The sequence below is a fragment of the Polyodon spathula genome, chromosome 21 (assembly GCF_017654505.1).
Source record: "Polyodon spathula isolate WHYD16114869_AA chromosome 21, ASM1765450v1, whole genome shotgun sequence".
NCBI lineage: Eukaryota > Metazoa > Chordata > Actinopteri > Acipenseriformes > Polyodontidae > Polyodon > Polyodon spathula.
The window spans coordinates 4,727,643-4,849,538 of record NC_054554.1 but is presented as its reverse complement, the minus strand read 5'-3'; the positions used below and the strand labels follow the sequence as shown (position 1 = coordinate 4,849,538).

Sequence of the window (121,896 nt, the reverse complement as noted above, 5' to 3'; positions counted from 1 at the left end):
TCACTCTCAAAATGCTGCACGAACAGGTTGATTTTCTGGTCTCTGTTATTCGTCGTTTGTTTTTCTGTATGATCTTTAGACTTCAGCTTTTTCGATATTTCTTGGAAGGCTTATTTGTATAGGTGTTTTTTGCAAATGAAACTCACTTGTGTACTTTTATTTCCCTTACACCTGGTATAGTGGGTTTATTTAAAGCCTACACATTTTAGTCACAATTGGCGCAGTTGATTCTAATTTTCAATTGAAAGGGACACCTCTATCACAGTGAGGGTCAGCGTGTAGGCCTGTGGGGTGGTATAAACATAATATTAATAAAGCTTCAGTTGAATTGAACTGAAATGTATGTCCAATACACAAGTGCAATGTGGTGTACAACCTAAAAGAGCTCAACTCGAAAGATTGTTGGCACAAAGGAATTGCTAGTATGTTCAACAGTTTGAGCCCCATTCTCTTTTGCAGGAGCTACGAATCCACTTGAACCTTGCATGTTTTTTTTTTTTAAAGATCTCGCTGGCTTGTATTGTGCGTCTTAATTTAGTTTTATTCCTTGTCCTTTGTAGGAAAGATTGCTTTCATTCTGAAGCCAATTTATAGAGCCAATTATTATTTTTTTAGCCTAGGCAAAATAGGACCATGAAACTTCACAGAGCAACAGGAGACATCAAGGAGCAGCAAGGTATGGAGCAGTGGTTCCAATCGTGCTTTGTCCCGACTCCCAGTTTAGTATTTTGATGTACAAAACGTAGTACTGGCTCAGATATTTGAATATTCAAAACAAGCACTGCTTAAAATGCACTAGCACTGAAAAAAAAAAAATAGCGATATAGTAATGGAAATTTACTGGTCCTGATTTTCGAAGCTTGATCAAGGACATTTTTGTAATACTGATGTTATTCAATTGATGACATGTGGTTGTATGTTCTTTAGTAACTTAAATAAAGACAGCACACAAAAAGAAAAAGCTGTATTACACAAAACTTAAAAAGCAAGCAAGTCTTTTTTTTTTTACACATTGGTTCCTCATATGTTTTTAGTTTGATCTTATTTTTTCTTAATAGTTTTATTCAAAACCTCTTTCCAGCTGTAAGAACTAGTAAACATCTGCTAGGTAGAATTTTGCAATCTGTCATTGTTATTTTACTTATTTAGTGTAAACACAGACATGTTTTACAGGTTAGTTCATCCTAGTTTAAAGGCTATCTCCCTTTAATTCCATAACATGCAAGACGTGCAGTTTAGTGTTACATGTAAACTTATAGTTATAGCCCACAGTACATAATAAATGAGTTTTAATCAGCTGACAGTGTACACGGCTCCAAACAAAGTATATGTGTACATTACGTTCTTTAAAACCTCTCATAAGTAGGTCAGTTAGTGCCTGTATACACATGCTTAATATCTCAGCATACCCTTTGGTTATTTGGAGCCGTGTAGAATATCAAATTCAATAAAAGAAAGTCTACTTTGAAAACTGCGTGAAACCTACAAGATGGTTTTAATGCCTTTTAGGTTTATAACATCCCCAGCTGAGTTAAAAGTTCTCAATTGAAATATATATAATACATATAAAAATATATCTAAACAGAATGCCTTGAGTAATAACTCTAGTTTAGGATTTATGAACAGGGATCAGAGTTACCATGTAAACCAATAAAAATTGTTTGAGACTAGGGGTTTTAATTGATTAATCACACTTGTAACCTGTGAATGATTAAAAAATAACTGATCAATAAAATCAATCGCAGAGCGGATGATTATTCCATCAACAGATAACGTCAACATTAAAACCCCTATTTGAGACCAAATATAATGATGAGCTTGCCTATTTAAAGACAAGCTATTTTCCCCATGGCATTTCAACTTTTCCTAACTCCAAGCACCTTTTTATGAAATAATTGATATGTTTCAGTAAAGCGGTGTTGTAAATAGTCACTAGCAGCACTTTCTAAACTCTAGTGCCATGCAGGTTACTTTTTTGGAAAATCTCATTAAGCAACTTTCTTTGGACCAGATTTTAAATCCATCCACTTTCATCTACATTTGTCACAGTTGTAGTGTTTAATACAATGATTAGCAGATATGAGACCTTTTATAATGAACACTGTAATGATGTCCTATTTCTCCACTACAATTGTATGCAATTAACTGTTCTTAGCCATGTCTGATCTGACTGGCATTATACTTACAACAGCTTCATATTTGGTTGTTTATAGGATGAAAAGAAGACATTAAAATGTGTGAGCTTCCACGACACTGCCATGTTTCTTGATGCTGTTGCCCAACTGAATTAATTAATTTTGCAGTACGAAATACATTAACCATGCAGATGTCGTTTGCACTTGACTGCAATCCAGACCATAAATGCATTAGCAAACTTATGCACACTGATGATCTGCTAGGCACTGTATAAAACATACATTACAAAAATACAAAAGTATGAAACACCTCAAAAATAGAAAAAACTGAAAAGGCAGATAGCCCAGCTGTGATTGAAGCTTTAAGAGGGCACTTGGGTATTGGGTTTTTGCAAGAACAGCTATGGATAGGCAAACTCATTTTAAAGGACCTCTTAAAAACATATACAAATATGAATTATTAGCAACAGTTCCATAAGTCCTGCTATATTAATGAAAAATATCCTTACATAATACTATGAAACAGTTAATAGTGAAACAATCGTTTGGATTTTTTAAATTTCTAAGTAGATATTACACATTTCTATGAGCTAGGACTTCAGCAAATTTCTCAGAAGTAAGGGCAAACAATGTTACTGACTAATTTTCCCATCCCCCCATCCCCATTTTCAAGCCAAATATTCTACAGTAAACCAAGCATCTTCGCTTCTTAACATTTATCTTGACACGGCATCCAGTGCAGCATATCTTTGTAGAAACTTAATGTGGAAGTCTTTAACTTTCTCTAGGAGCAATTTCAGCTTCTCAGAAGGTGGAAGAATGGTCATTCTAGAGAAACAAAAAACATTTACTTCAGTACATTAAAAAAAAAAATCAAAACTACAACCGTTTCAATTATATTTATCTTGACTCAGAATCCATCAACAACCATTACTAGAAACATACTTCACTTAAGCCAGTTCTTCAAAAATCTTATTCATTCACTTTAACGATGTCGCTGCATTCAAATCAGTTGTTTTACCTACTGTTAGCTTTATTTAATATCCTTAGTTACCACTCCTTCAGATGAGTAAAGAATATATGAAACAAAATGTTCCATTACCTGAAGTGGTAGGTTCCTTCCTTTTGCCCAAATCCACTGCCTGGCACAACACATATCCCAGTCTCCTCAAGCAGTCTTAGACAGTACAGCATGTCTGGGGTCATACCCAGTACCTAAAAGACAAAGCAAGGGTTTTACTGTGCATCGCCAGAAAGTATCTGGTATTCTGTAATAAACATCCATGGACTTTTCCAAATGATTTGTCACTCCTAGCAGTTCTGAATCTCTGTTGATGTTCTCCACAAACTGTAATCAACACCAAATACATGGAAGGGACAGGGGGTTGTCTACCAAATAGATTAAAATTGGACCCTCCTTGGCATTTACGGCATACATATACAGTGCTCCCTCGCTATAAGGCTCTCGATTATAACGCGTCTCGGATGTAACGTTCCTACAGCATGTCCCCCAATTCCCTATACTAGTGATTCATGCAATATTTCTACAGTAAATACAGTACCGATGTTGTTCAAACTGTAAAAAACTTCTCGGTCTAACTTCTGTTCTATCTCTCCCTTTTGATACAGTATCTGAACTGAAGAAAAGCTGCGCTGGCACTTTATAACAAACATCTTATTCAGCATTCGTTTTATGACTCAATAAATATTAGACCTATTACGTGGTTATCTTTCCCAATGTATTTACTTTTTTGCTACAAGAGGAGCTGCAGATTTCTCCAGGAGACAAGGCGCTTCAGCCCCGCTCTGGCAGCCGAACCAGAGGCGAGCCCAATCCCTCTTCCCCTTTCCTGACCCGCTCTCCTACTCGCACTTGGTTTGCTTGTCTGTCTCTTCGAACTGAACTCCCAACCACTGTTTAGCCAGGCTGGTTACAGTTTAAAAACTGATAAATAAAACGATCCACGAGTGGGAATGTTACTTTGCCTAAATAGGCTTTAATACAAAAACCATTTTTTAACAGTTAATTCTAATGTACCCACGAACATTTTTGCTTAAGTGTCTTTGAATTGTAAAACGAGGGGATGTACACTTAATATCTCTCCCCCATAAAATAAAACATAAAATCGGTCCTTCACACGACATGACACAGAGGACGTTGCAAGAGGTGGGGAGGGTAAAATATTGCGAGTCCTCGTGACACGGTGTGTGTGTGTATATATATATATATATATATATATATATATATATATATATATATATATATGATATATATATATATATATATGAATATGTACCCTTAAATGCTTCATAACCTAATTTATTATTTATTTAACAAGTGGTGTTTAGATCAATTTATTACATGACCAACGTGCTGATTGTAAGATTTATCCCACTGTAAAGGGCTGTCCACAAACCTGGGCTTCTTCGATTGCTTTGGGAGGAATGAAGATCCTGGGGAAGGCGTACATTGCTCCCTGCACAGGGTTACAACGGATCCCAGGGACTGTGTTCAGGATCTCCTCTGTGAGCTTAGCCCTCTCAGCCAGGTTACTCAATACTGATTTTTTTTCCTGCAGATCACGCAAAATAAAGAAGCAGGACAATAAACACATAGGACAGCATTGTATTTACTGGCATGCAAATTACAATGGCCACCTGCTGTAAAATGTGTCTTAGATGTTCATACCAGTTGGAAAACCCAAGAAAGGATTGTGTTTGGTTCTTTTAAAACTGATTTCACCAGACTTATGAATGTTTATTTGCTCCTTAGCATCGGTTCAGAAAACCAACACCAGACAGCACAAGCCTGTCTGAAATATCACAGAAACCTCCAACACTGGCTAAGACAAGCTTGTTTTCATTCAATCAATGAATCACATGCTACAGGGTCATTACTAAGATCCTTCTGTAATTATTTTGATCAATGAAAGGCATTCCATGTTTTACATTCTGACCTTGGTGAATTGCTCATACGACTGCTCTCCAGACCGCGGGGGGTTAACCACGACATCCATGGCCACCTGTCCCGACACTGGAGGGCAGAGACGGACCGACAACAGCTTCATCATCTGAGCTCTCACCTCTGGCTCCAGGTTGATCACCTCCATGTAACCACCTCTGTAGCCACACCTAGGGGGCAGGCATCAACACAGATTGGAACACAGGACTTCATTAGCAAGAGGGATCTGTTTCCACAGCCCAACGTGGCCGTACTCAGTTTCATGCTCGGATGCATTCTTGTTGAGCACCGTGCTTTTAATTTTCACGATCACTTTCGGCCAGCAGTATCCCAAAACGAGTTACGTGCAACACTGATGAGCCAGAAACTCGATACCCATGCTAAAACGGTTATTACATGTCTTAAAGTACAGCATATACTCACTCTCCCATGTATCCTTTGGAAGTTGAGTGGAAGGAGGCCAACTCCACATTGTTGAAGTACTCCGGCCCCATCTCACACAGGACCTTCTTGAAGGAATGAAACTTACAGTCTGGAGAATAGACGTTGTCTTGATAAACCTGACAGATACCAGAGGAATCAATTAGAAGTTATACTGAGCGTATGTCCAAGGATAGTAATTCCACACGATTTACTAGACACCACTTTCAGTTAATTTGATTTAAATTTAGTCGTCGCCAATGGTTTTTACCTTGGTTTTCTCCGCAATTTGGAATGCCCAATTATTATTTTTATCCTGGTTCACCGCTGCAATTCCCCGGCGACTCAGGAAACAGAGGCTGAAACACGCGTCCTCCGAAACGTGTTCCTGCCAAGCCCTAATTTTTCGCAGTGCAGATCAACAGCGAAGCCACCAGACCTATAGTGCCGGAGGGCAACACAGATCTGAATGTCTCCACTACAGACCCGCAGGCACCCTATCAGCCACAGGGGTCGCTGGTACGCGGTGAACCGTGTATTCCCCTGCCGGCCTAAGCCCTCCCTACCCAGGCGGCGCTTGTTCAATTGTGCGCCGCCCCCTAGGAACCCCCGGTCACGGTCAGTAGTGACATGGATTTGAATCTGTGATCTCCAGGCTATAGGGCGCATCCTGCACAAATGAGATTTTATTTTTATTTACCTCGTCAGACAGAAGAAAAAGGTTCTCCTTGTAAGCAAAGTGAATGACCTCTTCAATGCACTTCCTGCTTTGAACCTGACCTGAACAATTCAAATATGCTTATTAGGTTCACCTTATGAAATACTAAAAACAAGTGTTTTGGTTTCACAATAAACTGACTAAAGTTGTGTTTACTCAGACCTGTTCCACATGAAACCTAGTCTCATTTACTCCACTTTATTTACATTCCCTTCCCGCCTCCCCCCCATGTCAGGATTTTACATCGAAGTGGACAACTTGCCTGGAGTGGGACATATAGACCCCCCCACTCCCATCTCCAAGGCAGTTTATCCCCTGACATTCCCCAACAGCAAACAAATATTTATATTTTTAACCTCATTTATTTTTCTGCAACTTTAAAAAAAAGATTCTCACAGCCTCATTGCTGACTATTAAATAGCCCTCTTATTTAGGGAAACCCCCCCCTTGTCCATTGTGCTTGTTCAGAGACACACCAGTTGGATTGCCTGGGTTTATGATGCACAGCACTCTGGGATTGCAGTATTTCCTGGCTGTGCTCAAGGCTCTGTGCAGCTCATTGACATCCATAGCCCAGCAGTTGTCCTCATCCAGGTAATAGTTAACCTGGACCATGTCCAGTTCGGATATGGCTGCAGAGTAGAGGGGGTATTGGGGGATAGGAATCAGCACGCCTGTGCGAGTCAACCCTTCTCCTGACACCAGCAGCTTCAGAATAGTCTGCAGCAACACAACAACAAAAACAGAATACAATACTTGCTATAAGCCCAGGTATCACACAAACCTCATTAGAAATATTGATCTATGAAGTTAAATAAATACAGTCAGATCCAATATCTAATATCCACATAAAGCAATACAGAGCACCATGGTAAAGCAAGTCACACCAATGTAATGAAACAACAGCACAAAGACTGCACCTACAGAAATGCCATCACTAGCTCCCGAGGTGAGGTAGACGTTATTTGGATCAGCCGGGACGCCCCCGTCTCTCTGCTCCATGTAAATGGCAACATCCTCTCGGATACAGTCCAGGCCCTGACTAGCACTGTATGAGCCTGCAACAAAACATCAAAGATGATCAAGCTGTTCTGGGGAAAACCCGCCTTTTATTTATTATAACACAGAACTGGTTTTGTCTGGATTAACAAACTCCGATTAGCACTAATCATGGAAAACCTGTTCAAAAAGTCATGTAGAAGATGGGATGAATCCAGAGGAGTTTGTCATAACTAAAGAAGCAGTGAATGAGTGTCACTGTTCAAGACTTTACTAGCAGAGGTCGCGTTGTCCATGCGTTCGTGAAACGCACATGCCAAAAATTTTGCGTCACATCCATCAAATATTCTTTTTAATACAAAGGCTAAGAGACTCCAGGGATGTGCATTTTGGTATATTTTTATGAACATTTAACTCTATGGCATGTAGTAGTTTTAATAAATATCTGTCTGTGTATAGCTATACATATAAACACAGACACACTTTTTTCTTTGTTAAATATACTAACAGTAGACCATTCACATGACAATGAGACAGGATTCTAAGCACTGTTTGTTGCCTTCATCTACTAGTGTTTTAATATTTTTCTGCATAAAAATAACAGCAACAGCAACTCTTTAAGCGAAGATTCTTGAAAAACTGTACATCCGTGCACATGTTTTTTTTTTCTTGTTTTGTTTTGTTTTTTGCTCAGCAGCTCTTTCAAGAAGTAAATGGCTGAGATGCAGATGAGCAATCTTCATGAGAATCCTCTGAAGATGCTGACTGCTTAGCTAAAAACCAAACAAAAAAATATTTTTTATGCTTAGAAAAAATCTGTAAGGGCTTCCCTGTTAAACTAGTGCGGAAAACAACAAAAGCACAACGTTAAATTAGGCGGCTGCAAAAATGAAATGCAAGTTAAAAGTAGGATCGGGGATGAACAAGTCACGTAATTTGTCAGCTGTTTGAAATAAAATTAAAGGGACCAGAATTAGGCTCAGGCAAGTATGAAGATAAAAGCAAAGATTGTTTTGCAATTAACAGCTTTTTCTGCGTTTAATTATGAAACAGAATCAGCTAAATTTGTCACCTGATTAAAATAAAACTCAACAAGCCCTACTCGTGTGTGTGTGTGTGTTCGCATTTACTTTTTCCAAAATACTTGTTTTATTTCTTAGCAATATGGATCTCTGTTAATATGGGGCATAGCACATTACTTTAAAATAAAACACAGTGCATGGTGGAATACTACTGTATTAATTTCCAATGTTCACGGCGCTGATGGGAACTGTAACCAAACTACTCTAATAGCATTAATGTGTGTACGCATTACGCCCAACCAAACATGAAACGATACTACAGTGTGGATGCTACAGTTCAAGCTGGATTAATTAAAACGTTTTTGAGTACGGTTCTCAAGATCGGTTATGTAGTGTGGACAGGGCCTAAAAATAAATATCCTTAATATTGCTGGCAAAGCCAAATATGAGGCTTATTGCTGCCACCAACAGGACTGGAGTGTACCTTAATCAATGCTGTTATATAGCAGAACAGTTTTTAAACAAGTAAGTATTTTACGGTCATTGCTGCAGTGTAACAGATTAGCATGAATATGCATGTCTGTGTCCCATTCCAATTCTGTGCATCCAATGAACGGAAGACAAAATATTTTTCTGTCTGGATTTGTTTTGCATCTAGGACGCCAAATTCTGCCTTAACGCGACCTCTGTTACTAGCCTTGAATGCCTGCACCACAATACGGGTGCAAACATAAAAAGGGCGGTCTCCATGACCTACAACAACAGCATGTAGTAGAATACCATCTAGCAAATGCACAGGAAAAGTCTTGAACACATACCCAAGCTATTCCCTCCACAGCCCTGCAGAATCCGACGGGCTCTTGCTTTAGAGTCTTCTGGGAAAACAGGACTGTCCAGCAGCTCTGGGCATGTGCAAAGAGCCACTACCTGAACACAAAGAGCAATATGATGAGTTCTTCATTCAGAGTGATTTCTCAACAACTGAACGTTGGGGGCACAGGTAAATTGAAAAAGAAAAATGTTATTATCTGAGATTTTTATTTGCAATATAAAGAGGCTCTACATACAGTAGTTTCCCTATTTTCTAACTACTGGTGACTTCAGTCATGCTTTCATGAAACTAAATACCACTGATATGCTTATACCATGTGCTATGCAGCTGATGCTAACTACCAGTGACGTCGGCACAACCACAGAAACCAGACAGCTTTCCAAACAGATAGCTTTCATAGCAGTCCAGAAAGTACAGGTATAGGCAGCTTTGTAGAACAAACAGAAGAGTTCAAGTCAATTCACACTACAAGCTACAGTTGACTTCACTCACGCAAACAGCTTCTGCAGAAAATGGAGGGTTGTTCATGTTAAAAGATTCTGTTTCATTCTTCACTCTGGACCATTTAAAGTGGCGATATCAAAAACACAAGCCAAGTTTCAAGAAACCATTGGGGTAACCTTGCCCAGCACAAAGCAAAATAAGCGCAACTGTAAAAGCGATGGGGGTCAAGGTGGGGCCAAAACTAACCTGATCCAGCCTAGGCATAGTGTGGAAAGCAATGCTTAAAATAACCTGCTACTGCTCTCTTGCCAGGGAATTCCACACAGTAACAAAATAATTCCTACAGTAATTCAGTGGACAATTGAAAAGGAAAAGCACAGTTATGCTTTTGTTGTTGTAAAAGCTTTACCTATCCTGAACCAAAAACATGAGATTATACACACACTGCACATTACATTTATTAAACATACAGTAACACAAAACTGGATCAAAATTATACATTTGCTGTATTTAACTGAACATTTGAAATAAATATAAGCAAAACATTTAGTAAAACATCTGCTAAGAGTGGCAGTTTTAAAAAAAAAAAAATATTGCCTATTCTTACAAATATATAAAAAATGTATATTAGTAGAACACGATGTATGATTTGGTTTCCAAAGGAGCTGGATATTATCTTTATAGATGCTGGTTTTGGAGCAGAACACACTGAACCAGATTTATTTAAGATTACATCTCTCTAATCATGGCTATTACCTGGCGGAGAAAGGTGATTGGCTGTTGCCCCATAGCATGAGCATCTCCAATGTTGGCCTTGATGACCTCTGAAAAAGGCTTCTTCATTCCCTGCAATGACAAGCAACAGTGGGAATAGCACAATATGAGGATTCTATTAAAGCTGTTTAATTGATTGAGAACCATATCCCCATTTTCAATGAAAAACAGTAGACCTGATTTAGTATTTGAGATCTTTGACATAGATTCTTACATGCAATATTCAACCAGTAGTAAAAACAATGAAGTGTTTTATTTCCGCTTGCTGTTTCAACCCTTACATTTTACTCTTCAGTTTCATGATCTAAACATTCAAATGATATATGCTTATCTGTGGATTCCCAATTCTTCCTATGCACACTGGTGTGAAACTTACTCAGAAACTAACAAGGGGGTGAAAGGGTTGATGATTGACTTGGTAATATCTGTGTTTAGGCACTGCAGCTTTAATGGAAATGAAAAAAGACAATAAAATAATTGCAAAAGAAAGTGTGTTTTCCCACGTTGAAATATTCTACTGCCAATTTAAAAACATAAAAGGTTCTTCAGAAGAAACAATTTGTAACACGCAGGTTTCTGTTCTGTGAGGGAATTGTTTTCCAGATGTTCATATGATAATCAACGACTGAAATGGTAGACAGTACTGATGTGAAATTAAAGTTCTTTCTTTGCATGGGGAAAAAAAAACAAAACAAAACAAAAAAAAACTGGCAAGCCTGGCAAGATCAAATAGATCTGGCCAGAATGCTTGGTTTACAATGAACAAGAAGTTTCCTGCATACTACATGGTGCGGGAAGTGGAAGACAAAAGATTGGCTGTCTGTGCTTACTAGAAACAATGCCCTGTCTATTTATATATCACCTGCAAAAAAAATTGGTTGTGCAAAGATCGATTTCTCCTAGCACGTTTGTTCTGTACAGGCTTACTGAATCAGAAAATCTTTTTGTAGTTAATGCATTTAACATTTGATTAGTTTCAATAAAAGTTGCACGAGATGACAGTGCACTCAAAGCCGTTATATGGCAACTAACATTCTGAATCAACGGATACAGCTTCTACGTTAAAGGTCACATGAGTTACCAGATGATGAACGACATTGTGAAATGTGCCATTTTAAGCGCTGTTTCTACACCCTGTGAATTTGCGCATCGTGACCTATCATTGCCACCCACAATGACAAAGTCTGCACAGGTGTTGTTGCCAGCACATGAAGACAACGCCTTTAAATCCACCAATCATCACGGGAGGTGTGCCTTCGTGGGGGTGTGGGTGTTGCAGATCATCTTCGTCTGACGCAAGCAAGCACTAGTAAACAGACTGGTTTATGAATTTATTTATTTATTTAACTAATTTCAGCGACATCCAGACACGTCCTTCCTACCTTAAGCGTTCACGCCACTGTAATCTAAAACATAGTGCAACTATACCTGGAACACGGGTTAAGAATGTGCCCTGCAAGCTTTAAAAACTAAACAGTATTCTGTATACAAGAAACACTGGTAGAAGCATGTCAAAACGAAAAGTCCTTTAGTACCTGCAGCAATTCTCTTTCGATTTCTCCCGCTTTGATGACAATGGGTCCCCTCACTGCATACTCCACCGCCTTGACATGGGGGTTCAGGGTCTCCATGGTCAGCACTTTGTCTCGGGTTTTGCCATTTTCTTTGGAAAGTGTTGCTGTTGCTTCGGCTGTGCTCAGACGCTTTACTCCGGTCACTTGAAACGATTTTCCAAATCGTTTCAGTAGCATCACTGACGAAGACAGGCAGCGAGTCGTTTTGAGAGCGTTCATATTTAAATGACAGTGGTCGAAAACACCAGCATTTAAAGATATTTTAGCGATCGCTTGACAACGATGCATTTTTACCTATTATTTCGTAGTAAACGTTATTAGTTAATAATCGTAGATAAAGATACTTTAGAAAACATGTCGTACTGTTACCCGTTTCACCGATGAAAGTCTCCTGCCTATTTTTACTCGTTTCTGTTCAGCGCGAGGATGCGTTTGTAACAGTACCTATTGTTAGCGGTTTTTGGGTATTGGAGTCATTTCACCAGCTGAATACGTAATAGCAAACGAGGGCATCGGTTAAGAGAACTACAACTCCCAGCGTGCATCACGAATTGCTGACGGTTACAGAAACGCGCCTCTAACCTGGCAAGGGAGCAATGTGTGCTGACAGACAGATAGATTAACCACAGCTGTTAGAATGTGTAGTGCGAATATGGTGCACGACATAACCATGATAAGCAAAACAAAACAATGTAAGCATGCTAGTAAACTGCAAAAAAACAGAACACCACAAAACAACAAAAAAAAAACCAGTTACAATGGCCACCTCTTCAGAAGCACGTCTTGGATCTTATGTTCTGACCCCAAATACTTAAAAAATAAATAAATAAATAAAATGAACACATGTTTCCAGTCTGTGTGAGCCAGACACCTATTGTATAGCGCTGTTTCAGACTGTAAACTACACATCAGTAGCACACACTATGAAGCTAGCCCTGCAACAGTTGGACACATTTAAATACCAAAGTATCATTTTTCTAAGTGAAATCAGAAAGCATTTATGTAGATAAACACAATGCCAGTAATCCATAGTGAATACCAGGTAAGAACTTCCTATTTGCAATACATTTATATATAAATCATGTTTGCACCAACAACTGGTTGGCAAGATCTCCAAACTAAATGAGTAAGGGTTTATAAATGCCTCAAAAAGTTGTACATTCGTAATGTACTTTGCATGATGTGTGAACCAGGTTTGCATTTGAATTCGGCTTCTCTGCTGTGTTTCAGTTGGCCCTTTGTTTTTCACTTACTCTGCAGCGTTGGAGAATACTTAGAGGAGTGGTTGTGTTTGCAAGAAGGGGCAGAGCCCAGCTCTCCCTAAGGCTTTACATAATTACATAGTTGAGATTCAAGGATTTCTTTTTTTTTTTTTTTTAAGAATTACAACAGTTGACTTGTAGAAGATATGAAGAGGATTAGTTTGTCAGAGGACTGCAAACATTCTCAGTTCTTGTTTCCTTCAAGCATCAAATTCCAGTTTTATCTGGATTAAATAAATAAATAAAAACATCCTGTCAACATCTGTGGAGAAAGCTTTGTTTTAAACTACTTGCAAATTAAATTATTACTGTTGTTATTTGTAGATTATTAAATGCCAAACCACACAACATAATATATTGAACTCTCATGTCCTGTGTTTATTTTTGTATTTCTTTGGTTTTTAAGGAAAAGCAGTAATTGTATTGCATGACTTATGCAACATGGTTTATTTGTACTTTTCAATACATTCTTTGTGTTTCTATCAACATGGGCCCCTCTTGTGGCTGACTTGGGATCAAAACGGTTACTGATGAGATTCTTCAATCGCTGTCGCAGCAATTGTACCTATTTTTTTTTTTGTTTTTTTGTTTTTGCATTATATATTATTTAAACACTTCTTAATATGTTAATTATTTCAAAAGTAGATTTTGTGTGTGTGTATGTGTGTGAATATATCATATGATATAATTAATATCTATCTATCATATATATATATATATATATACACACACACACACACACACACACAGACACATACACTATAATACTATTTAATTAAACAACATGTCACAGGTCTCTTAACGGACCACTTGATTCAAATTGTGTTTTATGTGGCTGTTTATTTTGCACTGACTCTCTTAACTAGATTTAACTTGATTTTCTTTCTGTAGCATTTTTTTTTTCTACACACCCGACAATGTACATATTCATTAATCTAGTTTAAATGCATGGAAAAGTCTCCTCTGAATTATTGTAACACAGCAAAAATAGAAGGTAATTACTTACAGCTCCCCCAGTTCCCAACGACATCATAAGCAATTCGTTCCTGGATGTCAGGCATGCAAAACAACTCCTTTGTTCCTTCATTGTAATTACAAAAGTGTGTATGCATGCAAAAATCTAAAGTTGAGCAATTTACCTGAATTTTAAATGATGCTCCCATACATGTATTTAATCTACCAATGACAACATTACATTGTCTGCTTCTTCGGATTCTCTAGTGACAGATACGCTATGCTAATATAGCCTTAACAAATTACTGGAACTATGTTCTGTGCTTATTCAAGCTTCACAAAGCTATGTATGATAAATATTCTAGATCTACATATCGTGGTATATTTGTACTAGCAATGGAATGTACTGTAGGAATATGTTTGCACCCCATGTCTTATAAAAGATCATATCACGACAGGCTGTAGTTAAACACAGCTTAAAATCGTGTTTAAAGAAGCAGGAAATTACTCTGCAATGTGAGTCAGTTAAAGATGCAAGAAGTGGTCTGAGATATGAGATATAATCAACATTAACAAGCAGGCATTGTAGGCTGCTGCAAGCTCAACTGGCAATCAGGGAACTACGACAGAAGCCTAACAGAAAAACAACCCAATACTGGAAGTAATGGGGACCATCTATCTGAGTGGAGACCCGCTGTCTTATCCTAGGGTGGCTTGAAGAATAAACCTAATAAAAAATTACATTAAACAACATTCTAATATTCTGAAGGAAGAATGTTTATTTTTTTAAAAGACAAGAAATATATTTTGATGAAATGCATTTTGTATTTTGAAAAAACTTAAATTTTATATATATACATATATAGTAATTCATTAATTTATAGTTATAGGCATACACTGTATATTTGTACTAATGTATTGTGATACATTTTATAAACATTACACAAACATTTATTACTTTACATTAAACATTTTATAGTTGACCTACATTTTTTTTTAAATGCAATTCTGTAATCAGATACACTCTGAATAAAATGCATTCAGTTTACAATGTACCATTGAATTAGGCATGTGCAATTAGCCTGAAGACATGGCTGTCACTTATGAGTTGGAAATGGGCGTGCAAGGCTGATCTGACTGTTGCACTGAAAGAGGCAGTGGGGCAGCAGGAGGGGGGGATGGGGAGGATGGGGTTAGGTATGAGATTGTTTCTGCCAAGGCAGTTGGTTTGAGGTCTCAGAACAGGGGGGGTGGAGGGTTCATTAGCAGGTCCATAGAATGTTTGTATAATGGGAGGCCCCCTGTGGCCCTGGCCCATGCTGGAGCTTGTTGTAAATGTATAATGCTGTGCATTAAAGAAAAAAGGAAGTTGCTGTAAAATCTGTAAAAAGAAAAAAAATAAATGTTACAGTTAAACAAATGTGCATTTCCATTGAGCGATATGTTTTAGGGTTAATATTCTAGTTTCCTTTCACAGAGCTATTAAGCTTTTGTTCCATTTTGTTTTTCAAATTACAGTTAAAAACAGGAAGTGTTATAAATCTGCATGTAAACCGCTCATAAGGTTTCTATGTGTTTAAATAAACTGGTCTGTTGTTTTCGCATGCAATGCAAGCCATGTGATGTATTCATGTGCTTGGAAAGAGGTAGCAACCAGCTTTCTCTCAGTCCCTAAAGTCTACAGAAGAGCTACATTCAAGCGGATTGTGGATCTCTCCCACTGTGAAATATTCTTCATGAATGCTTATAAAACTGTATTCCAAATGTGTTATGCAGTGGTATATATTTTTTTGTTGCTTATGAATAGGAAATGTGATAACACACATACTGGAAGGGTAGTAAAATTCAGTGTATAGATATACATACTCTATAATGATTGGTCAAAATAGGTCACATGGGGGTGTTGATATTAAAGCATATCACCATGTGTCGGCACTTTTTTTCAAAAACGGACAAATCACTGGCAGATATCCATACACCTAGAATTTAAAAATAAAAACGTCAGACATATTGGAATTTATCGTAATAAACATGACCGACGAGATTTATGTAAATGTTTAATTTTTGAGAAAACGAAGTGTACATGAGCTATTGAATGAATCTGAACCTGACACCACTGATCAATTGAAGTAGTGAAAAAAAAAGCAAACTTATGTATTCAAATAAATTCAAAACTCGCCATTCTGGTCGATCTGTGCCTTCTCCCTGAACTACGGCGTTTCCTTATCCCACGCCCCTGCACAGCTGTATGATGTGAGGCTGAACATTTATAAATTCATCTCGACAGTTCCTGCCGTACCTTTTAAATGGGTCCAGGTACGAGGGTATCATGTCTTCTGTTGTGCCCTGCATTGTTTTAAATTGTTTCTTATCACTGGCCCAGTAGTTCTCCATGTTACCAAGCTAGAAAAGTCAGTTTGACAAGTAACCGTGTATTCCATGCAAATAATAACGTCTTTCTGGCCACTGTGAAGCTGTACTAGCACACATCTGGTATGGATACCTACTATTACTACCCCGGATAACAAAGGATGAATTAAAAAAACAATGCACTCTCACCTGAAACTATTGCAGGTCTTGTGAGGAAGGGTCTGCGTGATTTAAAGGCAGTCTTATTTGTGCTGCGTGATTTAAAGGCAGACTCACCCGTGCTGCATCATGATGAAAATGGGCAGTAATATTTTACATTAAAATGTAACGAATAAACCAAGAATTACAAGAAGTGTAGCAAATCAAAACTGCACTTTCAATGGCAATGTTCAATGCAGCATCTGAAATTATTATTGAATTAATACTTATTATTATTTAATTAATACTTAATTTAATTCATTTTTAATGTTTTAAGGGGCTATTTTTCTAAGGTCAGGCAGAGGTAGAAGGATATTTAATTAAAAAAAAAAATGTAACTTTTTTTTTTTTTTTTTTTTACCTTTTTCGTGCTTTATAACGCACCCGGGGCGTGTGCATATTAGAGTAGGTCCCACACCCTGTCGTGCCTTATTGCTTACATATATACACACAAACACAGTTGCAGACAAAAGTATTCGGGCAGTTAAAAAAAGCAGTTTATTGCTTTTTTTTTTTTTTTTTTTTTTAAAGTTAGCATATAATATACATAAAAGCCACATGGATTTACAGTCTATGAATGAACAAAAATGAAAGCACCAGTACTTTGCAGCAAATAAAATGTGAACGCATGCTTTCTCTAAGGCAGACGAAATCCAGCTATCTTGCAAACCCATAAACGTATAAGGACTGAATTTGCGCACGCTCAGTCCAGCTGTGCGTTAAAAGCAATAAAACCAGCAGGCAGAAAAGCGCATGCTCAATTCAGCAGTGGGTTTGCTGCCGGTTTGGTGAGAGTGCTGGAGAGTGGTCGGGGACGAGTCAGCTGCACTTTTTTTTTTTTTTTTGGCTAGGAAGGCAGAGTTGACTTATAGTTACTGAATAAAATATCGCTCGATCAAACAGTTTATTTATAAAATTTGCAGCACAGAGTAGTAAGCATGTCTGGAAATAAAGCCAAAAAAGTAAAAATGGCCACCAAATCGTGTCCAGAGTGTGATCAACAGGTAAGGATTTATATGCATTTGTGTTTATTTTTTAAATAATATTAACATGGTTAACGTTAATAAATTAATTGCGGGATAGCTGTATATGAGGTAGTGGTTTCATAAAGATTTGCATTCAGTACGGATGTGCGTATGTGTGTTTTTTATTAATAATTATTTAGGGCTGGTGTTAATTTCGACTGAGTGTGTAACAAAGTTTCATTTTACGTTATTTAATTTAGAATAGAACCGGACGTGTTTGAACTCTAGAGGGAAACTTTAAATCTAACTCTTGAGGTTTTCCTTTTGTTAAAAAACAGTATCCTGCGAGAAATGTGTTTTATCTGGGGAGATTTTTTTAAAAGTCTACGTCAACAATGTGATATTTTAAAATAGTCGAATATCACATTTCATGGAAAGAATGTAACATGTTAAGAGGAGGGGGGGGGGGGGGATTCAACGCGATATGGAGATTTAAAAAAAAAAAAAAAATTAAAAGCGCATGTTTTAGTTAGACTAACACTGGAGATTTCATTGCAAAATACCTTTTAGTATATCAGAAAACAAGCAGTGTTTTTTTTATTATTATTTTATTTTAACAGTATTTAAAATGGCCAGAACATACAATTATATATGTAAGTTCCATACGTCTCGTATGTCTTTGATTTTAATAAAAACTGATGAAGTTAACTTTGTCAGATACAGTAAAATACGATTTAAAGCTCAGTTCTGTAATTAGCTTCGTGTATTTATTGAACTTGTGAGTCTTCCTAAAATGAGCCATTTGGCTTTTCTATTTATTTTACATAATTTGACAATTTTTTTGCATTTATATTTACTGCCCTAATGTTGTAAACGAACTTTATGAAACTGGTATCAAGAAAGTCTTTCAAATGACGTGTGCATTGTGTAAATGTTTATTTATGTTTTTTTTTAAATTAGATTCCTGTAGCGTGCAAAGGGTGTCCCTGTGGCTATGTGTTTATTAGCCGGAAACTTCTAAATGCCAAACAAGCAGAGAAATCATCATCAGTAGGTAATTCATTAGTCATTTTGTGCTATTGAATCCAAACATGTTAAAATTGAAACCAAGCATTACTGCCAGATTAGGTCCATATATTTGTTTTTTTCAAAGACCAGGCTTCCCAATATTAAGTAACCTTTTGTACTTGAAATACAGACGTTTTAATGTAAAATCCTGACACTAGTATAATACTACATTTTCAGTGAAGTCTCAGTTAAGTTTATCGGATTCACCCCACCAGGCCTGACTACCACATTAATATGTATTACTTTATTTGTGAAGCAGTATTATGGCTCGTGAATGTGTTAATGCTCTTAAATGTATTAATGCTATGGGATAGGCACAGGTTGATTTTGAAAACAGTAACTGTTTTTAAATGTTTGCTAAGTTCCGATAGGTATTTACCTAACATTGGTAATTTCTAAAGGATTGTGAAACCTGAAATGTCTCTAATTCTCTACAGTGCTGCATTGTTATTTTGCTTGCTGCATTCTTTTTTTTTAATGTTCTTTAGTTCTTTGTTGTGATGGTTACAGACAACACCAGTTTTCAAATTTACAAGTATTTTGCACTTGATAAAAAGGGCTGACAACCATATTTGAGTGAATGCTAAGAGGGGATGGGGGAGGGGACAGTTGCTTCTAGGTTCAGCCCCTGCTGTCAACTCCTGCCCATTAACCCTTCTCTTTCCATGCTATATTCACAGTTTGGTAACAATAACACTGTAAAAGTAATCAGTGATGCATTGCTTCCAACTCGCTGCCTGTTTAATGGTTCAGTTCAGTAACTGAAGCTGTACTTACCAAAATGATATTGGCCAGCTAACAGTGCTTAGAATTCAGATATTGTCATGTCAGTATTTCGTTTTTAAATGAATTGTGTTGGCCATTCTTTGACCAGTGTGCCTTTTAAACTGTAACAGTTTTGTACGCTAAAATAGATTTCTTGGTATCTGTTAACTACATAAAAACAGAGTGTTTGAATTTTGGGATTCAACATTTGTTTTATTATAATCACCGGTAATAGGTAGCTTAATGTTACTGCTGGAATGTTTTCTTTCGAAGGGAGTGGGGCAGCTCAGATTACAATCCCAATGATTCTATGAGGATACAATATGATAAACTATATTTGTGTCTGATGCTGGCCTAGAAGCTAAATGCAGAGCCGTGAATTGTAGGTGGTGTACAAAGTGGATACATTGATTTTAATTTTCTGGAAAGTAAAGACCACTTTGTGCATGTATGTTCGGTGTACTGTGGCTGATGCAATACAGGCAGATGTGTTAGTGAACACTGTTCTGCATTTACAGGATAACAAACCACTAAATATGCATAGCTAACCAAGAAGCTGTGACAATTCACAGGACTGAATTATTTCTGGTTCATTTAGAATATTAGCCAGTAATCTAAAATATTGAAGCTATTGTTCGAATGAAAATGCTTTTTTTTTTTTTTTTTTCCCCCAAAGCTGATACTGTAATGTTACATGTGTTATAAAATATTAATGCTGTGCTACTCAGAATTGCAGTTTCCATGGTGAAAGTGCAGAATTTATTACCAGTGTCTTCTGCTCTACATTTTATTTATAATTGAAGTCTGTGAATTTCTAACACTGGAAATGGTTACTCAATTCATGTTGACTTGACGCCTTTCCCAGTGGGGGAAAAAATAAATTAAAATGCATGTAAGAGAAAAAAAAAACTTCCCCAGTGCAGTTGGGTAATTTCCCTCCTTCCTGAGTTGTATCTGGCATTAATGACTTCTGAATACTTTACACCCGCCTCAACTGGCAGCACATGCCTACATTTCTATTGGAGGATTCTAACATGTTTGTGAGGTTTAAAATGAGATGTTCTTGCTCGCAAGATTTAAAGCTATATTGCAGTAGGCTGGGAAGTATTTACACGTGCATGGAATTTTAAAACAGAATTGGAAATTGTGGCGAAATGTAAAAAAAATGCCTAAACACACAAAAAACCCAGAAGAATGTGCCCGGGACCAGAGGGTACAATTGAAAGGTGTCAAGGTTACTATACATATTGTGACAGGAAAAAAAAAAAAAAAAACTAAAGAAACTGAAAACAGTAATATCATACAGTGTATAAAAAGCGAAGGCTCCCCAAAAAACGTTTTACATATAACTCAAAAAAGCTAAAAATATTCACTGAAATGAATAAACACTGAAAAACAGAAGCTCCATTTGTAATTGAAGGTCATCCATATGAGTGAATTTGATTGGTTGTTCTTGGGCAGTGGTTCTCAAACTTTTTTTTGTTCATGGACCATCTGAATTTTTTTTTCTCGGCGGACCACACAATAACAGTATGGTGACTCAAACAAGCAGATAAAAAAAAAATCACTAACACTAAGAATAACCATAGACTTACCTTTCTTTGTTTCAGTGCGATGAGTGGGCCTGTTTCTGTGAACGAAGTTATTTTAAAATTGGAGTTTTAAAGAATTATTCTAGTTTACTTTTCATTAACATGAATTTACAAGAGGGGGGAAAAAAAACAGGCTGTTTTGTTTTTAAATTGATGATTACAGCCGAAACAGATTTATGTGAATTTATAATCTGTGAAGTTACAATACATCCATGAGGTACCAGCACAGTATGAGCTATGAATGTTTGGATTCTGCATGCTGATTGGCTGTTGAGGATTTTTACTGTGCAAAATAGTACAATGCACAGCAGAATTAACTTTTGCCGAAGCACAGTTAAATTAATAAATTATCAATACACAACATAAATTCACAATAAATATACACTTTTATAAGTGAGTGACATTCCTTTCGTCACATTTGATCTTTTTCGGAGGCATGACCGTATACAAATGCATAGATTGCAAGAAGCAAAACCTCCTTTTGGGGGGGGAAAAAAAAGGCACACATTTAACAAGTCAACAACTTGATGAAATCAAAGAAAAGAAATGATTTGCAGCTGGTGTTTTTATTGATTTGATGAAACAAAGAAATCGACTTAACAGTTTGCCTTGAAAATCTAAATGGTCTGCTACGATAATTATATGTTTCAGTGTGTAATTCTGCTGCTCAAGACAATTTTGTTATATTCGCCTCTGTGCTGGTCTCAATCGCTCCAAAAACGATGCTGACATAAACCGCAATATGGCATGTTAGTGACCAAGCATTTAAAAATGCCACTTGTATTTAATTTGCTTCTCCAGCTCAGTGGTAGCAATGCGTGGGTAGTGAACTTTGTGTTTGCCTCCTTTTCTGTATCTTTTCCTTGTCAACAAAAGTACACGATTGGCATTTTTAAATGCTTGGCCACAAACAAGGCAAACATTGGGGGTTGTTTCAGCTCTGTTTACAGAGCGAATGAAACTGGCACGGAGGCTTCATTCATTAATTCACTACGATGGAAACATTTAAAACCTCCAGTTTAATGTTTATAGCAAATAATAGAACCTTGTTTGAGGAGCTTTTTTTTTTTTTTTCTCCAAAGCGGAAAGATATATAACTTTTTTTTTTTTTTAAACAAATACATTTGACACTCAAACTATATATGATGGAGAGTTTAGACTTTTTTTTTTTTTTTTTTTACTTGGAGATATTCTCCATGTGTGCATTGTCTTCCTTCATCTGTAGCTGTTTTTAAGGTCTCAAATTCTAGGTTTGCAATGGGATCTATAATCTATTCTGCTGTGTCCTGTCCATGATTATGTAACCCTTCCTGAAAGGAGCCAATGGACCACAGATTGAGAACCATTATTCTGGAGTATTCTGACCCAGCCGATCAGCTATTGGTTGAACAAAAGACCACACCCTCTCTTTGTTCATGAGTTCTTCAGCTGTTGTGCTGAATTTCATGTTCGGTAAAAGGATCAGTTGTCAAAAATGCACAACCATATGCCATGTGTTTTAACTTACAGTATATATCGTATGTGTAAATATTAAAATCAGATGTGTATTTAAAAGCACTGTTTTATTTACCCTCACTTTAATATATTGTATAATAGCAAATCAACAAGGACTTTTCAACGAGTCATCGGAAATAAAGGGACGTAGACTATAAAATATTTTACTGAAGAGATTTTGCAAGGAATTGGCAAAACCTACCCTTTGTTCTGTACAGTAATTCTGAAACCAACAAAATTGGTTAATACCTAATCCAGATGTAAGTGGTCTCATTAAGTGACCAGAGAACTGATATGCTGGCACAGAAATATAATTTTTTGTATGTTATCAAAGTTTAACTGTGTGCCATGGAATAATGTGTGTGTATGCATAGGGCTAACCAGGTTGTAGCTTTCATAATTTACCACCTTTTTAATTTTACAGATAACAAATCTGATGCAAAGAGGAGAAGAACAGAAAGAATACGCAGGGAAAAGATTAACTCAACTGCAACCAAAGATTTAGAAAACAGAAACCGCTCCAGGACAAACAGCCATTCCGAGCACATTCGCAGAGGGAGAGGGAGGCCTAAAAGTGGGTCAAGCAAAAAGCACGAGGAAGAAAAAGGTAATGAATGAATTAGACATTAAAAGCATAACCTTGCAGGAGACACAGTGCCTCTATATGAAAATAAATAAGAACTGCCAAGGAGAAAGAAGCCATATTAAAGGCAATATCAAATGCAATTGAGAGAATATTCTCAGAACACATGAAGTTTGAAAGTCGAGCCTTTCATTTACAACACTTTTTTATATCATGCTGTATTAAAAAAAAATCTATAATATAGGAGTGCTTTAAAACAGTGAATGAATTCCAGTACAGACCACATGTAATTGAAACAACACCAGAAAGTCTTTAAACAAATCGTGAATCAAAATGCTTAACTGAGCTTGTAGGTTAAACATCTAGTTGTTTAAATGGCAATGATATTTATGTAAATCTATTTTGGTGTGGGATTTGACACCAGCTTGCACTTTGTCATATCCATGGATCTTTAAGAATGTACTGTGTTCTGTTTATGCAATGTGTTCTGTTTAAAAGCATTAGTCATAGTTGCAAGATACACACATTGGAGTTCTCTGTAGTGATTATTCTTTCCAGTGGTGCTCTTTTTTTTTTTTTTTGTTCCGCTTGGGCTAAACACAGCTTTAAAGGCAGTTGTTTTGCCAACTCTTTCTGTTTAGCAATATGGAGAGTTGATCCCACTGGTAAATGCAAACGATGCAACTCTCAGTGGTTTTTCTTGGTAGTTAGCAGAAGGGTGTGGTGTGTAGCTTACACGTGCCCTGCTGTTCTACTTCAGGTTGAAGTACTGGAGCTACATTCTGTATGCCGTAAAAGGCTCCTTGTTAATTGTATTTAAAAAAATAAATAAATACAAATTGGGAATAGGGGATTTTACACAGTGATAAATTTGTTATATTATTTCATATAACAGATTCAGTGTCGCATTTATTCTTGCACAGTAAATGTCTGTCTTAATGCTTTATTAAGATTTGTTTACACAAATGTTAAAATCCCCAGTTGCCTGGTAACCCACAGGTATTAAATTAATCCAGCTACCTACTAAGTGTTGTGTGAGTGTTTTCTTTTAAATACAAATCTGTCTCGAGCTCTAGAATAATTTGTAGGTCACATTCTTTCTAACGTATGTGCTTTTTTTTTTTTTTTCTTCAGAGAAACAAGACAAAGAAATCGACATATATGCCAGTCTTTCAGATGAGAAGGCTTTTGTTTTCTCTGTGGCTCTGGCAGAAATCAACAGAAAAATCCTCAATCAAAGACTGATTTTACAACCACCAGACTGTTAAGAGTCAAGTGAAATGACCCAACTCAGGACTTGCCCTGCAGAAACCTTTATGTAGAATTGCGACTGGAAGTGCTGGAACTGTACTGTGTGAAGGAGTTGCACTGCCAGTTAAAGCCTGGCGGCTTTCCAGGGACACTGGTGATGATGAGGACTTTGTATGCACCTTGATGCATAGGACTTATATTTAATATTTTCGACCTGTTTGACCACCTGTTGATGGTATAAAAGTCAAATATTTACTTTTTTAATCCTATTTTAAAATATGTTGTACATACATTATGCTAAAATAGAGACCGTTATTTTTGTTTTTCTTTCTCGAAGTACAGAAAATGTTCACTTTTTAAAGACGTGGTGTTGTGCACTTGGAAAAACAGATTAGTAATTCAATTCTATGTCTTGTATGTGAAAAGGTTTAACCGTTAATCAAAAGAAACGTATGTCACTGAAACCTTGTTGCACCTTAGATAAATATTGCAACATACGCCGATTTATTTAATTACATATCTCAGATCTCCTTTTGTATTGTTTTAAAATGTACTTCACTCTACCCATCTAATTACCTGCTCTGTATTGCAATAAATAATTGTATGTAATAACGGGGCCAACTGTATTCCTCCAAAGACAATCCTATGATTTTTCGGATTGGGCATTTTTGGGCATCCCTTTACTGCCAGGAAATGTTTTGCTATACACTTGACAATATGCAAGGGTGTTAAACCTGGTGTTGTCTAAATGCTAATACAGAACAAGGCTGTCCAAGATGCATTCTGTTGCTCACCACTATAAATTGAGTAAAAACACTTGGAATTTAGACAATGGCCTCCAATGCTATATCCCCACTCATTGTGATTTGACTTCTTGCAGAATGTTTTTCTCATGCAGTTTAAATAGAATTAGAGGATCACTTGATCAGTAACTTAAGAACATAAAGTTTACAAACGAAAGGAGGCCATTCGGCCCATCTTGCTCGTTTGGTTGTTAGTAGCTTCTTGATCCCAGAATCACATCAAGCAGCTTTTGAAGGATCCCAGGGTGTCAGCTTCAACAACATTACTGGGGAGACTCTAACAATTCTCTGTGTAAAAAAAAAAAAAAAAAAAAAAAAAAAAAAAAAAAAATATATATATATATATATATATATATATATCCTATTTTCTGTTCTGAATACCCCTTTATCTAATCTCCATTTGTGACCCCTGGTCCTTGTTTCTTTTTTCATATCAAAAAGTCCCTTTTGGTCAACATTGTTAGTACCTTTTAGAATTTTTGAATGCTTGAATCAGATTGCCGTGTAGTCTTCTCTGTTCAAGACTGAATAGATTCAGTTCTTTAAGCCTGTCTGCATATGACATGCCTTTTAAACCCGGAATAATTCTGGTCTCTCTTCTTTGCACTCTTTCTAGAGCAGCAATATTGTTTTTATAGTGAGGTAACCAGAACTGAACACAGTATTCTAGATGAGGTCTTGTAATGTTTTAACATTACTTCCCTTTATTTGAATTCAACACTTTTCACTATATATCTGAGCATCTTGTTAACATTTTTTCATAGCTTCCCCACATTGTCTAGATGAAGACATTTCTAAGTCAACAAACTCCTAGGTCTTTTTCATAGATTCCTTCTTCAATTTCCGTATCTCCCATATGATATTTATAATGCACATTTGTATTGCCTGTGTGCAATACCTTACACTTTTCTTTATTAAATGTCGTTTGCCATATGTCTGCCCAGTTCTGAATGTTGTCTATCATTTTGAATGACCTTTGTTTGCCACTCCTCTTAATTTTGTGTCTGCTTACTATACCAGAACATACATCGTTAGTGTAGATTAGGAATAGTAGAGGACCTAATTCTGAAACGTGGTACCCCACTGGTTACCTCGCTCCATTTTGAGGTTTCTCTTTCTGGCAGAGCAAAGCTCTTTTTAAATTGGCAGGGATGGGGTTAATTTCCCCTACCTGCCTGGGTTTATTATGTTCAGGTGGCTGGGGTTGATTAGTTGATTAAATGATTAACTTAATTAACGATCAATCAGTGCCCAGCCACCTGACATAAAAGGAGGTCTCTGCTTCTCATGTGGGAGGAGAGAGCTGAGGAAGCAGGTTGGTGTTTGTGGTTTTTGTGATTTGTGAATCGTGAAGGCATTGCCCAGCCTGGAAATTGTTATTTTGTAAGTTTAGTTTTTTTGTATTGCGTTGTTTGTGTTTAAATCCCTTTATTTTGCCCTTGTGCACTTTATTTTTGTGTTTGTTTATAATAAAATTGTTATTTTTTTTGAACTGCAGTCTGTCTCTGGGCCTCTATCCACTTGCCAGCCTGCTACATTTGGTGTGAGAGTGGGATAGCGCCACCTAGAGGCACAGAGCAGTATATATATATTTTTTTTAATTTTTGGGATAATTTTTTTTTTTTTTTTAAAACATGGGAAAGAAGAGCAGACCGTGGCAAAGGCAGGACTGAATAAATGTAAGCTGCTGCAGCCACCGCTGGAGAACCCGGACAGCCTCTTCCCCTGGTGTTCCTGGTGCGGGAAGGAGGACCATCGTTGGCGGTCCTGCCCAGATGTGCCACCGGCAAACTGGTGTGGCCGGTGTAAGGAGGATGGCCACAACTGGGCAGGATACCCCTACAACCAGGCCCAGGAAGAGGTGCAGTGTTCACCCCAGGCATCAGGGGCCATCCCACCACCTCCAGCACCACCACCTTCACCACCGTCCCAGGAGATCTGGGACTGGTTGATGCACCCTGAGGCAGACCTCGTCCACGATCTCCCCATAGTTATCAACACGCTGTGGTGTCGAGATGGGGAGAGGTGGGAACAGTGGGAGGAACAACACCACCCAGCGTCCTTCCCAGAGGTTGCCCTCATGGTGGTTAATTACCTGGCGGTAGACGTGGGAGATGCCCCGGTCACCCCAATAAAGAGGGGTGAGCCTCCTTCGCGAGAGCCAGAGAGGGGTGAGAAGCTGCCGTCGCTCCCGGAGCCAGAGAGGGGTGAGGAGCTGCCGTCGCTCCCGGAGCCAGAGAGGGGAGGAGCTATGGCCCAAGGATGCCTGCCTTGCACCGCCCAGGGATGCCTGCCCGCTCCGCTCAGGGATGATTCATTTGGCATCGCTTGGGGTTGCCTGCTGCTCCGCTTCGCTTGGGACTGCTGGTGTCTCCTTTTTGTTTTCTAGGGTTGCCGAGGGTTCACCGCCATTGCTGCCTCCGCCACTAGAGGGAGCCGGGCCGCCGTTGCCGTACTACCTTGGAGATCTGGGGCCCCTTCGACCAAAGGAGGCTTGGGGGCTTCGACATCAACCCCGCTCACCACCACCCACCTTAACAGCCCACCCAAGGGACATAATTGGACTGTTGGGGGGGGGGGAAGGGGGGAGTTGGCCATGGGGGGAGGTGTGTGGCAGAGCAAAGCTCTGCCCTTTTTAAATTGGCAGGGATGGGGTTAATTTCCCCTACCTGCCTGGGTTTATTATGTTCAGGTGGCTGGGGTTGATTAAATGATTAACTTAATTAACGATCAATCAGCGCCCAGCCACCGGACACATAAGGAGGCCTCTGCTTCTCATTTGGGAGGAGAGAGCTGATGGAAGCAGGTTGGTGTTTGTGGTTTTTGTGATTGGTGAATCCAGTGATGGCATTGCCCAGCCTGGAAATTGTTATTTTGTAAGTTTAGTTTTTTTGTATTGCTTTATTTGTGTTTAAATCCCTTTATTTTGCCCTTGTGTACTTTGTTTATAATAGAATTGTTTTTTTTTTTTTTTAACTGCAGTCTGTCTCTGGGCCTCTATCCACTCGCCAGCCTGCCACACTCTTCTAATCAGTATTTCTGTTTTTTACATGTTAACCACTCCCTAATCCATGTGCATGCATTTCCTTGAATTCTTGCTGCATTCAGTTTGTGTATTAATCTTTTATGTGGGACTTTGTCAGAAGCTTTCTAGAAATCTAAATAAACCATGTCATATGCTTTGCAGTTATCTATTGTTGATTTTGCATCCTTAAACAGGTTAGTTAGACACGATCTCCCTTTCCTAAAACCGTGCTGACTGTCTCCGAAGATACTGTTACCATCTAGGTAATTTTCCATTTTGGATCTTGTTAAAGTTTCCATATAATAGAAGTCAGGCTTATTGGTCTGTAGTTACCTGGTTCAGTTTTGTCTCCCTTTTTGTGGATCGGTATTGCGTTTGCAATTCGCCAGTCTGTCAGTACAACCCTTGTGTCAAGAGACTGTTGCTTGAGCTTGGTTAGCGGTTTATAAATAACTACTTTCATTTCTTTGATTTTTACTGTTGGGAGGATCTGATCCGGCCTAGGGGATTTGTTTATTTTAAGAGCTCCTAGTCCCTTTAACACTTCTGCCTCTATTATGCTAAAGTTATTTAAAACTGGATAGGAACAGGTCACATGTGGAGCATACTGCCTGTATCCTCCTTTGTAAAAACTTGTGAAAAATAATCATTTAATACATTTGCTATTTTTGTCTTCCTCTATGATTTTGCCTTTTGTATCGCTTAGACATTTTACCTCCTCTTTGAATGTTCTCTTGCTGTTATAGACTTCATAAATTGCCAAGGGTTTTCAAAGTGTTATTTATTTAGACCAGGCAATGTAGCTGATTTAAAGGATTCAATTCCTTCAAAGGACAATGCGCTTGGATTCACAAATTAACAACAAATTCAATTAAAACTCTAGCATGTTGTATGGTGTAATGTTGTTGTTTATTGGTTGCTAAACTGCTTGGTTTCATTTGCATGATGCCTCAGCAGTGTTTTTGAAACGCACAATGGCCTCTAGCTGCACTCCACCTATGAGTTCTGTTTAAAAGCTGTAGCATTACAGTTCTTTACCTTCAGTTGCTATAGCTGTAACTGAGTTACAAACAAAACCATCTGTTTGTAACAGTTCTTTTCACCTGCCCATGATAATGGCCCCAGCACTCCATCTGCTCATTAGTGAGATCGCTGGAGAATGGGAATGGAAATACAGTAGGAAAATTAAGTGCACCTGCTTTCTATCTTGTTTTGCTGGTAAAATAAAATGCCATTACTGATTATCACATATACAGTAATAATTGCAAGTTTAAATGTTAATGTTTTATACTAAATACAGTGTTTTCAAACAAATGCTGTATTATCTAAGTAGTAAGCGATAATTATGCAGGTTTAAGGATTTCTGTAGTTTTCTCTTTTATATTTACTCAGAATGTAGACTCCCCGTAGACAGTTTTGTCAGTCATCCTGTCTCTCTTGGTTTTAGTTTAGTCACACATGTTTTCATAGGTTAGTTTCAAGAGTTGGTGAAATTAGAATGTTACCACAACTACTCGAGCTGTGTCTTCTCAGCCAATTGCAGCGCTTGTTCAGCAATGGTGTTTATAAAAGCATCTCAAAAAGCAGGCAGTTTTCTTGATTTAGGAAGAATGCATGATTTCTACAAATCGAACCACAACTGATCTGTACAAAGATGCAAAAGGAATGCTGCTAACCTGATGGTCCACCCTGCTCACTAAAAAGGTGTTATGTTACATTTGTTTTTGTATTATCATATTTGCTACTTTTATTAAATACATGATTTGTTAAGGGAAAAGATGAGTATTTTATAACACCAGGTCTGTGGCATTAAAAGATACTATTTATACAAAGTGTTTTTGGGCAGTTCACTCCAAACTGCATTGGTCTACCCAGCTGATGTTAAAATGCTCACTATCCCTGTAGATCTCCATCCTGATTTTTTTTTTTTTTTAAACAATGTATCTTCATTATTTTGAGTTTACACCAGTATCCCTAGAATATTTACATTAACTTTAGAGCAGAGTTTGTAACTCGCACTAGCCCTGTACCCAATCCTGGCTTTCAGAATATTGTTGAAATGACAAGATGCAAGGAGCTTGATCAATCAGGCCCTGCTAAATATGCTTTTGAACTAATCACACTTTTCACAGCATGAATAAGTCGCATTTGTCTGTAGGTTTACTGTGGTAATAAGATATTGTCTTGCAGTTATAATTAACTATAATCCTGGTTCATGTTCTTTCTGAAACCCAGTTTCGAGCCTTGCTTTAAATGTTATTTCTGTGATGCTTCAGTTGGAATTAATCAGCATCAACACAAACGTTTTAATTTAAATGTGTTATTCTTCAGTGTATCTGACGTGCAAGCTGTTGCGTCTTAAGTACAAGCTGTTCTCTCTATCCTGTAAAATCTAAAAGGTAATTTTAGAAGTATTGTGCATTTCAAAAAGGCATGTAATTTAAGCACACATTATATATTTAAGCTTTGCTTTGAATTTCAAAAGAAATCGCAGCTCTTCATATGAATGTAATCAGTCCAGGACAGATGGTTATTATTAGTTATTCTGGTTCTTGCAGCAAGGTCAGTTGCAATTTCCCTTTACAACAAGTAAGTAGCCAAGAGCATAAGGAATAATTCGTCTTTAAAAGTAAAGTTAAAGAACATTACATATGCTTAAAGGAGATGGGTTTTAGAGACAGTTAACACAGTCCAATGTATTTTAAGCCTGTCTAAGCAGGAAGCACTTTTAAATTCTAAAGGCTGATCACTGCTGGCTACAGTTTTATCTCAAAGCTCAATGATGTAAAAATGGCTTATTGGAGAATTGTAAAATACGATATTAATGGTACCTACTGCTGTTTAATTCCAATAATATTTACTGTTTAGATATGATGTCTATTATCAACCATTTGACACGTTGTAATCTATCAATACAAAGCATTTGAGCTTTTTGTGTCAGAGTCCCATTTGCAATTTGTCTATTGTCAGTAGTTTTGTTTATAATTGATTCTTTTTAACAAAGCTCAGAACATGTCACATGAAGACATTGCAAAAATAGCTGCAATGTAAAATATAAAAACATGAATAAATCAAAACCACAACCAGAGCATGAAAACAAATGCGTTATTTTGTTATAATATTGGCTATTTAAAGTATTATAAAACCAATACTGATAATAAAAAAGTATAGCACTGGAATTGAAGTGCTGTATAATTAAGTTTCACAAACAATCAAGAAAAATGCAGCTGCAGAGAGCTTTCAACAAGGACACAGTCTTGTGTGCTTCTATGATATAACCAAGGAAGGTATCTAACGAGGATCAGTGCTTTAATAAATTGGAAAGTTGTGTTAACAGATTCAGATCTATTACTTTTTAACAGGATTTGCTCTGCCAGGGGTGGCTGTTTGCTGCTTACGTAGGTTCAATGTTTTCCATTCCTCTTTGGCAGTCACAGCTACACAGATTGCCATTTTGAGAATGGAAATTAAGAGCTCATTCTATGAGTGGATTGGGAAAGAAAGAGCAATTGTGTTGTCTCTCTGGAAACCATTTTCTTTAGGATTTTTTTTTTTTTTTTTTTTTTGTTAATCTGCTTTTTAAAACTGTTCTCCCTCTGACACAATTAACTCTGTTTGTATTTAGATATGCTTTCCTAACCAGGTTTACTAATCTGCTGGAGAATGGTGTACTGGTGGATACAATACAGAGGATCAGGAAAAAGCTTGGTTAGCAGCCAAAACGTCCTTCAAATAAATTCACAGGATGTTGTGCGAACTAGGATGTTACTGAGTAGCAATGATATGTCCTAAAGAAGATCAAAGACAAATCCCAGGTCGATAATTCCCTGTTACGAAATTGTGTTGAGTTCCACTCCCCTGACAGTACGTCACAACCATAATGAGAACCAATTAGTCCTACATGATCAAATAAAAGATCTGATCATTTTCCCTGAAATGATATGCTTGAAGATTATCCTGTACAACCTCCTACCCAAACTATGTCGTCTCTTAACAGTACAAAGAATGATATCTGCAAGAGCTGTTTCTGCATCAAACTGCAAACCTGGATTGCCTTGCTGACTTGCATTTTTTTGTCTTGGCCGATCATTTACTGACAGACAAAAAAGGTTTGCTAAGCAGAACTGTGCAGAGAAAAATAAAAATAGCTATAGTACAATAGTCAAGTGTATTTTATTCTGCCCCAAAACAATTTTTAACTAACAATGTTTACCATATCTTTTTAATGTCAAATTAATTCATATTTATTTTCTAATATAATTTGGAGTAAAAAGTACATGATTGGTCTGTACCTAGGGAGAAGGCTGCTATCAATCTAGAGCAAAAGCCATGTGGCCTGACTGCAGCTGGACTGCGGCAGGTGAAGTGGTTGCAGGAAGGATTATAAAATTAAATGCAATGCTGAAGTGTGGGACTGTTTAAACAAGGACACACTTTAGTCTTCAGAACTGTGAGCATTCTCCCCTTTTCAATTATCTAACCTTGTTGCATTGATTGTATTTCATTTAAACCCAAGCCTTGTCTGATATCTTTGAAAACATAAAAAATTCCTTCTAGTCAAAACTATTGAGACAGAGGTAAATGTTTGAAATGATGGTAACTGATTGATGTTAATAAAGGCATTGTTACTTGTTCATGTAAGATTTTTTTTAAAGAAAGTTATAGGTGCTTTAGATAACATGGGGTATGTGTGGCTTTCATGTGCAAAAAGGTGTCCTTTAATCACAAAGATAGCAATGCTACATTTTTTGAAATTGATTAGTGTGCGTGGTAAATTCTAAATATTCACTTTAGTTGTCAATAGAACTGGGGAACCAATACTAGACTTGTTCTCCTGAGACTATCTGATTGCTTTAGGTCAAATCGGTCAAGTTTTCCCAATTTTAGTGGTTAACAATTTTTTTTTTTTTTTTTTTGTTCCTGGATAGTAAATGTTATTTAACTGTAAATACAGTATAATTGTAAAACTCAAAAAAACTACTCGCTTCTAAATCTTTTGTAGTCATTTTTGTATTACTTTAGTATAAATACATGTTAATTTGGACTCATATGTTGTTTTTTTCTGACTTTATGTGAACGAAAAGACACACATTTGCCCGTTTTCCCATTGGAAATAGTGATATTTTGAAATATCACTGTCCTGGTCACAAAAGCAAAGTTTGTGGGGAATAATAGCCATTTTCTATACTTCTGAGGCATAAGCAATTAGGAAATAACATTTACTACCCAGGAACAAAAATTGTGTTACACGGTGTTATCAACACATTTTTCCTTTTCTAAATGGAAGTGCTGAGAAAGTTTATTCTGTTTAAACAATATACTTTCTCAGCACAATCTGTTAAACGGCTTACTGACAATTTGATACTAACCCATGTTTGCGGAGGTTGGATGAAAACAAGCTTATGTTTGTTGGCTAGACATATATGCAAATTTGCTACCAGTATAATTTAGCTTGATGTATTTAACGCTTTTGTCCTAGCAGGATCAGAGCCTGCGTCATCTGTTCAGCTAAAGTATTGTAATACAGAATAAAAAAATTGTCATTGAATCAAAGTTTCTATTGGGGTTTCTGTATTCAGCACTATATACAATTTATAATATGCTTGCTACAGAGGTATGAACCCTGATCCACTAATTCCCACAGTCCAGTTTTTTGTTTCAACCAGGGCACTGTGTAACAATTTTTTTTTTTTTTTTTTTTTTGGTTCCTGGGTAGTAAGTGTTATTTCCTAATTGCTTATGCCTCAAAAGTATATAAAATGGCTATTCCCCACAAACTTTGCTTTTGTGACCAGGACAGTGATATTTTGAAATTTACCTATTTTCCAGAACATTCCAGATAGATTCAGTGCTGAGTAAACTTGGAGTAACTTATAGAACTTTCTAGAACTTTCCAGTAATATAAATAGTAGTATAAATACAGGGGCCTTAAGCCCACCAGTTCAGTTTAGTTCCAGCTGCCTAAGTGGATACATATCTGCATTTTTCTGAGATGGCATCAAGAGTTTGCAATGGTGGCATTCCTGATGGGTCTCCAAGGCGGTTTTACCAAGTTTCCCTGCTATCTTTGCCTTTGGGACAGCAGGGACACCAAGGCGCATTACCACAGGCGGGACTGGCCACAGCGGACCGAGTTCTCTGTGGGGAGGAACAAAGTCAAGTGGGAGCCACTGGTGGACCCCCGGAAGGTGCTGATACCACCACTGCACATCAAATTGGGCCTTATGAAACAATTTGCCAGAGCTCTAGATAAGGAGTCGGCAGCCTTCAGGTACCTTCAAGACTTCTTCTCTAAGCTGTCTGAGGCAAAGGTCAAAGCTGGTGTCTTCGTCGGACCACAGATAAAGAAGATCCTGGAGTGCAATGAATTCCCCAAGAAGCTCACTAGTAAGGAGAAAGCGACTTGGAACAGCTTTGTCGCAGTGGTTTGGGGCTTCCTGGGCAATCACAAGGCCGAAAACTATGTGGAGCTGGTTGAGACTCTGGTGAAGAACTATGGCACAATGGGCTGTAGGATGTCCCTCAAAGTCCATATCCTTGATGCTCATCTTGATAAATTCAAGGAGAACATGGGAGCGTACTCGGAGGAGTAAGGCGAGCGCTTCCACCAGGATATACTGGACTTTGAACGTCGCTACCAAGGACAGTATAACGCGAACATGATGGGAGACTACATTTGGGGGCTGATTCGTGAAAGTGATTTACAGTATAATCGTAAATCTCGAAAAACTACTCACTTCTAAATCTTTTGTAGTCATTTTTGTATTACTTTAGTATAAATACATGTTAATTTGGATTCAGAAGTTGTTTTTTTCTGACTTTATGTAAACGAAAAGACACATTCACCTGTTCTCTCATTGGAAATAGGTAAATTTCAAAATATCACTGTCCTGGTCACAAAATTAAAGTTTGTGGGGAATAATAGCCATTTTCTATACTTTTGAGGCATAAGCAATTAGGAAATAACACTTATTACCCAGGAACAAAAATTGTGTTACATAGTGTTATTTGTTTTAGGCATGCATTACCTCAGAGCCTTTACAGTGTGTAGCTATAGTGATTGCTCTTGAGTCTCTCACCACACAGCAATATACTTTAAATCATTTAAACCATACTGTAAATATGGAAAAACTGCAAATGTGCTGGTCAAATTGACCATGGTAAACTCAACAAGGGCTTTAAAAAATGAAACTTCATAGATAATGTTTGATTGAAAGTAGTTTACATTGTACATAGCGATTGCAGTGGGTCTGATACTGAAGCATGAAGCTGCCACATCCTGGGATCTCATTAGGGTGTGTTTTAAATGATCCTTCTTGAATTCTCTCAGAACTCCCAGAGCTGGTGAAAAAGGTAGCATTTCCATGTTTTTCTGAGTTACCCAAGTTATCACTTGAGTTGGGCAGGAAATACTAAGGATTTTACCCAGAAATGCTTGCGAGTTAAAAGGGCAAGAGTAATATAAACAGAAATTTACAGGCAGGGGAGGAACATCACATAAGTGAGGAAAATAAGAAGAAAGAAGAACTACTAGACAATTTTACAGCTTCCAAGCTCAGTACCAGTTGGAAATTTTGGCAAGCTGAAACATTAAACACCACGACCCTATCTACACACTGTAAGGAGGTCTAAGATAATTTTACATTTGACATTAAGGATAGGTCAAAGGTCACAGGCAAGGTGATTGTTGGATCGAGCATATATTAATTTCCTAACTGTGTTCCATAGTAACCATTAACCTATATACCCCTTGTAAGGAATTATAAGCTAGTTTTACATTTTAACTTAAGGAAAAGTCACAGGCAAGGTGATTTCTGGATAGAATATTTCTACACTCACTGCTAGATGGTTCCTTGTCTTTTTGGACACATTTTTGTGTTAACCTGAGGAGAGCGCTGTTGCTTTAGAAATACCAGGGTACTGTAGTGGCCACTTGTGGATGCTAATGAATAGTACATTACAGCCTCAAATGCATTAAACCTCAAATGCATTTGCCTCCTGAATCTACCTTCCTTGCCAAGCTTTGTACAGATCAATGACAGCATGCTTCCGTTAGAGTAGAGGTAAAGAATCCGGAGCATTTCATTTGCTGATTGTAAATCCTTTATTACACAATCCTTCATTAAGTAATACTTTTATGAGACTAATAAAAAACAGGCATTCCGTGCAATCTTATAATTAGTAAAAATGTTAAGGTTGTATTTCCTTTCTTTCTTGTCACTAGTATGCAGCATATAAACCTATATTCCTCAGAATACAATAAGACACAGATTGGCTGCTTGTTCATTTTTTCAGTTGCTTAGCAACAAACCAGGGTTTAGACTGAGTTCATTGAACAGGTTTCAGGAGATAAAAAGATACAGGTTTGTTATTCTCTGATTAATGAGCTCGTTATTAAATGCAACTTTAAAATATTGTGTCATGAGACTTTAAAAAATCACGCTATAGAAAGATGATTTTCTGATTGACAGATGTAGCCTGTCATTTAGGTTTTATATGAAGAAAGAGGTATTTTCTCAACTTTGTGTGTAATTTAGTTCAATTTAGGCACCAACTTTTTTCTTTAATTACAGTACTGTGAACATGATTTAAGTATTCTCATTCAGGAGGCTATGTGGTCCAGTGGTTAAAGAATGGGCTTGTAACAAGGAGGTACCTGGTTCAAATCCCAGCTCAGCCCCTCAACTCATTGTGTGACGCTGAGCAAGTCACTTAACCTCCTTATGCTCCATCTTTTGGGTGAGATGTTCTTGCAAGTGACTCTGCAGCTGATGCATAGTTCACACACCCTAGTCTTGTATCTTGTAAAGCACTTTGTGATGGTGGTCCACTATGAAAGGTGCTATATAAAAATAAAAGATCAAGATATGCCACAAGAGGGCAATCTGGTGTTACAAATTTGCAAGGCATGACAAAATAAATGCTTTGTTGCAGCATAATGATCACTAATACAGATTTTGTTTTGATGATATCTTTTTTTGGTTGTTTCAGGCCTCACTGTAGACTGGTTTCAAAGGCAGGACCTGGTGTAGAACCAGCTGCCAAAAGCAAGACTCACTCACCTGTTGGTTAAATTCATTGCTTTGTTTCTCCCAAACTTTTACATTAAAATTGATTTTAAGACGAGAGACAAACTTTTACACCAAATCTTCACAACAATATTTGGAACATCTGCAAAGCTAGATATAATCTGTTTGTCCTCACTTTTATAGCATGTTCTGACCATCCTACTATGAATATAGAAAAATCATGCTAAGCACTGCAGACAGCAGCACCTCAAGAGGGTGAAGGCTGACAAGCATAAGTTAGAGCACCAGCATTAGCCTGGTGTTAGCAGTAGGCTGTATAAAAATATGAAATCACTGGCTTTGCTGGAGGCATTCACATGCAAGCCAAGGTCTGGGAAGGGTATTTTGGAAACAACAGTTCCCATGTGCATGTGATTTGGACGTCTATTTGTAGGTACCAAGACAAAGATCTGCCTGTACAACTCACCTGCTGCGCCTAGATAAACTGGATTTTCCTAATGGCAGAAAACCAGTTAGTGTGTGGAATCTAAACCATTCAAGGCTGTAGAGCTCTTTGACTACTTGTTTGTCATTCAACGGAATACAGCCCTTGGTAAAACGTGTGATATTTTCAGTTAAACTGATTCGTTCTGTTGCAAGATGAGGTGTTCTTTTGTAATGTTTTTCCCCGTTTTGTGCTTTGTCTGTGTGTTTTCTTTGATTCAATCTAGGCAAGCTTGTGGAAAGTTACTGATAAGTGTTTATGACTTCAAATTTATTTATGGAAAAGCATTTTCATAAAGTAGGTAATGAAAATTCTCTGCAGGGGTGAATTTTGACTTGGCAGGGAACGGAGACTGCAAAGTACAGGGCTCAATGGGCAGGTAGATGGTACAGTAAACAGTGCAGAGGAGGGTTCTTTGTGTATTCAAGAGAGGAAGGAGGCTCTACCCATTGCTTACTTGTAACAACTGGAAGCATTTTGTGAGAAAAATTCACCCATAAGTGGCACTACTGCAGCATTCTGAGACAGAGCCTTATAATGACAGCAATACAAAGGCATGCATAGCCTAAGACAAGCTATGCATATGATGGATGGTAAGTAGTGATGATAAATCCTCAGAAACACCCATAAGTACATGATGGAGCCCCCATTTAAAACACAAACACTTACATCACATCTATATTTAAATCTGGATCTCTTCAATTTAAGTATGATTTGGCACTAGAAACAGTGGAATACAGTATTTAGTTTATTTCACAATTTCATCTTTAAGCCGTTTTAGTAACACCTTCTAGTAATGGGATTTATTGGTGCTGTATTTGAAATATAATGGTTATATAATTGGCCTATATTGAGGGCAGGAGCATGTATTCGGGCATATTGTGGAAGCAGGTGTGTGTTGAAGGTTTCTGCCATTTGTGTCACTGTAGCACATATATTGCTTGTTACAATACATAGCACATATCTTTGGGCTTGATCCATCATTACCTGCTTGCTACCTGAGTTGTGCTTTCTGGTGGTAGGTTATCTGCAAACATTGCCATTGCAGGAACACCTGGCATATTCGATGAACTAGTTGTTAATGCAGCCACTATTCACAGACATACACTATCATCCCACTTGTGGTGTAACAGAGATTTTTCTGCTTTGTTATTGTTGTTACAGAATAGTTGCACACAACCTAGACTAGTTGACATATCTTATAAAGGTCTAGTGGGTCACACAGCATGATCCTATGACCACTTCAGCAAGATATTATTTTGTTTCCAACATTCATCCAAAACAAAAGACTTGAAGCTTGTTATCAGTTTTGACATTTGGCCACATTTGAGCTCTTAAAACAAAACCATATCACAGGCTTACCCAGAAACTTGGATGCCACTGATGATATCACATTTACATGAATTTGAACCCCTGTGTTTCCAATACACTATAGCATACTGGGAAGACTAAAGAACTATAGCCTGTCTTCCAAAGCCGTTTTGTAGAATTGCCATGCATGGGCTTCAGTAGCTATTTTCCTATCAGTGAAGATTAAAGCGATTATACCTTCAACAATACAGGAAGTCCCTCACCTTGGAATTATCCAGACAAAAGCCAATGTGGGCCTATTTTTAGACTGACTCCTCATATTCCCGAAATACTCAGTGTAATCTATAGCAGCTGTTATCTTTTTGGATGATGTGGCGAGGTCATGGGTGCTGCCCTGGTGAAGTATCAGTGATAGCACAATGGGGTATTACAAATACCCGACAACGTGTTGTATACGATGCAATGCCTGCCTGGTATAACGCAGTTAAAGTTCCAGCATAATTAATTCTTCCTTGGGCCTAGTTTCATTACCACTTGGAACACAGACAGTGACTAACAGACCTGAAAGAATGCATGGGTAAAAGTGATGAGGACCTCTGTCTACAGATCCCTTCTGCTCAGCACTGGTGGGTTTAACGTTTCTGCATACATAGAAAAGTTTACGGTAAGTCCTTTTTTTTGTATTTTTTTCTTTCTTTTTAAGGTTTACACAGAAAAAAGCTAGGATGTTCTAGCTATTGTAAGCCAGATATTGAGTTCTCAAAGGAATACAAACAAAATCACTTAATGTCATTGGAATTGTAATGAAATGAAAGAAAAGTAAGTGATACAGGAAAAGAATTGAGATACGCAGTAAGGAACCTCGATGATCACGGACATAACTAAGGTTTTAATATGGTGTGTCCTGTGTATCGAATGGGTGTTGACTGGATACATTACATGAATTTAAAAGAAACTTGAGAGTTGTATTAATTCATTATACATGCTTAACATTGGAATTACTGACACCACCTCTTTAAACCTCATGAGTACACAATGGACTCAATGTACAATATATACTGCAGTTTGTATTACTGGCACCAAGTGAAATAATAGCAGTAGGTGATTAACTGGTGATAATGGATATACTTGGGTTTGGGGGGAAAGTTACAGTCTTATTTTTACACTTTCCATACTGGCATTGACCAGCGTGATTTATAAACTAGGGTTAAGCAATCATTGTGGCAAAAATTCCTTTGTGAATTCACATTATCTGTAGATGAGAATGTTGCATTGAAATCTGCTGCTATGCCAGTGAGCAGCAGAATTTGTGAATCGGGAAAATCCATCCAGCTAAATTCTAAAAGCAAAAGCAGGAAACAGGTTTACAGCAGCAGCGGGATTCATTAAACGCACATTTCACTATAGATACGAGTCATTCGACTATTGAACTTCACACTAAACAAAAGGAATATGTGACTGTTTAAAAATCAGGAGATATTTGTTTGCTATTCTGTTGAGGTGGGTCTGTCTGCCAGCTACTGTACTTTGGCAGACAATGATTAAAGCTTAGAAAAGTGTACTTCAATAACACGATAACATGGGACATTTCAGCTTGAAAGCAATACAACATGATAACCTTTTAATTATTCCACTCAAGAGCTACTTCTACTGACACAGAGCTCCTCAGACGGGATCATTGATGTTTTCATCTTGAGTTGTTGAAGGTAAAGAGCAGATCAATTTTAATTATAGCACTCATCTAATTATATAATGATATATCTAAGGACTCTGTGTGCTACACTTATAGATCAAAGACATAAACATCAGTTCTCTCCTATTGACAGTGTTATGGCAGTTTTTTTTTGCTTAACTGCTATATATCTACTAGGTCAGGGGTTTTCAACCGGGGGTAGGCATACCCTTGGGGCACTTCTAAGGATCATAGGGGGTATGCATGATGACTCAGAAACAAAATAATGATCTTAAATTGATTTTTTAAAACTGTATTATATATTGTCTCTAAACCACTATGCATAAATATTTCATTTTTGTTTTGCAGCTCAAAGGTTAGTATAGCATAGCTTCAAAATAAACATACACCTGTATGCAAGCGTGATTTCAATTGAGTGGATTTCCACACTGATATTAGGATAGGTGAAGTAGACATCTGGCGATTCTGCCTATGGAGAGTGCACAGTAGTGTTCATGAACTTTGCAGTTTTCAACTCGTGTTTTGTTTGATTTAGTCACGGCTGCATTTTAGTAAAAGCAATAGCGGCTGGTTGAATTTATTTACAGTGTTTGATAAGAGTACATCTGGATTACCTGTATATCTTTTCTCAAGTCAAAAATTCATCCATTTCTTACTTGTGAAAGACAAACAAAGGAAGGAAACACAGAAAGTTATACAGAGTTCTTTTGGATCATATTTATGTTGGCTTTAATAAGTGTATCACTGTTAGTTGTTATAGTTTTTATCTTAAGGTTAATGATGTTGTAAACATTGAACGGCACACATAATTATGCTGAGATGGGAAGTAAATGGTAACGTGATAAACAATCACAGTGCACACTATTTGGGATTATTTATAATAACTTTGCTGACTAGAAAGCGAACATGTGTGTTTCTGAAGAGATTCCCATATACTGCCTTTTGATTCTGTCTACCCAAAGGCTTGTTTTAAGAATTATTGTTTGGTATTGTGTTCTAAACCATCAGTTTGTCAGTCCCACACTGTTGTGACATAAATTATATATTCAGATTATTTTTCCTTTTATTGTGTTACCTATCAGAAAAGTGATTATTGGAAAGGGATACTTGAGCTGAAACTTCCAGACAGAAGGGGTACAGTTTATAAAAAAGGTTTGAAACCACTGCACTAGGCCAATGGGCTAATCAAATGTAAGGTTGGGTGATAGTGTATGCTATATATAGCTTGGCCTATATTCTTCTGTTTGCTGCAATCTGAGACCTATCAAAACTATTGGCAGATGGACAGCTTACCTCAACCAGTCAGGATTTGTACTGTCTGTCCTGGGTAGGGATCAACGCCAGGGTCACAGAATACTGGCTGTACTGAAAAAACCATCATGGCTTTCATTTCAAGTCTTGTTCTTGGTAAAGGAAACCATATTCTAAATTGAGATTACATGAACAAACTGTGCCACCAAACTAGGATACTTTGGGCAGTTTGCAGTTGATTGGCTGTTGAGCCAGTTTTTTGTTTACATCAGTTATCAGATAAATTCCTTATACTGGGTAGAGATGACAAGCAAACACAGTATGTTATCTAAGTGTGGATGTGTTCTGTCATTTAGCTATTTACCATTCTCATTTACAATGCTTTCACTAGGCTTTTAATATGTTGTGGCTCCAATGTAATTATTATCAATAGAAATTCATATAAACTGCCCTTCAGGAACAAAACAAATGACTATTTTAGGTAACTGGAAAAATTCATTAGCATCTAAAACAGGTGGAAATCAATGCTGGATATTTGCAATTTAAAAAAAAAATGTAATTTTTTCATAGAGGATTTGTAAGAGAGAAATATATTCTTGGAAATTCTGCAAACCTGAAAATGATTTTAAAGAAACAGCTAACAAAACTAGGTTCCAAAAGAACCATGGTAATGTCCTCTGATGTCCCGTGTCAGCTATGACATCACATAACCCATTGAAATAAGTAATAGGGTCCTTGCCATTGCGTAATATAATTGATCATTGTATTGCTTGTTTAAAATAAGGTTTAAACAATTATTTAATTATCTTTTTAAATTACATGTAAGGAAAATTATATTCTTTTATGTTTTGTTGTAAGAAACAAAAAATGGGGCACTTTATGAAGTGTCTACATTTTGTTACATTTCATAAGTAGCTGTTACATATGATCAAGTGATATATGCCATTTATGCACACCTGACAAAATTGTAATACTTAATTTAACTTTTACTTTGATATATTCTGCTAAAATGTCAAGGGTTGGACACAGAGCATACATCTCTAAGCAACTGTGCATAAACAAACCAGTACCCAGATCTGTTTGTCACGCTATATTGGGATTCTCTAACAAGCCAAGTTAAATGAACTATTCTAATCTGTTAAACGGTACACCAGTTCAATGCAAACCTGGCATTGAAGAGTAAGTAGCGGGGTTCTGAAAAATATAACGTTCTACATCCCCACGTGTTGCTACAACTTTTTAAATAACATACCTGTCATTTTTCTTTTCATTGTTAACAGCCTGACAACTTTTTACTTTTATAACTTTAAAGTCTGTTTTTTCTTGCTGTGTTACCTGTTTGACAATGTAGGCAACAATCCTTACACTGTCAGTGGACTAGAGCGGGCATTTTGAAAGGATCTTTGAAAAGACTTGAAAGTTATAAGTGTAAAAAGTTTTCAGGATGTTAACAATTAAAAGAAAGATTACAGGCGTGTTATTTAACAGTTCTAGCAGCACGTGTAACACTATATGTTTCGGAACCCTGTTACTTACTCTTTGGCTGCTTCCACCCTTCCTCATAACATGTTAATAGAGTCCTGAACATTGCCTGGTGCCTCCATCTTCTGGGATTTCTTCTTAGCGGTAAAATATTTTTGTTGCTGGTCTCTTAATTAGTAGGGCAAGCTTTTGTATTAAATATTTTCATGACAGGTTGGTGAAATCGATATGTACCATTATAAGCAAATATCAGGAGCTACCAAAATGTCCTCAACCAAATCATCTTGCTGTCCTGCTATGGTCATGTAACATGTTAGTGTCTTATATCCACTTGGGCTAACTCCTCATATTCAAAGCTAATGAAAAGGTGACACTGTTTCAGTTTCTACACATTGTAGTAATAAAACTGATTGCTACATTGGCAGTAGTAAATCTCATTGAGTATTTTCTTAAGTGACTGATCACATGACCATAGCATGCAACAGCTTCAAGGCTCCGAGAAGACGCAAGAGAGATTTAAAAAAAAAAAAAAATTGTGAAAAAGTGGTGAAGACAAGATGAGACAGATGTGAAAAACAATACCCTCCATCAAATGGTGAGATATATGGAATTAAAGAACTATGAAGTAATTTTCCATGGAACTTCCCCTTAAATAAACAACCTTATCAGGATTTAAATTAACTTGAGCAATCTAGATACTGGTGTGCCAGACCAGCCTTTCATTCCATTGTCAGAGAGGTTTATTTTTAATTTGGGGTGGCAGCCAATGCACTTTGCGTTAGTTGCATTAACACCATTTGAGAACATGTGTTCTCCATGACTGCTACAGTAAAACAGCTGTAGCTATCTCTGAGTCAATAATACCAACTCATTCCTGCTCAATGCAAACACTGGAGAAATATGCTTGAGGTAGGAAAAAAGCAAGAAAACAAACCTTTGCCTCCAGTTGAACATCTTGCTCTGCTCTACTGCATGCCTGCACTGCGAAAAGGTAATTCCTCAAATGCCCGGCAATCAACAGCCTCTTCAGAAACAATTTTAAATGTTTTGGTGACGTCAAGGGAGAGAAAGTATTTGGCCTGTGCATACCATAGTAGTTCATTTAAAAGCCTTGTAGAAAACTAAAACGGATAGCATATCAAAGCAGAGGTGTTTATTTAAGAGTAGTGTCATTCCACTGGCACAAAGAGAGAATCAGTCCCAGAAGAGCTTCTGCTGTGGAAAGAACATTAACCCTTAAAAGCCTGGCTAATTGTGGGAGAAGAAAAAAAAAAAGCAAGTGCATGGTTGAATGTGAAACAGACGTCCTATTGGAAAAATGAATAAACAGATGTCTCTTACGGCATGTATCGCCAAAATGTATGAAGGTGGCACTTTGGACCGTGCTGGTGGAACCAGGACAAATTCACCCATGAAAAAGCCCGGCACTAGTCTCAGTGCCATAGACAATAAGCTGAATCTTCTGGATGAAAAAGTGGAGAAAATTTCGAAAAGTCAGGCGGAAGTCATGAAGAAGCTTGAAGCAGTCTACCAGAGCATCAGGAACCTGGAAAATGGCATAGCAAGACTGAAGCCAGCAAAGGAACCTCCAAGCTCTGGAGAAGATCATTTGAAGCAGGGAGAGCTGAGTTTATACAATGAGATCAAGGCTCTGTGCACTGAAAGCGTGAACCTGCTGAAGTCCCTGCAACAGGAAACAAACAAGCAAAGAGAGAAAATTGATGTGATTGAACTCTCTGTCTCCACCACAGACAGAGTCATTACATTTGTTGGCGAGATCTTCAAAAGTTCTAAAATATTGGCCTATATCCTCAAGGGCACAGTTCCCTGGAGGAAAGGCAGTCTTTCAGAAAACACAGAAGAGGTCAGTTTGTATGGAAGATTTGATTGTTTTTACCCTAATATATGATTAGAATGAAGCTATAACACCAACCGCCACAGAATGTTTGTTATATATATATATATATATATATATATATATATATATATATATATATATATATATATATATATATATATATTCATATATTTATGCAATGCAATAAATTTGTAATTATGCAATATTTGTGATTTATTTTGTAATTTATGGATTTTAGAAATCTAGTCAAATAGTCATTCTTTTTTTCAGATTTTTATTTGAATGTCAAAAGAATATTTTGTGCATTGTATGAATATTTGAATTTCTTATAAGTTGAATACAAAATAAATAAATTGTCTTATTGGTTAATTACAACTTCTTTCTGCACTGCAGCAGCATGAAAAGGTGAATTATAACAGCTAAATAACCACAGCTAAAAAGGAGAGACACTAGAAATACAGTAATAATCCCAACTTCACAAAACTTTGAAGGCAACATTTGTTGGTGAAATGTAATTCTGAAAAACATGTAATTTTATTATTATTATTATTATTATTATTATTATTATTATTATTATTTATTATTATATAGTGATAACCTAAGCAATTAATGCACAGTCCAAATAACATATTCTTGTCTGTTACAATTCCAGTATTCCACTTATAACTGTAAATGCCTAATCATACTTTACAAAGCAAAACTATAAGAAAATGAAATAACCCTAGTAGAGAATAGACCCTCAGCTGCTTATAGGCACCCAAAGACAGCCGTGTTCTGTCGAGAGCTGCTTCACTGAGAAGTCCGTAATTCAGAAATTTGTGCTAAGTATGTATCCAGTGTGCACTACCAAATAATAAATTAAACTTGCACCATCCATTCTGGGGTGGAATACAAAAAAAAAAAAAAAATAATAATAATACTATGGGCCAAGTATTTGAATACATTGCTTACATTTACCAAAATTGAAAAACCCCTAACAGGCCAAAAATGTGTATATCTTCTGAGCTTCTGTAGGCATATACTGGTCATTTATTTTATTTATTTATTTTTAATCAATGTCTCTAAAAGTAGACTCAGATTATGCTTTTGTGTTTTTAAACAGCAGAAAAGTAAAGATAGACCTTAACCATACTCTAATGGCTAGTAACATTAGAAATACAAATAAATAAATAAATAAAACAAAATAAAAAAACAACATTATAATTCTAAAACACCTTTTTTTCCTTCGGGGATTGTACATGTATAACTATGTGTTAGAAATTCACTGTTGTTTGTTTTATAATGGAAATAATAATTCACTGTTATGTGTTCTTTTGTTTTTTTGACAGAAAAAGGAAACGGATGCAAAGCCCAAAGTTGAATTCTGCAATCGAGCAATTCAGGCGGAGTTCAGGAGATCTCCTGAGGGCACTTTAGGGTTACAAGCCTCCGCTCAGCCAAGTTTCCATCTGCACCATGAAACCAGTCAGTAAAACTCATCTCATCCCGGTCTTCTATAATCTACGATCTGTAATCCAATCTGAACCTGGACAAAACACAAAAGTCAAACAGTCAGCTGTTTTTACTGTATGATGTTTTTGTACAGTTGCTATTTATAAATTAATTCACCAACTTCCAAATATATTTCACAGCCTTCATGATCAGCCTACATATTTTTTATTATTTTTTTGCATATTGGATATTTAAAACCTGCCTTTCGATTTCTGCCAGCCCACATTCTTAACTGGGGTTCACAGAGTCCAATTGTAATTGACGATGGAAATAAATTAGTCTAATTTCAAATTGCTTTCAAGTCGTCTCAGAGGCAGATGGAAATGTAACGTTACTGAACACCTTCTATACTTGGGAGAAAAGGAGCATCATTCAATGTTTATAAGCAATACATTTTGAAAAAAATATGTATGAAATGTAAATAATGAAAACAGAACATGTGTTATAATCATAAAGGCAGTGAGTAGTTCAATTCATGTAATCTGCATGTTTCCACATCTTTGATGTAGCTTTTGTCAGATACAGTGGTTACTTTTGTCACATACAGTGATTACTTTTGTCATATACAGTGGTTACTTTTGGATTCAAACATGTGTCCTGCTTTTTTTATTTTATAGATGATACAGGTGTGAAGAAACAGCCAACTAAAACAGATGAACGGGTCAACTCGGCTCTTCAATCTCAATCCGACAATCAAGTGGATGAAAGTCCCATAGCTCCTATCACATCCACAGAAGAGCTCGCTGAGACCAAGAGCTCAGAGCTCAGTATCACAAGCACCAAACATACAGCAGAGAATAAACCGTCTCGGAAACCCAAGGAGGTCACCATCAAAAGCAAAGAACCCACTCGAACACAGACCTTTATTAAAGAAACGCATGATGTTAGAGCGAACACAGATGACCCTGATGGACCCGACTATCAGAAAAAGGAGATCACTATTGCTTTTATAACAGGGGAGACCCAGACTCCAGCCTCCGCTGCCAAACCAGAGCTGAATGAGGCTACTGCAACATCTCTTGAGTGGTAATTAAAATGTTTTCATCAGCTTTTAATCTAATGCATGCAGTTATGATATTTGTGCAAACAAAAGATTCCCATCAAACAGAAGCTACCTCTTTTGAAAAGCACACTTCATAATCTTTAAACAGAGTTGCCAAATCCTTTGAACCCTCTAAATTGCAAATGCGTTCTAATGTGTTGTCACCATGGGCAAGTTCCAACCAGTCTCATAAAAAAATTTATTAGAAAAACTCTGAGAAAGGTACTGTACACAATCAAATACAGTAGATGCTCTCTTCAAAGGCTGCACTTTTATTCAAATCCTTGCTAACTCATTTACCAAATTGCTCGTATGTACAGACAAACTGAAACCTTCATCTTCGAACCAAGACTTAATCAAAACACAAAATAATCACGATGCGCCTGCAAATAAAGGCTTTTCTGCTATTTTTACTGCCTTTTTTATCCTGACTGTTAAGTGACAAGCACCAGCATGTATGTACATATTTCTTTAGGGGTCAATCAAAAAATGTGAATTTTGGCAGGTCTAAATGCAGCTCTTCTTTTAATCATGAAACAGGACCCTGTCTGCCGTTCGATTGTGTATGTGTAACTTGTGCATAAAATAACTGTGGACTGCTAACAGTTTTGCTTTAACAAGGTAAAAAAAAAAAATATATATTTGTTTTATTATTTGTTTCAATGTGCATGTTATGAGCTCTAATGTATTTGTTGTTAAACTTTGCAATGTGTTTTTAATTTAGGCATCCTGTTATTAAGCATAACATTCCCAGTGAACTAAAAAGGAAGCCTTGTTTGGCTGAACAAGGAGCTCATTCAACTACACAGCAGCAAGAAGCAGCTCAGAAAAGCTCTAAAAATGACGTTGAAGGAGCCAAAAAACCACAGGTAGAGAAAAAAGAGGTCTGCAAAACCTCCAAAAGCGCTGTACTATTGATAAAAAACAAAGATACAGGCTCTGAAAAAGACCTTGAAGTTCCCATACCCCCCCTAAAGGATACAGCCCCAGCCAAAACCCAGAATGAGAAGAAAACCCAGGCCAGTGAAGCACAAAATATAGACAATGACAGTGTCAAGAAAAATAAGGCTGAAAAACTCTCCAAAATTGAGTCACCAAAGTCGACCAATTCTGTACAACAAACTGAGCCTGAGAAGAAGACTTCAGCAACAGAAACCAAAGTAGAATTGGAGACTAAATCTGAGGAGACCTCACACACTAAAGCTGTGACAGATGCTGAACCTCAAAAAGCATTGAGAGTTATCATTGGTAAGTACCAGGATTCTGTTTGGATATGCAGCTATTTACACTACAGTGTTTGTAGTTAAAACGTATATAAGGATGAACTGTAAGTGTGATTTTTAGCCCATTAACTGGCAACCATTTTGATGGTCAGGCTTAAAGTAAGCAATGGGTAAATTCAGCTTGTTTTTCCGTAGGTGTTTATTGACTTGTAAGTCAAGTGTAACTATTTATTGCTCAGAAGAAAACATTTGGAGTGCATTAATGTGAATTATTTCTATTTTTTAGATGACACCCCGTCTCAACCAGCGCCTTTTGAACATCGTATTGTAAGTGCCAAGCACATGGCAGTTACCTCGTACTACTCACTCATTGAGAGTGAGCTCTTAGGAGGGTAAGTTGTATCAATTACTTATTTTATTACAGTGGTGTCTAAAGAGAGAGAGGCTGTTAAAATGTACCAGTTTAGACTAATAATATAGATCCAGTTATGTCTTTTTCTTAGGTGAACAGTGAGGTAGGGAGTGAGGTAACATTCAAAAATGATTAAAACTAAAGGGTACAGCAACAATCTCAAAACGGCAGTGATACAACTAAAAGAAAAATGAGAAAATACCAGAAAATAGCACAAAGACTCAGTTTACCAAAAAACACTGTGTGGCTATTATTGACAAACACAGGAGAAAGGAACTACTGTAACTAGCTCCAGGTGTGGAAGACTAAGAAAGATTTCTGCAAAATCTGATAGAAGAATCATTCCAGCAGCCCTGCAAAATCATTGGATTACTGCAAAAGATATGACACAAGAATTGATAGAAGATGGTCAAGAAATTCATGAGTGAACAATCCAGTGATACCTTAATAAGATGAATACCCTTGGGCGAAAACCATGATGCAAACCTTTGTTAAAAACAATGCACAAAAGAAAGTGATTGGAGTTTTTTTATTGAATACTTGAAGAAACCTGATGATTTCTTCAACCAAATTTTATGGTCAGACAAATCCAAAATATAAATTTTCTTTACCAAGAAAGCAAACATATGTTTGGAGGAAGAGAGGAGAATAATTTAAAGAAACGTTCATCATGCCCACTGTTAAACATGGAGGTTGTGTGATGGTATGGGCTTGTTTTTCTTCCTCAGGCGCTGGGGGTCTTTGTATTGTGGAAGGATCAATGAATTCTGCAAAATACCAAGACTTTTTGCACTCTCATTTGTTACTCAGTGCTAGAAAGTTTATTGGACAGAAGTTTGTATACCAGGAGGATAATGACCCTAAGCATTTTGCGAAGTCTACAAAGGAATTTCTGAAAAAAGGAAGATTGCAGTTATGGATTGGCCATCTCAGTCCCCAGACTTGAATCCCATCAAGATGTTGTGGATTGACTTGAAGGCTGCTGTTGTAAAAAGGAAACCAAAGTCACTTACAGAACTCAAAGCTCTACATGTTGAAGAATGGGCAAAATTATCTCCAGAAAGATGCCAGGAACTGGTTTCAAAATACAAAAAAAAGACTGCAGACTGTAAAGGAAGCCATAAAATATAAAATAAGAGCTTGAAATTAGCCAGACAGAGGCTATGCTAAGGTATTTTTTTATTATTTCCAGTGGAGTGTTACTTTGCACTACGTTGCTAAAGTAACAGTAAGAGGTAAAGGTCTTTACTTTAATTCCCTTGACCCTGGACAAATCTTAAGAATAGAAATAGGTCCAAGGTGAACTTGAAGCAGTTTGTTATAGAAGGCCTGCTCGCTTGCAGACATCTCCCAGCTGCTGCCCCTGGTTATATTTCTATAGCTGGCGCAACTAAAATCTAAAAACAGATTAGAATTCTGAAAAGGGCCTGTGCTCTTTATAGAAGGCCAAATACTTTCACGAAAACATGTCAACACTCAACATGAATTGGATTTTAAGGTTAAATAATTAGAAGAGGGGCAAGAATTAAGGGTATAACTAATGTCAGGCCCACATATGAAATGACTAAAATCGACAGGAGACTTTGATAAGAAAATTAATAAATTGATAGTTGTGGCTTCTCTTCTCTTTCCTGTTTTTTTTTCTCAGGTATTAAAAAAAAATTAGAAGTAAATTGTTGGTTTCTATTTCACTACTTCAGTCCTGTCTCTTTATTATTTATATATAATTGCATTGTCATTCATTTTGCAGTCGATCTTTGTTACTGAAAAATATAATAAGCAAGCTCAGGTGTCTCACAAGAGCAGTTGTACCCTGAAATCTCTTTTCTAACAATGATCAACGACCAGGAGTGAAAGCCTTACCAGAACTTTGTTTACTTAAGTGAAATCTCCAAATGAGGTGAAACTGGCAACAAATGTCCCACTTCCAAAAATTATAAACCAGCACAGATTCAAATATTTTTAGCACTGCAGACTCGGGCAGTGTATATTTTCACGATGATTTCCCATTTATTTAACGATCTAGAATGTGAATCTGTATATGCAGTATTCTTATTTCCATCTCCTCTATCTCACACTCTAGGGAAAATCACTTTATGGCTTGTCTGTGTGTGTTTGTGTTGACAGGGGACGATTCGGCCAGGTTCACAAGTGTGCAGAGCTGTCATCTGGCCTCATGCTGGCTGCCAAGATAATACAAGTTAAAGGCTTGAAGGACAGGGTAAGCAGTGAATCAAGGATACATGGGCAGACACACAGGGCTTGTAGTTCCTGTGAAGCTGATTTATGGATGTCCATCTGCACATTCTATTCATAGCTATCTCACACTGACACAGTCTGAGTCTCCATTGATGGGTTTGTTCTGGAACCTTCCAATCCTGTTTAACTGCACTTAACCTTTCCATTCACAAGACACAACTTTACCTTACTGGTGTTTTAAATAACAAACAAGGGCCATAGTAAGAATGGTTTCACAACAACCGAGCATTGTTTATACAGTACCTTCAAAGTTTGTACATATCGGACACTGATAGTGACTTTGATGTAACATATCTGGGTACAATGTTCCATGACAATACCATCTTTTTAGTAATGTGATCATAAATGCAAAAAACAAGTTATCGGGGCAAGACATTTAAACAACAAGATATTTGCATTCCAAGTTTGTGAAACATTTTTTTTTTTTTTTATTTAAAAACTGGACAAGCTTGATTTAAATAGCATAACCAGTACCTTAAATGTAGCTACACTGAACACTGGCCTTTAAACTTAATCAAGTTATTTGAGGGGTTTATGGGAAGTGGTGGGGGGACTTGATTCAATAATATATCAGAACAGTGGGCTGTCCTAAAGATTTACACTTACCTACTAGCACCACCTGCTGAAATATGAAGGAACTGCAACAATAATCAAACTACTTTGTATTGTATGCCAATTGGAGCCAAATCAACACTGAGTGCTATGCAATTGGGAATACATTTAACCATTAACCCTTTGCATCCAGGATCCCTCCCACCACAGTTGTAAGAGGTGTTAGGAAATACAGTGGATTATTTTATGATGTTTGTCTTTTTATTTTCTTTCTCTGATTAAGGATGACGTCAAGAATGAAATTGGTGTCATGAACCAGTTAAATCACGTCAATTTGATCCAGCTGTATGATGCCTTTGAGTCCAAGAACAATCTGACTTTGATTATGGAATAGTATGTTTGGAAGTTTTTCAATTCTAACATTTTTCATCATAAATAATTGCGCACCCACACAGAGTACTTGTAACAGATGCTAAGCTGATGCACAGATAACTGTAGAACTCTTAATTGCACCTCTAGCCACCTGTTAGAGCTATGCAGTTCCATATCTATATCTTTATCTATGTTTATATGGGTTAAATGGGTTATTAAAGCAACATAATAAAGGCGAATGTAGTATCAAGTTATTTTTTTTTCTTTTGTTTTCAGTTCATTTAATGCAGGCATTTTGTGACCGTTAACTTAAGAAGATTCTATTAAACCCCAATGCCCTGAGAGGTCTTAATATAATTTTTTGGTTTTCTAAAGTAAACTAAAGAACCCATAAGTTACAGTTTATCTATTTTTTTTTCTCCAAGGCAAAACTGGTTCCAATAAAACTAAATGGAAGACTGTATAAGCCCTTATAATTGATGATAGGAGCAGTTTTCTACTTTTATTTCTTCTACAGAACGGGGACATTTTTGTATCATAGCAAAAGCTTTTTAAATTGGTGCTTTCCTCGCGTTCTTGTGGTTTTTCTCTGTGAAGAGGAAAAATCCAAGCTGATTTACAGACTTCACATTTGCAGCATCGCAAACAGCGATAGTGTACAAATCAGTGATCTTGTACACATTCACACTGAGATCTGTTCTGATGCCTGTAACTACACAGCAAGTGTAATAAAAACATGAAGAAAAACAATTGTTCTAGTTTAAATTGCCAGGCCAGTAGATGGAAAGTCTACTCACCGCTTGTTTTGTTGCCGTTCTGCAGTATTGGTGGAGGAGAATTATTTGACAGAATCATCGATAATTATCAGCTCACTGAACTGGATGCCATCGTATTTACCAAACAGATCTGTGAGGGAGTTCAGTACCTACATCAGCAGTACATTCTCCATTTAGACCTGAAGGTAAGGCTCAAACATCACGCCTGACTTTCTGGACAATGTGGTGGAGCTCAGTTTTAAATCACCTTGTGTGTATTGCAAGAAAATAAATGTGTATAACACCATGTTCTGTCTCCCTGCCTGGTACCAATGGTTAAACTATTGAAAATATATGAACAAGGTAATAAACTGGTTTTGTAAAAAGCAAGGTAGGGTACATCATTAATGATTACATTAGCTGTATGCTTTTTTTTCTTTAGCATAATCACATTATTTGCATTCGAATTTTGAGTATTTAAATAATACTGTGTTATTTTAGTATTTTTTATGGGTATAAGATATATATAATAATATATAATTATACTAATAAATATATGTATATATAATTATATATATATATATATATTAAAAATACAAATATTTTTCTACTTTCTTTTTTTTTAATTCTTTTTAGCCAGAAAACATTTTATGTGTAAACCACACAGGAAATCAAATAAAAATCATTGACTTTGGACTGGCAAGAAGGTAAGAAGTGACCCTTCATTAATTCCAGGGGTTGATTAGCTCAACCTATACCCTTTACAGAGTAGCAGAGTGTTGAATGCACTGAAGCTGTTTTTGGTAGATAATTAGCTGCCTTTATAGGTTCCTACATTGCAGCTTTGACAGTGGTAAAATAAATAGCCATTATATGTCAATGAGCTATACAAGACTTATTAAACTTTATACCAGATAAATCCTCAAAGAAGTGATAAGCAAAGCCTTATGCATGTACACGCACATTGTACTAGGGGTAGAAAGCATGCAGTTATTCCTGTGGTTAAGCCCAATTCCCATAACCTGGTTGAATGTCTTAAAAAGTGGAACTTCTTCAGCTGTAACAGTGCAACTATATATTAATGAGAGAACTTGGCATGCATTATGAATGGAATGCAATTTTTTGTGATCAATTGATTACATTTTTGCTTCTGGGACAGGTACAGACCCCGTGAGAAGCTGAAAGTTAACTTCGGCACCCCTGAGTTCCTGGCCCCAGAAGTGGTGAACTACGACTTTGTTTCATTCCCTACTGATATGTGGAGTGTAGGAGTTATCACGTATATGCTGTATGTGTCACTGGGAAATGCTGACTGTTTCTTAAACATTGATTTAAAGGATATTTGCATCCTTGGGTCCCTAAGTCAGTATAATCTTTTAATGCTATTTATAAACATGAGAAAAAATGGTAGACTGTACATTGGGTGTGATGTAAAAATCATACAAATCGCTTTGGTATCTGGCTTTATAGGAGGCATTTTGCTCATCACCTGTAAATTAGTATGCTTGTAATACATACATGCCTGCAGTTGGATTGTCTGTTCTTTTGCAAATCTGTCAGTCATTGGAAACTAAAAATACCCTGAAGTATGTCCTACTTCTGCTTAGTAACAGCGTGATTTGGAGCATTGGACTGGTCTGTAACGACAATGTGCTTTTTCCAGCCTGAGTGGGATGTCTCCTTTCCTTGGAGATAACGACACGGACACCATGAATAATATCCTCCATGGCAGCTGCGAGTTTGACTCCGACTCATTTGGAAATGTCTCTGCGGAGGCCAAAGACTTCATCTCTAGGTTGCTAGTGTCCGAAAAATGGTATGCCCCATACTTAACATTTAGAGTACTGACAGGAGCATGAACCAGTACATCCCTTTAAGTTTAGCTTTCAAAACATTTAATAAAGAATTTGTGACCGAAGGGGATATAGCAGATAGACCCATTTTTTAGAACGATCTCCACCAGGCCAGATCGGCTTCTTTTTACTCCCCACATAGGATAACCATTAAGTGAAATCTTGTTGTTCCCTGTATAATTTGAACATCAATATGCTCTTTCGCTAATGCTGCCACTGCTTCTTTTTACAGATTCTTGCTGGAATGATCAATCTTTTCATTTCAAGAGACCCTCGTATTGATTTGTTTTTAATGAACTCACAGAGGTTTTTTTTCCAAGGCACCCCATTGTTGTGTCTTAGTACAATATGTTGCTTCACAGCTTTGGTTGGCAAGCAGTGGCTGCAAAATGGCTGCAATGATCTCTAGTAATGAACGGGGCTTTCACAGGACACACTGCAACTCATTTGTAGTGATAATTCTAAAGCATGCTCATGTTCCAGTTTGTGCTGAAGTAGGACTGCAGCTGGATAACATGACCCTTTACTGAGAACATTTCATACATTTTTGAAGAGAGCAGAGTACATTTTCAATCAATTGCGTGGATTATATCCAAAATACTCATCTAACTGGCATACAGTATTTGCTGCCTATAAAAAGTAAGGAGCTTAACAGACTACTTTCCCAACCCCTTCCCTTTCCATGATGTTTGCAATTGTTCTTATTGCAATTACACCCATACTATTTTTATTCTCTGTGCTCTGACTTTTAGTTCAGGAGCTGCTCTTCAATTTTAGTTGCCTGTGATAGAAATATCTAGTGCATAGCAGTGCATTTCCAGAAAAACAGAAGGAAGGAAACTGGATCCAAAGGGGCAACTAGATTGCGATTTGGCTGGTTTAGCCTATTATATATATATATATATATATATATATATATATATATATATATATATATATATATATATATATATATATATATATATATATCTTTGTCAGACAACTAGAAGTTTAAACCAGCTCCTGAACCCAGGTGAAAGCCCCTTAAAGAGTAGGTTGTGGGGTTCCCGGAAATATAGCGTTACACGTCTGCTCTAGTGCACTGTAGTATATGGATTATTACCCACATTGTCAAACAGGTATCACAACCATAACAATCCATGGTACGAACAGAAAAGTCAGGATGTTAACAATGAAAAGGAAAATTACTTAAACAGTTTAATTATTTAAACAGTTGTAACAACATGTGGGGGCATGTAACGCTCTATTTTTCGGAATGAGACAATGACAATGAGACAAACTAGTTAACTACGTACAGACTATGGAATAACTAATGCCTCAAGCCATTCAAATTTCTGTTCAACACAATGGATATTGACCGATTGTATGAAATATTTCCAGTACAACACAATAAGAGGATAATACAAAAAGACAAATATATACCACTGAGCAATTCTTGTTTGTTTTTTTTTCTAATCTCCTCAAGTACACAGGTAGGGTTAAAGTGCAGGCTTCTCTTTCTTTAACAGCAGCCGAATGAGTGCCACTGGATGCTTGAAGCATGACTGGTTGAACAACTTAGCAGAGAAAGCGAAAAGGTGCCAAGTTCTTCTCAAGTCTCAGCTTCGTTTAAAGAGTTACTTGGCTCATCGACAGTGGAAGGTAATTGGTTCTGCGTCAGATCAACTGGTATTTGCAAATGTAATATTTGTGGTTTTTGATTTTGCTGTTATGCAAAAGGAATGGATGTCTGACTTCACAGAATTGTATATTTTAGCAGATCAAATAACTAATAGTTAGATTTACACCACTCACACAAAAAAAAAGTCGTTTGGCTAATTTTGCAAAAAATTATAGTTTACGATTTTAAGAAAAAATAATTTTGGGCTCAAACAAATATGTCTTGTTTTACAGTGGTCTGAACAGCACATTAATTCCCTAAACTTCAGATAGGGACCGAGTCATAATGCATCATTTAAATGACTAGCTTTCAGGTTTTAAAATCTGTTTTCTTACCTCTGCTTAGCACGAGCAACATAATCACTGTTTTTTTCTGTTGAACCTCTTTTTTTCTGTTGAAGTAGAACCAAAGATTCTAAGCTATAAAAGGCTGGGCAGCAATTACATTAAGATTGGACCAATTGTTCACAGTAGCTTAAAAACAATGTATTTTTTTTTTTTTTTGGCAGAAACATTTCTATGTAGTCGCTGCTGCCAATAGACTGAAGAGAATCCACCAGCGCGGGTCTGTGAATCCTGCATAGATGGGTCAGGAGGGCTGAACAGGGCTTGGCATGGACTTTACTACTCCACACTCATTTCCTGTGGTTGCATTGCATTTCTGCTTCTTATAGACACGATGAATTGTAGAAAAATTACTTTTTTACATTAGCTGTAGTATCTAAGCATTTGATTTGATTTTTTTTTTTTTTGTAATTAATGAAGTGGCGAAATGTATTGTTGATAAATTTTGCATAAATAATATTGCTGATAGTTACATACAGTTACAATGAACACTACTACTCAACCTTTCCTAGTTCTGTTGCTACTTATCGGCCCACATTTTAGAAGCCACAAAGAAAATATTTTAAAATAATATGCAAAGCTGCTATCTGTATATTGTCAGAGAACCATTACTTTTATAACAATCTATACAAAATGAATATAGCAAGGTTTTTTTTTTTTCAGTACTTTATTATCGATTTAGTCATTTCCAGCTATAATTTTATCATCTCATAATTACTAGATTGTGGTAAACCAATCATGGGTTTTATTTGTTTCAAAATTAGAATATACAATTGTGTTTTTTTCAGCTGTATAGTCATAGTTTTATATGCAAATATGTACACTACTTTGACATAAAGTAAACCAAAGGACAGCCATACAAAAAGGTGTGGTGTTCTTTTAAAAGTATATAGAGGGGCATTTAACCCCTAATTGGCCATCACAACTGAATGTCACACAGTTGGCCAGCGTACTCATATACACAGTTCCACTTACCTTCTGTGAAGGCAGCAGTCATTTGGTGCACATGCATGTACTTGTGCTGATCACTACAAACCTACTGTACTGTACAATGTTAAAAAATAAATTGTGAAATAATTGCTTCTCAGTATGTGCCATGCCCTTTTAAACAAGTGTAATGATCTGTGCATCTCCCATGGTAACGAAATAACCATTTTGATTCTAGCAGTATGTTTCACCATTCGATCATTATGTTCCAACATATTTATTCAGATGTAAAATAGGCTTAATTTAATGCGAGGTTTTTAGACAGAATTGTCATGACTACCTTTATTAGAGACAACTAACCTTCGTGGCTATGGAACAATGCTTTGCACCTACTCCTGTGAAATGTGGCATGCCTAGCAGCAACACTAGTTAAAAAAAAAAAATAAATAAATAACCTAACAAACACAGGACTTCTAATTTATTAAAATGATTCATACAATAAAAACAAAATAGTCATCGCTTAATTAAGGGTTCGCAAATCAAGATGTATAAATGAGAAAACAAGTATTAAAGAGAGAAATACACATGAACATTTGTGTAGACAGCAAATGAACAATGTGAAGGCATTAATAAAGCATCAATGATACTCCGTCATTCACTTTCAATGGGGTTTGAAACCCTGTGATAATGAGATACTGTATACTTTCAATAAACAAACATCTGCACTGACAGTATAGAACAGCCATCGGTTGCAGAACGACCAATTCAACTGAAATACATGAAATATTTAACCAGAGGATGCATCAAGTGTACCTGAAGACAACGGTCTTCCATCTCAGATGTTATCAATTTGTAAACTCTGTGTTCTGTAGAGTTATCTGTACTTCAGGGTCCCCAAAGTCTGATTTGCAACCTCTTAACTATTGTGGCACAAAATAGCTTACTGGTTTAAAACATCACAGAAGTGGGCACTTGTAAAAAAAGTTAAAGAAACTGTAGCTTAGGTCAATCAGATAGGATCATCTCAGCAGGTATTCACTTCCTTAGTTTTGGCTGCATTTTCCAGGATTTTTCTCTTTCATTCTTCATAGTCTTGCTTGACAGATTCTTCAGGACTTTTGCTGTTTGGACATTGTTGCTGTCTCTTCTGTTGTATTAAACAAAACAAAACCACAGAAGCCGGTAAACAATTTTAGGTGCCAACAAGCTGCAAATTGAGACCAATTACTGCATACTCGAATAGCATGGTGTTATTTTCATGACGTCAACCACCGAGAATTTTAAGAAAATGCATGGGGAGTTGTAGTTAAGTTTTATAAATAGACTGTCTTCCTACCATCTTTGTTCTCTATGTACTCAAGCAATGTCTTCTGTCTCGTGCTGATATGATCTGTTCAGCAGATTCACCTGCGGGGCTCACAAGAACACTACTGCACTTAAAAACCATTACAATGCTAAATATGCAAGAACCACATAAACAACACTACAAATGATCCTTACAGGAACCCCTTAAAAGTAGAAGGTCTGAAGAGTTTTAATACCTACATCCATAGCATAAAAAAAATCACCTCCAATAGCAAGTAATTAAACATGGCCGCTCGTGCCTTCCAAAACGGTTTTGTCCTCAGTTATTACTTACTGCAAATTTGCTGTCCAAACTTCTCCAATTGGGTGCAGAGTCAATGCTGTTAACAATGCTGCAGTGGTAAAGAGCAGCTTTGATAAAGCCAATCCACTTTGCTGTGCTTCGGGCAGACTGGATTGAGATCTGCAAAAACAAAGATCAAATATAATTTTATACCGTACTAATAGGATATTTCATTCTGGATCGTTCAGAAACCAGAACACTGAGACTATATGAAAGTCAGAATAGAACCAACCACAACTCCTTACCCTCAACTGAATGCATTGAAATCCAATTCAGTTTGCATACAAGCTATCATGTTCCCTCCTCACCTGTGCAGTTTCTTCACTGCTGTATTCACTGCCTCTGTGCAACCATGCTGAACAGCCAAGTCTCGGATCCCCATTTGGGACACCAGACCCAGCATGCAATCCAGGGATTCAAATAGCTCTGGCATATCTTCTTACTTAATCCAATGTTTCTCCACATACACCAATACAAACTTTATATTGAATTGAGAGGAACAATTTTATCCATCCATTTTAATACAATCAACATTTTGCAGCTGTCACCTAATAATAATAATAATAATAATAATAATAATAATAATAATAATGTAAACATGACATAAGATGAATTGTATACCAATTAGAACATAACTAGATCGCTGGCTTCAACATATTACATACAGATTTCTATCCACAATTATACATTTGCAATTATGCATTATACAGGTAGGTCCACATCAGGTTAGCAGTGTACTTTAACGTAAACACCCTGCATGCCTTCTTACTTTGTCCACTGGGTGTTTCATTGATATTGCTGCCAGGTCCACACACATGACCGCATTGCTGGTTGCTGTTGCATGTGCGGACAGCCCGGTGAATTTCACCTGCGACAGCGGGAGGTACTCTTCTGCTTTCCTACAACGAGCAATAGTACCGTCCATATAATTACACACATCAAAAAAACACATTTAAAAATAATACATTCGACCATATCAGAGAGTTCTGTGAAGAATATGTAAAAATGTGCATGCGAAAAGCATAGGTTTGTGTGCCAGTGTTATGTACATATTGACAACAAGATAACCTTCCATTCTGTTCTAAGTCATTATGACACAGACTAGTATGCACGAGGTAAATGCCGGCAATTCAAATCTGTTTTATCTAAATATCTGTCATAGGGGTGTATCCCCCTGTAAAGTAACGATAACAGCCATACTGTGCACCACCTTGTCAAAAAAAAAAAAAAGTATTTAAACATTGTATTTACTGCCAGGCTACTGAGATCATTAGCAGGGCAAACATGACTTGTAGCCTTAAAACGCTTTAGATATTTAATTACTGCCTACACTAAGAAAAATAAGATTTGTGACTAGCGAATAAACGCTCAATGTCAATGTAAATAATGCATACCGGGTAGTACCTTTAAAACACACACAGCTTGTCTAGTTCTATTATTACATACGTGATTACTTTAACCCCAATTTGGATGCCAATCTTCTTAATTTCTTGCCCATGTTTGTTGGCTGTCTTGAAAAACTTGTCGTGAATAACTGTAAACTAGTATTAATTACAGGTTCCACTACTGTACCAAACGAGAAAGTAAGTCACTAGAGTTTCGCGGGAAATTTCAGCTGTATCAACGCCTTCCCGCTTCTTTAAGACACTGTGATTGGCTATTGGTTCTGACGTGTATTAGATTTACTTTGATTGGCTTGTTGTTAAAACACTCAGGGAGGTCATTCTGCGCAGATTCTGTGCAGAATCGGACCAATTTAGCCAATGGGTGCTTTCACAGAGATCATTCTTAGAAGATCATTGGCTTAACTGGTCAGATTATGCATAGAATCTGCGCAGAAGGACCTTCGTGAACGCACCTCTAATTAAGAGACACGCCTCATCTGGGGTTGCCTTAACTAGAAATAACTTTTTTTTTTTTTATGTGAAATTAAGTGTTAATAAAAATACAGAATAATTAAGTTGTGTATTAGCTGTCATTATTTTAGCAGGTTATATAGGATGCTAATCGTTATTAATGTAACCGTGTTTCCCCGTTGAAGAACCCCCGCCCACCAGTTCTTCAGTAAAGCCTGTATGCAGGACCGTCTTGCCATATGCCTTAAATTTGCAGATTGTTTCAGCAAATGTATTTAAAAACGGAACGTTCAACTGTAATGTGATAAGAGATCAGTAAAAACTTAATTGAAAACTTCAGTACTACACCTTTAAGGTTTTTGACACAAGCATACCTACACTTTATATAACGACCTCCTTTAAAATTTAGCCAAATAAAACATAAATATTCCTCTGTTTGCAGCCGACAGCAGTATTTTGATGGTTCTTATTGACAGTAGAATTTGCACTACTAAGAAACAAATACAAGTTTACAGCAAATAGCTTTTCTATTACTGGTTCTTTTCTATTATTGTCCCCCCATATCAAGGTATATTATACCATTGTGTCGATTGGTTGTGTTTTTCTTCATCGCATTTAACCAATGGCAGGGTTTCGGGTTTAACCAATGAGAGGGTTCCTAGTTGTGACCGTCACAGGGTTAGAGGGCATCAGTCACATGATTTGGAGAGATTGACGGGGCTTGTGTTTCCTAATATAGACACAGTAATCATGGTAAGTCTTAACGTTATTGATGAATTAGTTGCACATCTGCAAAATAATAGTGAGGATAATTAGCATTGCTGTCTAGAAGTGTCGGTTTCGATTTGCAACGAGTAAAACATGTTTAAAAAACTAAATTACCGTCCGACTAGATGGGTGGCGCAAAGGCCTAGTGTGGCCGTCCTGCTATGTTCTATTAGGAAAAAATTCCACTTGTAATACCGTATATTATTATTATTATTATTATTATTATTATTATTATTATTATTATTATTATTATTATCGTAAAGTTAACTATGCACACGGTAATAAGGAATATTGTCAGACGTGCCGATAACTTGTAAGTTCACACTACCAAATATGCAATACAAAGCGTATTTAAACTCAAGTTATAACATAGAGTAGTGAATGCCTTGTATATGTTATATGCAAATAAACGCACAATACAGTACATTTAACAAATGTCGTCGTTGTCAGTCATTTCGCTCTGGATTAAATAAAAAAATAAACGCGAAGTCAGTGTTCTTTATACTTATTAAGACTGTAGTTCAGAATACAGAAATAATGTTAACACCGTGCATAAACGCTCATGTTGTGTGTAACAGTATGCATGCAAATGAAAGACAGGTATGTCGAATGAGTAATTTATTTGTTAAAGACTAGTAGTGTATTTAACTGCAAATGTCTCACAGGTAAAAACATTACTAGCTCCATAGTACTAACAAAAAACAACGTTTCTGTGTGGAGTGTTTCTGCACGACACAGTTCCAGCTTAAATGCAACATCAACTTATTTTTCTAATTAAAATTGGAACAATTTGTTCTTTTAAGTTTCACTATGACCGCTTTTTGATCCGAGTATTTGAAGCACTCTGGGCATTGGTTCTTTTGCTGGAAAGATTAGAAAATACTATTGCAGTTTAATTGGAATAACTGACTTTTTACATTCTGTGATAAGTGGAGCAGGGCTTTCTTGTTACACTGCAGTTAACTGAAATTTGTGCCAGATTCACAAATAGGCATAGTCTAGGGACAGGCTCACCCAATGAAAGGTAAAAATAAAGCAAATGAGTTACGCACAACATCGATTTCGTGAGTGATGTCTCCGAGTTTAGGGAACTACGCAGAATCATGTATATGTTTAAACTTGACACCCATACAATAGATTCCCGTACGCTGTTTGGGTTACACAAACATTTAAATATGTTAAAGTTGTGTAAAGCATGGTTTTAGTTAGATGCACATTGAATGGACACTGCAGTGTGACAACATTTGTTTTTAACAAAATCTGTGTGTCATCTTTCAGCCTGCCACTCAGCAGTCTCCTCAGGATGAGCAGGAAAAGCTCCTGGATGAAGCAATTCAGGCTGTGAAGGTCCAGTCCTTTCAGATGAAGCGCTGCCTGGTAAGCCCAATTGTTACTCACCATTCCTCCAAAAGCAAAAAAACATCTGATTCACTAAAGAAACATGCTTTTGAAGAGCCTGTTCAAATTAATTGCAGTTCTTTTTGTCTTGTACAGCTGTGTGTCTGACAATCTCTGTGTTGATTAATTCTGTCCCTCTGCTTTGTTAGAGGATTCATGGTTAATGTTTATTGTAGTTAAAGTTTGATCATTATTGATGCAAAATGACAAATGCCATTGTATTCAAAAAAACTAATCTCTGACCTCTCAGCTGTAAAATACAGTATCAAGCTTGAGGGTTGTTAATTCTGTACATATATTAAGATTGAGTGTTTCAAAATTATGTACATGCTTTGACGCTGATGTTTTTTGTTTGTAGGACAAGAACAAGCTTATGGATGCTCTGAAACATGCCTCAAACATGCTTGGAGAGCTGAGGACTTCCATGCTATCACCAAAGAGTTATTACGAACTCTGTATCCTTTCCTTTGACAGTGCTACTGTTATCACCTCCCATCCTCATTTCACTGCAACAAAAACATGAGGAAAATAAGGAGACCAAGAAGTTAAGAAAGACAGTTTGGCCATTGACTTCTGATGGAGTTTTTTTCGTTTAACTGACTGAACTTTGGTAAATGCATTGCCTGTACATTCAGAAATATTTTGTGCATTTCCCATTAAAGTAGGGATGCACACGCTAAATTTACATCCTGTAGTATTATGTACTATAGTGCTGTCGAAATTGATTGGTTAATGATTCAAACTTAAAGTAATTTATTTATGTGAGGTTCAACTTGAAATAGTTCAAAATGCAGTACATGTTGCCTGAATACCCTGCTGCTTTTTTTGCTTTCAAGTGAATTGACTTTTTGGCTTAACTTTGACTGAAGACATGGCCATTTCTGATGAACTGCATTACCTGGAGGTATACTTGACTGACGAGTTTGCTAAAGGCAGAAAGGTGGCAGATCTCTACGAACTAGTTCAGTATGCTGGAAACATCATACCAAGGCTGTAAGTTCTTTTGACAAAAATTGCTAAATAAGATTGGCAATGGGTAGAATTCCTGAAGTTTGCTATGACCGTGACCCTAACCCTAAGGATCACCTGTGCCAGTTGATGTGGTGCTTCGGTCAGTGTTGGGTGAAGTATAATGGTAATAAGTCTATCCATATGGTTGAGGTTATCAGACTGGGCCTCTGCTGTGCCACATTTCTTTTACCCTTTCTAGCAATATCTGCTAGATCAGGTATTTTTCACATGGTGCTAAACTAACTGCTAGTTCAGTTTTGCAGTAATGTCCACTTGAGACCACTATTTAACTACATGGGAAGGGCAAAATGACTTTCACACACAAAAAAGTCATGGGTATTGTGAAGTAATCTCTTTTGTTGTTGGAATTTGCAGGTTATTTACGTGTTTGTTTTTGGTTAGCTTGTATTGAATGTGGTTTCACTGCAACATCAATAGATTAAATAGAGCATAGTGCGGAAGTGCCAGGTGTTGCTTTGTCATGAGATCCTCTCACTACCCAGTGGTAAAAATATGTCTTATGGTTTACTAATTACTTATTTGCTGTAAGGTAAGATTCTCAATAATTGTCATGTGTGGTGGGAGTCTGCAGTGCTTGGAGGACCTACTGGTTTGACTGCCATGACAACAACTTATTTATTTAGGTGCCTACTGGAGACCACATTTCTGTTGGAAAGTATTCATATATAGAAAGAGCAGTATGCTTGGCTGTTGTCAGCAGAATATTTTAACATTTTGTAATTATCACTATTAACTGTAGGATCGTTTCTGCACCATGTGCAACAGCTGCTTGTTCTGAATTTTGTAATTAGGTGTCAGAAGCAGATGTTTATTTTAATGAAACGCTGTGAATCAGGGCTGTAAAGAAACTTCAGTGTTATACTATCATGCCTTAAAAATATGTGTGAAGCTTTTATTGTTACATTCAGCATTATTGCTAAGACACCAGCAGAGAGCAGCAGGCTTTTAACAGCTTGGATGCCATTTCAGGTTGATGTAACCACTGGTTACCGTGTGCTAAATAAAAAATAGAAAAATGAAAGACTCTTAACCTAAAATTCAGCATGTTCTTTCACATATGTTCAGTATATTTTTTAACACTTTGTACAAAGGTGGCCTAAAGCAAGGTTTCTCTGTACTAAGCCCACCTCATAATTAAGACCACTTTCCAGTGACAGTTTGTTGCTGTTGGCAGTTGTGTGAAGTTGCTCTCAATATTAAGATCCCCCCCTCCCCCTGTATTCAGTAAGGCTACCATCTGTAGTCCCAAATGTACCAAACCTGTGTTAGACATCTTTAATGAGACCTACCAGCCAATCAATTGTACATGATACACCACTATTAAGGTAACATTTTCTTTGTCCCTTAACTGGTCTTAATAAACAGGTTTAACTGTATGTTAGCTAGATTTAATGATGGATTTATTTATTTATTTAACTATGTATTTATTTAATTTTTATTAGTGGCCGTATGCAACCGTTAAATTGTTTTTGGCCGGCTACCCCAGCAGTGATTGTGTTTTGCACTGCTGTCTGTTTACAGTTACTTGCTGATCACTGTGGGTGTGGTGTACGTGAAGTCGTTTCCACAGTCTCGGAGGGATATCCTGAAGGACCTGGTGGAAATGTGCCGAGGAGTGCAGCATCCCCTTCGAGGCCTCTTCCTCAGAAACTACCTTCTGCAGTGCACCAGAAACATCCTGCCGGACGAAGGAGAACAGCCAGAGTAAGAATGCATTTTCAGTGTGGTGGTGGTGGTACAGTCAACCCCATCTCTGGCCAAAATGGCTTAAGCCACTTTCAAACCTAGTCATCCAACGATGAAGGGTTTGTGCATGAACCCACTGTCCCTCCATTGCAGCCTCGCTTTCCCTACCCAGTATATTTCCTCTTTTTTAAATGACTGTTCAAGTTCAAAGAGTTAGGTATGAAAAAAGCCATACAATCTTAACAATGATTATTCCCGTTATGTGCAGTGGAATGCATTGTCCCTTTCCTATATGTGCAGGTGCCCACACTCAACAGATTGTTGTGCTTCAGATCGTTGGCTTCAAGTCAATAGCACTTTCTTGCACCTCTAATCCACTTGGCCCAGGGTCGTCTGCATTCCATTGTCAGTTTGTGCCAGTGATGTTTAGTTGTTTTTGACCCATTTGCTTTTAGCACTGCATAGTGAGGTACACTAATCTTAATTCCACTTTAGTTCTTTGTGGGTTCAGAAAAACACATAACTATAAGACAGTCAGTTACTTTAAAATAGGGCCCAATATCTGTAAAAAGTGTCCCGACAAGTATTTTATTTATTTAGTTTTATTTCTGATTTTTTCACTAAGGTTTTATGGAAACAGATATGAGGAATGCTTTCAGTTTAATAAGTGTCCCATCGTTCCTGACTGACTTGGCAGTATTTAACATCCTAATTAAACCATCTGCAGCATATTGTTGGAAAGTAAGAGTATGAAGGATAACAAAAGTATGTTTTAATTGCATCTAATCTTTTTAGAGAGGAGACTACTGGAGACATTAACGACTCGATGGACTTTGTGCTGCTGAACTTTGCGGAGATGAACAAGCTGTGGGTTCGAATGCAGCATCAGGGTCACAGCAGAGACCGGGAGAAGAGGGAGCGAGAGCGTCAGGAGCTGAGGATTCTTGTCGGGACCAACCTTGTCCGTCTGAGCCAGTTAGAGGGAGTTAATGTGGAGAAATACAAACAGGTACAGTCTTGAGAGATGCTCTCGTTCTGAAGCTACTAGATTAACCCCAAACACCACCCCCACACACACTTGAAGTCATTTAGCTGATGCTTTTAATCAAAATGACTTGGAGTTTAGGGGTTGAACTCTGCGTCACAGCTGCTGCTGAAATCATTTGGAACAGGAACTCAGTTTAACGCCTCATCCGAGCACAAGGAGGTTAAGTGACTTGCTTAGGGTCATACACAGTAGGTAAGTGATTGAACTGGGAACCCCCTGGTAACAACCCCCTTTCTTTAACTACTGGACCGCCATGTTTGTCATACCATTTATGAAGTTTATTTTAGTATTTCTAAATGTAGCAGCAAAGTTTAGATAAATGGTGTGTTAGTACCATGGACTGTACATCAGCTAACAATTTGTAAAAATCTTATAATGCATTTACATGTGTTGCTGATTTCAGATTGTGCTGTCTGGCATCTTGGAGCAAGTGGTAAATTGCAGAGATGCCCTTGCTCAAGAATACCTCATGGAATGTATTATTCAGGTAATTCTTACATTGTGACTCATTTGTTCATTACATGAAGCGGGCAGTAATTGCAGCTTAAGAAAATCAAACCTTGATGAATTTCTGAGATCGTTCCAGATTTATAGAAGATAATGAGTATCCCTCCCACCCATGAGAAACAAATGCTCGCAAGCTTCAAATAAAAGTTGCATATTTATTTTGTGCATTTTTCATTATTCTGTAGGCGTAATTTGTCATTGAGTAAACTATTGTTGTCTTCTACTTTGCCACTCTGTAAATTGCATAATTTCCAATGTTCATGGCCTCCCCAACCCCCCTCTAGGTCTTTCCTGATGAGTTTCATCTTCAGACCCTCAATCCTTTCCTGAGGTCCTGTGCTGAGCTGCACCAACATGTGAATGTCAAAAATATCATCATTGCTCTGATTGACAGGTCAGTGAAAGAGGGAATGTAGAATGGGGGGGAGGGCATTGTGCATTCAGTTGAGGACTGAAATGTGATTTCATTTCCTGTTACTTAATAACCGCTTTTCATGTATGCATTTTTTTTGTTAGCTAGATAAGATAGATAAGCTGTATGCCCATGTCATTGTACTGTGATCGAGGGATTAATTTTCTTGGTGAAGAAATTAAGCATTTTTAAAAAAAAAAAAAACTGGGTTCATATCTCAGACTGCTTGACTTTATATATATATATATATATATATATATATATATATATATATATATATATATATATATATATATATAATCATATATAAATGATCAATTAAAAAAAGAGAGAGATGTCTCTTTTCACTGCTGGCGTTAATATGATTGCATGGGACGGGTGCCGACATTCTTTGGAAGTAAACAACGAAACTCTCCAATGCATCATGTAAGTACAAGTACAGTTGTGTGTAATTTAACTTGTGTTCTGCTCTTCAGATTTAGGCTTTTAATTTATTTGAGCAAATGAAAACAACCTGTAGATCTTTTGTTTGTTTGTTTTGTGGTAAACCCGCAATGCACTTGTAAGTTACCTGACAGTAATGCAAATCTGTAGTGCACTAATAGGCCTACTGAGTATCTTTCTAAACAGTGGGTTTATATTTAAACAGAGATCTTTTCAGTGCTGAAACAGTAGTTCCTGGGAATAAAATAGCACAGGATTTCGGAATTGCAGTGCGTCACTGTGACAGATTAAAAATATATATATATATCGGAGATAGTATACAGTCAGTACTGTATACATTTATATACTGTATATAAACATAGTTTGCATTGGATGCCAACAGTTTCTTCAGATACAAACAACAAAACGCTCCAGTACATTAATGTAAGTGCACAATGTAATGTCTGTGTTCTACTTATGTTCTATTCATGTCTAGTATGTATTTTTTTAAAGCATTACTGTGCAGGACCCACTATAAGACTGTTCCCTTTATTTTAAAATGTGCACCGATTAATCTGCCGATTTTTATAATCAACGAATGCTCAGAAGTTAATCGATCAAATATTTTAATCGCGTGACAGCTATAATATATATATTATAAAACAGATAAACACATATTGGATATGGACATTTAGCAATATGTTACTTTTGTTTAGTTGCTTTATTGTATTTATTTTTTAATTTACTTTTTTTAATTTTTTTTATTGCAGGCTTGCATTGTTTGCTCATCGAGAGGATGGCCCTGGAATTCCAGTTGACATTAAACTGTTTGATATTTTCTCACAACAAGTAGCTACTGTTATCCAGGTAGCTTTTTTTTTTTGTTTTGTTTTTATTGATCATAACCTACATAAGTGTGTTTATACAAATATTCAGATATATGGTAAAAGAGTCAAAGTAGATAGGGACCTCATATTTTTAGTTCCATTGTCGGTCTGTTAATCTGGAGAAGGGATCTTTAAAAGATTTGTCTTGAACACCTGTCTTTTTTTCAATGATGGTACATTGTGACCTGGTCTGTCGTCTTTCCAGTCAAGACAGGACATGCCATCAGAGGATGTGGTTTCATTGCAAGTGTCCCTCATCAATCTGGCTATGAAGTGCTATCCTGACCGGGTGGACTACGTTGACAAAGTTCTGGAGACAACTGTGGAAATCTTTAACAAACTAAACCTTGAACAGTAAGTAGAGTCAGCACCTTGTGTGTGATGTAAAATGTAGGAAATTTTTTTAAATATGGAGGAAAGATAGGGCTACCCAAATCGTTGTTTTTTTTTTAATCCCACTTCAAACAGCTTCTTTGTTTTGCACCCCAAACCCCCCCCCCCCCCCCAACATACATCACTCTTTTAACACAAAATATAATAAAAGAGTAGAGTATCTGAATAGCTCTTTCATGTCTTGGTTGCACTTGATAATCATGCAAATTGCTATGTTACCATGTGGGTGGCAGGCTCTTCAAAGCCGCTTCACTTGACCTCAAGTAGGTTTCCAAAGGTTTGGGGTAGCTGAAATAAACAGGAACGCTTCAAAAGCTGTGATTAAGACCTGGTTGAGATTGCAATCACATTTAATTGTATAGGTCGGTGAAACGTTACTTGCTGAGATATTACTTGCTGACATTACTTGAACTGTGATACTTGGGTGATGTGTTCTGCAGCAGCTGGGCACATTTCACACATGAAACCAGTGCTGTACAAAACATTATAATTAAATAATAATACATGGATGAAAAAGTATACTTGATGATTTTTTTTTTTTTAAAGAACCTATACTTTTTAAAATAATTTTAAAATACTTGCCAAGTTTCACTTGTCATAGTTTCCACCCAGGTTATTGCTGAACTGCTCAAATAACCTATTTTATGCATACAGGGTAGTGGTGGTAGGGTACAAGGTGCTTCTGGAATTGGAACTACACACAGCTTTTTTTTAAATCCTAAGTTTAAAGTGTTGTGGTACAAAATTAATACAATCAAACTGTATATTACAGGAAACCTAGTAATTCTAAGGGCTTTAATAGTTGATAATAATAATAATTATTGTTATTTATTTATTTGTATTTTTTTTTTTTAAGTATTGCAACCAGCAGTGCAGTATCAAGAGAGCTGACCAGACTGCTAAAGATCCCCGTCGACACCTACAACAACATTGTGACGGTTCTGAAACTGAAACACTTCCATCCTTTGTTTGAGTACTTCGACTACGAGTCTCGAAAGAACATGAGTTGCTACATCCTGAGCAATGCTCTAGATTATAACACAGAGATTATCGCACAGGAGCAGGTATGATTGTTTGTTACTTTTCATCACTCATAATCAATGTACAATGGTACAAATAACTTGCATTTGGTACTTCCAGCCATGGTAATTGTGTACATTTTGCATTATAGCTTCTGCCTGGAGATTGTGTCTGCTAAGCCCTTTTACAGACCCTTTAAAACCAGATGTCACATGTCATTTAATCCCAGGGTTAGATTTAGACATAAAATTAGCTTTCTGTACAGTGGCAATTTATTAGTCTGCCAGCCTGAAACGCTGCCTTTTGTAGCTCTGATTTTAAAAGTTTTGACAGGCAGACAGTGAGCTGATTCTCTGCAAATGTGCAATTAGACACAGATGTATGTGTGTGATTCAACTTGCAGACTGGCGAGATGAATCGAAAGAGAAACCTGTAATTTGGTTGAGAACAGAAAAAAAAAAAAAAAAACATTAAATGAGTTATCTTAAATTCTTTAGTTGCTGAATGAAGAGATTATATTTGACCGTGTAAAACATTTTGACAACGGGTTTAGCTATAGTCTGAGATCTATGTTTCTAGTTAAAATATGAATTGAAATCAAGTCCTTTTATTTTGTACAAGTGTTTCTATGAAAGTGGTGGTCATAATTCTGTGACATTTCTCTGCTGTATTTGTTAGGTATTGTTGCAGAAAATCTTTTCCAGGCAGACTTTTAAAAATTTTAAGTGCACTTTGCTCAGAGGTTAAAATGCAGGTCTAGACTCTTAGCAAGGTATTAATTAAGACTGAGCTTAATGCACTTGTATGATTCCCTGCCCACACTCAACTCTGAAAGGCAACTTGATGACAGGACCTGACCTTCAGATGCTTTCAGTTTTGAATCCTAGTTGTTTTCCCACCAGTGAGGCCAGCTGCTGTTTGAGTGGTCTTTTCTTTTACTTTCTAAAGACCTCTCACTGTAAAGGGCTGTAAACACTGCACGCAGCACGCATGCTGTCTCCTTGCGCGTTGCTCAGCACTCCCCGCAGACCACTGTTCACACCGAGCGCAGCAGGGGAAAGTCAGTGGGCGGTCTGTTACGTCACGGCAACAAGCAACAAACAGTAAATGCCAGCGGGAAGGGAAACAGTTTTTATACAGAAGATACAAAGCTTAGTAAAAAAAATATATATATATATATATATATATATATATATATATATATATATATATATATATTTATATAATATATAATATATATATAACTAATATATATTTTTTTTATAAAACCTAATTTTAACCCCCCAAACACATGGTCATAATCCCCCCACAATTACCGAAAATATTAGGCAATTGTGGTGTTTAAAATAAAATCAAAACATTTTTCTTTTAATAGTTGAGAATTTATTTCTTTCTTGGTGAGTTTTGTCTGGTTGGCTGGGTATAGGCAAAGAAGGGTGAGTTAAAGGCGTCATTATGCATTGATATTATTGAGCATTATACACATGATTAAGAAATGCAACTACTGCTACGCCATGATATCAGACTTTTTTTTTGGGGGGGGGGGGGGGGGGGGCGGACACACTGTAAAGTGAAAACAGTCTGGTACTGTGCATCTAACACCACAGTTCCTGGAACAGTGAACAGCGAAAAAAAAAAGAGAATTGTGATGGCCCTGCTCTACCAGAGAAAGAAAAAAATGTAACATTGCTGTTGGTCCATGACATCATCAAGAAAAGAAAAAGCTACGGCAAATATCGTCGGCTGATACAGGAGCTCCGGTTTGATGAAGGCAGATTTCAAACCTATTTAATGTTGTATTATACAACTCTGGAAAATCAGAAATCAGAACCACAAGCTTTTCCCTTTTTCCCCTGATTGGTTGCTGGTAGTTTACGTCATGTCGCGGTGAAAGTTGAAATTATTTTCTCCTGCTCGCCGCTCTGCGGTGCCGCTTCAGTGCTACTTCCCTCTGCCACTGCGGATGACCGCCTTCATTGTAACAAATTGCTTTGTGCTGCCGCGCCACGTCCAGTGTGAACGGTCCTTAATGAAGTGCCAGGTTTATAGGGTGAGCACTGTTGGCTTAGTTAGGATGAGACATTATATAAACGCGAATAACATGCAGCACTTTATTATATATTGAGATGTGTACAGCCTATGCTCCAATCTTGTCTTGTCCTTATGTATAGGGGTAAGGGAATGTGCCAGCTAAAGAAATATAATGGGATCAAGTACCTGACACCCCCCCCCCCCCCCCCCCCCCCCCGACTAAAACAGGATGAACCAGTCGCCAGGGCCTGACAGTTTCTCTTCTTTTCTGTGGTCTTTAAATTGCTGCATCGAGGGACCAGAAAAGACAGGAGACAAATATGCATTCACAGCTCCAAACATGGTTTTAAGCAGCGGATGGAGAATTTAAGAATTTTAACTTCAAGCTGTTGGGTTTTTTTTTTGTTGTTTTTTTTTTTTATTAATTAGATATTTCCTTTTTGGGAATAAAATTAGAAAGCCCAGATTTGATTTATTCAAAATCCCAAGGTGCAGCGGAGGATTTTGGTTGATTTTTAAAATGCTTTTATTTGATAGGCTACACTTGAACAAGTTGTGTTTAATGCCTTCCTGATACTGGGAATTAATAAACTGCTGATAGTATGTGTTATTGTAACATTTGCAACTGTATTATGGCGCGTTTACATTTCTTGACGCAGGTGGATGCCATCTTGAGCCTAGTGTCGACCCTGATCCAGGACCAGCCAGACCAACCCACGGAGGACCCTGATCCAGAAGACTTTGCGGAGGAGCAGAGTCTCGTGGGCAGGTTCATTCACCTGCTTCACTCAGAGGACCCCGACCAGCAGTATTTGGTATGCAGACTGAATCACTCGTAGCTGTCAAACATCATAGGCGTAGAGACTTGGCAGTCCATCTATCCATTTAAAGCTCCGATTTTGGTTAAATTACTTTTTGGAATGATCTGATTTTGAAATTGCCAGTGTGTCGCTCTTCATCCGTAATCTTCCATATTTTTTTGTTTAAATAATATATTTCAGTTTTAGTTCTTGGAGATCATTAAACTCTCCTTACCATTTTAAAACAGCATACATGCTCAATTTAAATGATGTGAAAGGATAGTATATTTATTTATTTATTTTTTCCCCAAAAGATCCTAAACACATCGAGGAAGCACTTTGGTGCGGGTGGGAACCAGAGGATTCGATACACACTACCCCCTTTGATATTTGCGGCATATCGGCTTGCTTTCCGGTATAAAGAGAGCTCAAAAGTGGTAGGTTGAATTCCTTTTAGAACTGAATATTAAAAAAAAAAAAAAAAAAAAAAAAAAAAAAAAAAGTTTTTGGTGTTCTGTATTCCGTATATAAAAATAATCTGAAATCAAAGATGACTGTGACTAAGATTTTAAAGAGAAACACAATCAGAGTATATGGAGGTAAAAAAAAAGCTTAATATTTTTCATCATTAAAGATTTCAAGAAAATAAACTTTTTTTCAAGAAACACATTCCCCATTTTTGTTTAACAGACAGACCAAGTTGTTAGCCTGGCTGTAAATTGCGAGCAAAATAATTAAAGACTTAAAGAACAAACGCTTCTTTAAAAAAAAAAAAAAGATATTCCTTGAAGCTGGAATCTGCTTAAGAGGTTATTTCAATGAGAGAATGTAGTAAATTGCTAGTTCATAATGAATGCCGATTTCAAGTGCAGTTTTATTTAGTCTCAGCCCATCTAATGGAAGGCTGTGCATTAAGAGCACTCTTATTCGTTCAGTGAAAAAACGTTCTGCAAATACGAAGCAGGGAAAGGGGAGCCTTGTGTTTCTGAATGATTGAATATTTCATATGTCCTTTATTCAGTATCAGTCATTCGCGTTGGAATTCCCTATACAGAACACGGACAGAGTGTTTATTTTAACATCTGTCAAATCCAGTTTTTGTTTATCTAGCAACTATCTGTATTGTTTTCTAATTCCATAAGCAGAAAATTGGCAATTTGAAATGTGAATTATATATGAATGAATTGATGTTCTCTTTAACCCTTTCTGTACTGCATGATAGCATGCATCATTTTCTGTTCTCAAGGAGAAAATACCAGACCTTGTTTTGCATTACAAATGAGGTCAAGTTATATTATAGGATGTGGTTGAAACAAAGGCCTGAACTGAAATAGTCCATGAGGATCAATCCTCTTTTTTTTTATTACTTAATATATAAATAATCCTCTCAAATTCAGCGTTGGATTACCACCAAGAAATCAAGAGTGCACCTTTTTTTTCACATTTTGTCTTTGTTTATACTTGCCTCTTCAATTAAAAAATGGGTTCATCTCCAAATATGTATATGTGCTTGTGTAGAGAGTTGTTGTATGTGTCTACATTTCTTGAAACTCCCCTAGGATGACAAGTGGGAAAAGAAGTGCCAGAAGATCTTCTCGTTCGCCCACCAGACCATCAGTGCTCTTATCAAAGCAGAGCTGGCCGAGCTACCTCTCCGGGTCTTTCTGCAGGGGGCGCTGGCAGCCGGAGAGATTGGCTTTGAGAATCATGAGACGGTGGCGTATGAGTTCATGTCGCAGGTAAGTCTGTGAGAGCTGAAGGTTGGTGGTGCTTGTGGAAATCCAGCCTGGCTAAGAAGCATTATACAATGGTTTGTTTTCTTCTGAAAATGGAACATTTTAAAGATATATAAAAATGACATTTTGTTTTTCTAAGCTGTGTTGTTGTATACACTATATAAGCCTGCCTGAACCAGTCTGCCCATTTTCAAAACAGTTTGGTCTACTTTTACAGATGGCTGTAACTGAATAACAAGTCAAACAGACAGGAAGTCGCATGATCCTGTGTTGATACATGTGAATTGCTTCTATAGGTAGGGTTTCTTTCTGTCCCACAAGTAATACAAGTGTAAAGGGTTGTTTTAAGATGCCAGCACACTGCCTCCTGATGACCATACCAAGATAACACGTATATCATTAAAATCGTGTTCAGTCGCTGTAGGGGTGGGGGGTGGGGGGTGGGGACCCAGACCTCAATTAAATAAATAATATCTTTTGCATATAAATCTGGAAAACCTATCCCGAATATTGAAAATGCTGTGCAGAGAACAGATCTAAAAAGAAATAAGAAATGTTCTTGCAAATTTTTTGTCTTGGTTTATTTATCGCAATATAGTCTACTATATTCTATGATTTAGTAGTCTACCTTAGTGGTTGCAAACAGTAATGCAGCATTTTTTTATTATTATTATTGTTGTAATAATAATAATTATTATTATTATAATTATTAGTTTATTTAGCAAGTGTCTTTGTCCAAGGCGACTTACAGAGACTAAGGTGTGTGAACTATGTATCAGCTGCAGAGCCACTTACAACGTCTCACTTGAAAGATGGAACACAAGAAGGTTAAGTGACTTGTGCAGAGTCACACACAGGGAGACAGTGGCTGAGCCAGGATTTGAACCGGGGACCTCCTGGTTACAAGCCCTTTTCTTTAACCACTGGACCACACAGCCTCATAAATCTACAGTAATTAGCCATATACAGAAAGTGATTATATATTGGTTAATATGGCAAATAGACCCTCGAACATCTAGTGTTTTCACAGTGATATGGGGATCCATCGCTGATTGTTGGATCAGTGGTTTTGGTTTGTCGTCAATAGTATTTTGAGAGAGGCAAAAGCAGAGGCTATTTTGACCTAATTGCAATTTAATATATTCAAACACCATAGGAAGCAAGTTCATATCTATCCTTTTAATTATACAAAATTGTATCAGTTGGCTCATTGATTTTACTCCTCTTGTATGAATGTCAGATACAGAGGATCTGCATTGTATTCTGTGACCTTGACCTGGAGGTCAAAGGTTTCCCACAATCCTTATATATGCCCTAGTCTTTCTGACAATAACCTCCATAACCTATTTAGTTTGTGAATTGTGGGTTATAAAGGATGGGTTACTTGGGTGATCTGGGATAACTGGCATGTAACACTTGGGACCCCCCCATGAGAGTAGTGGTCCGCTGTCTTCTCTGTGTTTGAGGGGACTGATAGAGCCGGAGCCTGTGTGTGTGTGTAGAAAAGAGCGGGTGAGAGACAGGAAGAAGGATTTATTCTTTTTGTGGTGTGGCCCTGACCCAAACTTTGACCCTGTTTATTAAAGTAGTTTTGTTAGCGCCCGAATCCTGTCTCCATCTCCTGCTTTAATCCTCAGGAGCAGAGGTCGTTAAATATTTTATTCACGCATACCACCATAACAGTAGCCACGGAAGTCATTTTGACAGGTTGAGGTTTTCAAATTTAAATTATTCTGCATGTCTGAAAGTTATGTGGTTGTCCGTTTAACTTTTCCTAATTAAATACCCTGACAGCATTTGAAAGGCAGGATCACGAAAATAAGGAAGTTATAAGCCCGCCCACCTAGCAACAAAGCTGTAATTTTGACTGACTTCAATACATGTTTTTATTTTTAATATAACTTACAATATTATTTTTATACATTGTATATGGCCTGGCAGCCATCAGTTCCTTTGTTTTCTACAAGGAATGCACCAGGGAAAATATCAGTTGGAGAGATTTTATCTTGAAGCTAGCCACAGTGCTTCAGCAGAAACATTACGATCAGAAAACTGCAAAGCAGCAGCTCAGCCTGGATTCAGTGCTGCACTGAGTGACACATGCAAGAGCTAACACGTTACTTTCGTTTTAAATTAAAAACTACTTTAATTTTTAGAGCTTATATATATATATATACCTGTTTACACACTAGTTTCTTTTAAATTTTATTAGATTTGTTCCATTTTTTGAAGTAGTGCTTTTATATGTGGTAAGTTAGAAAATAAACCATTGTGTGTTTAATTGTTCATTTAAATGCGACATTTTGGCTGTGCAGATGTTTGATATGATTGCTTCAATTAAACTTTTGAGTTGTATCCGATAGTTTGTCTTTCATTGTAATATTGATGTTGTTTAAAATGTACCATCATAAAGACTGCTGGCAGCAGGTTTAGGTATGAGTATAACTGTGGTTGTTCTAGTATTAACGTGGTAATTTTTGTGGCGCATATATAGAATAAAATTGTCTGGCATTAGTTTCGAATACTTGATTTAATGCTCGCCATATAATATATACTTCTGTGTGTGTATGTATGCATATATATATATATATATATATATATATATATATATATATATATATATATATATATATATATATATATTTCCTTCAGGCATTTTCTCTTTATGAGGATGAAATCAGTGATTCTAAGGCCCAGCTGGCAGCAATCACACTGATAATTGGAACATTTGAGAGGATGAAATGTTTCAGCGAAGAGAACCATGAACCTTTAAGGACACAGTGTGCACTGGCTGCTTCAAAACTCCTTAAGAAGCCTGATCAGTGCCGTGCTGTCAGCATCTGTGCACATCTCTTCTGGTCTGGTCGAAACACCGACAAGAACGGGGAAGAGGTACGTAATAAACTTTTTATTTTTACAGCCCTAAAGGTAAGTTGGTAAGTAGGAAACTAGTATGACAAATTTGCTTTTACTAGCTTAATTGTGTGTGTGTGTGTGTGTGTGTGTGTGTGTGTGTGTGTGTGTGTGTGTGTGTATATGTATGTATGTATATATAATGTAACATATTTATTGGTCTGCAGTGTTCAGTGAATTAATCTTTCCCAAACTACAATAGCTGTATGTAGTTATCTTCTCTTCCAGACATCTGCAGTGTTCAAACAGTTGATGAAAGGTTTATTCTGCATGTCTTTTGATAGTAAAAATGCAAAATGTAAATGAGGAAGGATGATCCCTTATTTTCTATGTATATACTGTGGCTGTGGTCGACTTCAGCATTATTTGTTTAGACAGTCTTGCTACTGTTCTCTAAAGGTCAAGCAGAAACAGTGGTGATGAACAGTCCTTTTTTTCTGTTAGAATCAGTATTTTTCTTCATCTGCCGAGGGTAGCACAGCACATTGTAATTAGGACTGTAAACGGTTATCAATGAATCGTGATCCTTTATTTACATGATATGTCATTTTGCAATAGCGGTATATATGCTTTGCATCATAATACAAAACCAAAAGCACAACTACTAAAGCTCATTGTAGTTCACAACCAAGTGTTTCTTGAATGAAGAATATGTGGGGTTTGTAGTTGGTATGAATACATACACTCCATCTTGTTTTTATGTTTTCATTAAATAATCATTTCCACAATGCATTTTACAAATAGTATCCTGACTAACATATATTGTGTTACATACTGTATTGTAACCTGCATATCGGGATACAAATTGTATTGCTACACCCCTATTATTTATTTATTTATTTTAAAAAAGGCAGACATTTAAATATAAACCCTGAAGGTGATGCATAGTTTTGTCATAAGTTTTTTCTATTTTGGTTCTTAGATTCATGATGGAAAGAGAGTGATGGAGTGCTTGAAGAAAGCTCTGAAGATTGCCAACCAGTGCATGGACCCATCATTGCAAGTCCAGCTCTTCATTGAAATCCTAAACAGATACGTCTACTTTTATGAAAAAGAAAATGATGTGGTAAGGCTGCTTATTTTATTTATTTTTTTGTACCTGCTCTTATTTGCTGCCAGTTTGAGAAATGGTACCTAAAAGGTTATTTTATTTGACTTGCATTGCAGGTGACAGTACAAGTCTTAAACCAGCTCATTCAGAAGATAAGAGAAGATATTCCAAACCTAGAAGCCAGCGAAGAAGCCGAGCAAATTAACAAACACTTTCACAACACACTGGAGCATTTGCGCCTGCGGAAAGAGTCCCCTGAGGCCGATGGACCGATCTACGAAGGTCTTGTCTTGTAAAACGGGATGTAAAGAAATGCACGTGGCACAAATTAAACTATTCCATCCAGTGGTTCCCTGTCCCCAGCCGCCATGTCTTCACCAACTTTGCCATTCTAGAATTAGATTTTTATAGAGCGTGCCTTTAAAAGGTGCCAGGAATATAAGGTTACTACGTTACTTATTCAGGCCTAGCATTTTTTTGCACATAAGCATTCCTTGATGAAAACAAGAATTAGTGTTGAGTTAATATCAGGCCCCTAATGACCAATTAATTCTGGGTTCTTATTCTAATCTGGCATGGTTAATGGATTTTTGTTTTTGTCCATGCAGCTCATCTCAATTAGTAATATTATGATCTCCTAATGACTCCTTTTTGCATTCTGTGTTGCTTCTGTATGTCCTATGTGTAATGTACTTTTGTGTTCTAGGGTGGCAAAAAAATATGCTTTGTTTGTTTTGTAGAACACCTGCTGCTTCAGAATAGTACAGTTATTGGGACAATTTATTTATTTGTTTTGTTGTGATTTGTGGGATTCTGCCTGCATTATTCATTTAATGCAAACTACTTTTATGTTCTGTATTGTCCAAATTAAAATACATTAATGCATGTATGCATAATTTACACCTGGTTCGAAACATATTTTGGCTGTAAAACAGATGTGTGTATGGTCCACTTAGAACTGGAGTGAATGTGCCAGCTATAACTTTACTGTATATTCATAGATAAGGTCTATTTTGGTCCTAAAAAAATATATGCTTGTTTTTGCATTGTTTTTTTTTTAATCTATGTAGTTTATGAACCTTCATTGTAAATCAGTAAAATCCACCACCAGTATCCCATTATATGCACAAATAAACAAATTGCAATGAACCATTTAATTTGTTACAACAATCTAAATCCTTTTTACTTTGTAGTCTTGTTTTATAAAACCTCTAACGTAGCTGCTTTGTGAATATATTTAACTATCTTCCATGGACACGTCGAACAGGCCTTGAAATGTAGAAACTGTTTATTCGCTTTACTAAGTATGATTGAATGAATAAGTTTAAAGATATTTGCATATAATTTCCAGTGTGTCCTCCCTTTTGTGATATTTGCCTCCTTGAGCGAGTATGTGTTCACCCTGCCAAATGTATAGCATCAAACATCAATATAACATTGCAGCATTATCTAAATGATGCAATCTTTAAAACTTGTTTTTGTTCTTAGGTTTTTAATGACCGATTTATTTCTTCAGCTTGGAGGAAATAATTATATTTTGATATAAGCTGGTTCTTTGTTGTAGTGACAATAATGCCTGTTACAGTAACTCATCTCCACAGTAAAGACCCAGCTGTCATGCAAAGATTGTATACATAATCATCTACTGAACTGGCTAAACAGAGTAAAGCTATTAGTATTCTAATCGTGTTTGCCCCTTTAATTGGTTCATTTACATCTTTACAACCTTCTTAACACTCATGCATAATCACAAAACCCATTCCCTATCTTCTTTGTGCAGACTGTCTTATATTATTACTTTTAAATTTATTTTTGTTTTGAGGTTGTAAGGATTTCTTAGCTGGAATTGTGGGATGATCAGGCATAGGTGTTTGCTGCAATCCAGGAATATTCCCTAGTGCTGTAATATGCACAAAAAAAAAAATAATAATAATCCAATGGTTTGTTATGCTGGGTATAGTAAGGGTTGATCATGTCATCATGCTTAAAGTTACAGAATAATGTTTTTTAGAGTGAGCACAGGAAATTCCCAGTAAAACCAAGATCGGTGCAGGACATTCGAGCCAAATTCCTCAAGACCATCCTTGCAAGTAATGACATTTTATTGCATGTCGTGGCTTTGCTGGGTTCGGTGTCATTACATGTTACAATAACAGCTGGTGCATTGCACAAACTAAATTTAAGTGTCATCTTTTATGTAAAGATTGTGATCATCCATGATTAAAAACTCAAACTACACTAAAGGCAGCTGAAATGTGAAATGCCTATCTACTGGAACAAGATGTTCCTTCAGATTTATTCACTTTACTCTGCCCAGTTGCATTTGTAGACCCTGGGGACTTCATTGCAGTTTGAAGATCAGAGTGGAATATGTATTCCTATTTGCAACATTTAAGATTGTTGTATGTCCAGTATAATAGCTTGTTGGTACAAAATCTTGAATTTGTGCTGAATTAATTTAATTTGTAAGGTTGTCATGCTGTCACATTGCAAACCTTATATTTACAGTTAATGGCTAGACTGTTCAAGGAACCATGTAACACTGGTGAAAAGCAACAAGGGAGACAGATCTGCTGTATGTGTGCGGCAGCACAGAACTGTTTTGCAGGATCTTCTGTAATGGTTTGGGTACACAAACAAATGAAAACACATCCGAAATACATTGCATGTGCTTATTTACAGGCCTTTATTAACTATTTTGTTATTTACCATGTGAAGCAGCTAGATTACAAAACCATGACTTACAAAGGCAAACATTTTTTATTGAAAACATATGATCACTAAATGTGTAATTTTAATCACAGTATAAAGAATAACCATTGCACAGTGATATTTTAACATACTAAATTACTCCTTGAAGCCTAATTAAGATATGGCTATCCACATTTCTTCAAAACAAACATTATTGAGTGCAGCTTCTTAATTAAATGTATATCCTATTCATGCTACCTAAATTAATTTGTGATGAAAACGTGTGGCAAGTCAATAGAAATCACATGGTTTCAAAGCATATTGATCACACACGTTTTGGTGGTGTGATATGAACAGGACACAAGTTGTTTAAAGAAACATTTAAATATGCAACACAACAGCAGTGTCAGCAAAATGGAAAACACTCAAAAGTTTAGCCTTCACTGAAATCATTGTACTTTAGTACCAGCTCCATCATTAACTGATCTGCTTCACCCATGTACTGTACCTGCAATGACATTACAGTGAATAACACAGTAAGAGACAACATCAGGTTACACTTTAGATCACAACTGTGGCTGGATCTTTATTTTCCTGGGGCACAGCAGTTTCATGAAAGCCTTTCTAAAGCTCATGTGACACAGTGGGTACAAAACAGGATTGACGGAGGAGTTTAACCACAGGAGCCAGAAGGATATCTCGTATAGGTAATACTGAACGCACTGTCCATGACAAACTGCTCTGATGATCATCATCAAAGTGTAGGGAGCCCAGCAAAGTCCGAACACGCAGACAATCACTGCCAGTGACTTGGCCACCTTTTTGTCCCTGGAAAGCCGGAACCGGGTGGCCAGGCTGGTGGCCATATCAGACCTGCGCTGAGTACCACAGAACTGATCTACAGGCTTGTAGCAGCAGTCTGGCTGCCTGGGCAGCTCTTCCAGTTGTAAAGGTGGCAGGTCCAAGGACTGGCAATCTAGTTTCTTAACACTGCTATCTCCTATACAGACTTCAGCAGCAGAAAACCTACTTGCCATGGCTTTCTTCCTTTTGTTCTTTCTAGCTGCAGGCCTGACAAAAAAAACTTGTTGTCTTTTGCTCGATCCTTCTCCTGGCCCCAGAGCTGGGTTATCGTTCTTCATGAGGGTGCGCTTTCTGATGTTGATGTAAATACTGAGGTTGAAGTAGGTTACGCTTATAAAGGGGGTGAAGAACTCCACTGTGGATGCCGTCATCAGGAAATACCAGTTGAAATAAAACTCTGCATAGCATTCTTCCTCTGGCAGAATGCTTTTCCCTGCAATGTGTTCCCAGCTGATGATCGCTGGGCCATAGAGCAGAAAGGCAGCCAGCCACACACTTGCCATTTTCAGTACCGCACTTCGGGTCACACCCTTCTGGCTCCTAAAGCTTACCTGACAGGATAACAAACACATATAACAAAAGATCTACAAATATTCTATATAAATATATATATATATCTATATAAATATATATATATATATATAATATTTCTATATATATACAAATTGATCTACAATGTAACAAATCTATACATATATGATTTTATATATTTTTATATATATATAATATATATATATATATATATATATATATATATATATATATATATTGTTTTTCTATATGTTTTATTACAAATATATGTATATTGTTTTCTATATGAAAAAATAACAAATATATATATATATATATATATATATATATATATATATATATATATATATATATATATATATATATATATATATGTGTGTGTGTGTGTGTAAATAAAAATAGTAAAGGTGCACAAAGTACAAAAAGCACATTGATTTGTACTGATGTTGTACTTCGTACACATTTATTATTACTTTCACGGGGCGTGAGCTGGGGGTGTAAGGATAGGGCAGAAGAAGCAGAAGGGAGCGGTAAGTAGGACAGAGTGCCGGCTAGAATGGACCGGACCTAGGATAGAAGAGCAGGCGAGGCCCACTCTAGTAGCAGACCAGCGAAGCTGGACATGGAAGGTAGGATAGAAGGTGGTCACTGACTGAGGGCGGCGATGCCAATACAACCCAGGGGCGACGGACCCAGCAACCGAAGACAGGATACGGAAAGTGGTCACTGACTTAGGGCGGCGATGCCGACACAACCCAGGGGCAAAGGACTCAGCAACCGAAAACACATACGAGGGTTATGAACCCCCCTGAAGGTAAAGGGAGGCTGATGCCTAGCCCGGAGGTCGGGGAAGTGAGATTCACTTGCTCCCCAGAGACGACCGATGCAAAGGCATGTATGAGAAGGTGGAGGAGGGGGGGAGGAGGAGGAAAACGAAACACTAGACAGTGAAGGTGCAAGTGATCAAGGCTTCAATACAGAATAGGTACTAATTGACAGGAAATTGGAAGCCCCCTGCTGCACGCCCCCTGAACTATGCAGGCTAACATTTAATGTTTTTTGTTTATACACAGGATGATTAGAAAGTAAGTTTACCACATGACAGACGGTGCATTTAGTCACCCTGTATATGAAAAAGGAAAATTGCTGTGTTCCAAAAGGTGCAAATTCAAAAAGGCTTCCCACCCTGAACATGCCCACAACGTCCTGATACATATATATATATATATATATATATACACACACACACACACACACACACACACAGACTGATTTTAAAAGTATATCAACGTTTTGCTACATACGTAATCCCTATCCACTGCACAAACACATTATCTATTGTTAGTATTGAAACCCTAGGAAATGTATAGAATTACAGAGGGATTGTTTTATTTTGCACAGCAGTGGTATAAATAGCAATTATTATTATTATTATTATTATTATTATTATTATTATTATTATTATATTTTTAAAGGAGCTCTACAACAAACAACGGCTGTCCATTCAGATGTGCTTAATATTCAGATTGTTATTAAGGACACATATCCATGGATATTGAAAAGCAACACATCACTTTCTTACCGCTCTTGTGACTGAAATAAACCTGTCGAAACTGATTAAAACGATGTTGAAGACCGATGCTGTGCAGAGCAGGTAATCAACAACGAGCCACAGCTTACAAAGTCCTCGTCCAAGTTTCCATTTCCCAGTCAATACGTAAGGAATGTAAACTGGGATGCAAAAACCACCTGCAAATACAATAAACTCAATCCTGAACATGAACAATTATGAAACACGTGTCTTTTTCTTTTTTTTTGTGTTTTTTATTGCACATGATATCAACTGCACACGACTGCTAAACGAATAATAAAAGTAGTCTATACTTTACTTAGTACCCCACCTTCTTTTAAGAAAAGAAAAAACATTGTGCAATGCACACATAAAACACATATTTGTTGTACAATAATGATTCATTCTGTAAAATGTTTCTCAAGTTAACAGTTGTCTTACTTTGTTTAACATGTAACTTGCCACTTCACGGTCAAGTCTTACAAATGACTGTGGATCGATATTATTATTATTATTATTATTATTATTATTATTATTATTATTATTATTATTTATTGTTGTTTGTTGTTTCTATAAATTATTAAATAAAAAAAAAAAAAACTCACCAACTAAAAAATCAGCTATAGCTAAGTTCAAAAAGAAAAAATTGCCTTGAGTCCTTAAACTTTTATCCACTGCGAAAGCCAGGATCACCAGAGCATTCCCAAGTACTGTGGCAAAAACCATGAGCGACATAAGCACTGCCAGAAGAACCGAGACGGGTGGTGAGAATTGTCCATAGTGCAGAACTCTTCTCTTCTCAAGATCCGCTGTCGACCCATTCCAAAAGGGAATTAGAGAAGCATTCATCCACAAAACTTCAGATTCTTTTATAAACGTCGCTGGTGTCATGATCTCAGTTTTAGATCTTCCTAATGCAAGTGTGTTTATCAAATCGCATGCTTTTATTACAAGATCAGGTGCTACTGCAAGTGAGAACTGAATGAAAACAGAGCCAGGAACATCAATGTGTTCCGCACGCGCGCGCAGGCACAGACGTCACGGCAATCTAACAGATTCAAAGTCAAACAGTGGAGCTGAAAAAAAAAAAAAAAAAAAAAAAAATAGTAACCCTCCTACATCTAGTGTAAAGAAAATACCCGCCTGGAGCTATTGACTATTCATATGTCATTTTTGTTGCTCATCAGTTATTTTTTTCTATGTATGTATTTTTTTTATTTTTATTTTTTTAAAAAGGAAAATGAAAAATTGGTTTTAGGAGAATATGCTAAATTGCGTATTAACAAATATCCCAAGAAAATCTGGAGTCATCATATTCACGCAGAGATTTCAGTTCCTACAAAAGCACGGCAGCTTCTAAAATTAACACCCAGTGCTTTTGGAACTTGCTTAGGAACTTAATTTGCACAATTCACAATTGTATTTTTGCTTAATGAAACGCAGCCCACATGTACTAGCATAATCCAACCGTAAACCCTGATACAATGCAGTGTGGTTAGTTCAATCAAGGGAAAACGTCTGCAGAGAGGTGGTCATTTTAGACCATTTGCATTGTACTTGGCATTGCATATTCATTACAATGATACTGGAGTACTTTTAACCCATTAAGCACACAAAAAAACTAGTTGTAAATAATTTGATAGATGCTAAATCAATATATCTTCACAGAAGAAAAAATATCCTTAGTTGTGGCTACAAATTGCTACATATAGCTCTATCATCACTATGGGTAGCACACACAAAAAATTATGTTTCAGTTTCATATCTTATATTGATGCATCATAAAAGCACCTGAAGGAGAGACTGTGTAGTCCAGTGGCTAAAGCTACAGGCTTGTAACCAGGAAGTACCTGGTTCAAATGCCAGCTCACCCATTGACTCATTGTGTGAGCCTGAGCAATTCACTTCCTTGTGCTGTTTTTCGGGTCAGATGTTCTTGTGACTGCAGCTGCTGCATAGTTCACACACCCTAGTCTCCTATCTTGTAAAGTGCTTTGTGATGGTGGTCCACTATGAAAGGCACTATATAAAGATTATTGGTAATATTTGCAGAATTAATAGTTACATTTAGACTTAACTTTTGCGGTTAACAAAATTAGATTAAGTTATCATAACAAAGAGAAAATTAAAATAACAGATTGATGCCAGTTCAAAATGCTCCAACACATTTTACAATATGCCCTCAAATAAGCACAAATGCACTTAATGGGTTAATAATACAAGAAATATTATGAATTTCATTAAGAAAACAATTAAAATCAAAGAACCTGTGATATTCTAATTTTTCCTAGTGGATTCTGTTTTAGCGTATTTGTAGCTGTGAAATGGCACTTAACATTCAATCTTTGATTTAATTTCACCCATATCCATCTCATTTTGAAAGACAGAAGAATACATATTTGTTTTATTCATCAGGTTTTGTGGTGATGCTGTAAAATAGTAAGACAGAAATTATGAATTCCTTTATTACACACAAGGTTTCAAACTCTGTACTGTGTCTGCATGTCGAATGAATGTGTGAAACAGGTAGATTTAATTTATGTTAGTTTGTGGAAGAAGGAAGCCAAGCGAGGAGGTTTGCTATTGTTTTGCAAAGATTACGACGAACAGCGCTTTTTAAAACAGGTGAATACACAGTTTACTTGTTTATTTGTTTCAAACAAGCATGTGTTGGCTGGATTGTTGATAAATGTATTAAAAGTAAAATTATTTTCCATCCATTTTCATAATTCTATGATATCTATTTATTCACAAACAACGTATGTGGTCCTTCCACCAAGCTCCTTTATTGGTAGCTCTAGTTGATATTTTACAGGAGTGCAAAGCAGCTCACTGGCTGGCTTAGATGTTAATGCTGTGGACTCTGATTCTCAGTGTAGTTGGTTTAAGTCCCTCATTAAACAGAAGTGTTAATCCCTCTTTTTCAAAAATATTGTTTTATAGATCTATATAAAGGTTTTGCTTTGTATCCAGTTCAAGTCATGAATTAAACAAAGTTGAGAATCACAGTTTATCCCCAGGTCTACATCACAAAATGTGATAATGTTTTTGGTATTGTGTCTGTGCTGCAGCTGGTCTTGTGTGTGTGTGTGTGTGTTTGTGTGTGTGTGTGTGTCAGAGGTGCAACTTTGGTGCTATGGCGCTAAATTCTAGCACAGGGTAAATCAGTATCATTTAATCGTTAGTAACCACAGATGACGATAGTTTCTCATGACCCACCCACATTCATCCACATAGGAGAGAAGGGCTGTGTTGTGTAGGAAGTTGTGAGGGAGGGCATGATTAGTGCTGTGGTTTGATAATTTAGCACCAGTAGGCTCTCTGGTGCTAAATTATCCCCCAGGGTGGGGGATGGGAAAACAGCAGGGACTCCTTCTCTTCATCACACAACAGCAAACCGTTCTGGCCAGACACCAAGCACATTCAGATCCGAGGAAGCTCATACGCACTCAGAACGTCTGTGCTGTGGGGACCTGCAGCAGTGAGGAGAAAAAAAGAAATAATTCGACATTCCAATTTGGGGGAAAAATAAATTAAAATAATAATTGGTCACTCTAAATTTATTTATATATAAAAAAATAATTAAAAAAGCCCCTGCTTTGAAAGATACCAGCTTATTTCTTTCTTCTTCACTGAGTTATTACAATATATATGATTTATGTTCTATTTGCAGCTTACAAATGATGTAATTTACATAGTTATAAAAACACTGTACATAACTACAAATTACTCAGTAGTGGTACATTTAGAAATACCTAAACAAACATATGAAACTCAATAACAAAAGTCTTTCTCAATCAGTCCTTCTGTGTTTTTCGCAGTTTTTCTGACAATTTTGTTGACACTTTGCTGAATCGACACATACAAAACTACAGCACAAGGTATAAAGAGTAAAGAAAAAAAAATGTATCGCCTCACCTCACTGATTTAGTCCCTGAAATGTGATTTTCTTACTCAATGGGTAGATTCTTTCAAAAGAAGGACAGCCACTTCAGGGATCAATTCAGGACTTATGAAGCACTTTACTCTCTGGAAATCAAGCAGTGAAACTGGCTACCCATATCTCCAAGACGCATTTTTACATCAACAGTTTTTTTCCCCCTTTAGTAAAAACAGTGGCAGTTGTTATTACTAATGTATTATCACAAGCCAGTATGTGAGATACTTACAGGTAGGTTAACTATTTGATCCTGTCTTATTTGCTCCCCATACTAAAACGAAAGCATTTTCAGCAGAATTGCATGAGTTGCATGCAGTTAAAGTAGACAGTGAGAAAGCCACTTATTCACACATCTGGTTGTTCTTCCAGAGTAAGTGTTTTTTCCGGATCCCCCTGTCGTCGTTATTTTTACTCACCCTGAAGGCTACTGTCTAGTCTGCTCCATTCATCCAAAATAAACAAGCAATTTGACATAATTTCTCGTTTCTTTATACTTGCTTCCAGTCAATTACAATTAAGGATACGATTTTGGCACGGTGATTTTTTGTACATTTGAAGGGCGAGTTCCAGAAAAAAAAAAAAAAAAAAAACAAGAATTCACAGAAAGGTCATGGAAAGGTCACCAACTGATGTCGGTATAGCTGCATCAACATACTCAGGAGCTTTTAAATAGTAAAGGTCTTTTCACACCAACGTCACATTCGTGTTCAAAATTAAACAGGACATACATATTCTTAAATAATAAGAACGTGAGCACTCCCCCTTTAAAAAACAGAGTTGAAAAGTGATACCACAGAGGCAGGCACCGTGTCTGAGATGCTGGGCATCACAAAAATCAGAAAAAAGACTACAAAACAGATAAACCTCTCATTTTAGCTACAGTTTGCAGAAAACAAAAAAAGTTCAGCTGCAGTTAGAAGTATTTTGTTTAGCAATATTTCGTTTTAAAGAAAGAGGTATTTATTTTCAACAGGCTACTTGGGTGCACTACATTGTATCAAAAAAAAAAGTTTCAAGAAATAAAATAAGTATTATTATTATTATTATTTTTTTTAAAAGATGCAAGCCCATTTTTTTGTTTTAAAAAATAAATTAACAAGCGCTGTATGTATGTGCAGAGCACAACCGAGTTTAAACAATCCGGTCTGTGTTCGTTTACACATGCTCGCGCAGCTACAAAATACACAACTCATTCGCTGACCTACATAGCTACACATAAATGCTGTTGACATAAACAACCAAACAATTTACAAATAGATACTCGCATATTCGTATTTTCAGTGCACGTCGTGCTGCATTTTTAAAGTAAATAAAGGAAGTGCCTAACCAAATGTGTTTTTATGTAATTTCCAAGATTTCACTGACTTTTATTCAAATTCACGATTTTTACATTTTTCGTGACCCCCATAACCTCTGTGACAAAATCGTATCATTAACTGGGCTATAATAGTTAGAATACTTTTGGATGTGGCTAGTTGTTTACATTCTGTGTACCTGCAAAGCTACCTTTTTTCTCTGTAAGGCACTGTTTCTTAAAGACACAAGGTGATTCACTGTACTAAACAGAACCAACACTGTTCATGGTCCAGCTAAAAAAAAAGTTATTTTAAAATTCAATAACTTATACAGTCAAGCGATTGTTGACTATAAATATCTGAGTGGTTTTAAACTGAGGTTAAAAGGCATTTATGGTTTTGGGGTTTATCTCAGGAGATAGTGATTCAGTCCTATATATACTTTGTAAGTTATATGCCAAAAGTTGAAAGCAAGCCAGAGTAAAAGTAAAACAAAAAAAAGTTGAAGAAGATTGTAGAGAATGCTGATTTGATAAAAGCTTAATGCATATTGGGGAAGGAGACATATCCTGGCTCTACAGGTTGCAAAGCAAAGCACAACAATCCAGGAGTTTTAGAATTCCACCAAATTCTACTGAGCGGGAGACCCCAGCTCTAAAGGAAGCTGACTAATTTACATGGAAGATTGTGAACCCTGGTGAGAGATTTAATTCAATTCCAAGAATGTCTCGCAGGGGTGGAATATAAAACATGGGTCAGATTAGAAAAGAAGAAACCGAGAAAGCAGTAATTAGACTGACAACCAGAAAGATCGTTGTCCCCTGAATGACAAATCGCATGGAGAAAAGCACTGGAGAAAGGTATCAAAGTGCTTTAGAAACAGTGGCATTGTTCTTAACAAGAACCAGAGCCCCTCTACACCATAACGGTATCTCCAATTGTAATTGTTTTTCTTATATTGAGATATGAATTGCATATTATTAGCGATTACAGCATTATGTTCCTTTGGCTAGTTTACATGTTTTTTTTTGTTTTTTTTCAAGAAATTACAGAAAGGTAATAGTGTATTTAATGTTGTTTATGTATAGATTGATGGGGTGTTTAATGAGTGCACTAAAATGCTGGCCAGCAGTGAACAGTTCAGTGGTACAATATGTATCATCAGTTGTTCAGTTATCACAAATTCTTATTGTTTAAATAGAAATTGACCTGTATGCTTACAGTAACCTAAAGTTGCCAAATATATACTGGAGAAACTGGGTCAAGTCAATAGGTTGTAGAACAAAAAACCGTGTCATTTGTCACATGTTGAAATATTGATTATATGACTGCTCGAAGCTGTTCAACCAACACAAAGAGTTATAGGCCTATGCACCAATGCAAGTTGTTGCTAACATACTGTTTCCATGGTTAGGTGAATCGTTGCAGCATAGTGTAATAAATGCATTTACATTTTCAACAATGCTTCTGTTTGAATAAAGGTGTCAATGTCATTATACAAAAGGAATAGTGGTAAGCTATTATTTTTACCATTTGACTCTAATTAATGCATTCTGCTCAGTAATTAATATATAGGGCTCTTCATTTTCAATTTTTTTCTTTTTCTTTTTTGAGCCGACTTGTGAAACAAGTTCACTTTTTTGTTTTCCCATAACTTGATTGAGACTATGATTTGTTTCATTGATAATGTAAAAAAAAAACAAACAAACAAAACAAAAAGGCAGCTCGTTACTTTTAATTCAAAATGAATGCAGACAGCGAGTGAAGTTAAAAAAAAAAAATTCTGAAACTGCCCTGTGTAAATCCTATTTTCCCCTGCCCTTGCCTGAGATGGAACTTTAAAGGAGAAGCTGTTCTCAGTCTGGTCAAACTCTTTGAATGCTTTTATCTTTATATTCAATTTCATGTGATAAGAATGTATTGAAAAGCTTACTGGCAGGTTTAGATAGAACTACCCTCAAATCGTTAGAAGACCCCTTTCAAACAATTTGTTTAAGTTCCAGTAACAGTTCAGTAAATTAAACTGTCTCTGCTTTTGAATGAACCATTTGGCAATACATTTACCATGCTTTCAAATATCAGGTGCACTTAACACGGCGTCTTTAATTTCACTTTATTTGCACAAGTGGTTACGTGGAATTTGCATTCTAAATACACAACCATAAAATCAGCGAAATTACAAAAGAATTTCCTAAAATTAAAATAACTCTTATTGCAGTGTCATTAAGCACCATTTAATGTAACATTTAGAATAGTAGTACAGTATAGAATAATCTTTAATAATAATAATAATAATAATAATAATAATAATAATAATAATAACAGGATACTCATTCAGAATTATCCCAATATTGTCCCAATACTTGATGGTGCAGAGTGTGTGTACAGTAGGTGGTCTATAATGTAATATTAGTGCATGCCTTTATTTCACCAACAGACTACAGCAATAAGAGATTTATAGTTGGCCAAATCCCTTACTTTAAGTGAGTTATGACATTAATATGCTATTTGAGCACCTATTTCCTTATAGTCCAGATCATTGTATGTGGTCATTAAATATATGAATGTTCTGTTTTTCTCAAAAATTATGGTAGTGGAGCAAACAATGGGATTCTCAATGTAATCTATTTTCAATGAAACGTATACACTCATTATTTCACATTTAATGTATTCTGGCAATTACTGCAAAAATTGTTCCTTTAAAATGCAGAAAGAGGTAAAAAAAGGTTTTGGACACACATAAATGAAGGTGGTGGAACTACATTTATTTAAAAGCTTGTCAAGAACACTGCATAACCAAGTGTCCTCTTAATGTGACATAAAAGGAGAAAATGTGACTGTTGTTGACTTTACCAAAAGATAACAGGCTCTTCTGATCCCATCTTTGAAATAAGGATTTAATTAGGTGATATTAATTGGTTTTAGCTTCACAGAAGTATGCTCAGACTTGTAATTCCATTTTAGTTTTCTGTGACAAATGAAGGCTTAATGGATAGAGCCATTAAGGTGTGGTTTGACCCCATTATCAATATACTTCAAAGTCACGGTGCTGAAAAGGGGCACACAAGATTACACAGAAAACTCTTTACTTAATGGACATTTATTTTATCTATAAATCACTTAGTGGTAGAATGTGCAGTGTTAGTCATGCAAACTTCCTTTACATTTCATTGAAGACATTCACGTTTATTGTAAATATATTAAAATGTTTTAGATATAGTCAGTCATGCACCTGCACACCCACTGCAAATCTTATACCACAGCAGTGGGAAACTAAGTTGACAGTCATAAAGCTATTATTCATGTGGAAATAAGCTTTACAGACATTTATTTTAAATGTTTACGGCGATGTCAAATGTACTTTAAAAACTGAATTGCAACCTGATGTGGAAATTGTGTCTTCTCTGACGGTATTACAAAATATATGGCAATGTGTGTGTGCATGTTAAGCTTATTGGTTCATGAAAATAGTACATCAGGTTTCAAGAACAGGCTGTTTTTTGGTTTCAGCTGCAAGCTGTAAGCGTTGGGAGCCATGGGATTTGAACGTTCAGACAAATTATAATTTGTGATTGAGGAAGGCATAGGATGGTGAAGTAGCCTAACCATGTCTGAACTCTAAATGTGCAGCGTCAGGTTTAATTTCCGGGGGCAGTTGTCGGTTTTTTTTATAAAGCAATCCAGTGATACTGTGTCGGTGGTGAAAAACTCTACACCAATGTAAATGTCAGTTTTCTTTGTGAGCTATAACAGCACTTGTCAGTGTCTTTCATCCCCTTCAGCAGGTGGAACAGTAGGAGGATTTTTTTTTTATTTTTTCCACACAGATGCAATGACTAATACGTCTTGGTGGCACGTGGCATGTGACTCTGATGTGGAACTTAAAGAAGCTTGGGTGACCAGAAGACTAAACGAGAAAAAAAAAAAAACAGAGGCATTTTTTTCCATGTAAAACTAGAATTGTAGGAGCTTCAGATTAATGAAAGTGTTTTTTGTTTCCAAATGTGTGAGTACCGTTATTTTGTACCTTGTTTAAACTGCTACTTGCAAACTGTAACTGCGTGTGAAGCTTGCTAAGAGAAAAGAGTGGGAATGTCCAAAAATGAACCTAGTTTGAGCACTGTAATATCCAAGACTCCAAGTGAAATATGTCTTGAGAGAAAAAATAAATTAAAACAATATCCAAGCGGGATACACCACTATCACTGGTTTTATTTTTAATTTCCTTTTAATGTCTTAAAACACACATTCTTTATCTGATTGTGAACTGCTCACTTACCTGTGCAGCTTATTACTTATAAGGCTCAATTCATATGGACTCTCTGATGAAAAATAAATAAAATAAATGATCAATTCAATAACATGCAGCTGTGCTTTATCATCTGCGTAATTCTTTGTGAAATTATCAGTTACAAATGTGTAATTAAAAATGTTATACTCCCTCTTTCCTACCCACTAATCAAACCCAAACCAGCTGTCATATCATTAAAAAAAAAACAAAAACAAAAACAAAAAAACTTTCAGAAGCTGAAAGGATGCAACAGTAATTTTTAAGCATTGTTAATCTCACATTTGGTTGAGTCACTTCCACAGCATTCACAGATTACACATCTACATACCGGTTTCTGTAGCAGTAGCGTTATTTCCTGCCTTATGATTACCAAGGTGATTTTCTCTTTAATGAAAATAATGTTTGTACACACTTTATTTGAAGTGCTTATAATTATACTGTAATTACAAAGTAGCTGAAAAGTTATTGCCATGCCGTCTGTGAAGTGAAGTGTTACAGCTGCAATATAAATGAAAGCTTACAAGTAACGCTAGCCCTAGCCCTAGCCCTAACCCTAACTTTAACTCTAACCTTTTTCTTAAATGTGGCCCAGAAATGCTTTGCCCCAGATGGATATACTGTAATAGCATTGTACCGGTATTTAATTCTTACTTGTAGTATTAAGTTTGTCATACATTCTGGATATTCAGTCTCCCACTTCACAACTCAGTAGTTGCTACAATAGTTTACTAGTTTGCAACATTCATTTCATGTTCAGACATGTTCAGTTGGTATCAAGTTTGTTAAAATATTCAAGTTTAATTATGATTTATAAACTTGGAAAAATAAATCCATAAATATTTTCTCCTACAAAATAATTGCTTTTAGCTTCCTTCTATTTGGGGAATTTTCTATATGGGATGTTGTTACCAAGCAAGTGTCAATGAGTCTTATAAAGTGGATTATCACTATCAGTGCTTCTTCCTAGCAATCTAGTACTTCAATTACACTTCTTGTATGATATGAACAAATCTGCAGAAATGTCCTGAAATGACAATGTACCTAATGGATATACTATCATATATATATATAGATAATATATATATATATATATATAATATACTTATATATATATATATATAATATACTATATACACACACACACACACACGCACACACACACACACACACACACACACACACACACACACTTGAAAAAATTAAGAGACCACTGCAAAATTATCATTTTCTCTGGTTTTACTATTTATAGGTATGTGTTTGGGTAAAATGAACATTTTTGTTTTATTCTATAAACTACTGACAACATTTCTCCCAAATTCATTGTCATTTAGAGCATTTATTTGCAGAGAATGACAACTGGTCAAAATAACAAAAAAGATGCAGTGTTGTCAGACCTTGAATAATGCAAAGAAAATAAGTTCATATTCATTTTTAAACAACACAATACTTATGTTTTAACTTAGGAAGAGTTCAGAAATCAATATTTGGTGGAATAACCCTGATTTTCAAGCACAGCTTTCATGCGTCTTGGCATGCTCTCCAAGTACAAGGTTGTCCTGGAAGAGAACTTGCTTCCTTCTGCTCTGACAATGTTCCCCAACTCTGAGGATTGGTTTTTCCAGCAGGACAATGCTCCATGCCACACAGCCAGGTCAATTAAGGTGTGGATGGAGGACCACCAGATTAAGACCAATCTTCAGACCTGAACCCCATTGAAAACCTCTGGAATGTGATCAAGAGGAAGATGAATGTTCACAAGCCATCAAACAAAGCCGAGCTGCTTGAATTTTTGTACCAGGAGTGGCATAATGTCACCCAACATCAATGTGAAAGACTGGTGGAGAGCATGCCAAGACGCATGAAAGCTGTGCTTGAAAATCATTTCTGAACTCTTCCTAAGTTAAAACATTAGTATTGTGTTGTTTAAAAATGAATATGAACTTATTTTCTTTGCAGGTCTGACAACACTGCATCTTTTTTGTTATTTTGACCAGTTGTCATTTTCTGCAAATAAATGCTCTAAATGACAATATTTTTATTTGGAATTTGGGAGAAATGTTGTCAGTAGTTTATAGAATAAAACAAAAATGTTAATTTTACCCAAACACATACCTATACATAGTAAAACCAGAGAAAATGATAATTTTGCAGTGGTCTCTTAATTTTTTTCCAGAGCTGTGTGTGTGTGTGTATATATATATATATATATATATATATATATATATATATATATATACGTTTTGATGGGAATTGATACACCGAGGGGTATTCGCTATTAAAAGTCAATCAGAGAATTAATAAGGTATATAGACACCACAAACACACTGTTGAAGGTACAATATTATAAGTGTTTCTATATTTAAATTTGTTAATCAATACACCAAACAACTTCACAAAGTCAAATTTAGTTCTGCTTCTATTTATGAGGTACATCATTGTGACAACTGGACACAATTTTTATGAAAGGAAAATCAATTGTTAGTGCTGCAAAAAGCAACGGATGCACTTCAAAATAACTACATTAACTACATTTATATAAATTTATATTTAATTCATTTGCCAAGCACATCCTTCTGTGATTGTGAGGAATACTATACATTAACAACATCCTTTATGATGCAAATCTGGATAAATCTGGGCAATGCCAGAGATGGAGCCCTATTGCAATGATATAATCTAATTTCAAATTTTTGCAATGACATTCTGCTCTTGCCACAGTAACAAAAACACACACACTGCAAACAACAGAGGCAAACAGGAAACTTAAATTGAAGAACAATACATTATTGTATTGCTGTAAACATGCAAAAGTAGCTACTTCACTAAACAGTTCCTATTTTGATAAAACAAGGCCCAGCAGTGCCTTAGCATCACTCCAAACTTTCAGTTCAGCGCTCTAATGTTGGTAGAGCACTTTAGACTGCTAGCTCCTGCTGTTTTTTCCTAATGTTATAGTACGAGATTTAAAAGCATACGATGACACATGTAATTGCACCCCTTGAATAGAGGGGGAGGAAGGCTACAGAATATGTGATGTAACACCTACTTGTTGAAAAGGTCAGTGATGCTTATAGAGGAAGCTGAATGGTAGTGGAAAGCAATGCCAACTAAACTGCTCATTAAATAGCTTTTCATATTCCTTTTCAGGGTCTCAATCGGTGACTTTTTAGGTCCAGCTGTTCATTACAGCTGGAACATACTGTTTGTTAAAAAAGATGAGTATGAAAAAAAGCCAGCATCATCATTCTGCACCAAGTCATGTTGTACAGGTTTAGGTTGTACTGGCTGTTTTGGTTTTAAGTCAAATACTGCTGTATACTGCAGTATGGGAAACTGACCATTATTCACACTCGCCCCATTTCAGTCACTGAACCTAAACATGTAATCATCCATCCTGAACCTTGGAGGCGAGGTCGTCTGGGAACTCTCCATTTGTACTCCTCAGGCTCCTGTCCAGTCTGGTTCATTGTAGCTTTGAGAGTCAATCGATCACTAACGATTTTTCTCCATTATCTGCAGGAGCATAAAGGCAGCCCTCGGTGTGGGCCTCCGATCAAGATTAGCAATTTGGAGTGACCAGGACTTCGAGCCAGCATGCTCCAGATTGCAAAAAACAACCTAGAATGTAGTGCCACCAAATGCTGGACAAAACACCTGAATCCCTTTTTTTCTGTACTCCTGATGGCGCTTTACTGAAATCAACAGGAAACACAAATCGACTCCACTGTGTGGAGCAGGAGCATATTTCAAATCCAGCAGCCTACAAAGGTGGGCTAGTGTGTTCAAAGCATTGCAAATGAGCTGTGTATACGTAATAAGAAACACCATGATTTTGAATAAATCATCACACAAATCTGGGGCTCAGATCACTTTGAAAGGGCCTGGAATTGTACAGTAGGTGTTCACAGGCACCTTCACAACTCAGAATAAAGAAGGGCGCACTTATTTATGTAATATCAATTACAAAAGACCTAAGCAATACTCACAGATGGTAATTTTGGTTCATGTACTTCAGTGATGAGATTAAAAGATGTTGAATAAAGTATTTGTATTTTGCTCATAAATAGAAACGTGATTCATACCCCGAAATTGTCAATACCTTAAAAATACTGTGCTGATACACTTAAGTCATGACTTTTGTTGATATAAAATTTGAATATGTCAGCTTTGAAACTAAATTGGTTTGATCTTGATCCTCTATAGTTCTGACATAAGTGTATGTTTTAATTTCAAATTATCTCTGTCACTTATCAATAATTAAACCATCTTTGTCTAGTACTTCTAGGTTAAATGATTGTAAACTGAATATATTTATAGCCCAAAGTAATTAAAAAAACTGAAAATACAAACAATACAACTTAGGTGTCTTTAGTTTTATAAAACAAATACCACTGGTACTGCAGTTGGTAACCAGTGTGCATTAGTTTACCATTGAGAAAATTTGACTGCTGTTTTGCAGTGCCATTGAAGATACAATCCAGTAAGGGAGTATTCAAATTAAAGGATAGCCCATAAGATGACTTAGATGTTTTTCCTTTAGTCTTTATGTTGTCCCCATAGTGCTGTCATTACTATACATTATTTTTCATACAGTATACAGTGATTTACAATCTATGTAAGCATGGCACTATTACGACATATTGAATGTGTAGTTACTTATAGTGCACCTACATATGTCATCTGCACATCCTGTCTATACCGAAAGAACAATTCCTAAAGGACTGGTATAAGGATAAAAAATAATCTGTTCTGATGAAAATGACAAAACAAAACAGAAAGGGATTCAAAATCTTAAGAGGGTATAAAGAACACACTATTGAGAGAGAATTGAGAAAAGTTGACAATAAGAATGAACTACTGGATTATAAGAAAAAGAGAGGGTTAAGAGAGCACCGTTAATAATGACACATTCTAAATTGTTACCCAACATTTCAAAAATAGTTTGGAAGCATTTACGTATACTTCCTAATTCTGAAAAAAAAAAAAAAAAGTTCTGAAAGCACTGATCACAGCTTTTAGAAGGGATGCAAATTTAGCTGACATTTTAGTCCACAGTAAACATAAAGGGGTCATAGATACATTAAGGGACATTGCAACCTGTAAAATTGCAACATGCAAATTTATTGGTAAAGATAAAAGTGAAATTGCAAATAAATAAAATAATTATTCGGTCTAAAAAAAAAAAAAAAAAAAAAAATCTGTCAGGTAATGATAGCAACCTTGTATATTGTATATTTTGCATAAAATGTAATACAATAAAATCTGTAGGAGAGACAGGTGCATCATTATATAAAAGAACACAGAACCACCAATCAAATATAAGAAATAATAAAGAAAATTAACCAATAGTTCGGCACTTTGCAAGGAACAGGCACACCATGGACGATCTAAAGACTGTGGCTTTATAAAAAAATGTAATTATTTTTTTTAAAATTAATAATTAAAATGTTAGGTCTTTTTCTATTTCTTTTTATCTATAGTACTACTCCTTCTTCCCAATTTCCTTGTCATTAAAAATGTTAGTAATCAATGTTATCACTTACTGGTATGTTTCTGTAATCTAAATTTCTATTTATTTACACACCAATGAATACCGCAAATTTTTTCGGATATTTATGGATGATAAAACATAAAAAATAAAAACAGTTTGTGTGAAAGGGAACTGTTTCTATACAATTTGTATGGCTTTGCAACCCTTCAACCGAGAATAAATATATATATTATATAATATGATATAATAATTATATATATAATATATATATATAATATTAAGAGAGATATCTAAAATTCTGCTCCGTTGGTAAGAATAAGACTTTTCCAGACTTTTCTAACGAAATATCTCGAGTCAATTTTTGAGTTCCAGATGATCTCTAGATAGAGAGTTTTCCATGCTACGAAGTCCCTGGACATGTGTAAACAACGATACCAATGTGCTCATGACCTTATAAAATGTTATAGAAGACCAGGAAAGGCGACGGTGAGTCTGTGGTCCGAACGTCTATTGAGACATATTTACAAAATGTAAAAATTTAGGGTCTTACAATGTTTTATAAAACAAATAGATATATTATGTATTATATATGATATATATAATTATATATATATATAATACCTTAGAAACTGGGGACCAATCTAAGCAGAAGGGCTTAAAACAGTGAAGTAACACATTTAAACATATTCGTGAAATGTGAACTTTTCTTTCAGTCCACTTTAATGAACCCTTCTGTATCAGATCGTTCCCATAGCGACTTGGAAGAATTGTAATAGTCAGTTTTTGCTGTGCTAAAGATGCCATTTATAACTGATCACGAATTTAAAAAAAAAAAAAAAAAAAAAAAAAAACGGCGGAGAAAATAACCATAAAGCTAATAAAACAAAAAAAGGAAAATGACTAGTGCAGTGAAAAAATTAAACCAGCGTCCCACACACTCAAATACAAAACAACAACAACAAAGTTAATTTCTATCAGGCCAATGTGGTATAAACAGAAAGACAGCAGCAACTTCAAATGCAACACTGCTGCCACCTGCCAATAGAAAGAATAACTACAGGTATAGATTTTATTTGTGCTGTTCCAAATCTAGTAGTACTGCAGAGTTGTTCACCTATCACAAGCTGATGAATAACAAGAGACACGCAATTTTCTTGATAGATCTCCTGTAGTGATCCTCTCATAAACCTCTTACTAAGCCTGAAGCCCAAGTATTGTGCAAACAAAACGAGAATGAAATGGCTTTTTTTATGGCTTCTCTTAGGTTTGGGTCACACACTTATAAATATAAGAACTTTGAGATTTTTTTTTTTTTAACAATTAATATTGCATACTTAACCATACTGCCTCAGGTCAATCCATGTAAAAAATGCAAAAGAGGCAAAATACCCGACAATCACTTTTCTGCACAGGTTCTGAACCCGGCAGAGCAACTAAAAAAAACGTTGCGGCAAAACTGACCCTTTTTGAGCCAAAATGACGCCGATTTGATATCCTATGAATGAAAGCAAATAAAGGAAGTTGCGTAGTGTGTAGCTTTATCATTGGTCTGTTCATTCCAAACCGGGACATTTTTGAAATTGTTTGGAGGAGGAGCGATAGACATACAAACAGTGAATCCGTGTTTAAATAAAACCACATATCTGTTAACATTTATTTGAAGAAGGTGAGGTTGTACTGAGATTGAAACACGGTTTGACTAAGAATAATTATGTCCGAAGAAGTTGTCGGTGAAATCCTGGAGCTGCCACAGTCAGAATGTGAACATAAACAGATGCCCGGGGAGGAAGAAGAGGCGGTGGCTCAAGCGACAGAAATCTCAATCGAATCGGTGGAAGAAGGGAATGTGCAGTTTCAGGACGAAGTTAGTGCAATAAAGCAAGGTACGCGATTGTTAAAACTACGTTAGTTGGTTTGCAAATGGTTTAATTTGATCCCTAGAAAGAAAATGAATTGGCACGGTGGTATGACAGTTTCAGTAAACCTTGTATATAGCGCACGGAAGAATCAAGCGCCAACTCCAAAACCAAGCCAAATCACAGTTGTTGTTAAAAACAATGTACAGGTATATGATATTCTGTAGCAATTTCCTTTAGTTTACCCAAATTAACTCTGGTATGAGCTTAGTAATGTTAAAAGTAGACTAACAAAAACAAAACAAAAACTTTTAAGTTTAATTAACACTGGTTAACTGTTGTCTGCAGGGAGTGTCTGTATTGGGTTTTTGAAGGATTTTTGACAGTGAACAAAGCATACATTTCAAGCAACAACTACATTTGGAGTGGTAATGTTCTTGTTTGACTGCCACTTTTAGATGCGATCTACTATATCCCATAGTTTTAAACTGTTGCTCTTTATTTTCCCAGTTCTGTTTCTGGATCAAGATGATGACAGCAGCTGCAGTGATTATGGCAGTCACCACAAGCCTGGGACTATCTTACAAAGACTGGTGCCTGATGGAAATGTCCTCTTTCCTGACATCTTCCAGACTAACCAGCTTCTGTTTTATGAGAGATTTAAAGCTTATCAGGACTACATGCTGGGTAACTGAGTTTTTTTTTTTTTTTTTATTTATTTTTTTTGAATTTTTTTTTTTCATAATGCATTTTGCAGAAGTTTACAAATCCACTTGGATAGATGGGACTTTGTGTGTGACTGAAAGCTTGTTCTGTCTGTCTCTAGAAGTTTATATGAATGAACGAGACGGTCATCAGTAGTTTCCCACTTTACTTTTCTGATGTGTAGCACTTGTTCTACAAGGGTATTGCCTTAATAAATACATCTACTGACAGATTAAGACTCCTTAATCCCCTTGCTGAAATGAAGTACGCTTTTTATTGATCTGATTTTGGCCTTTCTTCATATATTAAAGGAAATCATCCTGGTGTAAACCTGGTGGTAATTGCATAGACAAAATGGGTTTAACTGTAATTCCAGTAATGCTGAGGTATGCTCACTGATGTTGCAGTAAGATTTTTTTATAAATATATATTTTGTTTTGTTTTCAGGCGATTGTAGAACTTCAGAGGTAAAGGATTTTACTGCTGAATATTTGGAGAAAGTGCTGGAGCCATCTGGGTGGCAGGCTGTTTGGCGTACTGAAGTGTTTGAGGTGTTGATTGAGGTAAATTAGTGTTAGAGCCAATTAAGAAACAGAGATGTAATATTTGGAAAGAAACAAGCCACGTCACTTAACCAAATCTAAATGAATGGACTCCCTGCAATAATAAAAAAAAAAGCATTAACTTACATCAAGTGAATCTATGACGCTAATGGCTAAATGTCTAATTTGTGAATCTCAGGTAGTTGATGTGGAGTATCTCATTCTGAAAGCATCTGTGGAATTGGTTACACCTTTCCTGTGTGAGACAAAAGGCTGTGAGCTCACAGAAGAGTCCATGAAAGACCTGTTAGAGGCTAAAGAACATAAAGTACCTCTGCAGGAACTCTATGTTGTTTATGATGAATCCGGGGAGTTTGACCAAACAGCACTTGCTGTGGAACACGTAAGGTAAAATCGGTATTTATTATTAACTTTTTAAAAATGTAGTTAAAAATGTAGCCTAACATATACTGAGCATCAAAAGAAACTTTTTTATATTTGGATAAAATTCACTAGATGTGATTGAAAAATGACAAACTCTGTTTTAGGGCAGGTGCAGTGACTTTTTTATCGTGCTGATTTAATAATTGACATCACGAAGATGCTGTAAAATTTCGATCTTGGGCAGGTGTTGTGACTCTTGGTCTCCCAGTTCATGGCCTGTCATTGACAGAGTGTCTGGTTATACTGTCTCGCCAGGTTTGAAATTGCTGGCTATGGGCACCCAAGATGGTGAGCCACAGTACGCTGCCCTAGTCCAGCCACCAACATGCCGATTGCAAGAAGGCGTTGCTCTCTTGACAGATGTTTTTTTCTGTGATTCTTTATTGCTTTTATTCAAGCTTGCAATTCAACAGCAGAAATCACTCCATATTCAGTGTCCAATCAACTGTCTCACTAATTAGGTGATTAAGTGCATATGCATCAGTCATAGTCACTCAAGTGTGTCATGGCCAAGGGTAAATGATCGAGTGATTAAAAAAAAAAAAAAAAAAAAACCCAAAAACGTCGACGTCCACCACCATTTTTCTAAAATAAATGTGTTATAATAGTGATCTGCATTTCTAATGAAAACCTGCACAGACTGTCAAGTTAATTGCATTTTTTTGGGGATAGATTTTTCAACAAACACATCTGGAGAAGCTGGGATGAAGAGGATGAAGATGATGATTTTGATTATTTTGTCAGATGTGTTGAACCCAGATTGAGGCTGTAAGTCTGACCAATTGGCTTGTTAAACAATGAAACAGTCAGTTGGACAAAAATGCAAGTCTGACATGCATTATGAAATTAATGCACTAGATGGCAGTCTAGGCAAAATGATTGATTGTACTGTACTTCAATTGGCTATAGATTTACAGTGAAGTGTTTGCTTGTCGACTATAGGAAGGACAATGTCAATTAAAACACATAAACCAGGAGATGTTTTAGTCAATAAAACTGACTTATGAGCATGGTAATATCTCACAGATTTTAAAGGACAGGAATAGCCATTTGTTAATGAAGCACAGAGTATTTTAAGGGCTTTGGAAAATAACTTTGTGTATTACAATACTGCCTGTAACTAAAGTCGTTGTAATGCTGTCAAAAACCTATAAATACCTCCCAATGTTTTGATTCAAACACATGCTCCCTTGAGAAAGATATATATATATATATATATATATATATATATATATATATATATATATATTAAAAAATATATATATATATTTAAATATATATATATATATTATATATATATATATATATATATATATATATATATATATATATATATATATTTAAAAATACAGTAATAGTGCTTGTTTATGTGTGTCAAGATTATTCTCCTCTTAGTGTTCTCCTCTTCCCCACAATTTTTTCAGATACTATGATATTCTTGAGGACCGGGTGCCTTCAGGCTTGGTTGCTGAGTATCACTGTTTGGTTTCACAATGTGAGGAAAAATATAAAGAGTTCACGAGTCTGAGAAACGGTATCTCTAACAGTGACTCGGAGTCTGAGCTTGACAACGTCTCAATGGTGGAGGGCTTAAAGATGTATGATGACCTGGAGAGCTTAAAACGCAAACTAAAGATTATTGAGAACCCCCTGCTCAGGTAACTGCTCACGAAATATTCTTAGCTTGATGGGTAGACCAAAGTGACCAGGTCTATTTTTTCAAATTTTTAATATGATTTGTTGAAAGTTGCAAACACAACTTTATACTGTACTCGGTTCATTTTTAAAAACCTACCTTATGTAAAATAGAAGCTGTTGGCATAAACATGCTGATCTACTTTCTTTCAATGTCCTTCGTTGTAGGTATGTGTTGGGTTATCAGGTGAATTCAGGTCATAGTTCCAGCAGAGCTAAAGGACCCCGTCCCACTGGGGAGAGAGTGGTTCACGTTGTGTCCAGTTCCATGACAGTTAATCAGCTGCAGACCTTGATGAGGGACAAATTGATTCCTGATTTTTCTGGGGAGGAATTTGAGCTGCAGGTAAGTACTGCATTTGTATGCGAGTGGCAGGAAAACCCAGCACATGAATACAGATATGTTCATCAACTTTAAAAAAACAACACTGAATTCCACATTAAGAGAAAAGGAGTGCATTTAACAAAAACAAGCGAGAGTGAATCTACTGAGAGTTATTATTACGTCAGTTACTATGGAATTGCCCTGGAAGAAAATAAGGTTGAATGGGTGGCTAATGATGAAGACTAAAGTTTATGCAACTCCTTGTAATTGTTTGCTGCCCTACACTTACTTTGTAAATCTAAGTGTATAGATGTTACGAGGGGGATGTGGTAATTCTGTGAATGGTTCATTTAGTATTCCAGACTCCATTGAGCTAGAAGGTAAGGGACTCGTTTTTGATGGATGGCTGGGGGGGGGAGGCTATAAGGATCATTCATTGCATTGTGACCAGTGGGACCTGCATGGGGGATATTTATGTTGTCCACGTGCTTTGTATGACCTTTTATGTTTTGTAGATATAAAAAACAGGTTCTTGCACAAAAATCTAACTGCATATTAAAAATCAACAAAGGAAAGTAAATGTAGCTGACTAATATTTAACAGTGCTTAATGGATATATTTCTGGATTTAACAGGTGCCAATGTGAAGATTTCCAACCTGAAGTTTGTGCAGCATGATGCAGTTGAAGGGATCTTATGTATGTAAAACAAAATGCCTCCTTGCTTTGCTGGTTTATCACCACATACTTATTACTGTAATTTTTTGGGTTCTGGTAATTTTTCTTAAGCTGGTGTCAGTTTCACTCTTATATGGGTAAACTTAACTCTACATTTTAAAGTGTCATATTTTTCTTGAAGGGGGAGGGGGGGGGGGGGGGAGGTTTAAGCTTGTGGAAATAGCTGAAGCTTTCATCATTTATGAACACTTAGGAGATGTTCTATACTGAGCATCAAAAAAAACTTACCACTTATATTTGAGCATTAAAAGAAATGTATTACTTATTCACTAGATATGATCGAAAAATGATCTTGGGCATGTGTTTTGAGTCTTGGTCTCCCAGTTCATGGCCTGTCATTGACAGAGTGTCTGGTTATACCGTCTCGCCAGGTTTGAAATTGCTGGCTGTGAGCACCCAAGATGGCGAGCCACAGTACGCTGCCCTAGTCCAGCCCGAACATGCCAATTGCCCGAAGGTCCTGCTCTCTTGACAAATGTGGCATTGTTTTTTTTCTGTGATTCTTTATTGCTTTTATTCAAACTTGCAATTCAACAGCTGAAATCACTCCATACCAAGTGTCCAATCAACTGTCTCACTAATTAGGTGATTAAGTGCATATGCTTCAGTCATAGTCACTCAAGTGTGTCATGGTCAAGAATGATCGAGTTATTAAAAAGAAACCAAAAACATTTAGTCAATGTCCATTTTTATATCTTTATTTTTTTTTTTTTTTTCGAAAATAAATGTGTTGTAATAGTGATACATTTCTTTTGATGCTTGGTGTATATGTATGAGTAGATCTACAGCATGTATTGAGGTATACATAACACATTGTGAAGGGGATTTCTGTTTTTAAAATGCCCGAACTGACTCTTCCCTGTTGCATGTAGGTGTTCGCCAAGGAAAGACAGTAATGGAAAATTGTGTTCTTCAGTGTGAAACCACAGGTGTTACAGTGAGGACTTCAGCAGAATTGTTTATGAATATTTGTGATTTGTATGGCGCAAAGGTACCACTTTCATTTATCAAAATACTACTGTCACAGTGATCGTGTGTTCAGGTCTGGGAGTCTGCAGGACAAGATAATGTATATTGTCTACCGTGCAGCCCCGTTCCTACACACCAAATACATTAGTATATAGGAATATATTTGTTTGTTTATGTGTATACATTTTTTAAAAGTTTCTAAAAATCTTGACCTATGGAATTTGTTAGTTCTTGTGACTGCTTAATTTGTATTTATTATTTCTCTCTAGGGTGCTGGGGTAGAAATTTACCCTGGTAGTACTTGCAGTTTGGTTGGTAATGGCATACACCATTGCAAAGAGGGAATACTCATAAAGGTGAGTACCCCACATGGATGAGATGGCGTGGGACCCTAGATTAGTCGTACCTGAATGCAAGTGTTTTGCAAAGTTTGTCCTTTCATTAGTTTAAAAGTAATCGAATCAATGTTACTAATTGTATCCCCATCTATTTATTTTAATACTTGAAGCCAGTTCATATTCATGAGTTTTATTCAAATTGTTCAACTTTCATATCAAGTTCCTCTTAGAACTAAAAATGGATTCTGGAAAGATGGGAAACTAGTTTAGTAAAACAGATTGCACATTTTATTTTAATTGCCTTAAGATGATTCATGCATGCTTATCCTGTGCCCTTAGGCTCTTCATTGTTAATACAGTTTAGGGTTAATCCTGTATTGCTTCAATATAAATGTTTTTTTTTCTGCTTTTTTGTTGTAGGACTTTACAGATGAATTTTATGCCATGCCCAAAATTACCATGATGAACAATGTTATTCATAACAATGAAGGCTATGGTGTTATCTTAGTTAAGCCTGCAGATCTGCCTCGAACGAAGAAAACTACTGAAGCAGATTTTCAAGGTAGAAATTACTCCATTTCTTTCAGATTAATTTTCTGTCATTTAGCTCTTTCCTTTTTTTTTTTTTTTTTTTTTACTTTTAATATTTCATATGTAGTAAAGGTTGGGGGCAATCGCAGTGCAGCCCTCCTAAAATCTCTGTGACGACGTTTTGTTTTCAGTATATAATGCCCATGAAAATATATTCATATGAATAGAATTTTATTAAAACCCAGTCCACAGTGATTTCATCCCTATCCTTTTGTTCAATAAATTTATTTTTTTTCTTTCATAACTGTACCACTACTTTTGAAACTAGTATGTTTTAACTAAAATATCTCTGACCTTCACTGAAGGGCATCCATGAATGAAAATACTTAATTTATAAATGAGGTTGGAGAGGTGCTTGGTTTAAAATAACAAAAGAATGTTTTCAGCTGCCTAGCAGAGTTTAATGGAATAGTGTTCAGAAGGATGCCATTTGAATTTATATGAGTGATACAACGGCTGCAGTGCTGGCCTGGTGAAATGACTGCCAAATGTTATGTACATACAAGGAAACAGAGTAAGCTGTTGCGAAAAGGACTGAAAATCCATACATGCACACATGTTGGAAACTAACCTTTCAATTTAAGATGCAGCTAGTAAACGAACAGTGTGCTTGCTCTATTGTACTCTAGCTTAAGGTGTTCTATTTGCAAGCAGCTGTGTTGCATTGTACTTTGACCCTTTTGCAAATTCCTTGAAGGGATCAATTCGCCTTTAGATTGCCATCATTTGAAATATGCGTTTCAGATGAGTTGAAGAAAAATGGCTGTCAAAAAAAGGAGGCTGACGAGGAAGAGGTACCTCCTGCAGAGGGATGTGTGGAGGGAAACAGTCCGTTCACGGAGCCCCATACCCAGGAGCACAAGGAGGGCAATGATGTAATCGCTAATGAACTGGTAGCCACCTCATCAAAGAAAAGACAGTTGCAGAAGAAAAAGATGATTGAATTGGGACTCACAGTGGCAGACAATGACTTGATGTCTCAGGAAATGTTTGTCTCTATTAATGGAAACCATTTCAAAAGAAATGGGAAAGGAAGCTTTGGCACGTTTTTCTACTAAGTGCTAACAATGAATCATTGCGCTGAGCCACGCAATCACTTTGCACACCTTTTATTTACATGTTCATTTTTAATAACTTAATGAGATTGCCAAAACACCTGCACAATTTACTTTACAGTGAAGAAAACACTGCTGCTGTATCCTCTTGTCACCATCTGTCCAGTGATGTATTTTTGTGTGTGTTTTTTTTAGTTAGAGATTTTAGTAGTTTAAGAAGTAGAGCAGCTTCAAAACAAGTTAAATGTCTACAGATTGAAATAAAACATGTTGGTACACATTCCTTCCATCTTTGTTTTTGTTTGCTTGCTTCATTAATTATTATTCTTTTTTTTTTTTTTTTTTAATCTCGCTCGCTCTCTCTTGCTATATAATGTCAATTTCAGAGGCTGTAATGTTGGTTACATGCTATATAAATGCAAAAAAACCTAATGTGTTAAACAGACAAAGCTGACCTTTTTAATGTGTGAACAATCTATAATATATTGTAGAGGAAATATGTGTTGTATTCAATTATGCAGGTGCATTTTAACAACACTTTTTTCTAAAAAAAAAGATCATATCAGATTGGAATATATGTGTTTGTTTTGGTTCTATTGCTTTGTTAACATTAATTCCCATTTATTCCAATTCTGAGGATTTAATGCACAACAAAAGCTCATTACACTGCAGTCTATAAAGTCTATAATGTAAATAATTACATTACTATCCCACTGAACAAGGTGCTCATTACTTTCTTGGAGTAAGCGTACTCAAACAAATGGGTGGGGATTTTAATAAATGTTAATTTAAATCCAAATGGTGTTTGCTTATTGGCTTCCAGTATTGTGTTGAGTTGTATGCAGTGGCTTGGGCCATTTTTGGCAATGCAAATTACATTGCGACAATGTCATGAGGATATACTAATGGCGTTGTCAAGATTTTTATACAATTGAGTCAGTTGTTGGCCTGCACTCTGTTAACAGAATCAGCTCTGTTTCATTTATATATTTTTGGTTGTTGATCTTGAACTTTTGGAGCAATGAACAGTTTTGTGCTTAAAGGAAAAAAATCTTGGCATTTATTGGTTGAGGAACAGTGAAAATATTTCTCAGCTTGAATTGGATCCATCATTTTCTTCAAAAGAGCAAGTCTTAAAAGACTGCTTTTAATGTTTAGAAGGCCATGAGAATTATCGATTTTACTTTTATATAATGAAAGATTAAACTTCTGAAAGGAACTGCAGGCATTTCATACAATTGTTTTATCTTTAATACGTTTGATTTAAACAGGACAAAAGTGAAGGAAAACGACTGTTCAGGATAAAAGCAAATGATTTGCAATTAAAAAAGGTGCTCTGGCCCTTCTGTTCCGTACCACATTGTGGACCGTTCTTGCTGTGTTACTGGTTTGACAATGTGGGCAATAATCCTTACACTATCCGTACACTAGAGCGGGCGTTTTAAAAAGAGTTTTGAAACAGACTTTAGGATGTTAACAATAAACGGGTATGTTATTTGAACAGTTGTAGCAATGCTACGGCAGCAACAGCATAGCTTCCTTCTACCCCTGACAGCTGGTGGGCTGTGTCCTGATTATTAAATCCCTTCTTAGTCAGAGATTGTATTAGAGCTGGAGAGAATTCCAAAGTAACATGTCTGCACAGGGATATCCCACAGGTTAGCCAGGGTTGCAGTGGAATAATTTAGCTGGGCTGGAAACGGAAAGCTGTGCTATGGTCCTTGGTTCTAGAGGTGCCTCAAAACAAGGTCAGTACATGATGTATACCCTACCGAATATTCTCAGTGCTGGTGAGTGGCAAACTGCTTACAAATGCTAGAGGAAGTATAGTAATGGTGTCTTCTGAATGTAGATATTCAACATTATTATTCCTTGTAAGTTTTATAGACATGATCAAGCTATTTTTTTAATGTATATATTGATATTTATTATAAAAATGTTTAGTTAACTGGTTATGACATTAAACTCGTTTTACTGCATGTAGTAAGCATGAAGGCGCTAGTCAAAACGTTTCTTGATTGTTTTACCTTCTGATTTTGCGTTTTGAAATGATGGATGACACACTACATAGCATAACACAGGTTCAGCCTAGGGTGTAACTTCACTGATTCACTATGAATGTATTTTTTCTGCATTAACCTTATGTAAGGCCTTTTTATGATTGGCTTTAGGATAAATCTGAATCATCTAGTAGCCGGGAGTCTTGAAAGTCAGATTGTTAGATTAACGTAGCCTTCTCCAATTACGCTACATTTCCAATGAATCGTGGTTCTTTCATAGCCAATGCTGTGAGACCAACATTGTGAACAGCACTGTATTGAAGGTAAGATTTACACATATTAAATACATTTATTAGTTTCATGTCCTTTAACACTCGTTCTCTTTGGAATTATGACCCTTAAGGGAAGGAAATCTATGGTGATGAAGCATTAACACTAAATCAGCCATCTTTGAGAGATCATCCTCTATGATATTAAAAACATCTTAATCAATTTATTGTACACATTAAAAATGTTCTTAAGGGAACAGATAGTAAACCAGCATAAAAGGACAGTTAGGCATCGGGTTTAACTTTAACACACCAAGGTCCAAAATGGAAAATCCAAAAAGGAAGATCTAATTTGGGATGGGGCCTAGTTAGCCCATGTTGTGTCTGCTGATAGTATGTAAGTGATTTCTGTATAAAACAGACCCTTGAAATTATTTTTGGATGCACTTCTTTATATTTTTCATTAATATATTGCACAATAAATCTATTTTTATGTATGCGTTAAAGGTCATTGGTTTTTAATTAATCTAAACTATGCCAGATCTAAATAATGCCACTGTTTATTAAATTAGAACCAAATCTGTTATTTTACTTTCAGGACTTTCAAAGACAAACGCAGTCTAAAACATCTCACAAGCAGTTGTTTTCACAAAGTCCCCTTCTTGTAATGATTTAGATGGTGGTGGTACTTAGATCAATTGAATAGACCTCAGCTAAATATAATACTTACTCTCCTGAGTATTAAACTATTTTTAAAAAACATTTCACAACTGCATAAAATGTAATTATTGATGTAATGCAAGAGAAAAGGCTTTGTTAGAGTGACGGGACATCTTATCAAAGACCCTGAAATTGTTTCAGAAGCCTACATATATTTTGTACTTTTACATCAAATATGTGCATTGTTTCAAGGCCTACTATGAATCGTCTGCTTTACCTCCTCATGCTAGATTTACAGGCTCTTGGGAATTATATATAAAACCTTTAGGCAGCTTTTGGGTTTATTGTCAGACAGCTCAGAAGTGAGAAAGATGAGATATTGCCATTCATCCCTCTTAAAGAGCCTCACTGACTGTACAGTATCCTATAATGTATTTTTCCTTTCCTTTCAATTTCATATTTGAATTTTACAAAGGATATTCAGCAAGAACTATCAAAACTGCTCTATTTTTGTGAAACCTTGCCAACTACCTACTCAACTACCCCATTTTGATTAGTGAACGCACCAGAATTCATTGTCTCAGTGTGGTCCTTTTCCCATATAGAGTGGACTTGTTGGGCAGGGGGAAGTCGACGAATCATAGGCCGAGACTGGTATTCATCGAGCTAGTTCAAGTGGTATTGGTGGGGTGGAGAGATTATATGAGGGACACAGGCCACATATAATGCCTGCACTCCAAAACTATCCAAAAAACATTTTCCATCTTTAAAATATCTTTAACAGACCAATGTTTCGATGCTTCCAGTGCCCCATTCATCAACCCGATTAGGTAGACGTGGGGTTGCCCCAGGGATTGGACATTCAGGACAGAGGAAAGCTGCCAAGGTAGGTGTTCTTGCAACCTTGACTTGTGCAATTTATTACTTCACAGCACCTGTGTTACAGACCTTGCTTGAGTTGTAAAAACTATATTGTGCCTAATCCTTGTGAATGGAACAATAGCAGGTAGCTTGCTAAAACACACACTACAGTTTCTGATTAGAGCCCTTAGAAAATTAATATAGTACACAGTATGTGTGCAGGCCAGTATGTATAGCTGGTCAAAAGTTCTGTGTCACCTAGAATGGTAGGATTGAGAAATAACTTAAAAAACAAAAACTATATAAGCATAATTTATATCTTTTATTTAACAGCATGTAATCAAAGAAACTACAAAACTACAAAATTGCAAAAGTGAACTGGAAGCCATAATAGTAGTACAGTATTTCATGATAAGTTTTGAAATGTCACGTTTTTGTCAGTTTTTTGTTTAGTATATGGAAAACTACAAAGCGGTATGTAATTCAATATGTTAACATAACATTATTCAGCAGGTTTTATTTGACTTTATAAAGCAAAATTAGTCTAGTCTATAGGTTGAAGCACAACTTTTTGTCCATAGCTGTATTGGTGAAAATAAACAGGACCACACAACATTGTGTGAGGTGTATTATATTTGGTATCAGAAATAATGTCAAAGAGTCTGTGCGCCACTGCATGCTAAACTTGTTCCTACTGTGAAAACGATCAGTAGCTTCTGCATTCCTCATAGGCTATTCTCTACAGTCTGTCTGTTTTAACGACTGCAATATCTCACGCCATCTGTCATATTCTCAGTCCACAGCAGGGGTCCTCTTCAATTGTACTGGATTAAAAACTCAGATTCCCATTTGACTTGGCATCCTGCCTGTCTTGTTTTCGATAGAACCCCTTGGACGTAGAATTTCAAGGAACAGTTACATACACTTTAATTACACTGCAAGCTGTGCATTGAATATTACAGGCGCTAGAATGATTTTGTGGTAAATTGTTGTTGTTAGTTAGCATCTGCATTCTAAAGTGTTTTTCTCTTATTCATTTTACTTAATTTTACCCAATGAAGCATGTTTTTACAGATGTCTTTTCTATATATAATGTATTAGTATTTGCCTGTTTTAATTTTCTCTTGAAAACAAGTCTTTTGTTAGTCAACAGCCCATTACTGAAGCAATATTACCAACCCTACTAGTTACTAGAATTAGTTTTGAAAATAGTTTTGAAACACACTTTAAAGTTATAAGTGTAAAAAGTTGTCAGATGTTAACTATGAAAAAAAAAAATACAGGTATGTTTTATTGGTAGCAACACCTGGAAATGTGTAATGCTATATTCTTCGGAACCCTGCTACTTAATCTGTAGTACATTATAACTATACATAATAACATTGTAATTATGTGTAAATACAAGTGTATTTACTAAGTAACTATGATGTCAATATACAGTAATTAGAGACAATTAATGTAACATGCCACCCAGTGCAGATATCCTTTCACCCCAGTAGCATCACACACGGGTGGACATCAAAATTATGAATAAAACGTATTTTATCAATCCTACAATCAAAGTTTGAAATTCACTCTTGCATTTAGACTTGAGGTAGCTTGTCGCTGTCTCTCACAGCTTGTTTATAATTTCACTGCAATTCTCAAGATTCCCCATATAGAAACTGTGAAGTTGTAAAAAAAACAAAAATCACAACAAATCTTTCTTTTCAAAAGACTTTCTTTACACCACAAAAGACATGCGCCATTATGTAACTGCTTAGTGTGAGGTGTTTAGTGATATAGGTTGGCTGATTTTTTTCCAAAGTACATCAGAAGTTCTTGAGCTCAGATGGGCAGAGTGCTTAATCCCAGTGAGCAGATATTCTTGCATCATGATGCAAATGGATCAAAATAATACGTGAAAATACCAGCAGTAATAGTGTTATGTTTTATGACCTTTTTGCAGTTACAGCACCTGTGTAAATGCTACAGATTCTCATTGCAGTGTTTCCCAACCAATCAAAGCGCTGTGCAGACAACATTCTCTTGATAATGCACTTGTGTAAAGTAGAACCAGTGCAACTGTTTTGTGTTGCATGCCACTGCTACAGTATATTACCAGATTCAGGATTGAAGTCCTATGTCACTGCAATATAGTGTTCACGTGGTATATAATACATTTAGAAAATCAGTAGATTGGAGGGCTGTATTCTTGAGGGGAGCTGAGAATTATACTTTGTGGAATATTATAATCTGTATCCACTTAATTAGCTACAATGCATTTTCTGGCCTAAACTTGAAAGGAAGAGCCCCTTAAGAACCACGCAGTTTAAATGTTTTATGACAATTTTGTGCCCTTTGATGCCAGAATACTGTAAATATATAAATCAACTATAGATATAAAAGTGTGTCAAACAATTAGTGCCTCCGGTGGATAATTTGAAAGATGTATCGGAGGTGTTCACTATTTTCTATTATTTTCTAATAACTATGTTTATTTTCAAAGGAACGCTTTCAACAGCCCAGCATGAGTTCTCCCTTCGTGTCTTGTTGTTGACAAAGACAGAATTTATGCATCGCAGACCACAGGTGGTAAATTATATACCTTGGATCTTAAAACGTCTTGTATGAATTCATTCCTAAAATACACAACTGTTAGAACTACTCATGCTGGGATAAACAATAGCAGACTTTATGAAAGACCTTTCATAGCTTTTAAAATCCCCATGGGTGAGCCTTTCAAAGGGCCCATAATACCCTGAATATCTCGCTGCTTATAGAGTAGCTCAGGGTATGTTAAGTTCTGTTGGGTTAATTCAAATGCTCTAAACAGTGGCAGATCAAAATATATCTTTCTGTGACTAAATGCAATTCAAATGTCATGAAAAAAAGGTCTTCTATAATTCATAAAGATACTGATAAATACTTTTTATGTTGTGATGGGCACACTGTATTCGCGTCTCTTACAATGTTCAACGTTATGGATAAAATCTAGACATTTCATTTTTGCTGTTAATATTTCAGCAAGAAAACCCTGTTGTCACAATAACATTTCTTTGTTGTATGTTTTGTATTTGTTTAGGATGTTATTTAGAGGCTTTCATAGTGTGTACCTTTATGATGATAATGCTAGTATATACACAAAGAGGGTAACTGGGAATGTCTATACAGTTACATATCTATCTGCTAAAATATGCAAACGATTACACAGTGAGGATTATATTTTTCCATTTTACTTATCCATGCCCTGTATTTAAGCATTTGTACCCATCATTGGACATAAGAAATGTGCATTTCTTATTTTTTCTCCTGGTGCTTGGGGATAATACTTCCAGCTTCTAGTGAAGAGGCCTTGTAATTGATTGACCTATAATTAAGTAATAAACTACAGTAGGGTTCTCCATTCAGTGGGTTGTGTAGACAGATCTGTAAGTAATGGATTTCACAGAGGAGGACCAACAATCGTTTACTTTTATGATTTCATTATGATTTTTAGTTGCCATGGTTCTTGAGTGTTCTTACTGCATGTGTAAGTAGAATACTTCCCAATCAATGTGTTCTCTTATGTCACTGACTGTGGCTTGTCTCTGAGAGAAGACTGTAAGGGTTTGCGTCCTGACTTCCTTGTAGGTTAGTTCCCGAGTTTGCATCTTTATTCTTGTGAGCCATGGCCATTTGTATTCAATTTGTGCCATTCTGGTGAAGGCACACAACTTGCAGCCTAGACAAATTACGGATTTGTACAAGGTTGAATGAGTCTTTCACAATGCTCGACAGTGACCTGAACTTTAATATCATCATCAATGAATGCATATAATATTCTAGGTAAATGATGATGGTAACAGCGAAATTAGTTTTTTTTTCTTTTTTTAATTATTATTTTTTTACTTTGCTTTAAATGAAATAGGGGACTTTCAAGTATTACATCATCCTGCATTGTTAATTTCAGACTAATGTTTTTTTTTCCCCTCCCACTCTTTCTCTTTTATCACTATCAAGGTAACAACCCACTCCAAAGGGTAATTATATACCTGTTAGACAAGTAGCGGCTCCTGACTTCAATAAGTGTGGAAGCTCAATATATATATACTTTTTATTATACACAATAAAAAGTTGCACGTTTCAAAAGGTACTTTTATAATTTAATAAGAAATATAATACAGTAGCATAGTATATGCAGCACATAAGGCAAGCAACTGAATATCACAAAAACATCGTGGACCTACTTGATTGATGAATCTTGAGTGATGTCATTTGTAGAAATAATATTTTTACAGCCTGTGGAAGATTTTTTCAATCACTGTAGCCCCCAGAAATCCACTGGGAAGATGAAGAACCGGTCTGAAAAACCAAACAGAGAATACTTGCAGTCAACCATTTTGCTTTTTTTCATACCATGAGCAATTAAAAAGGCAATTTTGTCCTCACTGTTGAAGGTCCAATTTAGGCTTTGGACAGCCCTTATTGTTAATTTGTATTATTTTTTCCTCAATTGAAAGCGAGGAAAATGGCGTATGAATTAAAAAAAAATATCTACACACACGTCAAGATTATGTCTAACTATGAGTGGTAGAGGCTAGCCGCAAGCTTGCATCATGTAGCCAGTACAATATAATTAAAACTTGACAGACAGAGGGTGATTGCAGGTGGAAGACGCACAGAATCCCATTTTGAGGCTACACTAACCAATAGCAATACAGTAGACTCTAGAAAGTATGACATAGGGTAAGCTTTTTTTTTTTTACTTTTACAAAATTACACATAGGCTTAGCTTCTGTAGCCTCTTATGATGAGCCGCCACTGCTGCTAGACCCCCAGTATCAATTATTGCTTACATGTTTTGAATTCATTCTGCTCAACCCCTCTTGTTAATTTATGGATGCACTGTCTAGAAGGGCAGTGATAGCATTATGTTTAAGAATAATATGTACTGTTTACATTAAAAAAAAAAAAAAAAAAAAAAAACTTTGGTGGGGGAGAATCTTCTACTGACATTGCTTGGTTTTTAATCAAAAATGAGGTTAAAAAAAAAGGGCTGTGTGGCAAAGTACCCTGCCCCTGTATGTATTTTATGTTGTATATTGTGTGTTAATGTTGGTGTATAGTCATTGGTACATGGGATATAAACGGGTCTGTGTACCATGAGTGTTTAAAATGTTTGTATTTAGGCAAGAAGATTGCACAGCACTTCATGTGCAAGTAAAATGTAATAATATGTGAGCACGGGGAATTGCACTTTATTAATTCACGTGCAGTTGTACCGCAATTCCAATTGAATGATTAATTAGCAATTAAGTCTCAGTACAGCTGCATAAACGCTGCATGTTTTCACTCACTCGGAGTTGTATGTTCGGTGAGTGGAGTACTGGATTGGAGACACAGGTAATTGTAATAATAATAATAATTAAAATAGAAGCTCACCGTGTTTTGTCTGTATGGTCCGTTTTGTTTGTCTTTTTTGTTTTGGCGACGAGTGTTGTGTCCTGTGTCTTGTTTGTCTTGCAGCCTTTTACTTTCTGTCCGTCTGTTCATTATTAAATGCTGAGCGAGACCATCAGCTTCACCAAACTCCACCTCTCTTTGTTTATTTCCTGGTTCCTGTTTCTGGTCTGACGTCCCCCACTCCAGCTGTCTTTGTGTCAGGCTGATACTTCCACTGATCTCCATAGTACATAGAAATTCATAAGGCTGTGTTATCCTATTAATGCCATAATTAAACACTGCTGGGACACAGAGTGTTCGTTAATTTTCTTGTTATTATATTCTTCTCATTCTTGTTTCTATTTCTAATTACTTCTGGGAAAGCAGTACTGTACAGTCTAATCTGCATATCAGGTGTTTGTTTCATTGCTGTACATTTAAAGATAATGTATTGATTGGCTGCTCAAATAATAACTCTTCAATATGAAAAGCTATTGTAATTATAAATATTAATGAGGTTGTTTACAACCAGAAACTACTGCACTTTAACAGTCTTATCTAAGACTTCACAGAGACAGAGCACCTAGAATATCTAGAATCCTTTTAAAACCATAATTGCCTTAAAAGGTACATTAAATCTGTAACAGATCAGCCTTGTCCAGTTATTATTTTTTTTTTTTAGTAACTCAAAGTAGACTATTAGAAACTGTCGTTAATATCAACATGTACACATTGACAGTATAATGTTAAGCCTTAAGGTATAAAAATATCGTCCAGTTAAAAGAATATTTTGAGTGTGTCCATATTACAGTTGTCTAATTATGTCTGTCCTGTAAAGAAAGACATTCTTCTTCTAATGTTTTTACTTGGAAGAATTCTGAAAGAGTTGATACTTTTCAGGGCTGTCAATTAGGGGGTGCACACTGATAGCATCTCAGCAAGGTTGTAACCTTACTATATCAGCACTATAGCGCTGGACTATTCATTTCAGTCAATAGGGGGCACTGTGGAACTGCATCCTGGCAGTTATAAAGAATGTACTGGTAGAGGACATGTATCTGTTTTGATTGCTGTGACTGAGGGCATACCACTAGCTCAAACATGAAGCTAGGGGTTGGGGATAATTTGTGTGTGTGCTGTACTTGCAGAAGTAGAGTGCAATCTTTTAGCTGCTGGTCACATACAGTATGATATCAGTGCGCCTTTAAGAAGGGAGATCGAGTTGTAACTCCACACCTGATGATGTATCGTTGTGTAAACTGGAAGGATTCCAGTTACCAATGCAGTCCTGTAGCTTGTGCTAGTGGCATGTGTGCCTAACCTAGTTACCTCGGAACAGTGGCATGCTTGCCTGCCCCATTCCAAAGTATTGTAGACAAATGGAATTAGGGAAGATAGCTGTATTACTGTAATCTAGAAGCTAGTGGTTCAGAGCTTTAACCTTCGATTGAATAAAGAAAGAAACTACTTTTAACCTGTATGTCTCCACCATTTCTCTCTCAGCTCAGACCCTGGCTCAAGAAGGTCCAGTACAGTAATATAATATTCCCACATTCCCTTATAGAAGAAATACACTACTTGTTTTACTATACAACTGAAAACTCAATGCAGGACTACTACAAAATATATTTTATTCTAAATCAACACCTTATTTTCTTTTCGGCACCACCATGACAGCTGTAATAGTCATTAGCACTCCCCTTGAAAATCTAAACCCTTGTTTTGTTTTTTTGTTTTTTTTTAATCACCATAATTGTGATGTTCTCTGAAAACTCATAATTAATTAGTGACTTCTCACTAATTTCATGTCTGGTTGCTTGCAGTTTATACAAAATCAGATTTCAAACAACATGAAAACATCCCTGTGGACCAGGGCAGATCAAAGTAATTAAAAACTAAAACGGTCTCCTGATGATCCTCCTTTTGAATTATAATAAAGTGGTTTACACATGTTAGACACAAATGTTTCTGGGGCTGTGTCAAAGAAGCTAGCTTTTCCGAATAGGAAAGAAGTTGCATGGCAGGCATAACAAACTCCATTAAAACTGTAAGCAAGTCCTTTACAGAGTGCAGCTATGTACTTTTCATCTGAACACTTTACACATAATCCCATAGTATGATATCCAATGGGAGTATATACTTACTAGTCGTTTCAGGGTGTGTGAAGTACTTAGGGAGTCTGATTTTCGGGAGAATGCTTTTTTAAAAATTGGGTGAAGTTGGATGGATTTTTTTTAACATATAATCTAGAAAGAATAAATATTCAGCTAGAAATCAGGTTTTATTTAGAAATAAATAAACAAATGCTTAAAAGTGTTGACAACTGTACATGATGGCATGCCTCCGTTCCAGTCAAGTTTATTTTGTAGTGGAGTTGCAAGTATAATTGCACTTGGAACATACAGGAAAACTAAACAACTTTACTCCATGCTGTTTTACTTTTCTAACAGATAAATCAGCACCAGTTCTGCTCCGTTTCATTTGAATCACAGACAGCTGTGCATGTGTTTATTCATATACAGTACGTGCCTATTCGGGGAGTTTTGGGGTTTAACCCGAATGCAGAAAAAAGCATTCGGAGGGAGAAATCGGGTTAAATTGGGTAAAACCTGAAAATCAGATGCTCTAGTTGTACTGTAATATCACCACACCCTGGGTGCGTGGCAATTCACGAAGCGAAGCCGTATGGATATCTACCAGTGATTTGCCCCTTTTTGGAAAGAAGTGCCTACTCATGGTGATATGCTGTTTTGACCAATCAGGTTAGTGAAATTTTATGGGACAAAATTTGATATGTTAGTCCAATCTCACAAATTATTATATATATATATATATATATATATAGTTTATATATATATTACCATCATATGCAAATTATATTAAAGAGTATGACAAAGTGTTTTGTTGCTTTGTTACACCTAAACCAAAATCTTGAAATATTAAAAACTTTGGAAATC

General features: G+C 36.4%; 6 protein-coding genes and 1 pseudogene across 9 annotated transcripts; 4 read left to right on the top strand and 3 right to left on the bottom strand.

Annotated features, from left to right (window-relative positions):
• Positions 1-951: 951 nt before the first annotated feature.
• Positions 952-12,317, bottom strand: LOC121296471 (alanine aminotransferase 2-like). Its single transcript, XM_041222082.1, has 11 exons — positions 11,842-12,317; positions 10,289-10,378; positions 9,075-9,183; positions 7,160-7,293; positions 6,712-6,955; positions 6,218-6,297; positions 5,521-5,657; positions 5,093-5,267; positions 4,553-4,708; positions 3,238-3,350; positions 952-2,963 (listed from the first exon to the last, which is right to left on the bottom strand). The coding sequence occupies exons 1-11, from the start codon at positions 12,166-12,168 to the stop codon at positions 2,852-2,854; spliced, it is 1,677 nt and encodes a 558-aa protein (XP_041078016.1). The 5' UTR covers positions 12,169-12,317; the 3' UTR covers positions 952-2,851.
• Positions 12,318-17,440: 5,123 nt separating this feature from the next.
• Positions 17,441-24,994, top strand: LOC121295976 (UPF0547 protein C16orf87 homolog). Its single transcript, XM_041221083.1, has 4 exons — positions 17,441-17,668; positions 18,590-18,683; positions 22,973-23,155; positions 24,266-24,994. The coding sequence occupies exons 1-4, from the start codon at positions 17,603-17,605 to the stop codon at positions 24,397-24,399; spliced, it is 477 nt and encodes a 158-aa protein (XP_041077017.1). The 5' UTR covers positions 17,441-17,602; the 3' UTR covers positions 24,400-24,994.
• Positions 24,995-39,494: 14,500 nt separating this feature from the next.
• Positions 39,495-58,368, top strand: LOC121296189 (myosin light chain kinase 3-like). 3 transcript variants are annotated; one of them, XM_041221467.1, is made up of 13 exons: positions 39,495-39,698; positions 46,647-46,782; positions 47,427-47,835; positions 48,576-49,099; positions 49,361-49,466; positions 51,614-51,707; positions 52,581-52,690; positions 53,492-53,630; positions 54,061-54,131; positions 54,584-54,712; positions 55,088-55,240; positions 56,786-56,918; positions 57,446-58,368. In XM_041221467.1, the coding sequence occupies exons 1-13, from the start codon at positions 39,621-39,623 to the stop codon at positions 57,518-57,520; spliced, it is 2,157 nt and encodes a 718-aa protein (XP_041077401.1). In that variant the 5' UTR covers positions 39,495-39,620; the 3' UTR covers positions 57,521-58,368. The 3 variants fall into 3 exon arrangements, with proteins under 3 accessions (XP_041077401.1, XP_041077398.1, XP_041077399.1); XM_041221464.1 differs by lacking the exon at positions 39,495-39,698 and adding an exon at positions 44,299-45,324; XM_041221465.1 differs by lacking the exons at positions 39,495-39,698; positions 56,786-56,918; positions 57,446-58,368 and adding exons at positions 44,303-45,324; positions 55,510-56,166.
• A 97-nt stretch (positions 58,369-58,465) lies between these two features.
• On the bottom strand, positions 58,466-61,459 carry LOC121296191 (origin recognition complex subunit 6-like). Of its 2 annotated transcripts, XR_005947035.1 has the most exons (4): positions 61,303-61,459; positions 60,626-60,755; positions 59,848-59,976; positions 58,466-59,355 (listed from the first exon to the last, which is right to left on the bottom strand). XR_005947035.1 is itself a non-coding variant. In XM_041221469.1 (3 exons), the coding sequence occupies exons 1-3, from the start codon at positions 60,287-60,289 to the stop codon at positions 59,244-59,246; spliced, it is 366 nt and encodes a 121-aa protein (XP_041077403.1). In that variant the 5' UTR covers positions 60,290-60,348; the 3' UTR covers positions 58,466-59,243. The 2 variants fall into 2 exon arrangements, 1 of the variants encoding a protein (XP_041077403.1); XM_041221469.1 differs by lacking the exons at positions 60,626-60,755; positions 61,303-61,459 and adding an exon at positions 60,165-60,348.
• A 937-nt stretch (positions 61,460-62,396) lies between these two features.
• Positions 62,397-80,966, top strand: LOC121296190 (vacuolar protein sorting-associated protein 35-like). Its single transcript, XM_041221468.1, has 17 exons — positions 62,397-62,465; positions 63,759-63,857; positions 64,237-64,333; positions 64,748-64,871; positions 66,432-66,614; positions 67,392-67,605; positions 68,048-68,131; positions 68,436-68,545; positions 69,757-69,853; positions 70,079-70,227; positions 71,123-71,330; positions 73,977-74,132; positions 74,432-74,554; positions 75,677-75,856; positions 78,506-78,745; positions 79,689-79,832; positions 79,934-80,966. The coding sequence occupies exons 1-17, from the start codon at positions 62,463-62,465 to the stop codon at positions 80,111-80,113; spliced, it is 2,391 nt and encodes a 796-aa protein (XP_041077402.1). The 5' UTR covers positions 62,397-62,462; the 3' UTR covers positions 80,114-80,966.
• A 1,281-nt stretch (positions 80,967-82,247) lies between these two features.
• LOC121296536 (histamine H3 receptor-like) lies at positions 82,248-86,493 on the bottom strand. The gene is made up of 3 exons (XM_041222213.1): positions 86,079-86,493; positions 85,486-85,652; positions 82,248-83,923 (listed from the first exon to the last, which is right to left on the bottom strand). Exons 1-3 carry the CDS (start codon positions 86,362-86,364, stop codon positions 83,075-83,077), a joined length of 1,302 nt encoding a protein of 433 aa, XP_041078147.1. The 5' UTR covers positions 86,365-86,493; the 3' UTR covers positions 82,248-83,074.
• A 15,596-nt stretch (positions 86,494-102,089) lies between these two features.
• LOC121296166 lies at positions 102,090-110,024 on the top strand (annotated as a pseudogene).
• The last annotated feature ends 11,872 nt before the right edge of the window (positions 110,025-121,896 follow it).

Coding starts and splice junctions, on each gene's coding strand:
- LOC121296471 (XM_041222082.1), bottom strand. CDS start 12,168: ATGCATCGTTGTCAAGCGATCGCTAAAATATCTTTAAATGCTGGTGTT. Junction 9,184..10,288: donor CAATCACCTTTCTCCGCCAG/GTAATAGCCATG, acceptor CTTTGTGTTCAG/GTAGTGGCTCTTTGCACATG. Junction 4,709..5,092: donor CGTATGAGCAATTCACCAAG/GTCAGAATGTAA, acceptor CGTGATCTGCAG/GAAAAAAAATCAGTATTGAG.
- LOC121295976 (XM_041221083.1), top strand. CDS start 17,603: ATGTCTGGAAATAAAGCCAAAAAAGTAAAAATGGCCACCAAATCGTGT. Junction 17,669..18,589: donor GTCCAGAGTGTGATCAACAG/GTAAGGATTTAT, acceptor TTTTTAAATTAG/ATTCCTGTAGCGTGCAAAGG. Junction 18,684..22,972: donor AGAGAAATCATCATCAGTAG/GTAATTCATTAG, acceptor TTAATTTTACAG/ATAACAAATCTGATGCAAAG.
- LOC121296189 (XM_041221464.1), top strand. CDS start 44,779: ATGAATAAACAGATGTCTCTTACGGCATGTATCGCCAAAATGTATGAA. Junction 49,467..51,613: donor GAGAGTGAGCTCTTAGGAGG/GTAAGTTGTATC, acceptor TTGTGTTGACAG/GGGACGATTCGGCCAGGTTC. Junction 56,919..57,445: donor TGGCTCATCGACAGTGGAAG/GTAATTGGTTCT, acceptor TTTTTTTGGCAG/AAACATTTCTATGTAGTCGC.
- LOC121296191 (XM_041221469.1), bottom strand. CDS start 60,289: ATGCCAGAGCTATTTGAATCCCTGGATTGCATGCTGGGTCTGGTGTCC. Junction 59,977..60,164: donor GCAGTGAAGAAACTGCACAG/GTGAGGAGGGAA, acceptor TTGTTTTTGCAG/ATCTCAATCCAGTCTGCCCG. Junction 59,356..59,847: donor GTTTGGACAGCAAATTTGCA/GTAAGTAATAAC, acceptor TTAATACAACAG/AAGAGACAGCAACAATGTCC.
- LOC121296190 (XM_041221468.1), top strand. Junction 68,132..68,435: donor TCATGGAATGTATTATTCAG/GTAATTCTTACA, acceptor ACCCCCCTCTAG/GTCTTTCCTGATGAGTTTCA. Junction 68,546..69,756: donor ATCATTGCTCTGATTGACAG/GTCAGTGAAAGA, acceptor TTTTTATTGCAG/GCTTGCATTGTTTGCTCATC.
- LOC121296536 (XM_041222213.1), bottom strand. CDS start 86,364: ATGACACCAGCGACGTTTATAAAAGAATCTGAAGTTTTGTGGATGAAT. Junction 85,653..86,078: donor TATAGCTGATTTTTTAGTTG/GTGAGTTTTTTT, acceptor TTGTATTTGCAG/GTGGTTTTTGCATCCCAGTT. Junction 83,924..85,485: donor TTATTTCAGTCACAAGAGCG/GTAAGAAAGTGA, acceptor TTATCCTGTCAG/GTAAGCTTTAGGAGCCAGAA.